Source organism: Lepidochelys olivacea (genome assembly GCF_965140295.1).
Source record: "Lepidochelys olivacea isolate rLepOli2 genome assembly, chromosome: 13".
NCBI classification, from domain to species: Eukaryota; Metazoa; Chordata; order Testudines; family Cheloniidae; genus Lepidochelys; species Lepidochelys olivacea.
Genome location: NC_140423.1, coordinates 1,186,402 through 1,302,372, shown reverse-complemented (window position 1 = coordinate 1,302,372; position 115,971 = coordinate 1,186,402). Strand labels below are relative to the sequence as shown.

The 115,971-nt window shown below is 58.7% G+C and overlaps 5 protein-coding genes across 10 annotated transcripts; 4 read left to right on the top strand and 1 right to left on the bottom strand.

Annotated features, from left to right (window-relative positions):
• The first annotated feature begins 7,643 nt into the window (after positions 1–7,643).
• Positions 7,644–13,059, top strand: LOC311529534 (WAP four-disulfide core domain protein 18-like). Of its 2 annotated transcripts, none has more exons than XM_084645512.1 (4): positions 7,644–7,738; positions 8,290–8,433; positions 8,832–8,966; positions 12,749–13,059. In XM_084645512.1, exons 1-3 carry the CDS (start codon positions 7,663–7,665, stop codon positions 8,963–8,965), a joined length of 354 nt encoding a protein of 117 aa, XP_084501638.1. In that variant the 5' UTR covers positions 7,644–7,662; the 3' UTR covers position 8,966; positions 12,749–13,059. The 2 variants fall into 2 exon arrangements, with proteins under 2 accessions (XP_084501638.1, XP_084501639.1); XM_084645513.1 differs by having other exon boundaries at positions 12,615–12,750.
• Positions 13,060–25,344: 12,285 nt separating this feature from the next.
• LOC311529533 (WAP four-disulfide core domain protein 2-like) lies at positions 25,345–57,103 on the top strand. 2 transcript variants are annotated; one of them, XM_084645510.1, is made up of 4 exons: positions 25,345–25,468; positions 42,978–43,112; positions 52,864–53,017; positions 56,912–57,103. In XM_084645510.1, the coding sequence occupies exons 1-3, from the start codon at positions 25,375–25,377 to the stop codon at positions 53,013–53,015; spliced, it is 381 nt and encodes a 126-aa protein (XP_084501636.1). In that variant the 5' UTR covers positions 25,345–25,374; the 3' UTR covers positions 53,016–53,017; positions 56,912–57,103. The 2 variants fall into 2 exon arrangements, with proteins under 2 accessions (XP_084501636.1, XP_084501637.1); XM_084645511.1 differs by lacking the exon at positions 25,345–25,468 and adding an exon at positions 42,442–42,703.
• Positions 57,104–60,782: 3,679 nt separating this feature from the next.
• Positions 60,783–74,168, top strand: LOC311529531 (uncharacterized protein). Its single transcript, XM_084645508.1, has 17 exons — positions 60,783–60,870; positions 61,414–61,554; positions 62,515–62,655; positions 63,505–63,648; positions 64,745–64,888; positions 65,469–65,609; positions 65,786–65,929; positions 66,568–66,708; positions 67,641–67,808; positions 68,444–68,587; positions 68,875–69,015; positions 70,791–70,832; positions 71,322–71,462; positions 71,943–72,116; positions 72,917–73,084; positions 73,191–73,358; positions 73,902–74,168. Exons 1-17 carry the CDS (start codon positions 60,786–60,788, stop codon positions 73,910–73,912), a joined length of 2,238 nt encoding a protein of 745 aa, XP_084501634.1. The 5' UTR covers positions 60,783–60,785; the 3' UTR covers positions 73,913–74,168.
• Positions 74,169–77,188: 3,020 nt separating this feature from the next.
• Positions 77,189–109,630, top strand: LOC311529530 (uncharacterized protein). 4 transcript variants are annotated; one of them, XM_084645504.1, is made up of 27 exons: positions 77,190–77,396; positions 78,081–78,227; positions 79,668–79,808; positions 81,058–81,288; positions 82,289–82,447; positions 83,242–83,385; positions 85,838–86,005; positions 86,316–86,459; positions 86,942–87,091; positions 87,735–87,878; positions 88,796–88,942; positions 89,514–89,645; positions 94,961–95,092; positions 95,603–95,734; positions 97,688–97,825; positions 98,231–98,374; positions 99,516–99,659; positions 101,431–101,577; positions 102,072–102,203; positions 103,251–103,394; positions 103,729–103,875; positions 104,433–104,582; positions 104,880–105,026; positions 105,118–105,249; positions 107,031–107,159; positions 108,777–108,917; positions 109,470–109,630. In XM_084645504.1, the coding sequence occupies exons 2-27, from the start codon at positions 78,113–78,115 to the stop codon at positions 109,478–109,480; spliced, it is 3,645 nt and encodes a 1,214-aa protein (XP_084501630.1). In that variant the 5' UTR covers positions 77,190–77,396; positions 78,081–78,112; the 3' UTR covers positions 109,481–109,630. The 4 variants fall into 4 exon arrangements, with proteins under 4 accessions (XP_084501631.1, XP_084501632.1, XP_084501630.1 ...); XM_084645505.1 differs by lacking the exon at positions 99,516–99,659 and having other exon boundaries at positions 77,189–77,396; XM_084645506.1 differs by lacking the exon at positions 101,431–101,577 and having other exon boundaries at positions 77,189–77,396.
• A 1,533-nt stretch (positions 109,631–111,163) lies between these two features.
• On the bottom strand, positions 111,164–115,336 carry LOC311529532 (eppin-like). The gene is made up of 4 exons (XM_084645509.1): positions 115,197–115,336; positions 114,703–114,879; positions 113,127–113,294; positions 111,164–112,895 (listed from the first exon to the last, which is right to left on the bottom strand). The coding sequence occupies exons 1-4, from the start codon at positions 115,291–115,293 to the stop codon at positions 112,885–112,887; spliced, it is 453 nt and encodes a 150-aa protein (XP_084501635.1). The 5' UTR covers positions 115,294–115,336; the 3' UTR covers positions 111,164–112,884.
• Positions 115,337–115,971: the final 635 nt, after the last annotated feature.

Here is a 115,971-nt window from a genome sequence, read left to right as displayed (position 1 = left end):
CAAACCCTCTGGCCCTGACAACAGCCCTCCCGGCAGCACAGCATCACCCAGCGGTGGTCCTGGTGGACCTGGCAGGAGGACGTGGGCTGGGGGACCGTGTGAATGTCCGTCATGCCATTGCTTTCCCAGAGCAGCACATTTGTGCTTTCCAGGTATTTTTATGAGCTGCAGGGACATCACGGGGCAGGGGAGATTTATTACAACGGGGTCATAGGAGCCACAAACAGTGGAGCAATCTGCTCAACATCTTAGATGTCTGTGCACAAATACAAGGAGTGTGTGGAATAAACAGGCTGAATTGGAAGGATTAGCACATAAGCAAAATTATTACTCAGTAGGCATAATTGCAACTTGGGAGGCTAAATCTCATGGCTGGAATATTGGTACAGAGGGATGTGGTAATCCAGGAGGACAGGTAGGGGAAAAGGGGCGAGGTGTTGTATGATACCTCAAGGATATATACAGCTGTTCTGCGTTCCAGCAGGCTGTGAGAGGCAGACGAGCTGAAAGTCTCTGGCTTTAACTAGCAGGGCGAACTGCAGCCTGTGTGTGTTCTCTCCCTCTCTGTAGGGGAGTAGCCCGGGGAGTAGCCCAGCCCAGGTGTGTTTGGTGGAGGCAAACACTCTGTCCCTGACAAACAGCCCGAGGTTGTCGGGCGTCACAGCATCAGCCAGCAGGCAGGACGCAGGGAGTGTGTAACAGTCACTCACCCTGGCACTTTCCCAAGGCAGCACATTAGCCCTTCACTGGGATTTTTGAGAGACATGGGAGACATCACTGGGCAGAGGTGATTTATCAGCTCCCCAAGTGGAGTGTATGGGATCCTGGGCAACCCCTGGCTCTCCTTTAACATGCCGATGGGACTGGGACCCAATGCTCCCAGGAGCCCCTGCAGCCAAGGGCGCTATTTCAGATGTGGGGGGAGGGCAGCTTTAACCCTGATTCCAGGGGCTACTTAGTCACCTGTAAACTCAACAGGGTTTGGGGGTTTTTTGGCAGATAATAACTGGGAAATCAGAGGACAGGAGCACTGTATCTAATTCCTATATAAAAGAGACTTAAATAAATATTAGACCCACTCAGTTCTAATACTAACATGTTCTCTCATCTTGTGTCAAGTCACTGAAGGGACACTGGTTAGGTTCAACATTTTAATGTATATGTATCTATTTGTTACTAACTCTTGAATACAACAATTGAAACAATTGTAGAAAAATCTAGAGGACTTTCGATTACTATTTTGCAGTTCACCCAAGCATGGAATAGATCATTTAATTTTGGAAATATCCTGCTAGGGCAAGCCCCCATGAGTTTATACTGCATCTGCCTGGGGCTCAAGGGGAGTTACCTCACTACAAATTTAGACTAGAAATGAACCTTAAACAGGAATGAAACTGACACTTTCAAGTCACTTTCACAGTATTGCCAACCCCACATGTTCAATAATCATGAGATTGCCTTTAAAATCCTGAGATGATGTAAATATACCAGATGTGGGGTTCTTTTCATTTGCCTTCTGCTTTTTGAGCCTGTAGGGTGCCCTGGGGTCACAATTTGAAGCTTTCTCCACAGTCACGAGGGCTAGAAACTTCATTTTTCTTTATGAATGAAGGCAGAAATCATCACAGATCCATTTGACTCCAGGAGCTGGGCCTTTAAGGAAACCAATAATTATCATGAGACTCATGACTAAAACATGAGAGCTGGCAACACTGCTTTCCCTTCTGTTAAAAGGCTCGTTACATAAGATCATCAGAACGGCCAGACTGGGTCAGACCAAAGGCCAACCTAGCCCCGTGTCCTGTCTGCCGACCGCGGCCAATGCCAGGTGCCCCAGAGGGAATGAACAGAACAGGGAATCATCAAGTGATCCATCCCCTGTCGCTCATTCCCAGCTTCTAGCAAACAGAGGCTCGGGACACCATCCCTGCCCATCCTGGCTAATAGACATTCATGGACCTGTCCTCCAGGAACTTATCTAGTTTGTTTTGGAACCCTGGTATAATCTTGGCCTTCACAACATCCTCTGGCAACAAGTTCCACAGGTCGACTGTGCGCTGTGTGAAGACATACTTCCTTTTGTTTATTTTAAGGCTGCTGTCTATTAATTTAATTTGGTGACCCCCTGTCACGGAGTGTGGGGGAGTCCAGGCCCTGCACCCCTCTTCCTGGGCTTCACTGAGACTCTCAGCCAGCCAGTAAAACAGAAGGTTTATTGGACAACAGGAACACAGTCCAAAACAGAGCTTGTGGGCACACCCAGGACCCCTCAGTCAAGTCCTTCTGGGGGAGCAGGGAGCTTAGACCCCAGCCCTGGGGTTCCCTGTGTTCCTCCACCCAGCCCCAAACTGAAACTAAATCCCCCCAGCAGGTTCCCTTCTGCAGCCTCTGTTCACATTCCTGGGCAGAGGTGTCACCTCCCCCTCCCCCTCCTGGCTCAGGTGACAGGCTCTCAGGTCTCCCCTCCCCAGGACACATTCCCAGGTCAACACTCCCCCCTCCCTGCTGCATGGCATCCTCACACCCCCTAGTTCTTGTGTTATGAGAAGGAGTAAATAACACTTCCTTATTTACTTTCTCCACACCTGTCATGATTTTATAGACCTCTATCATATCCCCCCCTTAGTCGTCTCTTTTCCAAGCTGAAAAGTTCCAGTCTTATTAATCTCTCCTAATTCAGAAGCCATTCCATACCCCTAATCAATTTTGTTGCCCTTTTCTGAACCTTTTCCAATTCCAATATATCTTTTTGGAGATGGGGAGACCACATCTGCACGCAGTATTCAAGATGGGGGTGTACCATGGATTTATATAGAGGCAATATGATATTTTCTGTCCTATCATCTATCCTGGTCTTAATGATTTGCAACATTCTGTTCACTTTTGTGACGGCTGCTGCACATTGAGTGGATGTTTTCAGAGAACTCTCCGCAGTGACTCCAAGATCTCGTTCTCGAGTGGTAACAGCTAATTTAGACCCCATCATTTGATATGTGTAGTTGGGATGATGTTTTCCAATGTGCCTTATTTTGCATTTATCAACATTGAATTTCATCTGCCATTTTGTTGCCCAGTCACCCATATAGTTGAAATCCCCCATTATTATTATTGAGTATTTTATTTTAATAGCCTCTCTAATCTCCCTGAGCATTTCACAATCACTATCACTATCCTGGTCAGGTGGTCGGTAATATATCCCTACCACTATATTCTTCTTCTTAGGGCATGGAGTTATTATCCATAGAGATTCTGTGGTACAGTTTGGTTCATTTAAGATTTTTATTTCATTTGATTCTATGCTCTCTTTCACATATAGTGCCACTCTCGCACCAGCACGACCTGTTCTGCCCTTCTGATAGATTTTGTACCCTGATATTACTGTGTCCCATTGATTATCCTCATTCCATCAAGTTTCTGTGATGCCAATTATGTCAATAGCCTCATTTAATACGAGGCACTCTAATTCACCCATCTTATTGTTTAGACTTCTAGCATTTGTATATAAGCCCTTTAAAAACATATCACTTTTTAGCTGTCTGCCATTACATGATGTAATTGAATGTGACTTTTTTTCATTTGACTGTTTCTCATCAGATCCTACCTGTATTTTATCATCTTCCATCCTCTCCTCCTCACTAGGACATAGAGAATCTCCATTATTAGATCCTCCCTTAAGGGATGTCTCTCACCGAAGGCTCTTCAACACAACACTACAGTGACTGAGTTGCAGTTCTCACAGGAGAATATTTGAAACCAAACACCAAGAAAATTCTGCTTTTTAAAGTTGAGAAAGAATTGAATCTTCTGAGGTCTATCAGGGCCACGGCAGGCAGGAAAGGAAAATATGCAGGCACAGGAGCTCTGGGCAGCTCTTCTTCTTGAAAGAAAGTTGGCGGGTTAAATCTTCTAGTGCTTAATCCAGGAAAACTTTTGTTGCCATCGGTGCCTCCACTCACAGATGTTAACAAGTGCTCAATAACTATACACTTCGTCCTTAAATATCTGAGCCATCTTATCGAGAGTTGCACATCGTATATGCATTGGCTCAGGGACTGGATTTTTTGGCATATTCTGAACAGTGCTGAGCACACCGATGGTGCTCAGTGAATAATACAAATCATGACAATAATTGTCAGCTTTATGGACTCTGTGGATGCAGTTTCTGTTCTTTGTTCTGGAATTGGCCTGGGTACAATTGAAACCCAAAGAAATTGAGGCATAAACACATCGGATACCTTATATGACACTTTCTCATTCCTTCCTTTTCTCAAACTCAGGACAAAAAATGACTGAACAAAATGGTTTTCAGTTAAAATGTAAAATTGTGCAATAGCCATTGTTGTACAGCCCAGCCTCAGGCCAAACCTGCCACCCCTGGGGAGTTAAGTCATCTCCTCTCATCTGACTCTCATTCTCCAGCTTTCCTGATCTCTGTGCTGCTTTTCATGCTGTCAGCCATGACCTCCTTCCTAGCTGCCTGGGACCGTGTGCTGGAGTCTCCGAGAACTGGCCAGCTTGGTTTTGCTCCCAACTATCAGAGTCCTCTCTTTTTGCACCATACAGCAGAGAGAGTGGCTGGTCTTCTGGACAGGGAGCTGGCCCTGAGAGACCTGGGTTCTGCTCCCCCCAGGAACTTCCTGTCTGACCCCACACCAGTGCCTTAAGGACAGAGTTTCAAAACCTTTTACACACCCAAAGATGCAGCTAGGTGTCTAGTGGGGTTTACAAAACACCAAACCTTCTCGGCACTTGGCTGTATTTTTTATGAGATGGGGGGACCTGGGGGGGCATTGCCACCCAACCGTAGATGTTGATAGTGGGAGGAGGGTGCAATTTAAAGCTTAGGCTTCCCCCCGAAGAGCTTGAGTCATGCCCCACCTCCCCTTACCCTCAGTCTTCCGGCTGCAGCCCCCGCTGCTGGCTGCTACTTTGGTGGCAGCTGCCACTTCCACTGCTTCATGTTCCTAGAAGCCGAGCGCTTGGGGATCTTCTTCCTCTTGTTGGTACTGAGGCCCTGAAGGAAAAGCTGCTGCTCTTTGTAGAGAAGCAGCAGGTCTGGGCATTGCCCGATGGCAGGGGAGGCCATAGCCAGTGAGCCGCCAGCCAGCCCCAGCCTTGCCAGCAGCTCTGAGCAGCTGGAGGGTGGCCCGGAGTGCAGGGTGGTCGTCAAACCTCAGCCTGGCTGAACAAAGGGGTGGGGGGCAAGGGGAAATGGAGCAGAGGAGACAGGGCATGAAGCAGCTACCCTGTCCCCAGCACCACTTCCAGGTTTGCAAACGTAGCTGCAGTGGGAGTCACCCTGTAAAAAACCCCACAGGGGCAAGTTAAATCAAAATAGGTCTTTTATCTTGGACTAGTACCTGAGCGAGCCAGTCAGCAATCCCAGCCCCACTGCACTAGGGATGTAAAAACACTTCTTTAAAGACACATTCCCTGCCCCACCATGCTTATATCCCAGGCCCAGATCCTGCCAGTGATGGGGCACATGTGTAGCAGGGCACCCTGTGTAACTGTACGGCAAAGTGAATGCATTGGCCTCCCAGTGGGGCTGCTGCTCCCAGCATCCCTCGGTGTGACGCCCTCGAGAACAGACGCTGCTGAGCAGCGGGAGAGTTTTCAGGGTGTGGCTGACATGGGACGGCCAACCCCCGCCCTCACGCCAGGGCTGAACAGCTGAGCTTAGTGCCCCGAACACTCCGCAGCCACCATCACAGCCCCGGGGCTGCAGCAGAGCTGAACAGCGCTTGAGACTTCCCTGACCCACCCACCCAGGCAAGGCAATGGCTGGTGGAGCCTGAGAGCCCTGTCCTGGCCCTCACCAGGAGCCCGAGCTCTCCTACGACACCCCTGCTACCTGCCCACCACCCATGCCTCAGCACATGAGCACACAGGGAGTCAACAGGAAACCCACGGGCTGGAGTGGGGAGGCCCAGTCCTGCCCAAGCCCCTGGAGACAGAGTGATTTCCAGCCATGGCTTCCAAGGCCCCCCCCGGCTGGGGGCTCCTGTGCATTAGCCACCCCCGGCCCTGATAAAATCCCCCCCCCCCCCCCGGGTCCCTGTGGAAGACCCAAACAAACACCAGGGCAGGCGCCCAGCCCCACGGGCCAGCGGTGACCCCACGGCGGGCCCAGCCCTGCAAGTCTCAGGCAGGCGCAGAATTTGCCTCCCTCAGAACGCGCGGCCCCATTGGCCTGGCGGGAGCCCCCCACGCACAGAGTCAAACTACGCCTAGGAGCATCCGGGGGAGGATCAGTCAGGATGTTCCTGCTGGGACACTTGGGGGTAGGGGGGCTCTGGTCTGAGTTCCCAGGAGTCTGGGCTGGAGTCCTCGTGCTCCTGAGAACAGACACGTGCGGAACGTGCCAGACCCTCTTCTCCTGACGCACACTCTGCTCCCCGCTCCTGGTCCATTTTCTCCACCAGTCACTCGGGCCGTTTCACCAGGAGCTGTTCCTCACTGGGCCTCACACTCCTCCCCAGCCGGCCAGGGGATCAGCTCACCCTGGGCCGCAGCTCGGAGCAGGGTCAAAACATCGACCAAAGGGGCCTGACATTTAGCAGCAGCTAGAGACTCTCCCCTGCAGAGTGCAGCTGGCCTGTGGGATCCCCGCTGAAGAGCCCCGTTGGGCGTCAGGCGTTGTGGCTGGATCTGCCAGGGCAGGACTGTTCTCTGATTGCTAATGACAGCAGGATGGGGGCAGGGATGCTATCTCAGGGCTTCCGTCCTAACGACATCCCAGTGGCAGGAACAAAGAGAGAGAGAATCCTGATTCCCAGGTACCCCATGGCCACTGCCCCCCGGTCACTCCCCCCAGCCGCCCACCACTGCCACGCATGGCATTCGGCGCCAGCCCTTTAGCCAAACACAATCCCTCGGCTCACAGCCTGGGGAGGGAAATGGTCTGGCCTGTGCCCTGCAGCAGGTCGGACTTGATGAGCTAATGGCCCCTCTGGCCTGACACTCTGTGGCTCTGTCCACACTTGGAGCCAGGGCCGTGAGTCCCACACTAGCTCTCATCCAGCTCGTGCACTCAACAGGGAGTGTAGCCGGAGTCAGCGGTGAGCAGGGCATGGGTTAGGCATCCCGAGTATGGACGAACCCCAGGGGTATGTCCTCCAGGCAGTTCGCCTCATGCCGCCACCCACCATGGCCCCGCTGCCCCGGCGACATTCCCGTTCTTAGCTCACTAGCTGGATGAGAGCATGTCTGCCGGAGCTGGCAATTCCCCCTGAGCTCCAAGGGTGGACATAGCCTGTGGATCTGTGAGCTGCCCATCCAGGCACCAGCCCACCCCACAGGGACAGTTATCCTTGCTTGGGGGGTGAGCAGAACATGGTGGGACCCCCCTGAGCTGCTCCTGCCACCCTCTCTGGGGGAGCCCCATCCCACACGGCGCAGGCAACATCTCCCCACATACAGCTTTGGGCTCTCCGCCTTTCAAGGCGATTTCTCAACAGCCCGGCCCTGCCCAGAGGGACAGGACAGGCCCTCAGGGCTACGGCACAAGTTCTCCTGTGAAATGGAGTCAGGAGGAAGTTAGGTCCCTGTTGCTCAGCTGCAAGCCAGCCCCTCCCTCTCCCACCCAGCCCCGCCTGCGCCAGGGTTTAAATCCCAGCCCGGCTCAGCCCTAGGCACTCAGACCCAGCTCCCGGCAGCACCATGAAGTCAGGGGCCATCGTCCTCCTCCTGGGGCTCCTGGCCGTCTGGGCCCAGCTGCCGCCTGCGGCTGCTCAAGGTGAGTAGAGAGAGCAGCTCAGGTCAGCAGAGAGGAGCCTCCTGCCAGCCCAGCCCAGGCCATGGTGGCAGCGTCCCCTCCTGTCCTGCTCTGTTCATAGGTACGACGGGAGCCTGCCCTGGGCAAGCAGCTGGTACTCCTGGCCTTGGCCCCGCGAGTGCAGCTGGGAGGAGAAGGGCTCAGGGCAGGGCTCTGTTGCCATTGGGCTCTGTGACTCTCCTCTCCCAGAAGCCGGCAGGCGCCCCACCTCCTCGGTGGGGCCAGGTGAGTCCTGCTGGCTGCATGCGGCATGCGGGGTTTGGCGAGCAGGTCTCCTCACCCGTTCCAGGCTCAGCAGCAGGCTGGGGCCCTCGACCAGGGTGAAGGGACGAGCGGGCACCGGAGTCCGCATAGCGGCGGGAAGCTCTGGGTACCAGGTCTCTAAGTGCGGAGCAGGAAGCCTGCAGGCAGGGGCCTGTCCTAGGCAGCAGCTATGCAGCGAGGCGGAGACAGAGTCAGGGCAGCTTTAGGACGATACTGCCTGACTGCCGTGTGCCTATTCTGCATTGCAGTGCGACCTGGAGACTGCCCCAACATCCGAGGCCCAGGGATCTGTGTGGAGAGATGCCGGGGGGACGATTCCTGTCCTCCAGGACGAAAGTGCTGCAGCAATGGGTGTGGCCACGTCTGCATGACACCAATAACCCGACCGCGAGGTGAGGTCAGACCCAGGTTCACGTCAGACTCTGCCCTGGACTCGGACACTCCCAGCACCTTGGGGGGATGAGCAGGGAGGAGAGGTTGGGGTCACTCAGGGAAGGGACAGGACCCCAGCCCCATTAACCAGCCCTGGATGATCCCGCTGCCCCCAGCCACCGGCCTCAGAGTCTCTACTCAGACTGGATGGGGTGGTTTCTTTCCTCTCCCCTATGGTGAGCTCCCAGCTCACGAGGCCGGGGGCAGGCGGCAGGGTATCTCTTCATCCCTAGCCCGACCCACTTCCCTCCCACTCACACCCTGGCTCACACCCACCCTGCGTCCTCACGTGGAGCGGGTAGGGTTGAGCTGGTGTCTCCAGGGGGTGTGACTGCCAGGAGATTGTTCTGTGCTGCAGGGAGACCCGGCGTTTGTCCAAGGCCAGCTGGCGTCAGCATTTGTGTGGAATTGTGCAGTTCTGATGCGCAGTGCCGCAGGAGGCAGAAGTGCTGCAGCAACGGATGTGGCCACGTCTGCACGACAGTAATGTGAGGTAGGATTAGGGGAATCGCTTTGCTCGGAGCCCTGCCCCAGGCTCGGACACTGGGGATGTTCCAATCACAGGACCCCACAACTCCACCTCCAGGGCTAATGGACAATGGGAGGAGTCGGGATCACTCATTGAGAAACCAGGACCTGCCAATTTGCCCAGGGCTGGGTGTCTTAGCTGAAGCCAGAAGTGGATTCCTCTCTCCTGGCTGGGCCCATCTGTGGGCAGTTACAGGCTGTAGCCTTGGCCGGGGCGTTCCTAGAGAGACCAGCTGGACTCCACTTGCACCAGCTCTGGGTTCCCCGGGCCGGCAGCTGCTCGCGCTCTCGTGGTGACCCTGGAATTCAGAGCATCTCTAGGGAGCAGCAGTGCAGAGCAGAGATGAGACGCAGGGCCCAGGCACAGTGAGCCCGTCACTCAGCACCTCCGGTGACAAGCTTGAACGGGGGGCACCTTAGGAGTTTTCCGAGGGGCTGGTTAGATTTTTTAAAGCTGAAATCTAACAAACTAGGCTTGCCAATAGGGTCCGTGTGATGGGGGATAGTCGCACAGGCTCTAGTAGGAGAACACCCTTTTAGGGAGTCCAGGGAGCTTACTAATTTAAATTCACCATTTAACTTGGGCAGGATTTCTCACACCAAGGCACTGAGTTATTCTTAACCGTCCGACAGACTGGCACCAGTTCGCCATCGACAGCTCACCAATCACGTGCGGGCACAAAGCTCTGGGCCTGGGCTGAACACAAATACAGTCGTGCAAGCAATTGTCAGAGCGTAGGCTTGAGGCTCAACAAGTGCACCAAAGAACAATGCAAATCACTGAGATTTCTTGTTGCACTGACACATGACTGCCAGTTCGGTAGGGTCTAACACACTCATCGCCCGGCCAGTGTTTCTCCGCGGACTAAGGAGGCACTTCTCTTTCAGGCATTTTGAAGAGTGTGGTCCCTGCTATTAGAATGAATGGGTCCAAAAGGGGCGAGTTTAGAATATCAAAAGCAATTGCTTAAAGCTATGGTTCAAATCTCTTAGGCCCGTTTGCTTGGTGCGCTTGCATACAGCATTAGTTAACATCTATCACAGGTTACCTGCGGTCTCACTAGGGAGCATAGACTTCGGGCTTGTCTGCATGTGAGCCGCTGCAGCGTTTCAGCTCAGACGCTACCTACACCGAGGGCAGGGGTCTCCCACAGGGCAGAGAATCCACCACCCCGCGAGGCCGTGGCTAGGTCGAGGGAGGAATTCTCCCAGTGACCTGGCGCTGTCTGCACCGCGGTTAGGTCACTTTACGCTGCTCAGGGGTGCGGGTTTTTCACACCCGGAGTGACAGAGCAGGGTCAATTTGACTTTTGAGTGCAGCCCAGGCTTTAGCAAGAAACCTGCAGTTCTGATATTAGAGGAAACACAACCTAAATCTCACTTCTTATTCTCTTAACCCGGGGCTGGGAGAAGAGTCCTTCCCACACAGCTGCTCCTGGCAGCTGTTGGTCCCACTCGGGCTTCTGCAGCTACTTCCTGAGCCCAGTGGCGACCTCAGCTTAACATACCCTGACTCCAGGGCTTGTTGGGGGAGGGGAAGCCAGGCCCCCTCTGATGGCTAGTGCCCACTTGCCATCTGGGTGATCAGATTTCAGCTCTCCAGTTCTCTGCTGCTTCCCTCTGTACCCACTAGATGACTCTGGTGTAGAACAGATTTATTCAGTCACTTTCATAGAATCATAGAATATCAGGGTTGGAAGGGACCTCAGGAGGTTATCTAGTCCAACCCCCTGCTCAAAGCAGGACCAATCCCCAGCTAAATCAACCCAGCCAGGGCTTTGTCAAGCCTGACCTTAAAAACCTCTAAGGAAGGAGATTCCACCACCTCCCTAGATAACCCATTTCAGTGTTTCACCACCCTCCTAGTGAACATTTTTTTCCTAATATCCAACCTAAACCTCCCCCACTGCAACTTGAGACCATTACTCCTCGTTCTGTCATCTGCCACCACTGAGAACAGTCTAGATTCATCCTCTCTGGAACCCCCTTTCAGGTAGTTGAAAGCAGCTATCAAATCCCCCCTCATTCTTCTCTTCCGCAGACTAAACAATCCCAGTTCCCTCAGCCTCTCCTCATAAGTCATGTGTTCCAGTCCCCTAATCATTTTTGTTGCCCTCCGCTGGACTCTTTCCAATTTTTCCACATCCTTCTTGTAGGTTGGGGCCCAAAACTGGACACAGTACTCCAAATGAGGCCTCACCAATGTCGAATAGAGGGGAACAATCACATCTCTCGATCTGCTGGCAATGCCCCTACTTATACAGCCCAAAATGCCACTGGCCTTCTTGACAACAAGGGCACACTGCTGACTCATATCCAGCTTCTCATCCACTGTCACCCCTAGGTCCTTTTCCGCAGAACTGCTGCCTAGCCATTCGGTCCCTAGTCTGTAGCGGTGCATGGGATTCTTCCGTCCTAAGTGCAGGACTCTGCACTTGTCCTTGTTGAACCTCATCAGATTTCCTTTGGCCCAATCCTCTAATTTGTCTAGGGCCCTCTGTATCCTATCCCTACCCTCCAGCATATCTACCGCTTCTCCCAGTTTAGTGTCATCTGCAAACTTGCTGAGGGTGCAATCCACGCCATCCTCCAGATAATTAATGAAGATATTGAACAAAACCGGCCCCAGGACTGACCCTTGGGGCACTCCGCTTGATACTGGCTGTCAACTAGACATGGAGCCATTGATCACTACCCGTTGAACCCGACAATCTAGCCAGCTTTCTACCCACCTTATAGTGCATTCATCCAGCCCATACTTCTTTAACTTGCTGGCAAAAATACTGTGGGAGACCGTGTCAAAAGCTTTGCTAAAGTCAAGGAATAACACGTCCACTGCTTTCCCCTCATCCACAGAGCCAGTTGTCTCGTCATATATCTTTCTCAGCAGAGGCTTTTGAGGTTTGGTTCATTTCAAGGGCCGTAGTTCAGAATTAGCTCATGTTATTCATTGAAATTTCCACCCTTTTAAGCAATTTATTTTAATAATTCAAAGTTGTACCCTGGTTTGGTGATTAGATTGTTCAGGTTCCTTCTCGAGCTATCCAGTGCCTCTGCCTTCGAGAGTGCAGCCGTCCTCTACCATGAAAACAAGCAAAATCCATTAACATCTTGTAAATGTAGTGGATACACTCCAGATGTTGTTTGAGTGCAGACTTGCCTTTCACAATTTTGGGCTTACAATAGAACAAGAGACAATCTACAGAGAAAGAACAGGAGGACTTGTGGCACCTTAGAGACTAACCAATTTATTTGAGCACGAGCTTTCGTGAGCTCCAGCTCACTTCACTGGATGCAGCTGTAGCTCACAAAAGCTCGTGCTCAAATAAATGGGTTGGTCTCTAAGGTGCCACAAGTCCTCCTGTTCTTTTTACGGATACAGACTAACACGGCTGCTGCTCTGAAATGTACAGAGAGAGAGTTTGATTCACAGGGCAGAGAGGTGTGCAGTATCTGGGACAATACAGCTTAGCCTGTTAGATGTGATTTAGAAGGAAAACAGTTGTCTTGTTTATAATCTGGGGAGAAAGCAGGTGGCTTGGGTTTCTGGGGAGCCCAGGCAGCGAATCCCCAGAGGAACGCCACTGAACGCACACTTTGTCATGTCTCCTAGCTCAGTCCTGCGGGATGGTCGGATGCTGCAGTAGTGGACGCGGAACGGAGCAGAACACAGCGTGGGGGCCGGGGCCATTATATAGAACTCAGGCTCATTCAAGTCTCTAACTCATGTCCCCTCCTTCTCTCCAGGGCTTGTGTTCCCTCCCCAGGCCTGTGAGTGCTGGTGCCCTGGGATCCACCTGTTACAAGGGCTGGGGAAGATGCTCCTTGGCCCAGTCCTCTTCCATTCTGGTAGCTTATCTCCCAAGCACCCCCTGCCCGCCATTAACTGTTTCGGGGGTGCCCTCCTGAGGGACTGCTTTGTGTCCTGAATTTGGGGCCCCTGGCCAGGGAGCCAGGGGCTGTTCCTGCAGCCTTGGGGTGTGTTCCTCTCTGGCCAGCTCAGGCCACTGTGTTTTGCAAAGAACCTTTTCTCTCTCAATAAACGTGTGATTCATTAACCCACCTCTGCTTTATCCCCCGCAGCTTGCAGCCTGGGCTGGTGCCCCGCGCACTTCTCGCAGCTCCCAGGACCCCCATCATGAGACCCCCGGCTGGGCCAGGCCAGGCCTGCGCTGATGTTCCTGTTTGGAGCCACAGCTCTCAAAGGGAGAAAATTCACTCAGAGAGCAACGTGCTCCAGGGCTGACCCGATCTGAGACCAGCCCCAGGGCCCCCAGAGCTAACCCAGGGCTCAGTCCAACCCCAGTCCCTTGTAGAACAACATGCCTCTCTCTCACCCTCCTGCTCGTTCTAGGGCACAGCAGCAAAGGTGCAGCTCCAGCACGCCCCCTTGTGGCAGACATAGCAACGCAGCAACTCTGTCTCAGTTTCCCCCACGGCCCTTTGACCTGCCCGGCGTCGGAGTCCCTGGCCCTCTGGCCAGGCCACTCCACAGGGGTCAGTCCCATCCAGGGCCACAGCATCATTTACCCAAGTTCAGCAGAAATGACAAAACAACCAAACCTTTGGCCGGTCACCACCTGATGGCAGGGGGCCGTCGCCGTTGCAGACCGCCCGGCTGTCTAGCCTCAGTTGGCCCCACAGCCCAGGGGCTGGCACGCTCCACCCCTCACCCAAGGGCTCAGGCAGGCTCCAGCTCACTCTGCTCCATGCCCCTTCCTCCTCCCACCCGTGGGCTTCCTCCGATTTTAAATGCTGAACCCAGGCCTAACCTCCCCCCCCGTACACCCACAGAGGAGCACCTAAACCCCTGGCTTCCAGTTAACCCCTTCCAGACCAGGACAGAGTTATATACCCCCTTACAGGCACCCAGCAATAGGGTATCTGGGTGCCCATACAAAGAGAAACCCCTGCAAGCAGCTGGCAGTTAAGCGAACCATGCGCTATGTTCTAAAGACCAAGCCATTCCGCGCCAACGTGCTCACTCCTCCAGCTGGGCATGAAGGGACTTCAGTCGCTCTGTCTACCCCCCCACCCCACCCCTGCCACCGGGCAGCATGCAACAGTGCCTCCTACTTGGGCCCCGGAACGGCAGTCCAGGCTGGCTGGCATACTGACGGGGTAGCACGCAAGTGAACTGCCAGCTGACGCTAAACGTGGGGAGCTGCAAGCCCCAGCGGGGAGGGCAGGAGAGAAGCAGGAAACATGGGTGGGACCTGGACAAATGCAGCTAATGCATCCGGGGAAAATAATGCCAACGGCAAACCTGTAACGGGAGGGAGTATGGAGAGCAAACCTGGCCTGCAGCACTGGACGGGCGAGCGCATGGTGCTGGGGTATCAGCCTCAGGACGCTTGCCCAGAGGATTCCCTTCAGGGATGGGTCCAGGCTCATTCGCTGGTGTCCTGCATAGGCCAGTCAGACTCCCCCTCCCCCAGCCAGAGACACCCCGGCCAGCAGCCTCCTGCCTGCTCTCTGCCTCTGAACACAGCCCCGCCCGAGAGGCAATACGGGGCTTCCACAAATGCTTAGCAGCCACAGGCATTGCCACAGCCATCCCAACGCCAGGCCAGGGGCTGCCAGGAGCCCGCCGCCTGGCAGAGAAGCATCTTCCCTCTCATTCAGCGCATGGGGCTGCTAAATAGGCTTTGGTGCTTGGTCTGAAGAACCAGCCCAGACGCAGCAGGTCCCAGTGTCCTGGCAATGCCAGAGGGAATGAGCAAGTCCAGCTGTGGGGTCAAATCCCCCAGGCTCCAGAAGCCCTGTCAGCCTGGAGGAGACGTCCCCTCACCTGACCGACAGCCTCAGGGCCCAGCAAGACCCTGAGTGGCCCCTCCAGAGCCACCCAACCCATGTGCTGAGTCTGGTGCAGGGGTCGAGCTCCTCTATCAGTCCCTGAGCCACCTGTGGCTCACACCAAACAGCTCAGGTGCAGGGAAGGGTTATAAAGATGTTTGCATCTCATTACCACTCAGCTGGCTTGGAGGGGAGTGGGACGGGCGAGCCAATTTAACAGCCTTGTCTTGCCCATAGAGCAGGGGGCCGGGCGTCCTGGAGTGCCTGGGTTCTACTCTCCGCTCTGCTCTGCTCTGACTCACTCGAGAGCCTTGGGCAAGACCCTTCCCCTCTGAGAGTCTCAGTTTCCCCGAGAGAATGTTCCATGCCAGGGTGACTGTTTGCCTAGTGCACTGGCCATGGCAGGTGCCACCCCGGTGCAATGGCTCCACATCTCCTCGTTAGTGCTCAAAAGGAGCTTTGAACATGAGAAGAGCTAATTACTAACGAGGCCTGTGCTCAGTCAGCCATTGCTATCTCAGTGCGGGGACGGCTGGGCTCGGTGCAGAGCGACTCTCCTCACAGGCTGTACTGTGCCTGGAACACGACGGGTCACTGCCTTGGCACAGCACACAGCTGCTCCTGAGCCTGTGGCCAGCCCTGCCCCTCAGTGCCAGCATCCACCCTTCACGCTGCAAGGGGCATTGGGATGCCCTCACCCCCAGCACAGCCACCTCCTCTCTGGGTGCTGCCGAGCCAGCCCTGCCAGAGACGACTCACCCATACAAACATCAGAACGGCCAGACTGGGTCAGCCAAAGGCCCATCTAGCCCAGTGTCCTGTCTGCCAACCGCAGCCAGGGCCAGGTGCCCCAGAGGGAATGAATAGAACAGGGAATCATCAAGTGATCCATCCCCTGTGGCCCATTCCCAGCTTCTGGCAAACAGAGGTAGGGACACCATCCCTGCCCATCCTGGCTAATAGTCATTGATGGACCTGTCCTCCAGGAACTTATCTAGTTCGTTTTGGAACCCTGGTATAATCTTGGCCTTCACAACATCCTCTGGCAAGGAGTTTCACAAGATGACTGTGCGTTGTGTGAAAAAATACTTCCTTTGGTTTGTTTTACACTTGCTGCCTGTTAATTTCATTTGGTGACCCCTAGTTCTTGTGTTATGAGAAGGAGTAAATAACACTTCCTTATTTACTTTCTCCACCCCAGTCAAGATTTTATAGACCTCTATCATCTCCTCCCTGAGTCATCTCTTTACCAAGCTGAAAAGTCCCAGTTTTATTAATCTCTCCTCATGCGGAAGCCGTTCCACACCCCTAATCAATTTTGTTGCCCTTTTCTGAACCTTTTCCAATTCCAATATCTCTTTTTTGAGATGGGGCGACCACATCAGCACACAGTATTCAAGATGTGGCGTACCATGGATTTAAAGAGAGGCAACATGATATTTTCTGTCTTATTATCTATCCCTTTTCTTAATGATTCCCAGCATTCTGTTCAGTTTTTTGACTGCCGCTGCACATTGAGTGGATGTTTTTAGAGAACTCTCCACAATGACGCCAAGATCTCGTTCTCGAGTGGTAACAGCTAATTTAGACCCCATCATTTTATATGTATAGGTGGGATAATGTTTTCCAAAGTGCATTACTTTGCATTTATCAGCACTGAATTTCATCTGCCATTCTGTTGCCCAGTCGCCCAGTTTTGTGAGGTCCCTTTGTAGCTCTTTGCAGTCTGCCTGGGACTTAGCTACCTTGAGTAGTTTTGTACCATTGGTAACAAAATGCAGAGCCCTTGGCAATGCTGCAGATCGGAGACAGTTGCATCCAGCAGCAGAGGCCCTGGGCAGTGGCTTGGCCACGGTTCGCTAGCACGCCCCTGCCACATGTGCGTGGGGAGTTCGCACAGGCTGAGGGAGACTTTCACGTGGCTGCCACTTGGCAGAGAGGAGCAGGATGGACCTGAGCTGCAGGCACTTGGCGAGGAGGCCAGGCCCGTGCTGGGACGAGCGTGGGCACGGCCTGGCGCATCTCTCAGGGAAACGCTCTCAGACACAAGGAGGTGCCGCTCAGGGAGAGCAGCATCCTGTCACTTTTCCCTCCAGAACCTCCCTGTCAAAATGCAGAGGGGACCCTCTTCACTCTGCAAACCCTGCTCCTCACTCCAGCCCAGCAGGGTAAGGAGCAGCTCTGAGCTGCCCACTGGGGCACCAACAAACATGCAGCCCCTTGGGACTGCACCAGCCCCCCATGCAATACAGAGACACCCACTGTCATCCAACCAGTGCAGTGCCCCCAGCAGCTGCCACCTGAGTGCAATGACCCAGTTCTCTGCACAGTGCTGGGAGGACGTCCTTGTCCCATCTCCTATCCCTCCTGCTCCCCACATTCCCACCGGGCTCTGGGCTTTGCCACACGCGGGCTTCAGCATTCTCCGCTCTGCTGAGCAGGGCTCCCTTGGGGCACGTGCAGGCTCCCTGCCTTTAGCATGTGGGCCCCAGAGCTCAGCTTTCAGGCTGGTGCTTCCCGCTCAGCAGCGCCCGGTCCCCACATCAGCTCCATCCAGCAAAATCCCTCTGCCTGGAGGTGCTTGGGCCCTGCCCAGCTGAGCTCCCTGATGGCCCCTCCTTCCGCCCGAGATGCGGGTCCTGCCAGCCCTCCTCTGGAGCTAGCACGCAGATCCTGGAAGGCTGCAGCATTGCCCTCTGCGGCCCAGCTCCCCGCGGGCTGAGCCCTCGCTGCCAGCGGGAGGTGCCCCCATCTCTGATGCTCCCAATTACTGGCTGGAAGACTCTGGTGCTGCTTTTCCTACAGCCGCTTGGGCCTTTCAGGGAGCTTCCCCCGCGTGACTGCTGCATGGGGACCCAGAGGGAATCTGCCGGGGCGCCTGGCTTCGCATGACGACCCCTCGCAGACCCTGCTCGCTGACAGTGTGGCTGAGCCAGGCTAGAGACGGGAGAGGAGCATCACTCCCGTGTTCCGGATTCACAGCCTGCAGCCGCCTGCGCCCGCCCGGGCAACACCCAGCACAAGGCCAGCCTGGTGCAGCCTCTCCCGGCCCTTCGCCCTACCCTGCTCGCTGGGCGACAGCCGTGCAGGGGTGGGGGAGAAATGCTCATCCGGCTGCGTCACAGACAATGTACACGTGGCTGCTTTACTGGGGGCCCGCCCTGCCCGTTGGGTGTTACGATTATTGTCTTCTCGGTTTAATGGCCCCGGTGCTCTGGGCTGGCCGTGATGCTAGAGAGAAGCATGTTTGCTGGCTGACATGTGAAGACAGCCTGCCCTGGGCAGGGAGGCAGATGGGAGCCTGTCACCTCAGACTCATCAAAAAGTCACTTGCCTCGGCTGAGGTTTGTATTGCAAGGGAAGCCTGTGCCCGTGCCGTGCTTGGGGTTATCCAGAGAGACCCTCCCGTTCAGCACACGGGCTAACATCCTTGCTATCGCCCCGAAATTTCACACCTCTCCCATCGCCACAGTACCGGACCAGCACCTCGCAGAGGCTGGTTTCACTCCAGCGACTGGTGGATGATGAGTCTAGCTCCTGCTGCATCCCGCTTCCATCAGCAGCTTTATTCCCCTCGATAAACAGCTGCCACTTTGTGGCTCTAATGACACAGCCAGAGGTTGGCCAGGACAGATGTTCTGGGGTGGTGACGCCTGTGGGACTGCTCCCGGGTGCACCAGGCAGCACGTGCATTCGTGTCTGCAGAATGGGAGCTGAGCGCAGTGGTCAGACCGACAGACAGAGTTCAAGATGTCCCAGAAAGCACAAGGCACCGTGAGCGCTGCTAAAGCATGTCCGCTGTGCTGCTGGTGGCTGCAGGACAAGGAATAGAATCATAGAATCATAGAATATCAGGGTTGGAAGGGACCCCAGAAGGTCATCTAGTCCAACCCCCTGCTCGAAGCAGGACCAATTCCCAGTTAAATCATCCCAGCCAGGGCTTTGTCAAGTCTGACCTTAAAAACCTCTAAGGAAGGAGATTCTACCACCTCCCTAGGTAACGCATTCCACTGTTTCACCACCCTCTTAGTGAAAAAGTTTTTCCTAATATCCAATCTAAACTTCCCCCACTGCAACTTGAGACCATTACTCCTCATTCTGTCATCTGCTACCATTGAGAACAGTCTAGAGCCATCCTCTTTGGAACCCCCTTTCAGGTAGTTGAAAGCAGCTATCAAATCCCCCCTCATTCTTCTCTTCTGCAGGCTAAACAATCCCAGCTCCCTCAGCCTCTCCTCATAAGTCATGTGTTCCAGACCCCGGAGGGTCTGGAGGGGCGGTCATCCTCAACACACATGGCGGAGGAGCCAAATTCAGGCCCAGCTGGAGTCAGCGACAAACGTCCCGTCAGCCATGGGCTCCGAAGTGCCCCCCAGCCCGAGGTCGTTCCCTGCCTCCCGAGATGGGTGACCACGCTGCCCCCAAAGCCCTCAGCAAAGCTGAGCCGAGCATCTCCGCTGCAGGGAGAAATGAGCCGGCCAGGCGGCCAGAAGCCGCATCCTGCTCCGTGGGACACAAGGGGCCACATCTAGCTTTGCCCTTCGCCACGTGCGCATGGGCACACCGAGATGGTGCCCCCCTAGCTGGGGAGCAGACGGCATGGTGCTTTGATGGAGAAGCTCTTGTTCCTTGATTCCAAACCCCCAGGCATGGGACAGCACTTCAAAGGCCTGGAAGGGCCGGTTAACGCCTATGCCGGGACAGACAGTTTCCAGAGAGGATCAGAGAGATCAAAAGCCTAGGACAGTGGGTGATGATTCTCCAGGGGAACTTATGTGACCTGGACTATCTGAAGCTGGCTGTAGCTCCAGATCCTGGGGGACGATTGGCCCCGCGGGGAACTGCTGAGATACCACAGGGCCTCCCTAAACTCTCCCGGAGAGGCTCCAGCCAGCTCAGACTGGGCAAAAAGGACTCCAAAGTGGAATCGAACTGAACCACACAGCTGCTATGTGCGCTACTCCAGTTCGGGGAGGGTGCTGATCCGGCCCGGTGGCCCACATGAACCAACCTGATAGAACACAGCCCCATCCTGGCACTGATTTGCCCCCTGCTGGCAGTTGGAGCAGAAAGGCCCAGGCACGATTGGCCACGGACGCTGAGTGCCCCTCACCCTCCAGCAAACCCAGGCTGATGCTCCTGGGGGAGAGGGATTGACACGGATGCCTTTAAAGCTAGCAGGTGCAAGAGCGTCATGCTCATGGCTCTTTCCTGGGCGGGTGGTGAATGGGGCAGCGTGGCTGCCATGTCACACTGTCTCACCGAGCTCCACCGTGGGAGGGCGAGAACGCCAGCCTCCTGCTCCCCAAGCACAGCCCCCTGCCACCTGAGCTGAAGCAACTTCTTGTCACGGAGTCCCCGGGCGATGCTCTGGAACTGTGCCCTATGAAGCCAGGCAGGACTCTGGGGAAGTCTCCTTTCTGTGAGCAGCCTGTCTTCAGGACACACAGCTCACACAGCTTCCACCTTCCTGGGCTCAGAGCATTCAGCATCCTCTGCCCCTCCGTGCGCTTCCCACAGCGAGTCCGCTCAGGCGGGGCTCCTGGGGAAGCCAGAGGTCCTGCCCCCCAACTTCGCAGTCAGACGTGACTCTCAGCCAGCCAGTAACACAGAAGGTTTATTAGACGACAGGAACATGGTCTAACACAGAGCTTGTAGGTGCAGAGAACAGGACCCCTCAGCTGGGTCCATTTTGGGGGGCAGTGAGCCAGACAACCACTTCTCCACTTCACTCCATGTCCCAGCCAGCCCCAACTGAAACTCTCTCCAGCCCCCGCTCCTCTTGGCTTTGTCCCTTTCCCCGGGCCAGGAGGTCACCGGATTCCTTTGTTCTCCAACCCTTTAGCTCTCACCTTGCAGGGGGGAAGGGCCCAGGCCATCAGTTGCCAGGAAAAAGGGTGTCGGCCATTCTCTGTGTCCAGACCCCTGCACACACCTGCCCTCTAGGACTCTGCAATGATCATACACCTTTACCCCACCACCTAGACACTTAAGAACTGCATAGGGGAAACTGAGGCACTCCCACACTATTCAGAGGAAACATTAAGAACAGTCCCACTTCATCACATCTCTCCCTGCTTCGTGACCAAACTGAGTGGGGTCACTTTAGCCCGTGACCTGGGGAAGTTCGAAGCCACCAACGTTCCCATGGATGTCCCAGCATCTCTCCCATTCCTTGGTGGGAGTTACACCAGGCCCTTCCAGTTTCACGCCCTCCCTTAGGTCAGGGGTGGTCGATAGCACTCATATGCCGCATGTGGGAAGGTTTATGCGGCCCGTGCCCTTTTGCCACCCCGAAACCCCCGGGGGTCAAACTGGGATTGGGTCTTCTCCCAGCGCTCCAGTCTGGAGGGCTGCAATTCAGGCTCTCTTGGTTAAAAGCCCCCATCTTGACCTGGGTCACATACTGTTCACTTACAGAACTAACATGGAGACACCCCTTTCTCAACAACCTTGTCTCCCCAACAAGCTGGCCAAACACAGCGACTTGGTTATCGGACTGTTTAACTTTCTGAAAAGCTTTCACTCCATCTGAGACCTTCTCAACGCTATCCACACTGGATCCTTCAACAGGAAAGTCAGTGGATCCATTCACAACGGAAAATTTCTGGCTGTTAGGAACTGAAACTTTCCTGATTAAATCACTTTCACACCCTTCAGTTGCAGTAAACTGCTTGCAAAGACTCCATGAGGATTCCTTTCCCTAGGGCTTTTCTATGCAACAATTCACCCCTCACAGAAATTCTGCCCTTACCCTCTTCACCTAGGGCTTGCTCTAGAGGAACACTGTCCTGAGCAACAACAGACTCTTTCTGGGTCTCCCTTACATCCAGAATCACCTCTGGCCCATCCAGCGGATTCCTACACAATCCCCTTTCGGGCACACTTACAGACTTCCTAGATAAAAGGTTAGAAGCATTCTCCTTCCCTTTGCCACACACAAGTTCAGGAATCTTTTCCTTCTTGCGACAGGTTTCCACACCCTCCGTAGGTAACACAATCAAATCACCTTCCTGCTCTCCTTGTGCCCTGGCTAGGATCTCACCCTGATTAGACAGAGTTGCGACACCCTTTCCAACAACACACTAGCAACAGGCAAAATGCAAGCACCAGAATTGTCTGGGCTCTGGGATTTTACATAGACACTAACTGGATGAGACCTAGTTACAGGGCCATTCTCCCAAGCAGACACAAACTTAGGACCCTTCCCCTCCTGGGCTTTAGCTGAATCCTGAACCAACTCTGAGTCAACTACACGACCCTCAACCATCACAGGCTGAAAGGTCCCTTCTGTCTGCTCCACAGACAAAGAAGAGCCGGACACACTTTCTCCTTTCCCAGACACACAGCTTGGGACCTCTCTCCCCTTGTCCCAGCACACAAGGCTGTTCACAGACAACTGCTTGGAGACCGGGGTAGCTCCCTCCATAGGCAACTCAATACCCCTGACAGACACAGGCATGTTTCCTTCCCTGTCCCAATTCTCCACCCAGCTAACAGGTAAGGTCCAGGGACACTCCTCTTCCACTCTCTTCTCCTTCCCGCCCTGCTGACTAGACACAGCCATCAGCTCACAAGGCTGCCTAGGCTTATCCAGTCTTTCTTTACCAAGCACCTTGCCACTCCCCACAGATCCCCTGCCCTGCCTGTGTCTCCCCCCACTCAGCTGGGGTCTCAGCTCCCCCCATGCTCAGCGCTGCCCTTGCTGTCCCAGTGGGGGTAGGCAGCGAGCTCCCTGCTTTCATCACTGCATCAGAGCCAGCATGAGCCCCCTCTCTGGTGTGCAAGGGGGTGGGGAGCATCTCTCTGTCCTACCCAGCCCCAGGGGTCTGGTTACAGGCAGGCAGGTAGCCTGAGCTGAGCAGCTCCTCCCCCCTGCCAGCCAGGTTATCTACATTTTCACTGACCATTTCCCTCTCCGCCGATTGGTTCCCTGGATTCAAATTCAAACCCTTGGCTGTTACAGGAGCAGGGCCTGGATCCTGTCCCAAAGAGACACAGTCACCCCACAACAGGGTCTTGCAGCTGATATCCTGGAGAACCCCAACAACCAGCCAGCCCCACCCCTCCTGGGTCTGCACAGGAATCTGGGCCATAGGCAGGGCGAGGGGCTTCATCCTTGGGACCTTCACCCAGCTCACACAGCCCCTCAGCTTCTGAGGCTGCTGTCACAGAGTCCCCGGGCGATGCTCTGGATCTGCTCCCCATGAAGCCGGTCAGGACTCTGGGGAAGTGAGCAGCCTGTCTTCAGGACCCACAGTTCACACGGCTTCCACCTTCCTGGGTCTGACCTCGGAGCATTCAGCCTCCTCTGCCCCTTTCTGCGCTTCCCACAGCGAGTCTGCTCAGGGTTGTTCTTCTCCAACCCTTTAGCTCTCACCTTGCAGGGTGAGATACTTCTAGATACTCTGCAATGATCATACACCCTTACCCCACCCCCTAGACACTTAAGAACTGCGTAGGGGAAACTGAGGCACCCCCACACTATTCAGAGGAAACATTAAGAACAATCCCACTTCGTCACAGCTGCACCACCAGGGGCCTGGCAACTGATGGCCTGGGCCCTTCCCCCCTGTGAGGTGAGAGCTAAAGTGTTGGAGAACAAAGGAATCAGGGGACCTCCTGGCCCGGGAAAGGGACAAAGCCCAGAGGAGGAGGGGGTGGGGGGAGCTTCAGTTTGAGGCTGGCTGGGGACATGGAGTGAAGGGAAGAAGTGGTTGTCTGGCTCACTGCCCCTCCCCAAAATGGACCCAGCTGAGGGGTCCGGTTCTCTGCACCTACAAGCTCTGTGTTAGACCATGTTCCTGTCGTCTAATAAACCTTCTGTTTTACTGGCTGGCTGAGAGTCACATCTGACTGCAAAGTTGGGGTGCAGGACCCTCTGGCTTCCCCAGGAGCCCCGCCTGAGCGGACTCGCTGTGGGAAGCGCACGGAGGGGCAAAGGAGGCTGAATGCTCCGAGGTCAGACCCAGGAAGGTGGAAGCTGTGTGAGCTGTGTGTCCTGAAGACAGGCTGCTCACAGAAAGGAGACTTCCCCAGAGTCCTGCCTGGCTTCGTAGGGAGCAGTTCCAGAGCATCGCCCAGGGACTCCGTGACAGCCTGACAACAACAGTTCTCTCTGTCCCAGGATCTCGCCACCCCAGGAATGTCTCCCCATTGACTATCACCTTCCGCTCCCACTGGAGGTCTGAGGGGCCTGACCCCAGGAAACTCCACACAGACATATAGGTTGGGGTCAGGAGTGGGAGCCTGTCCCCCTCCCCACCCATCTGGCTGACGGAATCTATGGTCTTGGGACCCAGCAAGGGAGCTAGACATGGGGGCTTTTCCGCAGGGTCCCCCTGGTTCAAATCTCCAGCCTGCTCAAAGGCAGTGGGGTGGCATCCACACACACACACCCCCTCAACCAGGGGCAGCAATGTAGACTCGAGGTTCCCTGTGGAACTGGCCCCCCGGGGTCTATCCCCACTCACCCCGGGTAGGTCCCCTAGGCCTCTCCGCTCCCCCACCGCCAGTTCATGCTGCTGCTGCTTCTGCAGCTCTTTCTCGGGCTCTCGCTGTCTCCCACAGTCCTCTTGCTCTCTCGGACTCAGCTCCAATCCTGTCCATCTCCGATCCCCGGATGGGGAACCCGATCGTGAAGACCCTCGTCTGGTCGGGGACAGGAGTCTTGGCGATGCCTGGCCACCACTCCAGCTGCTCCCAGATCCTGCTATAGCCCCATTTGGGTCAGGAATCTGCTCCTTAGAGCGGTCATCCTCCTCCAGCTGCACGATGAACTGTGCTTTGGTGAACTTTCCAATGCGCAACCCTCTCTTTCTGCACAGGGTTACAATGTCCTTCTTAAGGAGATGGTGACAGGCCATCACTCCGCTCTTCCCAAGTTGCTGTGGACTCACAGGCCTGTGTGCTCTCGGCTCCCCACGGTTTCCAGGGAGAACCCCTCGTGTGCCAGCCCTTCTCGAGGTCACCCCCTCTTTGCCAGGGTCGAGCTGCAGACTCCTCTGCCCCTTGGACTGCTCACTGCAATCCCCAGGGGAACCCTGTTACTGCAAAAGTCCTTCTCTCCCCTGGAGTGAGTGTGTGTTGGCGAGTCCCTGGTACTGCCCGCTGAGCTGCTCTGGGCTCCCTGACTAGCCTGGCTCGGGTCTCTGCTCTTGCCCGGCCCCCATGTTAAGCTGGTGAGGGGCAAGCTCTTTGGGACAGGGAGGAGCCAGTGAGGCTCCCCAGAGGGACCCAGCGTTTCCCAGAGTGCCAGGGCTGGGGTGTCTCAGCCAGCCCTTGGGCACACGTTTCTTTACTGAGCTGGGTTACTCCAGCCCCCCCCCCCCCTGCACCCCCCCCGCAGACTCCCTGGCCCAGCTGGAACGGTGCCGTGGTAAATGATTTCTCGGATCATGACACTGCCTGGGGCAGGGCCAGGCCAGCACTGGCCTCTGGCCAACAGTGAAATGAAAGGACACTTCTCAGCACCCAAAGGCCTCCAAGAGCCAGCCCTGCCCCCTGCTGACCCAGCCGGCCCCCGGCAAGTATAAATCTGGCTGGGCTCAGCGCTGGGCACTCACACCAGCGGCACCATGAAGCCAGGGACCATCCTCCTCCTTGTGGGGCTCCTGGCCCTCTGGACCGAGCTGCCGCCCACGGCTGGACAACGCAGGCCCCAGCCCCAGGGTGAGTGCAGACAGCAGCAGCCAGGCATGGCACCCTCTCCCAGCCCACTCCCCCTGGGACCCGTATGCCTGGCAGAGAAGCCAGGGACTGGCTCTGAGAGCTCGGGGCTGGACGTGGGTGAGCTCAGGGTAGGAGGTCAGGGGCTGGGCACCGGGAGCAGATGGAGGGGTGGGTGGGTAGGCACTGGTCTAAGGCAGCGCTATACCCTGGTGCATTGATCCTGAGTGTGGGGGCATGGCCCTGCTGCAGCTGAGCTGGGGTGCCGGGCATGCCAGCCTGGGACTCCAGGCAGAGATCACTGCCCTGCCCAGAGCTCACGTCTTCCAGGGGATGCTGGGGCTGAGTCTGACACTTCCCCGTCCTATGGCTCCCAGCACAGAGTCCGGCTCAGAGCTGGCCCGGGGCTGGGCCAGGGTCCCCAGGAGCAGCTGGGAGACAGGTCGGGTGATCGCGGCTGCGCTAGGGAATAGGGGGCAGGAACTATCAAGTGGGGTGGAGGGAAGTGTTGGCCATGCACTCGGGGCGCGGAGCCATGGATTCCACCTGCCAGCCCTGCGGGAAGCCATCGGCAATGCCGTGCTGTGGCAGGGGTCTCCCTAGGGCTGCACTGAGGCGGGGGAGCTTGGAACGCAAACCCTACCATCGGGAGCAGCTCTCCCGCCCTTCAGCAAGACTTCACTGACCGAGCCTCCGGTCCCGCCAGGCCCCGCTGGAGGGGTTTGTGAGCAGCCCCTTCCTGCCTAGGACAGCACTCAGGGAGAAGGCTAAGGAAGTGTGCTTCCCTACCTCCCTTGGGCTGGGGTTAGGGTCTGGCCTTTCTGTCAAAGGGGCAAGACATTGTGAGGCGCAGCGCTGCGGGCTCGAGCCAGGCCACACCCGGAAGCGTATCTGGCTCTGGGCAGGGCCCTCCATTCTCCCCACATCTCAGAGCCTCCCCTGCTGGGAGAGCAAAAGGAAAGGGCCAGAGATGGGGGCAAAAACTGAAACAAAAGAAGCCAAGGGCATCCCCCCTCCGCGCCCTCCAACGGGGACCAGGATAGAGAACCTGGAGCAGCTGAGAAATACTGTGGAACAGGAGAGAGGTCGCCTGGGGTCGCCTCCCTGGGAACAGTAGCAATTAGACAAGCCACAGCTTGTAATCATTTACCACTCTCCCTGCAGGGGGGGTTTCCACCAGCTAACCCCACTGCTCCTCGCAAGGGACCAGACTTGCCTACAGGGCCCCATCCCCCTAAATCCAGGGGTGCCCCCAGGGATGGCAAGACAGCTGGGCTGGCAATGGGCCCCATCCTCTCCAGGCCTGCAGAGCCCGAACAACCTCACTGTGTTGTCATGACGGCCCTGCAGTGGGGGGAGCCCCTGGCTGGAGCCCCGGTGGCAGGAGCGGGCAGGCTAGCCCCCTGCTTCCCGCATGGGCTTATGGGAGCTGGTGCTTTCCCCGTTGATAACATCTCACCGGGAGCACCGTGCGGGCTGGGACTGGGTCTGCCCTCCCCACTTGCCCTGCTCATGCTACAGAGCAAAGGAGGAGATGGCATCCTGGCCAGGAAGCAGCCTGGTCCTGCAGTGACACCCCAGCCCCACGGGCGGAACATGAGCATCTGGGGAAACGTCACACGTAGATAGAGAGTCAGATTCTTTCCAGCTCCCAGGTATAAATGCCGAGACTTTGGACCGAATCCAAGCATGCAAGCAGGCTCCTTTCTCCAAGCTGGTGCCAGTGAGTTAATTCCCCCTCGGGCACTCTGGCTGGCTGGAGGCGGCTCCAACCAGAACAGGTCTTTTAGCAGTTAATCTCCCAGGAGTCACGGTGTGCAAACCTGCCAGTGACTCCGGTGAGGGTGAGATGGCACTCCCAGCTGGGAACAGACCCCTTCAACTCACAGGGCAGGAGAATGGAAAGGTCATTTGGTGTCTCTGGGTGCAGCCAATTCTCCATCGGTGCCACAGGGCAGCTCTAGAGAGTGAAGCCATTCTGTCCCGCGGGCCGTTAATCCATCTACCGGCACAGAGATCACAGAACGCAGGGGCCTCGCTCCAGCCTGCACTCTGGTTTACCTAAAAAGAAAAGGAGGACTTGTGGCACCTTAGAGACTAACCAATTTATTTGAGCAGAAGCTTTCGTGAGCTACAGCTCCCTTCATCGGACGCTCAAATAAATTGGTTAGTCTCTAAGGTGCCACAAGTCCTCCTTTTCTTTTTGCGAATACAGACTAACACGGCTGTTACTCTGAAATCTGGTTTACCTGTTACCTTCTGCTGTGGAGCACATCTCTGGGCTCCCTGCCACCTTGGGCCTTCAGATGGCTTGTTATAAAGATCAGGGGGGTTTCGGGTTGCCATACCGCCAAGGCCAGCTAACCATCAACAGGTGCACGTACCCGGTGCCCCTTTGCTTTGGCCACAGGGCGTGTCATCAGCTGGGTCCTAAGCTGCTAACTGGGGGTGCCTCCCCTTACTGCCCTGGGCAGTTTCAGCTATCCCCAACCCAGTCCTTATCCCCATTAGCAGCCTGATACCTTGGACACATGCTCTGATTTCAGCACAGTGATCGCTGCCTGACATCTCCGGAACAGATGAACCAACAACTAAAGTACACCTTACTTACAAGGTGTGACGAAGTCGGACTGTTCTTAACGTTTCCTCTGAATACTGTAGGGGTGCCTCAGTTTCCCTTATGCATTTCTTAAGTCTCTAGGTGGTGGAATAAGGGAGTACAATTGTTGCAGAGCAAAGGGCCAGGGTACATAAATGGCGGACACCCTATTTCCTGGCAACTGATGGCCTGGGCCTTCCCCCCTGCAAGGTGAGAGCTAAAGAGTTGGAGAACAGAGGAATCCGGTGACCTCCTGGCCTGGAAAGGGACAAAGCCAGAGAAGGAGGAGGGGGTGGAGAGAGTTTCAGTTTGGGGCTGGCTGGGGACATGGAGTGAAGGGCAGACGCGGTTGTCTGGCTCACTGCCCCCCAAAATGGACCCGGCTGAGGGGTCCTGTTCTCTGTACCTACAAGCTCTGTTTTAGTCTGTTTTCCTGTCATCTAATAAACCTCTGTTTTACTGGCTGGCTGAGAGTCACGTCTGACTGCGGAGTTGGGGTGCAGGACCCTCTGGCTTCCCAAGGAGCCCACCTGGGCAGACTCGCTACGGGAAGCGTACAGCGGGGCAGAGAATGCTGAATGCTCCGAGGTCAGACCCAGGAAGGCAGAAGCCGTGTGAGCTTCTTGCCCTGCAGACAGTCTGCTCCCAGAGAGGAGACCTCATCCGAGTCCTGCTTGGTTTCGTAGGGAGCAGTTGCAGAGCATCGCCCGGGGACTCCGTGACAAGTGGTGGCAGCGGTGGCATGTACTGCACCCTGTGGACGGCGATTCCTGCAATAAGTGTCTGGGGAGCAGTAAAACAAAGGAGGATTGACGAGGACCAGGCGTGCTGAAGGCTCAGAGAGGAGCATTTTCGGGGGGCGGTTAACCCCTGGGAGTGTGTGACCAGCGAGAAGGACTGTGCAGTAATGGGATCCCCCTGGGGACTGTGGTGAGCAGTCTCAGGGGCGGAGGAGCCTGCGGCTTGGCCCTGGGAGAGAGAAGGACTTTTGCAGTAACAGGGTTCCCCTGGGGATTGCAGTGAGTGGTCCCAGGGGCGGAGGAGTCTGCAGCTCGACCCTGGCGAAGACGGGGTGACCTCGAGAACTAGGGGTTCTCCCTGGAAACCGTGGGGAGCCGAGAGCACACAGGCCTGTGAGTCCACAACAACTTGGGAAGAGCGGAGTGATGGCCTGTCACCGTCTCCTTAAGAAGGACACTGTAACCCTGTGCAGAAAGAGAGGGTGGGTTGAGCATTGGAAAGTTCACCAAAGCACAGTTAATCGTGCAGCTGGAGGAGGATAACCGCTCCAAGGAACAGATTCCTGACCCTAATGGGGCTATAGCAGGATCTGGGAGCAGCTGGAGTGGGAGCCAGGCACCCCCAAAACTCCTGTCCCCGACCAGACGAGGATCTTCACGATCGGGTTCCCCATCGGGGGATCGGAGACAGATGGGATTGGAGCTGAGCCCGAAGGAGCGAGAGGACTGTGGGAGACAGTGAGAGCCCGAGAAAGAGCTGCAGAAGCAGCAGCAGCATGAACTGGCGGTGGGGGAGCGGAGAGGCCTAGGGGACCTCCCGGGGTGAGTGGGGATAGATCCCGGGGGTGCCAGTTCCGCAGGGAACCTCGAGACTAAATTGCTGCCCCTGGTTAAGGAGGGGCGGGATGTGGATGCCCACCTCACTGCCTTTGAGCAGGCTGGAGATTTGAACCAGGGGGACCCTGCGGAAAAGCCCCGGTGTCTAGCTCCCTTGCTGGGTCCCAAGGCCATAGACTCCGTCAGCCAGATGGGTGGGGAGGTGGACAGGCTCCCACTCCTGACCCCGACGTATATGTCTGTGTGGATTTTCCTGGGGCAGGCCCCTCAGACCTCCAGTGGGAGCGGAAGGTGATGGTCAATGGGGAGACATTCCTGGGGTGGCGAGATCCTGGGACAGAGAGAACTGTTGTCTGGCCCCGTGTGGTGCAGCCTCAGAGGCTGAGGGGCTGTGTGAGCTGGGTGAGGGTCCCAGGGACGAAGCCCCTCGCCCTGCCTATGGCCCAGATCCCTGTGCTGACCCAGGAGGGGTGGGGCTGGCTGGTTGTTGGGGTTCTCCAGGATATCAGCTGTGAGACCCTGTTGTGGGGTGACTGTGTCTCTTTGGGACAGGATCCAGGCCCTGCTCCTGTAACAGCCAAGGGTTTGAATTTGAACCCAGGGGAACCAATCGGCGGAGAGGGAAATGGTCAGTGAGAATGCAGATGACCTGGCTGGCAGGGGGAAGGAGCTGCTCAGCTCAGGCTACCTGCCTGCCTGTAACCAGACCCCTGGGGCTGGGTGAGACAGAGAGATGCTCCCCAACCCCCTGCACACCGGAGAGGGGGCTCCTGCTGGCTCTGATGCTGTGAGGAGAGCAGAGAGCTCGCTGCCTACCCCCACGGGGACAGCAAGGGCAGCGCTGAGTACGGGGGGAGCTGAGACCCCAGCTGAGGGGGGGACCCACAGGCAGGGCAGGACGGCTGCCAACCAGGTTTGCTGGTCCAGAGGTGCTGCTGGGAACTGATCCCACGGCAGGGAAGGGGGCTCTGGACATAGTGGGGCCCCTCAGCAAGGCGGCCGGGTCAGGGAAGAAATGCATCCTGGTGGTGATGGATTTTGCCAACCGCTACCTAGGGCTGGGGGATCTGCCCTCCGCCGAGGCAGACACGCTGCTGACCATCTTCAGCAGAGAGGGGGTCCCCAGCAAGGTCCTTACAGACCAGGGGTCAAATTTCATGTCAGTCCGACTCCGAGGCTTGTGGGAGAAATGTGGGGTCTGGCCTTGGACCTCTGCATATCATCCTCAGTCCAACGGGCTGGTGAAGAGGGTCAGAAATTGGCCTGTTGTCCAGACCAAGAAACAGGTCCAGACCTTTATCTGGATGGCGGGGTATGACTGGGACTATCCCCCACTTTAGCTCATAGCTACTCCCATCACTGAGCTATGTAAGAAGGAGAAGCCAGGCAAGCTGGTCTGGACTGAGCAGTGCCAGAGGGCTCTCTGCGGTGAAGGAGGCTCTAATCAGGGCCTGGTAAATCTGGTAAACCTGGACAGTGCCAAGCCCTTTTCAGTGTCACCGACGCCTCAGACGCAGGGCTGGGCACGGTGCTGATGCCGGTTGATGCGAAGGGGGGGGAGACACCCCATTGGGTGCCCAAGCAAGAAGCTGCTGCCCGGGAGCAGAACTACGTGGCCATAAAGAAGAAATGCCTGGCCATGGGGCAGGCCCTTAAAAAGCTGCAGCCGAATCTATTGGGGCGGCACTTTGCAGTGTATCCTGACCCCTCTGCCCCGACGTGGCTGCATCCAATGAAAGGGGATGATGCCGAGCAGTGGGAGACAGAGACACCTGATCAGAGGGCGGCTAAGGTCAAGATGGGGGCTCTTAATCAACACAGCCCAAATCACAGCCCTCCATAGAATCATAGAATCATAGAATATCAGGGTTGGAAGGGACCTCAGGAGGTCATCTAGTCCAACCCCCTGCTCAAAAGCAGGACCCATCCCCAATTAAATCATCCCAGCCAGGGCTTTGTCAAGCCTGACCTTAAAAACTTCTAAGGAAGGAGATTCCACCACCTCCCTAGGCAACACATTCCAGTGTTTCACCACCCTCCTAGTGAAAAAGTTTTTCCTAATATCCAACCTAAACCTCCCCCACTGCAACTTGAGACCATTACTCCTTGTCCTGTCCTCTTCCACCACTGAGAACAGTCTAGAACCATCCTCTCTGGAACCACCTCTCAGGTAGTTGAAAGCAGCTATCAAATCCCCCCTCATTCTTCTCTTCTGCAGACTAAACAATCCCAGTTCCCTCAGCCTCTCCTCATAAGTCATGTGTTCCAGACCCCTAATCATTTTTGTTGCCCTTCGCTGGACTCTTTCCAATTTATCCACATCCTTCTTGTAGTGTGGGGCCCAAAACTGGACACAGTACTCCAGATGAGGCCTCACCAATGTCGAATAGAGGGGGACGATCACGTCCCTCGATCTGCTCGCTCTGCCCCTACTTATACATCCCAAAATGCCATTGGCCTTCTTGGCAACAAGGGCACACTGCTGACTCATATCCAGCTTCTCGTCCACTGTCACCCCTAGGTCCTTTTCCGCAGAACTGCTGCCTAGCCATTCGGTCCCTAGTCTGTAGCTGTGCATTGGGATCTTCCGTCCTAAGTGCAGGACCCTGCACTTATCCTTATTGAACCTCATCAGATTTCTTTTGGCCCAATCCTCCAATTTGTCTAGGTCCCTCTGTATCCTATCCCTGCCCTCCAGCATGTCTACCACTCCTCCCAGTTTAGTATCATCCGCAAATTTGCTGAGAGTGCAATCCACACCATCCTCCAGATCATTTATGGAGATATTGAACAAAATCGGACCCAGGACCGACCCCTGGGGCACTCCACTTGACACCGGCTGCCAACTAGACATGGAGCCATTGATCACTACCCGTTGAGCCCGACAATCTAGCCAACTTTCTACCCACCTGATAGTGCATTCATCCAGCCCATACTTCCTTAACTTGCTGACAAGAATACTGTGGGAGACCGTGTCAAAAGCTTTGCTAAAGTCAAGAAACAACACATCCACTGCTTTCCCTTCATCCACAGAACCAGTAATCTCATCATAGAAGGCAATTAGATTAGTCAGGCATGACCTTCCCTTGGTGAATCCATGCTGACTGTTCCTGATCACTTTCCTCTCATGTAAGTGCTTCAGGATTGATTCCTTGAAGACCTGCTCCATGATTTTTCCGGGGATTGAAGTGAGGCTGACTGGCCTGTAGTTCCCAGGATCCTCCTTCTTCCCTTTTTAAAGATTGGCACTACATTAGCTTTTTTCCAGTCATCCGGGACTTCCCCCGTTCGCCACGAGTTTTCAAAGATAAAGGCCAATGGCTCTGCAATCACAGCCGCCAATTCCTTCAGCACTCTCGGATGCAACTCGTCCAGCCCCATGGACTTGTGCACATCCAGCTTTTCTAAATAGTCCCTAACCACCTCTGTCTCCACAGAGGGCTGGCCATCTATTCCCCATGTTGTGATGCCCAGCGCAGCAGTCTGGGAGCTGACCTTGTTAGTGAAGACAGAGGCAAAAAAAGCATTGAGTACATTAGCTTTTTCCACATCCTCTGTCACTAGGTTGCCTCCCTCATTCATTAAGGGGCCCACACTTTCCTTGGCTTTCTTCTTGTTGCCAACATACCTGAAGAAACCTTTCTTGTTACTCTTGACATCTCTCGCTAGCTGCAGCTCCAGGTGCGATTTGGCCCTCCTGATATCATTCCTACATGCCCGAGCAATATTTTTATACTCTTCCCTGGTCATATGTCCAACCTTCCACTTCTTGTAAGCTTCTTTTTTATGCTTAAGATCCGCTAGGATTTCACCTTTAAGCCAAGCTGGTCGCCTGCCATATTTACTATTCTTTCGACACATCTGGATGGTTTGTCCCTGTAACCTCAACAGGGATTCCTTGAAATACAGCCAGCTCTCCTGGACTTCTTTCCCCTTCATGTTAGTCCCCCAGGGGATCCTACCCATCCGTTCCCTGAGGGAGTCGAAGTCTGCTTTCCTGAAGTCCAGGGTCCGTATCCTGCTGCTTACCTTTCTTCCCTGTGTCAGGATCCTGAACTCAACCAACTCATGGTCACTGCCTCCCAGATTCCCATCCACTTTTGCTTCCCCTACTAATTCTTCCCGGTTTGTGAGCAGCAGGTCAAGAAAAGCACCCCCCCTAGTTGGCTCCAGACTGGAGCGCTAGGAGAAGACCTGATCCCAGTTTGAACCCCAGGGGTTTTGGGGTGGAAAAAGGGCGCGGGCCGCATAAACCTTCCCACATGCCGCCAGCAAGTGCCATCAAGCACACCCAACCCAAGGAAGGGCGTAAAACTGGAAGGGCCTGGTGTAACTCCCACCAAGGAATGGGAGAGATGCTGGGGCATCCATGGGAACGTTGGTGGCTTCGAACTTCCCCAGGTCACCAGCTAAAGTGACCCCGCTAAGTTTGGTCTCGAAGGGGGGACAGATGGACGAAGTGGGACTGTTCTGAATGTTTCGTCTGAATACTGTAAGGGTGCCCCAGTTTCCCGAAGGCATTTCTTAAGTCTCTAGGTGGTGGGATAAGGGGGTGTAATTGTTGCAGAGCAAAGGGCCAGCGTACATAAATGGCCGACACTCTGTCTCCTCGCAACTGATGGCCTGGCCCTTCCCCCCTGCAAGGTGAGAGCTAAAGGGTTGGAGAACAAAGGAATCTGGTGAGGTCCTGGCCCGGGAAAGGGACAAAGCCCAGAGGAGGAGGGGCTGGAAGGGGAGTCAGTTTGGGCTGGCTGGGGATGAGGAGTGAAGTGCAGACATGCTTGTCTGGCTCACTGCCTCCCAAAATGGACCCAGCTGAGGGGTTGTGATGCAGTAGGGAGCGGGGTGGTGTGATGCAGCAGGGAGGGGGAGTGGTGACCTGGGAAAGTGGCAGGGGAGTTTCACTGAGGATGAAAGAAAAGGAGTACTTGTGGCACCTTAGAGACTAACCAATTTATTTGAGCATGAGCTTTCGTGAGCTACAGCTCACTTCGAAGTGAGCTGTAGCTCACGAAAGCTCATGCTCAAATAAATTGGTTAGTCTCTAAGGTGCCACAAGTACTCCTTTTCTTTTTGCGAATACAGACTAACACTGATGTTACTCTGTTACTCTGAAACCTGTCACTGAGGATGGGATACCTGAGAGCCTGTAACCTGAGCCGGAGGGGGGGGCAGGATGGGGAAGGTAGCACCTCTGCCCAGGAAACTGGACAAAGGCTGCAGGAGAGAACCTGCTGGAGGGGTTTTGGTTTCAGTTTTGGGCTGGATGTGGAAAGCAGGGGAACCCCAGGGCTGGGGTCTAAGCTCCCTGCCCCCCAGAAGGAGTTGACTGAGGGGTCCTGGTTGTACCCACAAGCTCTGTTTTAGACTGTGTTCCTATTGTCCAATAAACCTGTTTTACTGGCTGGCTGAGAGTCACAGTGGATCCCAGGAAGAGGGGTGCAGGGCCCTGACTCGCCCACACTCTGTGCCAACTGGTGGCAGAGGTGGGATCTACTGCACCCCGTGAACGGCGCTTCCTGCAGTAAGTGACTGGGGAACAGTAAAATGAAGGGGGATTGACGGGGACCAGGCGTGCTGAAGATTCAGAGAGAGACGGTTTCAGGGGGCGGTTAACCCCTGGGAGTGTGTGATCAGAGAGAAGGACTTTTGCAGTAACAGGGTCCCCCGGGGGATTGCAGCGAGCGGTCCCAGGGGCGGAGGAGTCTGCAGCTCGACCCTGGCAAAGAGTTGGTGACCTCAAGAAGGACTGGCACACGAGGGGCTTTCCCTGGAAACCGTGGAAAGCTGCCCGGCCTGCGAGTGGCCAGCAGGGAGATGTACGCTAAACGCCTTAAGAGCGACCTGGTGGAGCTGTGCAGGCAGAGGGGGCTGCACATCGGGAAGTTCACCAAGGAACAGCTGATTGCCCAGTTGGAAGAGAGGGATCGCTTGGATGACCTGATCCCTGTCCCTGAGGGAAGCCGCCCAGCGGACGCAGCGTGGGCCCTGGGGCCTGACCGGGCTGGGAGGGGTCATACTGCTGCCGAGGACATCCCGAGACCCTTCCTACCTAGGCATGGGGGAGGGGTTGAGTCTACCGGATTCTTGCCATTTGAACTGTTATATGGCAGAAGGGTGAGGGGCCCCCTGGACCTGATGAGAGACGAGTGGGAGGGGAAGGCCACTCCCGATGGAGAGTCAGTGGTGGAGTATGTCCTGATCTTCTGAGAGAGACTTGCTGAACTCATGGGCCTGGCCAGGGAGAATCTGGCCAGAGCCCAGAAGAAGCAGAAGGTCTGGTATGACCGCACGGCGCGGGCCCGTGCCTACGCCACCGGGGATCCGGTGATGGTTCTCATCCCCGTGAGAAAGAACAAACTACAGGCCGCCTGGGAGGGCCCTTTCAAGGTCGTCAAGTAGCTCAATGAGGTAAACTATGTGGTGGAGCTGTCGAACCGGGCACACCACCGCCGGGTGTACCATGTGAATATGATGAAGCCATATTATGCCAGGGGGAATGCGGTGTTGGCCGTGTGTGGACAGTGGGAAGAGCAGGGAGATGACCCTTTAGTAGATCTATTCCCTGGGACCAGAGCTGGTTCCCCCCTGGAAACAATTCCCCTCTCGGATCAGCTAACCCCTGCCCAGCAAGCTGAGGTCAGGGAGGTGCTGCATCCGTACCGACAGCTGTTTTCCAACCAGCCTGGACTCACTAATCTGACTGTCCACCGGGTGCAGACAGGGTCGCACCCACCGATAAGATGCTCCCCCTTCCGAGTCACAGGGAAAATTGCTCAGGACCTGGAAAGAGAGGTCAGGGACATGCTGGCTTTGGGGGTGATCCAACCATCTGCCAGCCCTTGGGCCTTGCTGGTGGTGCTGGTCCCCAAAAAGGGCAGGTTGATCCGGTTCTGTGTGAACTATCGGAATCTTTCAATGCCATCACTGTATCGGATGCCTACCCCATGCCCAGGCCTGATGAGCTCCTACACAAATTGGGAGGAGCTCGCTACCTTACCACCATGGATCTTACAAAGGGCTACTGGCAAGTGCCGCTGGATGCAGATGCCAGGCTGAAATCTGCCTTTATCACCCCTCTGGGGCTCTATGAGTTCCTGACCCTGCCTTTCGGCCTCAAGGGAGCGCCGGCCACCTTCCAGTACGTGGTGGACCAGCTACTGAGGGGGATGGAGAGATTTGCTGTGGCATATATTGATGACATCTGTGTCTTTAGCCAGACCTGGGAGGACCATGTGTCCCAGGTTAGGCAAGTGCTAGACTGACTCCAAGGGGCTGGGCTGACTGTAAAAGCGGAGAAGTGCAAGGTGGGGATGGCTGAAGTATCTTACCTGGGCCATCGGGCGGGGAGCGGCCGCCTAAAGCCGGAACCAGCTAAGGTGGAGGTGATCAGAGACTGGCCCACTCCCCACATCAGAAAGCAGGTTTCGACTTTATTGGGTTGGCAGGATACTATTGAAGGTTTGTGCCCCACTTTAGTGCCATAGCCGGCCTCATCAATGAGCTATGCAAGAAGGGGAAGCCAGACAAGGTGGTCTGGACCGAGCAGTGCCAGGTGGCTTTCCGGGTGCTGAAGGAGGCTCTGGTCAGTGGCCCAGTTCTGGCAAACCCAGACTTTGACAAGCCCTTTATGGTGTTCACCGACGCCTCAGACACAGGACTGGGCAGGAGGATGAAAAGGGGGAGAGACACCCCATCATGTACCTGAGCAAGAAGTTGCTACCCCGGGAGCAACACTACGCGGCCATCGAGAAGGAGTGCCTGGCCATGGTGTGGGCCCTCAAGAAACTAGAGCCCTATCTCTTCGGGCGACACTTCACCGTGTACACCGACCACTCTCCCCTGACCTGGCTGCACCAGATGAAAGGAGCCAACGCCAAATTCCTGAGGTGGAGTCTGCTCCTGCAGGATTACGACATGGACGTGGTCCACGTGAAGGGAAGTGCCAACCTGATAGCGGATGTGCTGTCCCGGAGAGGGGGCCCCGAACTTTCCCAGGTCACTGGTCAGAGTGACCCTGCTCAGTTCAGTCTCGAAGGGGGGAGAGATGGGACGCAGCAGGGAGGGGGGAGTGTTGATCTGGGAATGTGGCAGGGGAGTTTCAATGGGAGACCTGAGAGCCTGTAACCTGAGCCGGGAGGGGGTGGGGGAGGTAACACCTCTGCCCGGGAATGTGAACAGAGGCTGCAGAAGGGAGCCTGCTGGGGGGGTTTAGTTTCAGTTTGTTGCTGGGTGGAGGAACACAGGGAACCCCAGGGCTGGGGTCTAAGCTCCCTGCTCCCCCAGAAGGACTTGACTGAGGGGTCCTGGTTGAACCCACAAGCTCTGTTTTAGACCGTGTTCCTATTGTCCAATAAACCTTCCATTTTACTGGCTGGCTGAGAGTCACCATGATTCCCAGGAAGAGGGGTGCAGGGCCTGGACTCCCCCACACTCTGTGACAGGGGCCCTGTTCTCTGTACCTACAAGCTCTGTGTTAGACCATGTTCCTGTCGTCTAATAAACCTCTGTTTTACTGGCTGGCTGAGAGTCACATCTGACTGCGGAGTTGGGTGCAGGACCCTCTGGCTTCCCCAAGACCCCACCTGGGCGGACTCGCTGTGGGAAGCGCACGGAGGGGCAGAGGAGGCTGAATGCTCTGAGGTCAGACCCAGGAAGGTGGAAGCTGTGTGAGCTGTGTGTCCTGAAGACAGGCTGCTCCCAGAGAGGAGACCTCACCAGGGTCCTGCCTATAGGGAGCCGTTCCAGAGCATTGCCCGGGGACCCTGTGACACAAGGGGAACAGAGGGGAAGCCCGGAACAGGAAGGGGAGGATGGATTTGCTGTGGGTACATCAGTACCATCAGACAACGCCCCAGCAGCACTGCTCTCAGGCTGGCTGTGCCTGGAGTTATGAGTCCAGGTTACTCCACTCTCCTGGGCTCCGTAAGGTGGAAGATCCCACGTATCTGGACGAGGCATTGCAGGCCTGAGGGTGCTCAAGTGCGGTGAGGTGATGAGGGGCCGATTCGCCCAGGGCGAACCTCTCTGTAACAGCAACAGGCGTTACTCACAGGGACATTACCCTCCTTGGTGCCTCTGCTCTGCTGTGAAGCGTGGGTGCTGATGTCCAGCACACGTGCCCCATCGGGTACCATGGCTGACCATGCAGATCACTGTTGTCTCCTTGTTTCCTTGTGCTCTCCCCTTGCGCCACCCGTTGTCTCCTGTCTCATACGGAGGCGGTCAGCTCTTTGGGGCAGGGCCTGGCCTGTTCTGTGTTTGAACAGCACTGGACACCCTGGGGCTCCCGGGCGCTATGGTAACAGAAATAGCAGTGAGGCTGGGTCTCTGACTGCCTCCAGAGCGAGGAAAAGCCTCCAGGCCAGAGTCCTTCTGAGCCGAAGGGAGGAGAAGAGCCAGGACGCAATCCACCACGCCAGGCAAACCGGTAAAGACGACCTGTCGGTAGCTGACAGGACTCACCCCTCCGGGCCGGCCAAGGGGAGGGAGGCAGTTTAGCGGATGCTGGCCAGTAGCTAGAGCACGGGCTGCTCCCAACAGCCAAGGGGAAGCAGAGGGGCCAATTTCTCTCTCTTTAGAGCTCAGCCGTCAGTACGGTTCCAAGTGCTTCTTGAGCAGACAGCTGTGTCCCGCGGGCTGAGCTGGGCAGAGGGCAATTGGCTCCGATCCCCTTGGAGACACTTTGAGGTTCTGCTGTTGATCTCCCAAGCCCTTAGCACCGAGGCCATGGGCCTCGCAGGGCCAGCTTGGACTCTCTCCTGCCAAGGCAGATGGGACAGCGGGTTCTCCTTCGCAAGGGGAAGTCTGATTAGGGCTAGGGGTGCAGCCCCCTTGCTCAGCGGGGCTCTCTGTGGCTGTCTTCAGCCCTCCCGAAGCCAACTCTCCCAAGCCCATCTAACAGGCCTGAGTCAGCCATGGGGAGGGGTTTGATGCTGGCAACTTGTAACTGGTCAGTTCCTGTGTCCCATGTGTGGGCAGCACACGGGGACCTTGGCAGGCGGGCAGCCAAACAATGGATTTCCTGGCTGCGGTGGAAGAGGAAACACCATTTAGCATGTTGCCTGGTATTATCTGATATCTGTATGGTCAGAGCACCTCGGAGCCCCTATCATGGGCCACAGCCCCGCGGCGCTAGGCGCTGTACAAACAGAACACAAGCTGCTCCCTGCCACAAGAACTGACAACCTGCCTGCCTGCCACTCCTGGGGATTGTCTCAGGTCACCTTAGGCTCCCCCAGATGCCACAGGGTGATGTCCATGTACCTACACCAGTCCCTCTGGTGGAAACGGGCCCCCCGCCATCCTCCCCAGCATGGGGATGTGGAGAGCCCTCCAGGAGCTGCTGTGCTCCAGTCCAACCCCAGGTGCTGTTGTGCCTGGAGGGGGACGTGAACGGGCACCACTTGGCTAGTTCAGAGAGAGCCCTTGCTTCAGCTTCACCAGTAGAACCAGAGTCTGCTCCAAGCTAGAGAAACCGGAGCACCATCCACGCAGCTCTCTAGCAAGGCTATTGAGTGACAACAGCACCCAGCCAATAGAAACCAAAGCTAGAAGCATTACGTCGTCCAAGGTAACTGTCATTGGCTGCTGTGGGGTACGAGGGCTGGACAGTGTTACCCTATTGCAGGCGTAAAGCCGTCGGGATCTGCATGATGCAGCTGAATGGTGCTGAGGCGTCGCTCTTCCCCACGGCCCAAGTCCTGGTGTAAGGACCTCACCGTTGCCTGGTGTTGACGCTTGCTCCAGACATCAGACAAAGACATGCAATCTGTGCGCCTCAGCGCCGCAATCAGCTACCCCAGCTGGGCATGTAGGTCTCCGGCCTGTGCATGACCTCGCTGGGACTGTGCGTAGATCAGATACTCAATTGCACACCTAGGTCATCTGGGAGCATGCCTCCGCTGGCATGCTCCCCACACATGGATCACCACTTGGCTGCTGCCCCTCCCCATGGGGCCATGGGGAAGGATTTATGGGGTTCATCCCTGCTTTGTCCTCCCCTTCCCTCTGCTCTGACGGAGTCCCGGTACGGTGCAGGTTATGTGAAAGCGCCCTCTCCTCACCCTCTCCTGCGGTGCTTCTGGGTGTCAACCCTGGCTTTGTTATTCCATAAACGCTCCCTCACTCCCCGAGCAGTGTGTGCGAGAGCAAACAGCCCACTGATTTACAGCTGCTCCACACCTTGCCTCATTGTTGACTCTGGACTTTAAATTACTTGGCAGTATGCACAGGGACAGTGCTGCCAAACTCCGTGTGACCTCAGAGCCTCGAGAGCTCGCCCAGAGCCTAGACGTGTGCCCAAAGCCTGTGCCATGTTCCTGTGACACGGACACGTCTGCCTGCAGCAGATGCTGCTTCCGTGTCCAATGTTGCCTGGAGCAAGTCAGTCTCTGGCTGTGCCTCAGTTTCCCCACCTGAGACATGGGGTTAAGAAGACATGGACATTCACCTGCCACGCTCCATAACATGGGGTGACAACACCCTCCCTTCCCTCTTGAGAGCACTGAAAAGCTGAATTCATTCAGGTCTGTGAAAGGACGCTGCTTCTGGGTGGCCACAGGGATGGGCGCAGCGGCTGCTACTCCCAGCCCAGTGCTCACAGGCTTTTGGTTCAGACAAACTGCCCCACTTCCCCTGAGCTGGGACAGCGGGAGCTGCGCTGAGCTCTTGGCGGGTGAGTCCATCACCGTGCTCTCCGAGGGCCTGCGATCATGTCAGCTCTCTTGCGCCCCGTCACGCCTTTAGCTCGTACAGGTTTTGCAGTCTCAGCCGCAGAGCGGATTCCTCCTGTCCCCTCCCAAACAGGAGGCGGGAGTGTTGCTAGCACAGTGGCAGCTGCTTTCCACCCCGGAGGCTGCACAGTGGAGCTGTGGGGGAGTGATTTCCGCAAGCCGTCGGGGGTCAGTGCACCCCTGCCACAACCCAACCAGGGAAGCGTCAGTGCAGGGGGGCGTTTCTAAGGGGGTTGCTAAGGGATCAGGTCTAGGCCCCACGCCATTCAACAGTGTCCTCAGTTACCTCCCTTCATGGAGAGAAACTCCCAGGTATTGCAGGGGAAAGGCAGGACAGGAGCCAGTGGCTGGAAGCTAGACCCGGACTCGTTCCAGTCAGGCGGAAGGCACAAACTGTTAACAGTGCAGGATCAGCCACTGGACCAAACTCCCCCGGGAAATGTGAAGTCTCCTTCTCTTGATGCTTCCAATGCAGGCTGGAGCCTTTCTGGGAGGTGCTTTAGTCAAACACAGGTGATTGGGCTCAGTACCGGAGGGCCAGGAGAAATTCTGTGGCCTGTGAGCTACAGGAGGCCAGACTGGATGATCTAAGGGTCTCTTTTTGTCTTAAGTTCTGTGACTCTATGAAACCACAGTCCTTGGGTTTCTGTGTCCAACCTGCTGCAGTTTGGGGGGACCCAGGCTGCTTCCACTGCCCCAGCTCTCAGACACTGAGCCATCTGTCCCGATGGGCCACGAGGGCACAGCTATTCGGAGCCACGCTCGGCGACGCACGGAGCATGTTCAGCCTGTGATTCTCCCGCTCACCAGGATGCAGCAGCCCCTGAGATGTGTCACCCACAGAAACACCCCTGGGGGAGCTGCAAACCCCAGCTGCTCCCAGGAAACCTGCATGAGAAGCAAGTTCTTGAATCGCCCTGGCCTCCACCTGTCTGGGGCCGGCGGTGGCCACAGGGGGCTGCCCAGGAGCTGCAGCAACTTGCTGTCAGCCTGCCCACTGTGTACAGAAGATGCTGGGTCCCTTCCGAGCTCTCACTTCCTGGTTCGCAGGCGGGCCAGAGCAGATACCTGATACCCGCGGATTGTGCAATGGAATGAAGAGGGAGCGCGACTCTCCCCTTCCCTATAAATCACCTGGGAACCAGTCCCCTCCCTCCCTGGCTGCAGCCCCACCTGTGGGAAAGCTTAAAGCCCAGCCTGGGTAGGTCTGGACAGTCGGAGCTGGCTCCCCACAGCACCATGGTGAAGTCCAGCAGCATGGTCCTCCTCGTGGGGCTCTTGGCTCTCTGGGCCGAGCTGTCGTCTGCATCTGGCCACAACGTTACAAGTGAGTAGGAACGCCACGCCCCAGCCCATGTCCCCGCCGAGGGCACCGGTCCTATGTACGCAGCGCTTTGGCTGGAGGGCCCCCGGGGGGGGAGGGGGTCTGGTGCATCAAGAGCCAGGATGGAGCCAGGACCTGGCCCCACACGCTCTAGCTTGCGGGTGCTCCAGAGCTCTCACCATGAACAATGTCCGTGGGCCCTGGTCCTCGGGGACTCTGGGCCCACAGCCTGGCCCTCTCCCTGGGACCAGCGTGACCCTGGCCTTTCCTGTTTCAGAGAAAGAGGGCGTGTGCCCAGACACAGTGGTGGAGGCGGCTAACTGCACGGAGGAATGCCAGACCGACAGCGACTGCGAGGAGAACCTCAAGTGCTGCCAGACAGGCTGCGGCTGGTCCTGTCAGATCCCCAACGGTAACGCGCCCCCTTAGCGCTCCTGCGGGTCGCCCGGCCCACTGTGTCCCCGCCACTGCCCTGCCCAGGGGGCAACTGGCTGGGAGCACTTTGACCTGGGCTCCACCTGACACTGCCAGGTGTGTTGAGTGGCCGGGTCGTGCGGAAGTAGCAGTTGACACAGGCCGGGGGGTGTGAAGGGAGCTGGGGGACGTCTCTCCAACACGCAGGGATTGCTGTGTGCAGCTCAGCTCCACCGTGCTGGGCTTCTGGTCAGCACCTGTGCTAAGTGGCGGTGCCTGCAGGCCCCAGGTGGGGGGAGGGCCCCCACCAGGCCGGGCACTGTAGTTCCTGAGCTGGGGCCCCGGGTGGGGGCTGCGCCGGGCGCTGCCCAGTTCCTGAGCTGGGGCCCCGGGTGGGGGCTGCGCCGGGCGCTGCACAGTTCCTGAGCTGGGGCCCCGGGTGGGGGCTGCGCCGGGCGCTGCACAGTTCCTGAGCTGGGGCCCCGGGTGGGGGCTGCGCCGGGCGCTGCACAGTTCCTGAGCTGAGGGCCCGGGTGGGGGCTGCGCCGGGCGCTGCCCAGTTCCTGAGCTGGGGCCCCGGGTGGGGGCTGCGCCGGGCGCTGCACAGTTCCTGAGCTGGGGCCCCGGGTGGGGGCTGCGCCGGGCGCTGCACAGTTCCTGAGCTGAGGGCCCGGGTGGGGGCTGCGCCGGGCGCTGCCCAGTTCCTGAGCTGGGGCCCCGGGTGGGGGCTGCGCCGGGCGCTGCACAGTTCCTGAGCTGGGGCCCCGGGTGGGGGCTGCGCCGGGCGCTGCACAGTTCCTGAGCTGAGGGCCCGGGTGGGGGCTGCGCCGGGCGCTGCCCAGTTCCTGAGCTGGGGCCCCGGGTGGGGGCTGCGCCGGGCGCTGCACAGTTCCTGAGCTGGGGCCCCGGGTGGGGGCTGCGCCGGGCGCTGCACAGTTCCTGAGCTGGGGCCCCGGGTGGGGGCTGCGCCGGGCGCTGCACAGTTCCTGAGCTGAGGGCCTGGGTGGGGGCTGCGCCGGGCGCTGCACAGTTCCTGAGCTGAGGGCCTGGGTGGGGGCTGCGCTGGGCGCTGCCCAGTTCCTGAGCTGGGGCTCCGGGTTGGAGCTGCACCAGGTAGCAAATGTAACACCTGGCAATTACAGGCCTGTAAGCCTAACTTCAGTACCAGGCAAATTGGTTGAAACTATAGTAAAGAACAGAATTATCAGACACACAAATGAACAAGATTTCGTGAGGAAGAGTCAACACGGATTTTGTAAGAGGAAACCATGCCTCACCAATCTGTTACAATTATTTGAGGGGGTCAACAAACAAGTGGAAAAGGATGATCCAGTGGATATAATGTATTTGGACTTTCAGAAAGCCTTTGACAAATGTCCCTCACCAAAGGCTCTTAAGCAAAGTAAGCTGTCATGGGATAAGTAACTCGTTAAAGATAGGTTTCAGAGTAGCAGCCGTGTTAGTCTGTATTCGCAAAAAGAAAAGGAGGACTTGTGGCACCTTAGAGACTAACCAATTTATTTGAGCATGAGCTTTCGTGAGCTACAGCTCACTTAAACAAAGGGTAGGAATCAATGGTCAGTTTTCACAGTGGAGAGAGATAAATAGTGGGGTCCCCCGGGGATCTGTACTGGGACCGGTGCTGTTCATCATGTTCATAAATGATCTGGAAAAAGGGGTAAACAGTGAGGTGGCAAAATTTGTAGATGATACAAAATTACTGAGGAGAGTGAAGTCGAAAGCAGACTGCGAAGAGTTACCAAGGGATCTTACAAAAAGTGGCAGATGAAATTTAATGTTGATAAATCCAAAGTAAGGCGCATTGGAAAACATCATCCCAACTCTACATAAAAACGATGGGGTCTAAATTAGCTGTTACCACCCGATGTGCAGCGGCAGTCAAAAAAGCGAACAGTGTTAGGAACCATTAGGAAAGGGATAGATAATAAGAAAGTAAATATCATGATGCCACTATATAAGTCCGTGGTACGCCCACACCTTGAATACTGCGTGCAGTTCTGGTTGCCTCCATCTTACCAAAGAGATATTAAAACTGGAAAAGGTTCAGAAAACAGCAAAAAAATGATTGGGGGTATAGAACAGCTTCAATTCAGCTTCCGCCTGACTGGAACAGCTTCGATTTATGAGAGATTAAAAAGACTGGCACTGTCCAGCTTGGAGAAGAGACGACTGTGGGGGGATGTGACAGAGATCTATAAAATCATGGCTGGAGTGGAGGAAGTGAAGTGTTATTTACCTTTACATATAACACAAGAACCAAGATCACCCAATGAAATGAATAGGCAGCAGGTTTAAAACAAACAAAAGGAAGTATGTCTTCACCCAACGCACAGTCAGAGGAACTCGTTGCCAGGGGATGTTATGGAGGCCAACAGCATAACTGGGTTCAACAAAGAATTAGATACGTTCCTGGACGTTAGGTCCATCAATATTAGTCAAGATGGTTGTGACGGGGCTGCCCGTGGGAGCCTGCTGAGGTCACTCAATCAGGGTGAACTGCAAACAGAATGGGGCAGACAAACCCCAAACGCTGGTGGATATTCCAGTTCTTAGATTTACCAAACCAGCACAAAACAGCTTCTATAGCCCCTCCCTGGGTACTCAGACGTCCAAACAACGCAGTTCTCTTAAAGTGCCCAGCCTCTGGCTCCATCCAGACACACCTGTCAAACATAGGATGATAAATTCTGAAAATCTTATTTCATCATAGAAAAGAAAAGGTTCTCCTGACCCCAAAGGACCAAGCCCCAGACGCAGGTCAAATAATAACTCAGATCTTACCCCAAATACACGCTTATAGTCAATTCTTATTAACTAAACTAAAATTTATTAAAAAAGAAAAGAGAGAGCGTGCTGGTTAAAAGATCAATATACAGACAGACTTGAGTTCAATTCTTGAGGTTCAGATACAGAGCAGAGCTGAGCTTGTCGTGGACAAAATTCCTTTTAGAAATAGCCCATAGGTTATAGTCCAATGTCCCTGTTCAGGGTGACTCCAGTCAGTGACTGGGGATCTCAATCCTTAGGGCTCAGGGTTTCCCCTTCTTGAAACCCAAAGCAGATCTGAGATGAAGAGGGATCATGTCCCAAGGTTTTTATACATTTCCTGCAGCCTTTTGGCCTGAGAAAACAATCGGCTTAACTTTCCTTCTTCCAAACATCCTGGCAATTAGCACAGGGTAATTTATCCATTCAACAGTTCAGATACCGGCTATCACAACCTTCCCAGTGACATATAGACAACAGTACTATTTCACTCCAGTGTCTTCCTAAATATTAATAGTCCTTTACTGATCTTTGAATCAAAGCTATAGCCATCGACAAGACTTGTTTGCTGACATCACAAGACCTGAGCAAACATCTCCCCTTCTACCTCTAACAATGCAGACTTGCATTTCAAAGCTCTCTCCATTTCCATCTCTTCCTAACCAGTCTTTAAAGTTTGGCCATAGGTCAGGTCAGTCTGTGAGTTAATTAACTCTTTCTGGCCCTGTCACCTTTCAGTGAGATATATTACACTCATAACGTCACAATGGTCAAGGACGCAACCCCATGCTCTGGATGTTGGCTAGATTGTCGGGCTCAACGGGTAGTGATCAATGGCTCCATGTCTAGTTGGCAGCCGGTGTCAAGTGGAGTGCCCCAGGGGTCGGTCCTGGGGCCGGTTTTGTTCAATATCTTCATAAATGATCTGGAGGATGGTGTGGATTGCACTCTCAGCAAATTTGCGGATGATACTAAACTGGGAGGAGTGGTAGATATGCTGGAGGGCAGGGATAGGATACAGAGGGACCTAGACAAATTGGAGGATTGGGCCAAAAGAAATCTGATGAGGTTCAATAAGGATAAGTGCAGGGTCCTGCACTTAGGACGGAAGAACCCAATGCACAGCTACAGACTAGGGACCGAATGGCTAGGCAGCAGTTCTGTGGAAAAGGACCCAGGGGTGACAGTGGACGAGAAGCTGGATATGAGTCAGCAGTGTGCCCTTGTTGCCAAGAAGGCCAATGGCATTTTGGGATGTGTAAGTAGGGGCATAGCGAGCAGATCGAGGGACGTGATCGTCCCCCTCTATTCGACATTGGTGAGGCCTCATCTGGAGTACTGTGTCCAGTTTTGGGCCCCACACTACAAGAAGGATGTGGATAAATTGGAGAGAGTCCAGCGAAGGGCAACAAAAATGATTAGGGGACTGGAACACATGACTTATGAGGAGAGGCTGAGGGAACTGGGATTGTTTAGTCTGCAGAAGAGAAGAATGAGGGGGGATTTGATAGCTGCTTTCAACTACCTGAGGGGTGGTTCCAGAGAGGATGGTTCTAGACTATTCTCAGTGGTAGAAGAGGACAGGACAAGGAGTAATGGTCTCAAGTTGCAGTGGGGGAGGTTTAGGTTGGATATTAGGAAAAACTTTTTCACTAGGAGGGTGGTGAAACACTGGAATGCGTTACCCAGGGAGGTGGTGGAATCTCCTTCCTTAGAAGTTTTTAAGGTCAGGCTTGACAAAGCCCTGGCTGGGATGATTTAATTGGGGATTGGTCCTGCTTTGAGCAGGGGGTTGGACTAGATGACCTCCTGAGGTCCCTTCCAACCCTGATATTCTATGATTCTATTCTATGATTCTATGTCCCTAAACCCCTGACTCCCAGAACCTGGGAGTAGATGACAGGGGGTGGATCACTCGATAATTGCCCTGTTCTGTTCACTGCCTCTGAAGTATCTGGCACTGGCCATTGTCAGAAGCCAGGATAATGGGCTAGATGGACATTGGTCTGACCCACTGTGGCCGTTCTGATGTTCTTATTAGGTGGGGCCCTGGGTGGGGCTCAGACTCAGGCAGACAGGCATGTCTGAAGGCAGTTTGTATTCTCCTGTGCAGAGATGCATGGCCCCATGCTCCCGATCCCCCTCCTGGCCCCCGGGGATTTGCAGTTATTCTGAGCAGAAGTTGCCCAGACTTCGCTCAGTTTTGAGCCCGGTTTGGCTGGGAAGCAGACTGCAGCCTGAGCTCTGGCTAGCTCTTCTGTCACCTACAAGCCTGTGCAGCAGGGGGACAGGAGGGGCCCAGTGAGGTGCGTGGAGTTACAGTGCTGTTAAACTAGTCTGAGACCCCCAGTCAGGCCCTACAGATCCCAACATGCAATGTGCCAGGCTGACTGTTCAGATCCAGTGGGCACAGGGCAGCTGCACTTTGCCCCACTTGCTCTGGAAGCTGTGGCAGGCAGGCAGCCCCACGCCCCACGCCCCACACCCCGCGGGGAGGCAGGAAGCCCTTGTGCTCTGCCTGTCAGTCACCATAGCAGGCGAAAGAGACTCAAGAGCTGCTTATATCTGCTCCTCCAACCCCCAGCCCCTTCAGAGTACCCCAGCAAACCGTGCAGCCTCCTCCCAGCCAAAGGGAGGCCGGGGGGGACGTGTTTGGGCTCCGGAAAACCAGGAGTCCCTTCTCCCCCAGCCCATGTGCATTGCTCGCTGCACCTCTGTGAGACTCGGTCCCATCTCCAGGCTGGGGACACACAATGCTGGTGGGCCGAAAATAAACTACGGCCCAAGAACAGCTACTGAGGCAGCTGCTGGAGCGGGTGAGAGAAGAGAGGTGGCAAGGCCAGGAGAGCAATGCCTGAAGGCGAGGAATTGCCATGAGCAGAGAGGGATCAGGATTGTCCCTTCTGACATTAAAGTCTATGAGTCTGTAAGAAAGGGAACACTCAAGCTACTTGCAGTGCTAGATCAACCTTCTGCCTGGGGATAATCCCCAGAGAGGCGGGGAGTCCTGCCGAGGGGCCAGCAGGGACATGGAGTGGGCTCTCAGCAGGCGGGGACAGGAGTCCCTTTCCTGGGCCGGGGGGGGAGACCCAGCACATATAGCCCCCGCCAGCCACAGACTCTGCATCTGAACGTCCTTTTCCTCAGGTCACGGCTCCGGGCAGAGTCCCTCTGGGCCGCGTCCACTGGCTTCCCAGATGCCTTCGAGGAGCAGTGGGCGCTGTCCGGGGGTCTCTGCTCGGTCTCCCCCTCTGGCTCCCTGATTTTGACCCTGTGACCCTCACTCCTGTCCCTGTTTTTCCATTGGTTGTGCCCCGAATGCAGTTGAGACCCGGGTCCAGTAGCTCCGCCCCTTAGGCTGGGGGAGGGGCCGTTAGAGGTGGGCGGGTGCAAGAGCCTCAACAGGTGCCATGATGCACCCTGGGGCCCGGCTGGGGCATGTGACCGCCAGACACAGGTGTCCCACTCACCCCGCCGGAGAACTCTCCGTCTGTGCAACAGCCCTGCCCGGCCAGACCCCCAGCCGCCTCGCAGGCTCCCGCGGTGCCGGGTCCTGCCCAGCCTTGACTGCCTCTTCCAGCCCCTCCAGCCTTGTCCTGGCCCAGCTCTGGCCGGACCCGCTCCACCCACCGCCTGACCCCCAAGCCCTCGCACTCACTCCAAGCAGCCTTTGACCTTCGGCCTGCATCCGGACGCCAGCGTCAGTCCTGATTTGGCTTATCTGCAGACTGACCGACTCTGACCCATAGCCTGCCCCTGGACCCCAGTTTCAGTACTGCCCTCAGCCCCATTCCAACTCCACACCTGGCTCCAACCACCAGGCCTGACCGCCTGGAACCCAGAGCTGACAGGCTTTAACAGGTTCCCATACCGGACCCTGTCACGGCGTCCCCGGGCGATGCTCTGGAACGGCTCCCTACGAAGCCAGTCAGGACTCTGGGGGAGTCTCCTTTCTGGGAGCAGCCTGTCTTCAGGACACACAGCTCACACAGCTTCCCCCTTCCTGGGTCTGACCTCGGAGCATTCAGCCTCCTTTGCCCCTCCGTGCGCTTCCCCCCAGTGAGTCCGCTCAGGTGGGGCTCCTAGGGAAGCCAGAGGGTCCTGCCCCCCAACTTCGCAGTCAGATGTGACTCTCAGCCAGCCAGTAAAACAGAGGTTTATTAGACGACAGGAACATGGTCTAACACAGAGCTTGTAGGTGCAGAGAACCGGACCCTTCAGCTGGGTCCATTTTGGGGGGCAGTGAGCCAGACAACCACGTCTGCACTTCACTCCATGTCCCCAGCCAGCCCCAAACTGACTCCCCCTCCAGCCCCTCCTCCTCTGGGCTTTGTCCCTTTCCGGGCCAGGAGGGCACCTGATTCCTTTGTTCTCCAACCCTTTATCTCTCACCTTGAAGGGGGGAAGGGCCCAGGCCATTAGTTGCCAGGAAACAGGATGTCGGCCATTCTCTGTGTCCAGACCCCTGCACACACCTGCCCTCTAGGGCTCTGCAACGATCATACACCCTTACCCCACCCCCTAGATACTTAAGAACTGCATAGGGGAAACTGAGGCACCTCCACAATATTCGGAGGAAACATTAAGAACAGTTCTACTTCGTCACACCTTCTAACCAACAGAAGTGGGACTGGTCTGCAGAAAAGGACCTGGGGATTACAGTGGACGAGAAGCTGGATATGAGTCAGCAGTGTGCCCTTGTTGCCAAGAAGGCCAACAACATATTGGGCTGTATTACTAGGAGCATTGCCAGCAGATCGAGGGAAGTGATTATTCCCCTCTATTCGGCACTGGTGAGGCCACACCTGGAGTACTGCATCCAGTTTTGGTCCCCCCACTGCAGAAGGGATGTGGACAAATTGGAGAGAGTCCAGTGGAGGGCAACGAAAATGATTAGGGCGCTGGGGCACATGACTTATGAGGAGAGGCTGAGGGAACTGGGGTTATTTAGTCTGCGGAAGAGAAGAATGAGGGGGGATTTGACAGCAGCCTTCAGTTACCTGAAGGGGGGTTCCAAAGAGGATAGAGCTAGAGTGTTCTCAGTGGTGGCAGATGACAGAACAAGGAGCAATGATCTCAAGTTGCAGTGGGGGAGGTTTAGGTTGGATATTAGGAAACACTATTTCACTAGGAGAGTGGTGAAACACTGGAATGTGTTACCTAGGGAGGTGGTGGAATCTCCTTCCTTAGATATTTTTTGTTAAGGTCAAGCTTGACAAAGCCCTGGCTGGGATGATTTAGTTGGGGGTTGGTCCTGCTTTGAGCAGGGGGTTGGACTAGATGACCTCCTGAGGTCCCTTCCAACCCTGATATTCTATGATTCCATGATCAGTCTATTGTCTGGAGAAGCCCTAGATTGGACATTATCCCTCCCAGCCTGCCCAGGTCCCTCGCTAATATTCGACCACCCTGACAGCCCACAGCCGAGGTGGCCCCGCAGTTCCTCACACTGGGTCCCCAACCTGTCTCTGCCTACAAAGCACCCAGCGGCTGATACAGCCTGGAACCAGGTGTCCTGGAGCTACTGTTTCTGTCAGGGACTGAACGATGCCAGAAAGGATGAGCTGGCTCGGGTCCAGTCCCCTTCTGCACACAGCCATGCCCGCACATGCCCAGGTCCCAGCCGGGCCTCCCAGTGGGGGGCAGCTCAGTTTAGGAGCCAGCTCTGGCACGGCCTTCCGGGAATTTGCTGGGAGCGCCACTGATGCCTGCAGCCCCTCAGTGACAGTGAGGGGGTCGGGGCCAGCCTCCAGAGCCATAGCGGGTAATAGCCCCCTGAGGTGCTCGGTGCGCGTCTGGAGTCGGTGGGGGAGCACTGGGGTCACAGCAAATTCTACCCTTGGCTGCCCTGCAGGCTCTGACGCTCAGGGCCTGTTTGTACCAGTTCTGGGGGGAGTTGTGGGGACGGGGCCCCTCCAGCTCATCAGCCGGGGAAATCCTGAGCAGAAATGGCTTTGCTGCAGGGGCACAGAGACAGGCCAGCCCTCCAGGGGGCATTGTGCATCCCCTTGGTCCCCAGGCCATTGCCGGGGAGCCTCCGGAGCAGTTGCCCCCCTGCTGATGGGGCCAGTGGAGCTGCTCTGAGCGCGGGCTGTGCCAGGTGCAGTCCATGTGGGTGCGTATCTGGGGGCTGCTGCTCAGCGTGGAGCCCCACTGTGCTGGGTGTGCCCTGTCCCCCCAGAGCAGGGGGCTGCCGCACCCCATTTCCCTGCAGGAAGTGGCTCTCTTGTGGAGAGGTATTATTGTCCAGCCTGGGGCAGGGTCTCAGTGGGGGATTCAGCCTCATTTATCTGCACCCCCGTTCCCAGCCAGTCTGCTCCCCTGCACCCAGCTCCTGGCCTGCTCCTCCCTCATCCCCTGCAGGCCTCTGCCTCTGCTCTGGGCCTCACAGGGACTGGAGCAGCCCAGCCCCTTGCAGCCCTCCAGGTGCTGTCTGGCCCTCTCCACGAGGCATTCCCCTTGGTCCGGCTACAGCTCTCAGGGTGTGAAAGCAGCAGCTAGACCTAGCCCTGGTGTAGACAGCGCTAGGTCGACGGGAGAGTGCTCGGTCTCTCGGAGAGCTGAAGAGCTACAGCAACCGGCGTGCCCCTGCTGGCCGTGTGGATAGGCATCGTCACTCCGGCGGTACAGCTGCATCGCTGCAGGGTTTTGAGCGTAGACAGGCCCTGAGATCTCCATACCCGGCCCTACGCACAAGATGTGCGCACAGAGCTGGCTACGCGCACAGGCGCTGGGCTGCCCACAGCCAACGCAGGGGCACAGAGGGAGGCCGATTGGAAAGTGAGGCCCTTCGTCTCCTTCACACAGAGCCCCGGAGCCAGGCTGTGCCCCTTGGGTGCAGACACTTTCCTTTCAGAGCAGCGAGCGCTGCTCCCAATCCTGACCCCCCTGGTGGGTGTGTCTGCTGAGCCCATGGGCCGGGGACCCGCACGCGAAACTCATACTGTCTCCCACCCTTTCAGTGAAACCTGGCTCGTGCCCAGTGGTGCCAGGTGGAATCCCCTTACTGGGTCTGTGCAGGAACCAATGCAAAGTGGACTCGCAGTGCCCAGGGATCATGAAGTGCTGCATGAACGGCTGTCGCAAACAGGCGTGTGTCCGCCCAAATGTTTAAAGGTGAGCGTGGGGTAAACAGCTCAGCATCCCGGCGTGTGCCCCTGGGGTGCGGGGCAGACAGCCCAGCATCCTGGTGTTTGCCCCTGGGGCGTGGGGTAAACAGCCCAGCATCCCCGCGTGTGCCCCTGGGGCATGGGGCAGACAGCCCAGCAGCCCCGTGTGTGCCCCTGGGGCGTGGGGCAGACAGCCCAGCATCCCGGCGTGTGCCCCTGGGGCGCGGGGCAGACAGCCCAGCATCCCGGCGTGTGCCCCTGGGGCGTGGGGCAGACAGCCCAGCATCCCCGCGTGTGCCCCTGGGGCGCGGGGTAAACAGCTCAGCATCCCGGCGTGTGCCCCTGGGGCGCGGGACAGACAGCCCACCATCCCCGCGTGTGCCCCTGGGGTGCGGGGCAGACAGCCCAGCATCCCCGCGTGTGCCCCTGGGGCATGGGGCAGACAGCCCAGCATCCCCGCGTGTGCCCCTGGGGCGTGGGGCAGACAGCCCAGCATCCCAGCGTGTGCCCCTGGGGTGCGGGACAGACAGCCCAGCATCCCCGCGTGTGCTCCGGGGGCATGGGGCAGACAGCGCAGCATCCCGGCGTGTGCCCCTGGGGCGCGGGGCAGACAGCCCAGCATCCCTGCGTGTGCCCCTGGGGCACGGGACAGACAGCCCAGCATCCCGGTGTGTGCCCCTGGGGCGCGGGGCAGACAGCCCAGCATCCCGGCGTGTGCCCCTGGGGCGCGGGGCAGACAGCCCAGCATCCCGGCGTGTGCTCCGGGGGCGCGGGGCAGACAGCCCAGCATCGCCGTGTGTGCCCCTGGGGCGCGGGGCAGACAGCCCACCAGCCCCGTGTGTGCCCCTGGGCCGCGGGGCAGACAGCCCAGCATCCCCGCGTGTGCTCCGGGGGCATGGGGCAGACAGCCCAGCATCCCTGTGTGTGCCCCTGGGGCATGGGGCAGACAGCCCAGCATCCCGGCGTGTGCCCCTGAGGCGCGGGACAGATAGCCCAGCATCCCGGCGTGTGCCCCTGGGGCGCGGGGCAGACAGCCCAGCATCCCGGTGTGTGCCCCTGAGGCACGGGGCAGACAGCCCAGCATCCCGGCGTGTGCCCCTGGGGCGCGGGGCAGACAGCCCAGCATCTCGGCGTGTGTCCCTGGGGCGTGGGGCAGACAGCCCAGCATCCCGGCGTGTGCTCCGGGGGCGCGGGGCAGACAGCCCAGCATCCCGGCGTGTGCCCCTGGGGCGCGGGGCAGACAGCCCAGCATCCCCGCATGTGGCCCTGGGGCGCAGGATTAGATAGCAGAGCATCCCCTACTCCTGGGGGAATTCTGCGCCACTGCAGATTTTTCTTTGGTTCCCTGCAGAAAAATGACTTTCTGTCAGGGAAGCTCAGGAAAGCTGCAGGAGCAGCCATGCACCACTCCCGAACAGCACAGGTACATCATGTCAGGCACCCAGAGCAGCCAGGGAGAGATAAATCGCCACGGGGTGGGGGACACCCCAGCCAGTGGCTCCTACCCTGAGCTGGGATCAGCTGCTCGTCCCAGCTGGACTGGAGGCAGGAGAGGACAGGACTTCCTCTTCCCCTGCAAGAGTGTCTGGGGCTGTGTCAGACCCAACCCCAGAAACCTCCCCCAGCTGCAGGAAGCTCAGCATTCTCCCCTGCTTCCTGCCCCCATTGCTCCTCAGATGTGGAGGGAGGGGGTTACTGTATGGGGACTGCTCCCCCATCCACCCAACCGCTGTGCATCCGGACCTTCCATACCCAGACACCTCTGCCAAGCCTCACCTGGTACATCCAGAACTCCCCTAGCCCTCCCCATACGTGAACCCCACCCCACTGAACCTCAATCCCTGCATCTGGAGCCTCCCTGCCTCCAGACCCCCACCCCTGCAGCCAGACCACCCCCACTGAGCTCCCTGCACTCAAATCCCCACCCTGATACCCCACCCCCTGTACCACCTTCACCTCCCACATCCAGAGCCCCACGCCACTGACCCCCAGCTAGCTGCACCCAGACCCTCACCGAGCTCCACTCCCCCAGCACCCAGACCCCCTGCTGAGCCCCAACCACCTTCACCTGGAAGCCCCTGCAGAGTCCGATTGCCCGTGCACCCGGAAACCCCACAACGAGCCTGTGTGCATCCAGATCCCCCCACACCAAGACCCCCCACTGAGCTGCCTGCCCCCAGATTGTCCCACACAGAACCCTCTCACCCCACACTTGGATCCCCCCACACTGATACTCTCCCTGGTTGAGCCTACCTGCCCCACACCTGGTGCACCTGGCGCAGAAGGGCAAGGCTCCAGGGTGTTTCTGGGGACGGTCCAGGCCTTGTGCTGTATCAGGGTCAGGGACAGCCTCACTGCTGAGTCATGTCCTGGGGGTGGGGGTGGGGTGATCTCCCACCTTCTTTCAGCCAGTGGCTTGTGCTCCTCACTGCCATGCTGGAGCCTCTGCATTTATTGATTGACAAATAAAACTTGCAGAATTTTTTATTTTTTTGGCACAGAATTTTTAATTTTTTGGTGCAGAATGCCCTCAGGAGTAATCCCCATGGGTGCTCCTGGGGCCTGGGATAGATAGCCAGCATCCCTGTGTGTGCTCCAGGGACATGGGGTAGATAGTCCAGCATCCCTGTGTGTGCTCCGGGGGCACGGGGTAGATAGTCCAGCATCCCTGTGTGTGCTCCGGGGGCACGGGGTGGACAGCACAGCAGTCCTGTGTGCTCCTGGACGGAGTGGCAGCATGGAGTGGGGTGGCAGGCAGTGTTCCCTCTAATGTTTCCCACCCATGTGCAGAATGAATTTTGTTATGTGACACATCACCTCCAGGTTGGTGCACAGAACAAAATTCATGTGGCGTGGGTGGGGCTGAGGGGTTCGAAGTGTGGGCGGGGACTCAGGGCTGGGGCAGAGGGTTGGGGTGGGGGGGTGCGTGCTCTGGCTGGGGGTGTGGGCTCTGGGGTGGGGCTGGGGATGAGGGGTTTGGGGTGCAGGAGGGTACTCCGGGGCTACGGCGGGGAAAGAGGACTCCCCGCCCCCCAGCTCTCTCTCCCCACAGCAGCACCTGGGCTGGGGGGAGAGGTCCCTTTCTCCGCCGTGGCAGCTCCAGGGCTGGGGCCGCAGGATAGGCGCCCCTCCCCCAGCAGGTCCGGGCCAGGGCTGGGGCTGGGTTTGGCCTGGGGGAGGGGCGCCCTGGCTGGTCTGGGCACCCCGGCCGTGGCGGGCTGGGGGAGGGGTGTTCGGGCCACGGCAGGTTGGTGGCCGGGCTAGGTTGGGGCTGGGGGAGGGGTGCCCCTCCCCAGTTGTGGAAGTTCCCTGGCATGGGTTCCCTGAGCTGCTGCACGGTGGGACGCTTACAGGGAAGGTAGGTGACAGGGCACCCCGCACCCTATCTCCCGTGCAAGGGTCTCATGGCCAGTGCTCCCAGGCACTGTGGGACCTCCTTTCCCACTGCACAGCTATATGAGAAGCCCAGATGCCACGAGGATGGGCAGACAGCCAGACCTGGAGGGAGATCTGCTACTTCTCCCCCTCAGGTAGTCAGTGTCATTTGCCCTGTGGGGCCAGCCTGTCCCTGGGGCGTTCTAGAGCCAGGAGAGGAGAGGATCTCCCCAATCCCGACCTAGCCCAGAGTGTCACTGTGAGCAGGGCTGATACCGCGAGCCAGCCTCACCCTCCCAAGATCTCCGCCGGCCCCAGGCTTCCAGCAGGGCTCTCCATACAGATTCCCTACGCTGCGTAGGGCTCGTCAGGGGTCCCAGGACACAGCCTGCAGGCCAGCAGGGGCTGGCAGTACCCAAGAGGCGATTCACTGTCGGCACCATCACTGCACCCAGTGCTGGGGTGGGCAGGAGTCCTGCTCACAGCCCGCTCCCTGCCTCCTCATTGCTTGACCTTCCCTTTGCAGATGCCTCCTAGATCTGCCCATCACCAGGCAAAGGGGGAGCGGCTCTCTGACACGCCTGTCGCTCTGCACATGACTCCCAGTGCCCCAGCATGGAGCTGCCCTGCTCTCCAGCTCCCTGCCCAGGGCTCTCGTGGACCAGCACATCCAGACTCCAGTCTCTCCCTGACCCCAATAAAACAGCCTCGTCCTGCAGCTCTGGTGGTCGTGTCTGCATCTTCTCCAGCTCTTTGGGCCAGGTAGCTGGCCAGCTCTGATCCTGCGCCCACGTTTCCCCCGTACACCTGCCTCACCCGTAGGCTCCAGTCCTGCACCCCTGCCTCACCACAGACATTGCACGTGTCCAAACCTGTGCTCACCAGCAATCTGCACCGTGCAAATGGCTGTTTGTCTTGCAAAATGGGTACACGCTCAATATACAGCTACACTCAGTTGCAACTCGGTGTGCACAATCCAGGGCTGGGGCTGAGAATGTGCCCCGTGTCATCCTCCTGGTCCTGCCAGGCTAGGACAGGGCAGTTGCAGTTGGACATCTTGCTCTCCCCCACGCACTGAGTTTGTCCAGCCCCCTCCTGCGCTGTAACCTCTGTCCGGCCCCTGGGCAGTAACGGTCGGAGGGCGGAGCTGTTCCCGGCATCCACTCTCTGTTGTAAGACACCGGGGCAGCGAGGGCTGGGACGGCCTCGGCATAGGCTCTTTGCACCCCTCGGGCAAATGCACTTCATTTGCAGCAGCCCCAAGTGGGGCCATGGAGCCCCATCGAGTGGAGTGGCCCTGAAGTAACGCAGCAGAAAACCCAGCCCTGCAGCTTCCAGCCCAACTCCAGCTCCTTGTGAACAGCCTGCCCCACGGGGCTTGGCACGCTGCCTGGCTGCGTGACTCCCCACGGCCAGGGCCTGGGGCGGGCAGACGCACTCCTGCCTTGGCAGAGCCTGAGCTGCTCTTTGCTGGCCCCGCTGGGCTGGGTCTGGGCCCCAGTCTCAGGCTTGGTCAGCGACACAGGGCACCTCACGTGCCTCACTCCCGGAACTCACTGCCCTGCCCCTCCGCCCGGGACAGCCGGTGGCCCTGCCTGCGGAACGCGCAGTTCTGCTCCTGGGGGCAAGCCAACAGCCAGGGAAGCAGGGGGCCAAGGACGGAGCCAGGCAGGGCGAGCAGCACCCAGTGCCAAAGGAATGAGGAAACCTGAACCCCTCCCATTGTTACCCGCCCTGCCTCTCATGCCCTGGGGCCCCACACTGTCAGCAGCCTGGCATGGCCCCAAGGGCGGCAGGGCTGGCTTTCTGGGCCGGCCTGGCTGTGGAGCTCTGCACGGGGCTGGATTCTGGCTCAGCAGGAGCACCCAAGGGATGCTGCCGGCAGCCCAGGTTCCCCCAGGAGCAGGACTGGTCATTCCCTCCCCTGCTGGGCGCTGCCTGTGTGATTCTCCCCGGGGCTGGATCTCAGGCCCAGCCGGGGCACACGTAGCCACGCTGGCTTGGTGCCCACCTGCCTCTGTGTGCACAGGAGCCCTTTGCAGGGAGAGGTGACACCTGCTGCTCATTCCCTCGTTCCACGGGGACCCGTCTGGACTCCAGGCGTCCAAGCTGTCCTGACCCCTGTACGTCTGGCTTTGCCTCACCTTCCCTGCTGCCAGGAGGGGGGCTCGCACTTGCTTGGGCTTCAGGGGCCCTGACCACATGGGGAAAGGACTCCCCAGGCCTCAGACCACAGGGATGGAGACAGCTCTGGCACCTGCAAGGGCCACATCCAGAGGGCTGGGCTGCACCGGCCCCACGGCTGGGCACTGCCAGGGCCAGGCAGCAGGTCCACCCTTGCCAGGCTGGCCTCAGAGGGTCTGACTCACAGCTAAGGGATGGGCTGCGGGGCCCACTGGTCCTTCTCAGCCACACTGCCAGAAATACCACTGCCCACAAGTTCCACCCTTGCCCAGGCCCCCACCATCCCTGAGCACAGATACCCCCATCGCGCTGGCTGCCCGCAGGCCCAGCTGAGGCAGGGGAGTCGTTCCGGTCTCTGCAGGGGCTCTGTCTCTGAGGAGGGTCTGGGGCTCAGTGCTAAAGGGGGCCTGGCTCTGATGCCCTGCACCTGTGGTGCGGTGGAGGAGCCCAGCACCCTGCCTGACCACGCCCCGGCGGGAGAGGAGAGTGTCCCAAGCTGGCTGGCAGCGCTGCATTGTTCTCTGCTCAGTGTTTGTTTAAACCGAGCCCCAGGCAGCAGGAGAGGCCGGGCCCCATTGCTGAAGCACACACTGGTCTCCTCTCTCCCTGGGATCAGAAGCGCCAGCCCTGGGGAGCTTGGACCCTGGCACAGCGGGATGCGTGGGCTCAGGTCCCAGCTCTGCACACTGCTGGCATGGGCTGGGTGTATCAGAGACCTGCACTCTTGCTAATCGCAGGCGTGCAACATGGGCTGATGTGGGCACCAGACATGGGCGTGTCTGAGCCTCTGCTGGAAAGGGCCCTCCCTTAGCAGGTGGCGGGGGGGTGTCGCTGTGTGGCAGAGTCCCTCCCCTTGCCCCTGAGTAGGCGGGGGAGGGTCACTGCATGCCCAGGTCTTTGCCCTCTACGCCCATCCCTGCACAGTGGTCACACCAGCTACGCTCAGCGTGTGCTGCCAGGTGCAGATGGCGCTTGCCCCTTGCACAGGGCCCAGCAGAGCCCAGGCAGCAGAAAGGAGGAGGCCCCTGGGGCTGGGTTGGGATAGGCTGCAGGCACCAGCTGGCTGCCCCATGTGATGAAGCGGGACTGTTCATGTTTCCTCTGAATAGTGTAGGGGTGCCTCAGTTTCCCCTGTGCAGTTCTTAAGTCTCTAGGTGGTGGGGTAAGGGTGTATGATCGTTGCAGAGCCCTAGAGGGCAGGTGTGTGCAGGGGTCTGGACACAGAGAATGGCCAACACCCTGTTTCCTGACACCCGGGACCCCTGGCGAACACCCCGCTGGGGACGTCTCTTCCTAACCCCATCAGCAGGCAGGAAGAGTGCCAGGAGGCACCGGGATGGCTCTTGGCGAAGGTGGCGATCGCTTGGTGCAGGTATTTGAGGGCAGCTGTGCCCGGGGACCCTGAACACTCCATGGACCCTGAGTCATTTGCAGAGCCGCCTGGCATTGCGGGTCCGGCTGGGCCCTGGTGTATCCTGACCACTCTGAATCCCGGCACGTGGCCCCCTTCACCCTGCAATCCAGCTGGGCTCCTCCTGCTCCCCCGTCCCACTCCACTGGCGTCTCTGCCAGGCAGCTCAACCGGGGCGGGGATTTCGGCTCCCACGGGAGGCGGGCAGAACAGGCCGCCACCACGACGCTTCCCGCCTGGAACGTGGCAAACACTCGCGAACGGCGCCCCCACGGCTTGCGGCCCTGGCACCATCACTGTCCAGCTAGATCCTGGCCAGCACGACCCAGGGAACCAGCCGCTTGGAATGGACAGCGCAGCTGGCCAGACAGAGCCGGTGTTCCCAGCGGGAAGGTTCGCACCAGACACCTGGGGCCGGGAGCGGTGCAAGGTGCACCATGTGACTTGTATGCCCATCACAGCAGGCTGGCCTGGGGCAACCAAATGCTGGCATCAAAGCGTCGGAGGAGGCGCTCCAGACAGAGGAACGCAGTGGAGAGCAGGAGGGAGGCAGACTCCCTGGAGAGCGCTGTGGGCTGCCTGCCCAGCTCTGTTCCGACATCCGGATTAACATTGTGCTGAGCAGGCCCACAGCGCGGCCCCCGCTCCCAGCGCTGCTACTCCAGCCAACGCGCTGTGAATAGAATGAGCTGGACTCTGACAGGTGAGCCAGCCCCTCCCCGGCCTGACCCAGCCCCCTCTGGGCCACAGCTTAAATCCTGGCCTGGCTCAGTTCCGGGCACTCAGACCCGGCTCCCGGCACACCATGGAGTCAGGAGGCATCTTCCTCCCCCTGGGGCTCCTGGCCGTCTGGGCCGCGCTGCCACCTGCGTGGGGGCAGGAGAAAGGAGGTTAGTAACAGATGAGTGCTGGATCTATGTAGCTTAACAACGGGGTGAGCTGATCCCCGTCTCTTGCGTACCGGCCTGGGGAACAAACATTCACTAAGGGGCTCTCCGGTCTAGCTGAGGAAAGTCCAACACTGTCCAGGGGCTGGAAGTGGAAGCGAGGCAAATTCAAACTGGAAATAGGGTGTTGTACATTTTTAACAGTGCCCGTTGGAACAGTCACCGGCATTTGTGGTGGATTCTCCATCACTGACCAGTTTTTAACTCCACTGGCTGGTTTTCTAACAGAGCCACGCTAGGAATTGTTTGGGAGCAGGTCCCTGGCCTGTGCTATACCGGAGGTGAGGCTAGATGATCAGTGGTTCCTTCTGGCTGGGAATCTATGCAGCTTTGAGTACAGAGAGTGGTCGCCTCCCAGCCCAGCAGACGCCACCTGTCCTCTCAGGTGGAGGCAGGTAGCTATGTTCTTATTCCTCAAACCATATAGCTGGGTCCACTCAGTGCAGCCACTCGCAGATGGGCTCCAGTCTCCTTTCTCTGCTACAGGTAAAGTGGGTGAATGTCCAGCAGGGAGGATTGAGTTTGTGCGTCCCTCCAGGATCTACTGTCTCTCAGACCGGAGCTGCCCAGGGAACGAGAAGTGCTGCAATACTGGGCATATGAGAACCTGTCTCCTCCCTGACAGAGGTATGTGCTGCTCTCCCTGATTGCCGAGGGACCCTCTGCAGAGACAGTGGGGGAGCGGCTCAGAGCATGGCAGCAGGGCAAGCAAACCGTGAGAATGGGCAGGGATGGAATGTAATACACAGGGACCATACAGGAGAGTAGTCGGTGTCTTTGGAGGACCATGGCCCTGCGCCATTGATTTATTCACCAAAGATACAGCTGGTACAACCGGAATCACTAGATAGTGCTGTTTGCTTAGCCTGATGTTCTTGTTCTTAGTGCGCAAGCTGGGTATGGTCTTTGCACCGCAGGATTAGCAGCACAGCACTTCTTCCGTTTCCGTGGGGTGAGCTGCTGCAAATAGCAGGGGAGTTCGCCTCCGCCTTCATCTCTCACTAGAACCACCTCCTGGGCACTGGGGTTGGAGCTGAGTGCTCTAAAAGAGGAAGCAGCATGCATGCCCTTTGTGACCATCTCTGCTCCAGGACTGCTGTATGTACTATAAATAAACAAGCTCCACCCAGCACCCAGACTCTGCCTCCAGATTTCTCTTCCAATGGGAGACCAATCTGCAAGGCCCCAAAGCCTGCTACTGCTTGGCAAAGGGGCGGCCCAGCGGAGTGGCCAGCCCCGAGCAGGGCAGCAGACCCTCAGAGCGCTGTGGGTTCCGACTGACAGGTGAGACTGTTCAGACAAGCTGGAGCGGCTTGGCTGGGATATCTAAGGTTGCAGAGCATCTAGTGCAAACTCGAGGGGCTGGAGCCATCAGCCCGGCAGCCTGTGCTCCCAGCTGGCTTTCCCGCCATTGAATGCACAGCCGGGGAAGCAGCAGAAGCCCCTGTGTTGTGCTACCCTCATCTTGCGTGTGTACGGGGACTCCGTTCCCAGCACACCCACTGAGGCGGCTGCAAGGGCCCCTTGGAGGGGCAAGCCCGCCTCTCCTGGGCACAGCGACTGCACTGTGCGTCTCCTGTTCTGCAGTGAACCCAGGCTACTGCCCGGAGCCCAACACCAGCGTGGCGGAGCCCTGCCTGGTGAGCTGCCGGAATGACTCTGCGTGTGCCGGAGGGGCCAAGTGCTGTGCCGAGGGCTGCCATGTTCGCTGCACAAGAGCCCAGCCAGGTGAGGCCCATGGGAGCGCATGACCTCTTGGCTCTGTGATCCCCACCCCCAGCTGTGCCCGGGGCAGGCTGGTTGGTTGGCTGATGTACAAGGAGGGCAGCGACAGGCCGTGACCAAGGGCCACCCTGCTGCTTCCCAGGGCACTGCCCAGCTGCTGCTGCCTGGGGAAAGATCCCGTCCCTGGGCCAGGCTGGAGCCACTGCACCCTCCGTGCAGACACAAGACAGGAATGGCCCCAGCCGGCCCCCACATGTGCCCTGCCCACATGTGCCCTGCCCCCCTCTCAGGAGAGCTGCTGGCCAGGAGTGTCTGCACTGCCCACTGCTTATGGATCTAGACCCCAGTGTGCTTTGGCACGGTCTGTGGGAGCTGCTGAGCAGCAGCCTGGGCCTGGCCCCAGATGAAGGCCCTGACGTTCCAGCCAATGGCCTGCAGCTCCGAACTTGTCCCTCCCCGGGGGACCCAGCGGGAGGGAATCGCCCCGGGACAGCAGTGCTGCCCATGGGCCGGGCTGAGTGTGGCATGTTCCCTGCACCCACAGAAGGTGTCACCGCCCCTCTCGATCTCACACCCAGCACTGCTCTGCGTGGCATAACGACTGCCCTATAGCCAGGGGGAGAAGGGTCAGGAAGTGAGGGCAGAGACCCTGGCACCATGTAAAAGCCTGGGGCAGGGGGCACAGGGACGGGGCAGGGCAGGCCCTGGGGCAGCAGGTACGGCCTTCTCTCCCGGCTGGCTGTGGCCCGGAGAGCTCTCCAGGCAGGCCTGGGGTCGGACAGCTGGCGGGGCTGGGGGTCGGGTGCTTATGTCTCTGCTGAGCTGCACCCTGCGCTGCCGTCTCGCTTCCAGCCAAGCCTGGCGCCTGCCCACAGACACGAGTGTCGCAGGATTTCACTCCTTGCACAAACCAGTGCGACGACGACAGGCACTGCCCCGAGGGCCAGAAATGCTGCTTTGCTGGCTGCGGCCTAGCCTGCATGAGCCCCTACACAGGTACCAGCGCGAATCTGACCCACTCTGACGAAGTGGGACTGTTCTTAATGTTTCCTCTGAATAGTGTGGAGGTGCCTCAGTTTCCCCTAGGCAGTTCTTAAGTCTCTAGGGGGTGGGGTAAGGGTGTATGATCCTTGCAGAGCCCTAGAGGGCAGGTGTGTGCAGGGGTCTGGACACAGAGAATGGCCGACACCCTGTTTCCTGGCAACTGATGCCCTGGGCCCTTCCCCCCTGCAAGGTGAGAGCTAAAGGGTTGGAGAACAAAGGAATCAGGTGACCTCCTGCCCCGGGAAGGGGACAAAGCCCAGAGGAGGAGGGGCTGGAGGGAGTTTCAGTTTGGGGCTGGCTGGGGACATGGAGTGAAGTGCAGACAGGGTTGTCTGGCTCACTGCCCCCCAAAATGGACCCAGCTGAGGGGTCCTGTTCTCTGCACCTACAAACTCTGTGTTAGACCATGTTCCTGTCGTCTAATAAACCTTCTGTTTTACTGGCTGGCTGAGAGTCCCGTCTGACTGCAGAGTTGGGGGGGCAGGACCCTCTGGCTTCCCCAGGAGCCTGCCTGAGCGGACTCGCTGTGGGAAGCACACGGAGGGGCAGAGGATGCTGAATGCTCCGAGGTCAGACCCAGGAAGGGGGAAGCCATGTGAGCTGTGTGTCCTGCAGACAGGCTGCTCCCAGAAAGGAGACTTCCCCAGAGTCCTGCCTGGCTTCGTGGGGAGCAGTTCCAGAGCATCGCCCGGGGACGCCGTGACACCCATGCACGGCTGCTGCCCAGCAGGATCCCAGCCCTGCGGCACCAGGGCTCGGCACCCCCCTCCACACTCACCCCAGCAGCTGGCTCCATGCACACTGGTCCCAGGAGCGGGTCCTAATCCCATCCAGCTCACGCATGAGTGCAGAGGCCTCCCATGCTGGGGCTGCACGCGCTGGGGTCTCCATCCCATAAGCCCAGATTCAGCTCCCAGGCACACATCCACACGCATGTGCACACCCAGACGCCCGCGTCACGTGGGTCTGGCTCACCCGGTGCTAAGGGAAAGCCGGGCCCCTCTGCGCCGCCCCAGGCAGGCCGTGCTCAGGCCCCCTCTTTCCCCAGAGAAGGCCGGCGTGTGCCCCGCCGTGCAGCTGGAGCAGCCCGAGGGGCTGTGCCTGGACGCGTGTGTGGACGACGCCGACTGCCCCGGAGACGAGAAGTGCTGTGCCACAGGCTGTGGGTACAAGTGCCGAGTGCCCCTTGCAGGTACTCCCCCTCCCGGAGCCCAGCCCCTGCTCCGCAGCCCACGTGCCGGGGGTGCCCAGCCACCCGGCACCACCAGGTGAGGCTGGGAGCCCACTGAGCTGGCAGGAATCCCGCTCTAGGACCCCGCTGAGCGGCCTTCGCGATGGGCTCTGGGCCAGGCGGGGGCATGTGGCAGTGACTGGGACGCGTGTCTGGACCTCTTAATAAAGAACAAGGGGAAACCCAGCCACCTCGGCAATGAATCAGCTCAATAAAATAGGGAAGGACCCGCCCCCAGCCGGAGCCAGCCCCGAACTGAGGGTTAGGGCCAGTCCAGGCCAGGCGAGTGCATCACGCTCCTCCTCTGGCCGCTGGCCGGGGCCAGGCGGGACGCTGGGCTGGCCGGGCCTGGGCTGAGCCGTCTGGCACCCACGGGCGACGTGGGCAGCAGGCTGGGAAATAGCCAACAGGGCAGGAGCGGACGGTGGGGTCTGCGGGCAGGGAGCCCAGGGAGCAGGCGGCCGGCCAGCGTGTCAGCGGGTCCAGGGGCCGGTCGGCTGTCTCCAGGCGGCCAGGCAGGGGACCCTGCTCTGTGTTCCAGTGCGGCCCGGCGTGTGCCCAGCCGTAGCCCAGCGGTTTCTTGTCTCGTGCCTGCGGATGTGTCGGAGCGACAGGGACTGCCCCGCCGCGAGGAAATGCTGCAGCAATGGCTGTGGGCGGCTCTGCATGGCGCCCGTGCTCGGTAAGGTCATGCCCTCTTCCCACGTCCATCGCTGACCCCGCGTTGGCTCCCAGCCCTGTGGGGCAGCGACCTTCCCGCAGCCGGTTCGTGCCACTCAGCAGACGGCGGCTGGACCGGGGCCTGTCTTTGCCCCGCCCCTCGCTCCACGCTCTGCCCTGTCTTTCCCTGCATTGCAGTGAAGCCAGGCCTGTGCCCAGCTCGAGCCCCCGAGGGCAGCGAGGACCCATGTTTTTTTCGATGCCTGAAGGACAGTGACTGTCCAGGGAACGGGAAGTGCTGCTTGATCCGCTGTGGCCGCACCTGCCTCTCCCCGACGCAGGGTAAGAGCTCTCGGGACGTCCCGGGGGCGATGGCCTTGGACCGGAGCAGGTGCTGATCACTGGTCAATGAGGGGCCAGGACCCCACCCCCAGACCTGCCCTACAGGATCCCGGCCTCCCCAGAGGCTCAGAGGCTCAGCGGAGGCTGGTCTGGATGTTGTTCCCCGGAGCGGGACCTGCACGGAAAGGTTATGGCTGGGGCACGGAGCAGGCGAGTGCTGAAGACAGCAGCTGAGAGCGGAAAGGGCAGCGTCTGTGGGCGCAGGGAGCCAGGGGGGCCCATGGGGAAGGCGGGACACGAGCAGGGAGCTGTGGAGACCACACCACAGGGCATCAATCGAGACCTTGGCCTCTCCAGCCTGGTGCTTTGTGCATCCCCTCAGCCCTAGGAGGGGTGGTGGGGCTCCAGCAGGAGGAGGGATTAGAGCTTTGGCAAGCGGAGGTCGGGGGGCTCCAGTGGGCGCAGGTGGGGGGGCCTCTGGCGGGCGGGGGGCTCCAGCAGGCAGGGGGGTGCAGCGGGCAGAGGTGGGGGTGCTCCAGCAGGCACGGGGGGTCGAGTGGGTGGAGGTGGGGGGGCCTCTGGCGGACAGGGGGGCTCCTGCAGGCGGGGTCCAATGCTGCGGCTCTTGTGCGTTGCAGTGAAGCCCGGCGCGTGCCCAGCAGCGCTCAGAGGCTCCCTGGGGCCCTGCGTGGAGGGATGCCGCAGCGACAGCGACTGCAGCAAAGCGGAGAAGTGCTGCAGCACCGGCTGCGGCCATGTCTGCAAGCCACCCAGCGAGGGTAAGGGGGCCTGAGAGTCACCTGCCTCCCCTGTCCTGCGGAGGGCTGCCAATTTCCTAATCCCACAAAGCCAAACAGCCTTGCCCCGCCCTCGCTCACTCCATCCCCCTCTCTGTCGCTCGCTCTCCCCCATCCTCACTCACTTGCTTCTTTTGACCAGGCTGGGGAAGGAGCTTGGGGTGCAGGAGGGGGGAAGGCTCTATCTGGGGGTGCGAGCTCTGGGGTGGGGACAGAAATTAGGGGTTCAGGGTGTGGGAGAGGGGTTCAGAGCTGGGACAGGGAGTTTGGGTGCGGGAGGGGGCGTGGGGTGTGGGGTGCGGGCTCCAGGCAGCACTTGGCTTGTGGGGTTCCCCAGAAGCAGCGACATGTTCCTCGGCTCCTAGGCATCGGGGCGGCCAGGTGGCTCTGCACGGTGCGCACTGCATCCGCCCAGAGGCACTGCACTGCAGTTCCCATTGGCTGCAGTTCCCAGCCAATTTCAGCTGCGGAGCCATCACGCAGGGCAGGGTGGGGGCAGTGAGCGCAGCCCCCCCAGCCGTCCCTCTGCCTAGGAGCCGAGGAATATGTTGCTGCTTCCAGGAGCTGTGCGGAGCCGGGAAGGGAGCCTGCCAGCCCCGCCAACCAGACTTTTAACGGCCCAGTCAGCTGTGCTGCCCAGAGCCATAAGGGTCGCTTTTTGACTAGGCATTCCAGTCAAAAACCAGGCACCTGGCAACCTTGCTCGTCCCCTCAAGGCCAAGGCTGCACCCTCCATTCGCCAGGAGAGCCATGCTGGCCTCTGGCTGAGGTCCCTGAACTCCACCTGCAGAGCCCTTCCTCCCCACTGCCACGTGCAGCCCCGGCAGGACCCTGCCCCTGGCCCCTGGGGAGCAGCGAGACCCTCTGCGGAGTCCCCCCTCTCTGGAACCCCCTCTCTCTACCTGGGCACCCAGATATCTGCCAGCTCCCTGCCGAGATGGGCATCTGTGACGCCGACCTCCCTCGCTTCTTCTACAACACCAGCTCCGGGAAGTGTGACAGATTCATCTACGGGGGCTGCCAGGGGAACCCCAACAACTTCGAGGGGGAAGCGGAGTGTCTCCAGGCCTGCGGGGGCCCCGGTAAGGGACACAGGGCGCCAGACAGCCAGCCTGGGCCGGTGTCGGAGGCCCACCAAGGCTGAGCCCAAGGAGGTGGGGGAGAATCTACAGGCCCTGGCCTGCCAGCCTCCCTGGTCCTGGTTCCTCTATCCCAGCCATTAGTGAGCAGGGCCCCAGCCCCCTTGGCTCAGGAAAGGCTGCAACAGATGCAGAGAGGAGGGCAGGGAAGCCAGGATCTGCGGGATCCCGGGGGAGCCGCTCCCGTTGGGCAGAGGGGCTTGCGCTGCTCCCCCTGGGAAAGAGACGCATGGAGGGCGACAGGACGGAGGGCCACAGGGCAGAGGCGACGGCTCATCCCGTCTTCCCCGAGTCCAGTGATTGAACCAGAGGGGTGGGAATTAATAGGGATGAGGGGGCTGACAGCCCAGGGGGCTGGGGTTTCACCCCTCCCCTGGAAGACTCTGACGCTGGCTGCTGTCCCTGAGGGGCAGGGAGCCAGAGCAGGGCAAGGCAGGGCTGAATGGGCCCAGATGTTCCTGTGGGGCCCGAAGCTGCTCTGGGCTGGGTGGGTCTGAGGGGGCCTCGAGGAGGGCAGGGCCCACGGGGGTGTTCCCCGCCCCAGCCAGCCCTTGAACTGTCTCTCTGTGTCTGCCCAGTGAGGCCGGGGGTCTGCCCTGCCCGGGCCGGAGAGGGCCAGGCTGACGAGTGCGTCTCGTCGTGCTCCAAGGACAGCGACTGCCCCGCCAGCAAGAAGTGTTGTCTCCGGAGCTGTGGCCGGGCCTGTGCCCTGCCCGTGCAGGGTAAGGTGCCGCCTACCCCGGGGGACACTGCCAGGGCCCCTGCGCGCGCGGGAGGGCCCCGCTCCAGCCCACCCACGAGGGAGTGGGGGGCATCTGTGTCCGTGCAGGGAGGAGGAATCCGAGCTGGGGCCCCAGCCCCATTGAGCCCCCGCACTGACCCCGGCTCTGCCCGGGCCCAGGGGCGCTGCGGGAGCCCGAAGGGGGCAGGGCTCTCTGTGCCTGGCTGCGCTGCCGTGGGGCCCGGGGGCTCGGCCCAGGCTTCTCTACCCCCGCTCTCGCTGTTGCAGTGAAGCTGGGCCGGTGCCGCAGGACGCTGTTCGTGTGCACGGGGGTCATCACCGCCGAATGCGACTCCGACGCCGAGTGCCCCGGCTCGCACAAGTGCTGCCCAGTCGGCTGTGCCAGGAAGTGCGCCCCTGCGGAGACAGGTATGGGGCCCCTCTCTCCCGCCCCTCACCCAGCGCCGGCTCAGCCAGGGTCTCACGGGAGGGTGTGCCAGACCCAGACCGGGGCTACAGCAGAGATCCCAGCACAGACCCTAGCTTGTGTGCAGGGGACACAAGGTGCCGCTGCACCAGGGAAGGACCTGGGAACCCCGCGCCCTCCTCAGGACACTAGGATGCTGGCCCCACGCCATCGCACAGCTCCTGCCAAGGGTGGCTCTGGGCTGGCATGGGGGCCAGGTTCCCCACAAGTCTCTGGGACCTGGGAGCCGTAGCAGAGCCTGTGGCTATGCAATAGGAGGCTGTGGGCCCAGAGATGGTGTCACGGAGTCCCTGGGCGCTGGAGCTGCTCCCTGCGAAGCCAGTCAGGACTCTGGGGAAGTCTCCTTTCTGGGAGCAGCCTGTCTGCAGGACACACAGCTCACACAACTTCCACCTTCCTGGGTCTGACCTTGGAGCATTCAGCATCCTCTGCCCCTCCGTGCGCTACCCACAGCGAGTCCGCCCAGGCGGGGTCCTGGGGAAGCCAGAGGGTCCTGCCCCCCGACTCCGCAGTCAAACGTGACTCTCAGCCAGCCAGTAAAACAGAGGTTTATTAGACGACAGGAACATGGTCTAACACAGAGCTTGTAGGTGCAGAGAACAGGACCCCTCAGCTGGGTCCATTTTGGGGGGCAGTGAGCCAGACAACCACGTCCGCACTTCACTCCTCGTCCCCAACTGACTCCCCCTCCAGCCCCTCCTCCTTTGGGCTTTGTCCCTTTCCCGGGCCAGGAGGTCACCTGATTCCTTTGTTCTCCAACCCTTTAGCTCTCACCTTGCAGGGGGGAAGGGCCCAGGCCATCAGTTGCCAGAAAACAGGGTGTCAGCCATTCTCTGTGTCTAGACCCCTGCACACACCTGCCCTCTAGGGCTCTGCAACGATCATACACCCTTACCCCACCACCTAGATACTTAAGAACTGCATAGGGGAAACTGAGGCACCCCCACACTGTTCAGAGGAAACATTAAGAACAGTCCCGCTTCATCACAGATGGCACCCAGGATTTGGGACCATAACCCAAAGCCGCCCCACCTCTCTCCCCCCCAGCCACTGCTCACTGTCACGTTTCCTCGGGCAGCTGTACCTGACCCCCTCAGAACTCCAAGCTTCACCTTTCTTGGGGCAGGGTTCTGCCATCCTCTCCCCAGACAGGGCCTGAGGCTGCAGACGGCAGCGAATCACTGCGTGCTCTGCAGGTCGGTGGCAGCTCAGGCCCCTGGGAGCCGTGGCGGGGTCACCCAGCGATCTGCCGGCTCTCTGCCGGCAAAGCTCTCGTTATTCAGCACAAACGCACTTCGGAGAAAACTGGTCTCAAAGGAGTAAGCAGCATAGGCGCCCTTCTGCCCTGTGGGGACCTAGGCAGGTCTGACAGTCCATCAGGTGCTCCTGTCTCTCATCACCCGCTCCGGTCAGTTGCCACCTAGAGGAGGATGAGCCCTGCTCTGCTCAGCGCTGATGTTCAGTGTCTCCAAGCCCCCAGGTCAGACCAGGGAAGCTGTTTCCTGGCAGGGAGACATACCCAGGGGCAGGGAGTCAGTTACCCCCACTGACTTTAGGCTTGCAGGAAACCTCCTTTATCTGGCCACGAGCCGGCAGTGCAACCACGAGCCAGCCCAGACACACACACAGAGCATGGCACCCGCACACAGTAGGCTTCGCGCACAGCAGGTACCCCTTGCGCCTGTCACAACTGCAACTCCCTCCTTTCTCCTCCCAGCGCCCAGAGGCAGCGACAGCCTCCTCCCTGCCCGTGACTGGGGTAAGTGACACTGTCGAGGGGAGAGTGGGGCCAACGGGCAAGCCATGTGCCCCCGAGTGTCTGTGGAAGACAGGTAGAGGGCGCCTCTGGGATAAGACAGGGGTGGGGGGGAATCTTCTACCTGAACTCTCCTCTCCAGCTGTGGCATCCCCAGGGTCTCTGCCAGTTCTCGTGCCCTTTCCACCATCAAACCCTCCCTCCATGTGGGCAGGCCAGCATGGCTCTGTGCAGCCCATCCTGCTCAGCAATGACACCAGGCTCTTGTTCCTCCCCCCGAGGGGGGCATGCTGCCTCTGTAACTCTCCCGCCCCTGCCAGCCTGGGCAGCCAGCTCCCACCCCAGCCAGCCCAGACAGTCCGCTCCCACTCCAGACAGCCAGTTCCCACCCCTGCTAGCCCAGGCAGCCAGCCGGACAGCTAACGGGGAACAGCAATCTGCTAACCCTCCGCACCCACGGGCTGTTTACACCAGGGACCCTCTCTGTTGCAGTGAGACCTGGGACCTGCCCCCCTGATCCGGTCCGATGTGCCCACTCAGCACCGGCCCACTGCTCCGGTGACCCCGAGTGCCCGGGAATGCGGAAGTGCTGCTATATCGCATGCAGATTCCGCTGTGTTGACCCGGCACAAGGTACCAGAGACGGCGAGTGGTTATGCGTGTCTCAGTCAGTGAGAGCGCCCGGCACCGGCTGAGCTGGGGTCCCCTTGGGACGGGTGCGCCAGCCCCCGGCTGCAGACAGATCGCTGCACTGCACCAGCCCCAGCAAACCAGGGGGGGACCCAAGTACCTGGTACCTTCCCAGCTGCCCCACGCCCATGACACTGGGGACGGGCTGGGGCTGAGCCTGACTCTCCCCCATCACAAATTCCCCCCTCGGACAGGCTGCGGCTGCCTGCGACCCTGAGCCCTGCAGGAGCCCCCAGCGTCCCCCAGCTGCTCCGCTGCAGCCTGTTGTGGGCTGCCCAGGGAACTGTGTGTGTCTGTGCAGCCCTGAGCCCTGCTCTGCAAAGAGCCACCCAGCTGGAGCGACAAACTGTAACGAGGGCTCCAGGCTGAGTGGATAACGGGTGGCACACACACACACCCCCTGAGCACGTCCCTTGCTTGCAGAGAAGCCCGGCTATTGCCCGGTCCTCATGCCCGCAGGCCTGAACTTCAGTAAGAGCTGCCGCCCCTGCCTGGCGAACAGGTCCTGCTCCGCCTGCTTTCGGGATGCGGATTGCCCAGGCCCGGAGAAGTGCTGCCCAGGCCGGTGCGGAACCCGCTGCTCGGAGCCCGTTTCCAGTAAGAGAACATACGACCGGCCACACAGTCAGGCCAGTGGTCCCCTAGCTCCGTACCCTGTCCTGACAGAGGCCAGGCCCAGCTTCTGGCAGTTAGGGGTTTAGGGACACCCGAGCATGGGGTCACCTCCCTGACCATCTTGGCTAATGGCCATCGATGGACCTAACTTCCAGGAACTTATGTAATTCTTTGTTGAACCCTGTTATACTTTTGGCTTTCACAGAATCCCCTGGCAGTGAGTTCCACAGGTTGATTGTCCACTGTGTGAAGAAATACTTCCTTCTGTTTGTTTTAAACCTGCTGCCTAGTAATTTCATTGGGTGAACCCTGGTTCCTATGTTATGGGAAGGGGTAACTAACACTTCCCTAGTCACTTTCTCCTCTCCATTCATGAGTTTATAGATCTCTATCTATCCCCACTCAGTTGCCTCTTTTCCAAACTGAGCAGTCCCAGGAGGCACCAGCCTGGCCCGAGCAGAGGACACCTGCAGCAGGGTGTGCATCCCTCGCCCCCCACCTCCTCCCCATCCCTGAGCGGCAAGACTCAGAAACTGGGGCCCAGGGAGCAGGGCAGGACCCCCAGAGCACAGCGCCCTGCCCGACAGGCAGAGGCGGCGCTGGGAGCCTGCAGAGCATTGAGCTCAGCGCCCTGGGGCAGCAGGGAGAGGCCACTAGCCCTGCCGTGCTTGGCTGTGACCGTGGGGCATGGAGCCGTGTCGGAGACAGAGAGCGACAGGCCCTGGCTGTGCCGCATGGAGTCACGTCCCCTGCACTCCCTCCGCTCTGCTCTGCATCCCCAGACTTCTGCCAGCTCAGCCCCGACATTGGGCCCTGCAAAGCCTGGGTCCCTCGGCTCTTCTACAACTCCAGCTCCAGGCACTGCGAGCTGTTTATCTACGGCGGCTGCCAGGGGAACCAGAACAACTTTGCTGTGGAAGAGGAGTGTCTGCAGGCCTGTGGGCCCCCTGGTGAGAGCAGGGCCTGGCGGGGGGGAGTTTGAGCTCGCTCTGTAGGGGCATCCTCCTCCAGGCAGTCCGCACGGCACTGCCGGGCACTCTCTGTTCTCTGTTCTAGACATCTGCAAACTGCCCCCTGAAGCGGGACCCTGCGACGCCGCATTGCCCCGGTTCGTCTACAACGCTGAGGCCGGGCGGTGTGACAGGTTCACGTACGGCGGCTGCGACGGCAACAGGAACAACTTTGAGACGGAAGCCACGTGTCTCCAGGCCTGCGCAGGCCACGGTGAGGTGTCAGCTCAGCGGCTGGGGCCCCGAGCCCTCCCATCGGGCCGCCAGCTTGGCCAAGCTGCGGGTTTGGTCAGTGGCTCAGCCACTTCCCTCAGAAAGTCCCTCCAGAACTTGGGGTTCTCTTCTGAGCCTGGGGCCTCACAGACCTGCCTTCTGGACACATCCGTCTCGAAGCCTCCCCGCTAGCCCTGGCAGGGCGAGGGCCCTCTTGGACCCCGTCTGTGGGCAAGGCCTATGAATGACGTTAGCTGGCCTCTCTGCAGTGTCTGGACCCTCCTCCCTTGCTCCCTGGAGACCCACTGAACCCACTGACTGACACAGGCTCCCTGCTGCTGACGCACTCGGGCCCCTCTGACTGTTTGCTCTTTAGGGTTCCCCTTAGCCCCCCTAATTGCCCACACCCATTCGAGCTGCCTGCCGACCCCAGGTGGGCCCAGAGGGGCTGAGATTCCCCAGCTGGCTGGGGAGCAGGAGTCCTGTGCCCTGGGCTCTGGCCTGTCCTCGGCCCTGCCCCAACCGCTTTCTCCTTCTCTTTCAGGCGTGGCCTAGCCCTGGCCAGAATGGGGCTCCACGGGGAAGCTGCAGTCCCTGGGGACCAGTCCCATTCACCCAGCATGACCCTTTGATGCAATGCTCTTCTGCTGTCAAGTCCCTGTCCTGTGTGGAAATAGGTTTTTCTGCATGTGCTTCTCACAAACTTGTTACTGTGTCCCTGGGGTAATGGGGTCTCACCGGAGGTGCTTGCATTGTTACAGATAAAGGGATGTGGCTGATTCAAACCTGTTTCCCCCTCTAGTCTGGATCATTAGCCGGTGTCTGAAATGCAGAACAACATTTCCACACTGTGCCTGCAACAGCCTGCCCCTGGCACTCCCCACCTCCACCCCATCAGGCACCGATCGGCAGGGTTTGCTCCTGTGCACTGGAATCTCGGTGTGGCCCAGTCAGACTCACGCAGTGCATTGCACGTGCCTGTGGAGATGTGACCAGCCCAGGGGAGAGATTTAGCTGCTTGGAGCAGGGCCTGTGTCTTCCCCTGGCCCCACTCAGAGCGGAGCCCTGAGTGTTGCACAAAGAATAGAATTGGGGTGGGCCGCCCTTTGCCCTGCAGGATTATTTTGTCTCCCATTTTCTCAGATTTTTTCAGATGCTTTTATAGAATGCGGGTGCATTTGCAACACAATTTGCATACACAATTCCTACAGTTACATGCACAAGCATGGTAAATGCAGCTAGATGCCCTGCCAGCTATTTGCCTGGGCACTTATCACCACTGAACATGCATCCTAACACCTGGGCCCAATGGCACCCCCTCTTATTCTTCATCCACGGGCAAGGAGAGGCTGGGGAAGGGTGCTTGCGTTCCGCACAGTTGGCTGGATTGTCTCTACCTCCTTCCAGCATGACACCTCTCAGCCCCTGGGCAGTAGCAATCCGATGGCTGAGGTGCTCCCTCGGGATGGTGTCTCAGGCAGGCACCGGGTCTCTGCCTCAGGGGGTCAGCCTGAGATCACACAGACAGTGGGGCCATGACCCTGTCATTCAGGATCACTGCACACAGGAAAGGCTTCGTTTGCACCTTACAGGATTGAAACAGGATCCGGATGCAGATCTGCTGGTGTCTCATGCGCTACCCATTTGGGGTGACTCCCAGGGTCAGCAGGCCCCACTCCCCCATACCATAGTCTGACCTGTGTGGTCCAAGCTCAGACCATCCACACACCCAAAGCTCTGGCACATGCTTTGCCAAACTGAGGCCAAACATTTCCCAAGAGGCCAAGGAAATCGTTTTTGCTCCCATGATGTCTCTGTTCTGTGACACCATTTCATGTCTCCTCCAAGGCCCTTCAGGCCTGGCCGCGAACATTACGCTTCTCAGCTGTCATGTTAAAGGGCCCCAGATCACTTTGGTCTTTGTTTCAGTTCTGTTTATTGAGGATTTTCCATATTCACTGAACCCCGAGCGAACAGAGAGACAATATAATACAGCAGTGCAGGGACTCCCCAGTAGACAAGCGTATGGCATGTCAGAGTTTAACCCAAATCCTTATCATTGCTGAGCCCCTAAGGGAGAGCAATGGGGCTGGAGCAGAAATGGGGGATCGGCACGAGAGCAGAGGGGGATCCAGGCAAAGGGGCTGCCTGAGACCTGCGCTGGGCACCAGGGCCTGCGCTGCCTCAGTGGGTCTCTGCCCTGACCCCAGGACATGGAGCAGCAGGCCCAGGCTGCAGATGGTCATGCTGACATGCACCCCGCGGCTCGCCGGCCGATAAGCCTGTTGACACAATCTGGCAGGGCATCCAGCACGGGATTCTGCGAACTCCCCGTCCTGTGTTTGTGCTGCTCCCAGGCTTGGCACTGGCTGGAAGCTGGCCTCTGGCAGGATGCTACAGGTCACCATGTGGGAGCCAGCCCTTCCCCCTGCTGGCCCTGCCCCACCCATGCAGGGTTTAAATCCCCACCTAGCTCAGCCCTGGGTGCTCAGAGATAGCCCCTGACAGCACCATGAAGTCAGGTACCATCTTCCTTCTCCTGGGGCTCCTGGCCCTGGGGAACGCCACATGGAAGAAGGAGAAAAGTGGTGAGTGGTTTGCCCTGTTCCTCTGGCCCAGGGCAGCTGGGGTGGATGTGGGGGATCTAGAGCCCAGCACCAGCTTGGCCGTCGATGGCTGGCTAATGAAGAGCTCCATGGCCATAGCCCTGCGTGGCGCTGATGTGGGCTCAGAGGAGGAACAGCCACATGCTGCCCATGGAAATCCACCCTGCCTATAGGGCTGCTTTCCAGCTGGGCCCTTGCCCAGGGACCGGGCCATGCATGCTATAAGATCTGCACGAGCATACTCGGAGCATGTACAGTACGCAGCCCCGGTGCACGGCCATTAGGCTATGCAAGTGCACACAGGTATGTACATCCATTAAGTTGCAGGTGGACCAGCGAGGCCAGGGTTTGAAAACCTCAGCCCCAAGCCTCCCCACCCCCAGGACTGGCTGTGCTGACAGCTGATGTCAGGTCTGGGTGGCATGGCACCAGCTCAACCTGGTAAGGCCGGTTTTTAAGAGGCACAGACATTTTTGCCGCCTGGCTTCACCCCCTGCTCAGAGCAAGGAACAGCACAATGCTGTAAACATGGGAGGTCTGTCCATGCTCCAGCTGCCAGCCTGGCTTCCCCAGCTGAGCTGCACCAGGGAAGAGGCTCTTCCGGGTTTCAGAGGGAAAGACCTGACTAAACAGCAGCGGTAACGTGGATTTCGCACTCAGCCGTGCTAATGTCACCAAAGTGAAATGACTAAAGGTGGCTGCAAAGCCTCTGATCTGTAACCGGTGCAGGCATGACAAAATAGCTGTCCGTGTGCCTGGAGAATCGCGAAGATAATGGCTGTATTTAAGAAAGGGGAAAAAAGTGATCCTCACAAATACAGCCCCTTTAGCCTGACCTCTGCAGAACACAAGGGTTTAGAACACATTGTGAAGGAAAGAATAAAGACGTGGAGGTAAATGAGATGAAATGCACCACGGGTTTACCAAGGGCAGATCGTGCCTGACTAACCTGGTGTCTTTCTTTGATAAGAGACCTGATTCTCTAGAGGAGGGAAATGTGGAAGATCTAATCTAGCTGGACGTCAGTAAACGATGCAGGTGGGAAATTCCTAGTTAACTGGAGAAGACGGGATTAGCACAGAACTGTGGCGTGGGCAAGGAGCTGACGAAAGGGGAGATGAGCACGGGTTGTGCTGGAAGGGGGAGGGCCGGGCTGGAGGGAGGTTCCTGGTGGTGTTCCTCTCGGATCAGTCTTGGGACCACTCTTATTGGCTGTTTTGATTGGTGACCTTGGCACAGGAAGTAGGAGTGAGCTAATGAAATTTGCTGAGGACACAAAGTTGAGCCATTTTGTTTCAAATGTAGCTACGAACAAAAGTAAAGGGAAAACCAGCTGGAAACCGAAGGTTTTGCTCCACCTGAAACGACAGTCTGTGTGTGTGTCTTGGCCACTGAATCCAAAGCTCCATCGTTCACCCAGCACGAGCCCGAAGGTAGCACAGCGCGAGAGCCAGAGGCAGCGCAGTGGCTGAGGGGCTGGGTCCTGCTGCCACTGATGTCGGGGAGCAGGATCAGGCCCTTCCGTCTCCCGTGCGCATCAGACATTGGCCAGGCAGCAGGTTCTTCCCTGGCGAAACCCCAGGGGGGCCCACAGGACATTAGGGTGAACTCTGAACAGCTCCGCTCGACCGCCTGCGGCCTGGGAGAGACAACGCTGGCCTGTTACCACAGGCTGTTTGCCTTCGAAGGGCGAATCGCCCCAGGAGGAGCAACGGGCGCCCAGCAGCCCAGTCACACAACTGCAGGAGAACCGCGTCCTGCTCCACTGCGGCTCCCCGCTGTGCAGGCCCGGGGTGGGCTGGGTTAATGGGCTGAGGGCGTGGACGTGGCGAGGAGGCTTTAGAACAGTTAATAAATATTTACCCGCCTAAACCTTGCAGCAACTCCCTGCAGCTTCCTTCCTGTGCCTCCCTTCTCTGGGATAATCACAGAGCCTCTCCAGCAAGAGCCACCAGCTTCAGTCCTAAGGTGCTGAACGCTTGGCCTCAAGGGTCAGGCCGGGACCCTGCATTCCCGGGGCTGGGGTGGGGAGAGCACAGCAAGGACAGCTGCTCCCCTCCCAGGAGGGCGGTTCAACTGTCTCCTCCAAGTGATCTGGGCTCTTGTCTCCTGCACAGCCACAGCCAAGGACGGTGAGTGTCCAGCCGAAATGAAGGGGCCCGCACGACCCCCCCAGGCCTACTGTCTCTCGGATGAGTCCTGCCCAGGGAGCGAGAAGTGCTGCAGCGAAGGGGACAGGAGAGTCTGCGTCCTCCCGGATTCAGGTACCGGCCGATCCCCCTATGGGCAGGCAGGGGAGGCTCTTCAGTCCTGTCCCATAATAAAGCAGAAGGTGGGGGTGGGTCTGACGAGACGAAGGCAGCTCAGCCAGCACCACCACGAGGGGGTCTCTGCACAGAGATGTAGCGGCCGGTGGAATTCCCTGCCTCTGGAGCTCAGAGGGCTGGATGGCACTACCATTCGTTAAGATTAGGGTGATCAGCTCTCAGGCTTCAGGGCATATGCCGACTGCTGCAGGGGTCAGGAAGAAATTGCTCGTCCCCCACATACAGCCCTGCTCAGCTGGTCAGATACATTGCGGATGTTTGCCTTTCTCTGGAGCGTCAGACGCTGGGGAGTGCCAGAGACAGCCTCAGAGCAGGGGCTGGGGAGACTCGTCTTTGTTAGTTAGGAATCAGCAAAAAGAAAAGCAGCTCCAGAGGACTGAAATCTGAAGCTGTTCTCCCGGCTCCCCAGTCTCCGGCCCCGTCGCCCAGGAACAGCTCTGAAGAGCTCACTTTGCCAAGCTGAGAGACCTTTCTCCCCTGGCGTTAGCTGGGCAGGTGCCCCATCCTGACAGGTCTCGGGGGAGCTCTGGGTCCCACAGCCAGTTCAAAGGACACGTTCCCTGCGGGGCCCGGCTCAGGAGCCGCTGAGCTGTACTACAGGGTGTTCCGTGGGGAGCGAGGCCATGAGCTCTGCACCAGGGCGCTGGGAACAGATCCTCAGGGCTCTCGGAGAAATGGCTGCCCACAATCAGCCAGGTCCTCTCATCAGGGCTCCGCCAGAGCCCCCAGGCTACAGCAGCTCCTGCCACGTGGCAGGGGGGAGCCTGACATTGTGTCCTGCCAGCTGAAAAGTGATGTGCGGTGTTTTGGCTCTGGCCGTTGGGTCACAATAACCCGCAGCCTGTGATGCAATGCACTCCTCGCCTCAGCTCCTGGCTCACAATCCCCAGCTCCCTCCCCGGGCTCTGCAGGGGAGGCAAAGGGAGACGTGTCCAAGCTGTGCTGGCCAAGGGGCAGACTCCTGCTTCTGCAGCATCGGTGACAGCACACCCTGCAGGAAGGAGAGTGGGGGAACCCGTCCAATCCACGGGCAGTACTGTCTGGAAACGGCATCTCTTCTGATACAGGCCGCAGATTCCCTGGACTTCAGGCTCTCTCCTTCCCACCCTTGGGAGCCGCTGCGCTCCGTTGTGTGTATTCGCAACATCACCATGCACGTTAGAACATATCACAGACACCAGGAACTCTTCCTTAGCAGCAGTGACAGGAGCTATAGGGAGATGGGCAATTCCATAGCTGATAGCCACACAGAAGGGCATTGCATTGCCATGTACCTGTCAGGCCTTTGCCTATTTGACCGAGCGATCCACACCCCAGAACTGAGCCGTAAGTACACATGGCTTGACAAATCCCCTGTTCTTTTTCCTTCTTTCCCAGTGCACCCGGGGTATTGCCCCAAGCCAGACGCAGGCCTGGTCACCATCTGTCTTGTGAGCTGCTCCGACGACACGCAGTGCTCCATGGACGAGAAGTGCTGCACCATCGGCTGCCACAGAAAATGCACCGAAGCTGAGCCAGGTGAAACACTGCGAAGTAGCTCAAGGGGCTGCATCAGCCTGGTACAGCAGGCTGGCTTTCCAAACCAGTGAGGCCATGATAACATGGACATTTCGCACGCACAGTTGTGTGCCGCGTTCGTGCATTCAGTCACAGCAGCTGTCCACTCACGTGGCAAATCAGGCACATTTGCCAACACACGGACCCAATTTGCATGTGCAAACATGGTCACTGTGACATGACCTGGCCTTGCAGCCGTGTACCTGAACTCTCTGGAAATGGCTCCCCCGCCCCTTGTCCCGCAGCGAACCTGCGCTGACAGACAGTGTCCACAGGCTCCCGGCAGCTAACAAGCCCCAGGGCTCCACTGCAGGGAGGAGTGAGAAAAGCCTTTTCACAGAATAGCGCATGGCACAAGTGAGCGGCTTCATCCTTAAAAGGCTGCTGCTCGCAGACGGAGGCAATGCAATCCAGACTCTCCATGCATTTGAGGCCTCTTCAGTATATTCTTCTCCCATCTCCAGTGAGCACAGATGGGAATGTGGGGGGGGGGGAGGGAACAGCCCTGCATATACCCCTGATCACTGCAGCAGCCCTGTGGGCCAGGAAGGCCTGCGCCCATGGGAGGAAATCTCAACCCCTGCCTCCACCGCAGAATTAGCGCTGGGTAGATAAATGCCACTGCCCGCGGCAAGGCCTCCACAGCCGCTGGGACTCAGCCAGCCGGGCCCCCTCCCCCTGCAGGCAGAGAGCCCAGCCCCGCGAGCTGCTTTCCCCCAGGCAGAACGCCAGTCCCGAGCAGCCCCGTTGCCTTCCGTGGAGCTCCCCGGGGCGAAGTGAAGCTGGTGCCAAGTGCTTTGCTGGAGCTGGGCTTTGGGCCGTGGAACCCAAGGAGCTGCCCCTGTAGGGCTGAGCCAGGCAAAATGCCCAGTGGGGGAGGACCTTGGGCTGGACTGATAGTGACTAACTGAGGCTTTTGCAATCTGCTGAGCACTGCCATGCAGGAGAGACGGGTCAGTATGACCCCAGCCCTTATCTGGGTCCAAAATCCTGCAGCTCCCCAGCCAGGCAAACAAGGAACAAGCCTCCACACCAGCAGCTTCTAGGAGCCAAGCATCTCCCACATGGTCACACCATTCTGCACCTGAGCCGGCCTGGCCGGGGCTTTGCCCCCAGGAAGCCGACAACCCCCAGATGCTTCTCAGGCCAGGGTGGGGAAGGCCCTGCCCGTTCGCCGACGCGGTCACACTGGACTCTGACTCTTTTCCAGCCTCCCCGGGCGTTTGCCCCAAGAGGAAAGTACTACAGCCATTTGCTCCTTGCAACAACAAGTGTGCTAGCGACAGGAGCTGCCCTGGGGGACAGAAATGCTGCTTTACCGGCTGTGGCCTTGACTGTGTCCCTCCACAAGCAGGTGCCCTCAGCACCGCCCTGCCGCCCGCCCAGTCCGGAGAGGGCTGGGGCTGGACCAAACAGACTCAAGAGGGAAGCAGTGCTACAGGTGAAGATTCTGAGTGCACGGGGGGGTGAGGGGACTGGTCCTAGGCTGGCCCATTTTTCACCAGATCCCCCCGCCCCCTAGAGAGTCACTAGGGCTTGTTGGTCCCCCACAGACAGGGACATCCCTGCCCTTCTGCAGTGAAGCTGGGCCCTTCCATGGCTGGGAGGGGCGGTGCCGCAGTGACTGGGACTGCAGCCAGTGCTGGGTGCAGCCACAACCGCCCGTCAGTAACAGGCAGGGTTCCCAACCCTCCGGGATTGTCCTGGAGGCTCCAGGAATTAAAAATTGATCTTTGACTAAAGATTATGTCCTGTGATGAAACCTCCAGGAATACGTCCAACCAAAATTGGCAACCCTAGTAACGGGCAGAGGGAAACCTGTGATTTACAGGCTGTTGGTAACCGTGCCTCTGCGCTGCAGCCCCCAGTGGCAGCTTTGTTAGCCCAGCAGTTACCTGCGCCAACTGCAGGGGTGTTCTGAACTCGCTGGGAACAAAGGCCCAGGCTTATTTATTTAGCCTAGTTCTAAAAGCTCTCTCCTGCTGTGTGAGGTGTCCCTGTAAGCAGGCAGCAATTAGCCAAGGCAACCGTCATGCGCTGGGGAGAGCAGGACGCTGCATTAGGAGCCCGGCATTCACTTCCGGGCTCACTTGGACCCTCAGCTTGGGCTGAGCATTTGCAGGAGCTGGTGTGTGCAGTCGAGTGTGCAGAGATGGATGCACACTAGCCTGCCTGCTCGGTGCCCACTAGTGCCAGGATCGCGTGCAGCAGTGCCGGGTGCAGATCCTTGGTTATGCACGTAGCTGGTTATTTGCATGTGCCTCTTTCTGCAGGAAAGTGCCTCAGTGTCTCCACCGGGGAAACGAGGCCACTGCCTGTTTCCCAGCGATGGTGCATGGGGCTAGCTGAGCGCCACGTACTGCCATGGTGTTATTGCCACTAGAGGGTGGGGTTTCTGCTGCCCACGGGCGGTTGTTCCTAGGGCCTCATTTCTGTTGCAGGGAAGCCTTGGACACCACGGAAACGTGGAACCTGCCCACCCAACCTCATCAGGTGTCTCTACACAGAGCCCCCTCTGTGCCGCAATGACACCGACTGCCAGGGGCGGCAGAAGTGTTGCTATAACCGGTGTAGGTTCCGCTGCGTGGAGCCGGAGGAAGGTACCAGAGACGGCGGGCAGCACCATGCGTGCTGTTGGCACGCGGGCTAGGCACAGAGTTACTGGGGCAACCCCCCCCCCGATTCACAGCGGGCACCAGGGCCAATGGCAGCTGCGCCCGGGCCCAAACAAATCCCCACAAATCGCCTCTCTCCCCATCAGCACTGGGCTCATCCCGCTTCGCATACTGCCCTCCAACGCCCCTGCCTTTGGGCACGGCTACTGAGAGCAGACTTTTTATCCCCGAGGTGCCCCTAAAGACCCGGGGAAGAGCCTGCAATTAACGCCCTGCCCAGGCTGCAATCCCTGGTGGGCAAAGGGCATTGCCCGGTGACACTGCCTCAGCCTTTGGCAGCGAATTGGTTGAGGGTGGCACAAAGTGGGTGTGGATTAGGATAGAGGGAAGGCAGGGAGAACGAGCGCTGGGCAAAATTGGGGAGAGAGGAGCTTGGGCAGCAGGGTTAAGGCAGGGTGCTGAGAGCACCCAGGGCAGGGGGGTGAAGGCAGGGGGCAGCCAGGGTGGGGATGAGGGCATGTATAGAATCATAGAATATCAGGGTTGGAAGGGACCTCAGGAGGTCATCTAGTCCAACCCCCTGCTTGAATCAGGACCAATCCCCAATTTTTGCCCCAGATCCCTAAATGGCCCCCTCAAAGATTGAACTCACAACCCTGGGTTTAGCAGGCCAATGCTCAAACCACTGAGCTATCCCTCCCCCCCACGTAGTTCTCTTTCCTCTTTCATCTGCCCACCCCTCATCTCTCATCTCTGCCCTGTGACCCCTCGTGTTCCAGAGAAACCCGGCGTCTGCCCAGCTGAGGCCCCAGCGGGCGTCCTCGATCCCTGTTTCTTCCGCTGCTCGACGGACGAGGACTGCCTGGGAAGTGAGAAGTGCTGCGCCCTGAGCTGCGGCGCGGCCTGCCTGGAGCCAGGGCAGGGTGAGTGTCCTGGCAGCCCCGCACAGACCCTGTCAGGACCCCACCCCAGACCTGCCCTGAGGGACCCTGGCTTCCCCAGGGGCTCAGTGTCTCAGCGGAGGCGGGACGCTCTGTCCACCAGGAGCTCAGCCGGGGGCCAAGAGGTGGCAGGTGCTAAGGACAGCGGCTGAGAGTGGAGGGGGGCAGTGTCTGGGGGGGCAGGCGGGGCTAGCGAGGGGGGAGACAGGAGGAGTCCGTGGGGAAGACGGGCGGAGCAGAGGGGGGCAGGAAACAGGACCCCAGGACGACGCCAAGGCTGCAGGGCCCCCCATGCTGCCCTGCCCCAGGCTGCAGAGCCCGCAGCCCACAGCAGGAGGCAACCCAGCGGCCCCGGCCAGGGGATTGCGGCTGCCACAGACCCCCCAACTTTGCTACTTTGGGGCGGGACTTAGGAGAACACCTGGGAAAGGAGCAAGGCCGCGGGACAGCGGCTCGCGGGTTTGGGGTCTGAGGAGGGAGGGCAGGCGGTAGGCCCAGCAGGGAGGACAGGTGCCCAGTCAAACCCCAACCCCTCCCCTGGGGCGGGATGCTGGAGATGCTTAGCCCCCAAGGCAGGCAGCCCCGCTCAGACATTCCCCGGTGCCGTAGCCCCCAAGGCAGGCAGCCCCGCTCAGACATTCCCCGGTGCCGTAGCCCCCAAGGCAGGCAGCCCCGCTCAGACATTCCCCGGTGCCGTAGCCCCCAAGGCAGGCAGCCCCGCTCAGACATTCCCCGGTGCCGTAGCCCCCAAGGCAGGCTGCCCCGCTCAGACATTCCCCGGTGCCGTAGCCCCCAAGGCAGGCTGCCCCGCTCAGACATTCCCCGGTGCCGTAGCCCCCAAGGCAGGCAGCCCCGCTCAGACATTCCCCGGTGCCGTAGCCCCCAAGGCAGGCAGCCCCGCTCAGACATTCCCCGGTGCCGTAGCCCCCAAGGCAGGCAGCCCCGCTCAGACATTCCCCGGTGCCAGACTCATGTTTAACACCTGGCTTCTGCGGCACAAACGGGGCAGGGGGCCGAGGGCTGGGGGGGCCCATCCGAGGAGGCACCAGCCTCAAGGTTCTTAGAGCTCTGGGCTGGGGGCCCCCACCCTAGCGCCTCTCACACCCGCTGCGAGGCATGAAGGAAAGGCCCCGCAGCTGAGTCCATGAGGAGAAGCTGCAGGGTATCCCATCCCCCGGGGTCCCACCCAGGGAGGAGAGGCAAGGGGGCAGAGGCTCAGCCCTTCGGGCTCAGGGGAGTGAGAGCTTTAGCAGTTTGCCCCGTCTCTCTCCACCGCATGGGAAGCCGCCCAGAAATGACAGCCCGGCAGGCCCTGTGCTGGAGTTGTGTGCCCTGCCAGTGTCTGGCAGCAGCCCTGGAGCAGGGACACTCTCCCCCAGGCACCGTTAAACCCTACTGAGGCGTTCGAGGTACCTCTAGAAGGGCTCTTGTTCTCGGTCTGTGGAATGCTCCGACTTCCTGTAGCATAGGGTTGCCAGGTGTCTGGTTTTCGACCGGAACGCCTGGTCGAAAAGAGACCCTGGCGGCTCTGGTCAGCACTGCTGCCCGGGCCGTTAAAAGTCCAGTCGGCAGTGCAGCAGGGCTATGGCAGGCTCCCTGGCTGCCATGGGTCCGGGCAGCTCCCAGAACCAGCGGCATGTCCCCCCTCCAGTTCCTATGCATAGGGGCAGTCAGGGGGCTCTGCACACTGCCCCCCACCCCAAACACCAGTTCCACAGCTCCCGTTGGCCAGGAACCACAGCCAATGGGAGCTGCGGGGGTGGTGTCTGCTACCTGGCCATGCCTCTGCTTAGGAGCCAGAGCGGGGACATGCTGCTGCTTCCAGGAGCTGTCTGAGGTAAGCGTCTCCCCAAACCTGCACCCCGCACCCTTCCCATGCCCCAAACCCCTGCCCCAGCCCTGATCCTCCTCCCACACTCCGAACCCCTCAGCCCCCTCCTGGAGCCCTCTCCTGCACCCCAAATCCCGCATCCCTGGCCCCACCCCAGAGCCTGCAGCCCCAGCTGGCGCCCTCACCCCCCCCCGCACCCCACCCCCCTGAGCCAGCCCAGTGAAAATGAGCCAGTGAGTGAGGGTGGGGAGAGCAAGCGACAGAGGGAGGGGGGATGGAGTGAGCAGGGGCGTGGCCTCAGAGAAGGGGTGGGGCCTTGCAGGCGGGGCATGGGCAGGGGGCAGGGCAAGGGTGTTCGGTTTTGTGGGAGTTGGGGTGACCAGATGTCCTGATTTTATAGGGACAGTCCCAATATTTGGGGTTTGTCTTATATAGGTGCCTATTACCCCCCACCCGTCCCGATTTTCCACACTTGCGGTCTGGTCACCCTAGTGGGAGTAGAAAGTGGGCAGCCCCACTGTCGCGCCCTAGAGGCTCCCGCCCTGCCCTAGAGGCTCCTGCCCTCGCAGGCTGCCCCACGAAGGGTCGGTTCTGTACCCTCAGACATTTGCCAGCTGCCAGCCCAAGCGGGTCTCTGTGACGTCTACTCCTTCCGGTACTTCTACAACGCCACCGCCCAGAGGTGTGAGCCGTTCTTGTACCACGGCTGCCGGGGAAACGCCAACAACTTTAGGACAGAAGCCGAGTGTGTCCAGGCCTGCGCAGGCCACGGTGAGGGAGAAGGTTTCCCTGCAGCCGGCTCTGCCGAGGGGGCCCGGATCCCCTGCCCCAGGACACCAGGGACACCCCAGCACTGGAGTCAGAGGGTCCTGGTGGGAGAGAGGGCTCAGGCCCCGGGAGGCGGGAAGCGGAGGGGCCCTTTGCCCCAGGTGAGGCCAAGAGCCCGGGGCAGGGGGATGAAGAGGAGGGAGAGAGCAGGGCCGGGGGGAGACGGGCCCTGGCTCACGCTCCCATGGAGCTGGGAGGCTCTGCCGGCGAGTGGGCATCTCACCGCCGCCCGCGTGACTGTTCTGTGCCCCAGAGAAGCCCGGCGAGTGCCCGGCCGTAGAGCAGGGACCGGCCAGGGCCTGCGAGAAGAGATGCCGCCGTGACGACGACTGCCCAGGCGCCCAGAAGTGCTGCAGGAACAGCTGCGGCTCCGAGTGCCGCTCAGTGACCCCAGAAGGTGGGAGCCGCTTGCTGCTGTGAGGGGAGCCAGGGCTCCCAGGGGTCCCCTCGACGCATGCACCCCCGGCTGCACGCGCACCCCCGAGCGCCAGCCGGACTCTCGCTGAGCACTTTCCTGGGGCGGCCGGCACGGTGGGGAGGGCCACACGGGTCTCCCAGCCTCCAGGGGGGTCAGCGCCCGGCCTAGGGAGCAGGGGCCACGGGACTGTGCTGAGTGCAAGGGGGAGGGGGGAGCTGTTTATGGGCGGGGGCAGGACAGGTTGCTGGATTTATTGTGCTTGGGACTCACTCTCCTTCCCAAAGTGCTCCCTGTCCCAGGAGACAGGTGGACATGCGAGAGGCCAAGACCAAGCAGGGACAGGGGTTGGGCTAGGCCCAGACAGAAGGCCAGGGCCAGGTTGGCCCATTTCCTGCCAGGACGCCCTTACCCCACCCGAGGCTGCGGCCCAGGGTCTGATGCCCCGTGGCTGTCTATCGCAGTGAGGCCTGGAGTCTGCCCGGCGTTACCAGGAGGAGCCGTCGGTGCCTGTGATGAGAGATGCCGTTCCGACAGCGACTGCCCGGGCGCCCAGAAGTGCTGCAGCAACGGCTGTGGCCTGGCCTGCGTGGCCGTGGCTCTCATCCCGGAGGGTGAGGATCGCAACACTAGACCCCACTGTGCAGCCACCCATAACACGCTGTCCCAGCAGCTCGGGGCACGTCCCCCCACCCCGCCCTGGGCGGTTTATTGTTCTCCCCCATTGCTCGATAGAATCTCGTACTACGTTCAGTTTGCTAAATGCGGGAGTTCTGTCCTAGCCAAGAGGGCGATGGGAGGTTCCCCTGGGGCGACCGCGAACATTGCCCTGACACACCAGGGCCTGGTCTGTTCTGAGGCCATTCATTCCTGGAGGGGTCCCGAGTGCTGGCAGTCCTACTGCTGAGCTAGTTTCTGCTCAGTTGCTTCGGTGCAGCATCAGCTTCCCCTGCCCCCCACCCCACCCTTCAGTGTCCGTGGGGGTCCTCAGGGATCTGACAGAGCCAAGCCCTCGAAGCTGAGTCACAAATTGCCTGGATAATGGGGCATGTGCCGTGAAACGGCTCTTGCACAAGACGAGAAGGAGGTTCAACATCCAGGCTTGTGCACGCTCCAAGTGGAAGTGCAGCCAGCACGGCCGTACACCCCTGCCCAGCCACGTGGGGCTCCCTGGGGCCCACAGCCTTGGCTGGCTGCCCGAGGAGCCCTGCACTGTGAGTGGGGGTATCCCTGCCACGTCTGCTCTGTGTGTTGCAGTGAAACCCGGCGTCTGCCCAGCCCGAGTGCCAGCGGACAGCCTCAGCCCATGCTTCTTTCGATGTACCAAAGACAACGATTGCCCGGGCCAGGAGAAATGCTGCCGTCTCAGCTGTGGCTCTGCCTGCCTGAGACCGAAGCACGGTAAGAAACAGCTATTACCACGCCAGGCCCGTGAGCACTGGGGATGTTCCCCCTGCAGGACGTGTGTCTGAGGCTGTGGGAGAATCGGGGCCACTCCCTGAGGATATGTCTACACGGCACAGACCTGGAACAGCAGGGCTTCAGCCAGCGCACTAAAAATAGCGGTGGAGACGTTGCCCTGGCCTTGTCCCCTGCCCCACCCCAGCTCGAGAGCCAGAGCCGCAGCGTCTACACAGTTATGTTTCATGCACTAGCGCAAGCCCTGCCCCCACAAGTCTGGGGAGACGGCCTGGGCGGCTCGCTCTCTGGTGCAGTGTAGACATACCTTCCAGGGCCAGGTCCCCACCCCGGAAACACGCCCTGAATGATCCTGACTCCCCCAAGCCCCAGGAGGTCTGACCATCTCCTGATTGGCAGGGAGCTCAGTCCCAGGGGTCTGGGAATGGGGATGTGGGGCACAGAGCACTGGGGGCCAGGGGGCAGAGGACATGGGCCCAGAGAGCTGGGGACCGAGGGCCATGATGGAGCAAAGAGTGAGGCCACATGGGGCGGGAGCGCTGGCAGGACAGAGGGCACGTGAGCTGAGGCAGAGAGAGGACGGGCAGCTGAGGGCAGGGCTTGGGGCAGGGAGGGGTCTGGGGGAAGAGGACTGGACGTGCCAGGGCCCCAGCCAGATGGGGTCACAGGGCAGAGAGGGGGCGACCTCAGAGAGCAAAGGGCAAGGAGAGGCCAGGGAAGGTGCCGAGGCAGCAGGCCAGGGGACTGGTTCTGGGCCGCCCTTCAGGCCGGGCCTGGCCCATTTCCCCAAGGAGCCCCCTGCCTGCCGCCCCATTCCCGCATGGAGTCGCTGGGACTTGGCTGGGGCAGCTCTGTGACTGGGCAGGGCCTCACTGCCACGCGCCTGGCCTGTGTTCCAGAGAAACCGGGGCTTTGCCCAGCATTTAAAATCAGAGACGAGGGGCCGCCCCTGACGCTGTGCTGGCAGGACAGCGACTGCCACAAGAGAGACAAGTGCTGCAGGAGGGGCTCCAGCTACGTCTGTGCACCGCCCTCCCCCACGGCAGGTGAGACGGCACCTGCCCACGTGGGCTGCTCCAGGGGCACCCGCTGCCCACCCCGTCACTCCCTCCCAGGGGCCGATGGCTCGAGGGCCCCATGCCAGCCAGAGCCAGTTGAGTGCACCATTCTGCCCCACACACCGCCCTCCGCCAGTCATAGAGACAGAGCCTCAAGCCCTGTCCCAGTGCTCCCCCCAACCTCAGTGGGGCTGAGCTGACCCCCACATGGTGCCCTCTAGCTCTGCCCCTGGGCTGTACGATGATAACCATGGGGATGCCCAGGGGTTCTCCCCATGACAGTGGGTGGTGGAAAGCAGCCGCGGGGAGCCCGGAGCAGAGCACCAGACATCAGCTGTCTCCCAGCGCACCCATCCCCACTTGCCACGGCTCCTGCTGCCTTCACCTGCCAGCCCCACTGATACTGACCCCACCCTGCGCTGAGCGCTGGGAGATGTCAGAATCTGCCTGCAGTCCCCTTGGCCCTGTTCCCAGCAGGGCCTCCACCCCTGGTACCGGCTGGAGCGTTAGGGCTTGTCTGGATGGGCCGTCACTGCCCTGTGACCACTCTGTGTTGCAGAGGAACCCGGCGCTGGCCCAGCCGCCCCCGAGGGGCACGGTGGGCAGAGATGCCGCAGTGACTGGGACTGCCCGGGAGCAGAGAGATGCTGCAGCCGTCGGTGTCGTGCAGAGTGCCCCACACAGGGCGAAGGTAAGCCCCACCCTGTGCCATTGGCACAGAACTCAGAGCTGATCATAAGAACATAACAATGGCCATACAGGGTCAGAGCAAAGGCCCATCTAGCCCAGTGTCCTGTCTTCCGACTGTGGCCAGTGCCAGGTGCCCCAGAGGGAAGAAACAGAACAGGGAATGACCAAATGATCCATCCCCTGTGGCTCATTCCCAGCTTCTGGCAAACAGAGGCTAGGGACACCGTCCCTGCCCGTCCTGGCTAATAACCATTGATGGACCTATCCTCCATGAATTTATCTAGTTCTTTTTTGAACCTAGTTATGGTCTTGGCCTTCACAACATCCTCTGGCAAGGAGTTTCACAAGATGACTGTGTGGTTTTTTTTGTGTGTGAAAAAAACTTCCTTTTGTTTGTTTTAAATCTGTTGCCTGTTAATTTCATTTGGATCTAGGCTGTTCTCAGTGGTACCAGATGACAGAACAAGGAGTAATGGTCTCAAGTTGCAGTGCAGGAGATTTAGGTTGGATATTAGGAAAAACTTTTTCACTAGGGAGGGTGGTGAAACACTGGAATGCGTTACCTAGGGAGGTGGTGGAATCTCCTTCCTTAGAGGTTTTTAAGGTCAGGCTTGACAAAGCCCTGGCTGGGTTGATTTAGTTGGGGATTGGTCCTGCTTTGAGCAGGGGGTTGGACTAGATGACCTCCTGAGGTCCCTTCCAACCCTGATATTCTATGATTCTATGACCCCTAGTTCTTGTATTATGAGAAGGAGTAAATAACACTTCCTTATTTACTTTCTCCACACCAGTCATGATTTTATAGACCCCATCATATCCCCCCTTAGTCGTCTCTTTTCCAAGATCAAAAGTCCCAGTCTTATTAATCTCTCCACACAGGGAAGCCATTTCATACCCCATCTCGTTTCTTTTGCCCTTTTCTGGACCTTTTCCAATTCCAATATATCAATTTTGAGATGGGGCGACCACATCTGCACGCAGTATTTAAGATGTGGGCGTACCATGGATTTATAGAGAGGCAGCATGATATTTTTTGTCTTATATTATCTATTCCTTTCTTAATGATTCCCAACATTCTCTTCTCTTTTTTGATTGCTGCTGCACATTGAGTGGATGTTTTCAGAGAACTATCCACAATGACTCCAAGTCCTCTTTCCTGAGTGGCAACAGCTAATTTAGACCCCTTTATTTTATAAGTATAGTTGGGATTATTTTTTCAATGTGCATTACTTTACATTTATCAACATTGAATTTCATCTGGCATTTTGTTGCCCAGTCACCCAGTTTTGAGAGATCCTTTTGTAGCTCTTCGCAGTCTGACTGGGATTTAATTATCTTGAGTAGTTTTGTATCGTCTACAAACTTTGCCTCCTCACTGTTTATCCCTTTTTCCAGATAATCTATGAATATATTAAATAGGACTTGTTCCACTACAGACCCCTGGGGACACCACTATTCACCTCTCTCCATTCTGACAGCTGACCATTTATTCCTATGCTTTGTTTCCTATCTTTTAACCAGTTACCAATCCATGACAGCTCACTTTTCTTAAGAGCCTTTGAGGAGGGACCTTGTGAAAGGCCTTCTGAAAATCTAATTACACTATATCCACTGGGTCACCCTTGTCCACATGCTTGTTGATACCCACTGTCACGGAGTCCCTGGGCAATGCTCTGGAACTGCTCCCTATGGAGCCAGTCAGGACTCTGGTGAGGTCTCCTCTCTGGGAGCAGACTGTCTTCAGGGCAAGAAGCTCACACGGCTTCCACCTTCCTGGGTCGGACCTCGGAGCATTCAGCATCCTCTGCCTCTCCGTGCGCTTCCCACAGTGAGTCTGCCCAGGCGGGGTCCTGGGGAAGCCAGAGGGTCCTGCCCCACAACTTCACAGTCAGACGTGACTCTCAGCCAGACAGTAAAACAGAGGTTTATTAGACGACAGGAACATGGTCTAAAACAGAGCTTGTAGGTACAGAGAACAGGACCCCTCAGCTGGGTCCATTTTGGGAGGCAGTGAGCCAGACAACCCCATCTGCACTTCACTCCTCGTCCCCAGCCAACCCCAAACTGAAACTCTCTCCTGCCTTTCCTCCTCTGGGCTTTGTCCCTTTCCCGGGCCAGGAGGTCACCGGATTCCTTTGTTCTCCAACCCTTTGGCTCTCACTTTGCAGGGAGGAAGGGCCAGGCCATCAGTTTCCAGGAAACAGAGTGTCGGCAATTTATGTACCCTGGCCCTTTGCTCTGCAACAATTACACTCCCTTATCCCACCACCTACAGACTTAAGAAATGCTAGGAGAAACTGAGCCACCCCTACAGTATTCAGAGGAAACGTTAAGAACTGTCCCACTTAGTCACACACTCAAATAATGTTAATAGATTGGTGAGGTATGATTTCCCTTCAGAAAAACCATGTTGACTCTTCCCCAACAAATTATGTTCATCTATGTGTCTGACAATTCTGTTCTTTACTGTAGTTTCAACCAGTTTGCCTGGCACTGAAGTCAGGCTTACCGGCCTGTAATTTCCAGGGTCACCTCTGGAGCCCTTAGCTATCCCCCAGTCATTTGGTACAGAAGCTGATTTAAATGATAGGTTAGACACCACAGTGAATAGTTCTGCAATTTCACATTTGAGTTCCTTCAGAACTCTTGGGGGAATATCATCTGGTCCTGGTGACTTATTAGTGTTTATTTTATCAGTTTGTTCCAAAACCTCCTCCAATGACACCTCAATCTGGGACAGTTCCTCAGATCTGTCACTCAAAAAGAATGGCTCAGGTTTGGGAATCTCCCTCACATCCTCAGCTGTGAAGACTGATGCAAAGAATTAATTTAGCTTCTCCACAATGGCCTTAGCATCCTTGAGTGCTCCTTTAGCACCTTGATCATCCAGTGGCCCCACTCGTTGTTTAGCAGCTTCCTGCTTCTGATGTACTTAAAACATTGTTTACTATTACTGTTAGAGTCTTTGGTTACCTGTTCTTCAAATTCTTTTTTGGCTTTCCTAATTGTATTTTTACACTTCTCTTACCAGAGTTTATGCTCCTTTCTATTTTCCTCACTAAGATTTAACTTCCACTTTTTTAAGGTTTCAGAGTAACAGCCGTGTTAGTCTGTATTCGCAAAAAGAAAAGGAGTACTTGTGGCACCTTAGAGACTAACCAATTTATCTGAGCATGAGCTTTCATGAGCTACAGCTCACTTCATCGGATGCATGCCGTGGAAACTGCAGCAGACTTTATCTGGTATTTTTAAGGATACCTTTTTGCCTCTCACTGCTTCTCTTACTTTGTTATTTAGCCATGGTGGCACTTTTTTGGTTCTCGTACTATGTTTTTTAATTTGGGATACGCATTTAAGTTGAGCCTCTATTATGGTGTCTTTAAAAAGTTTCCATGCAGCTTGCAGGAATTTGACTTTTGGCACCGTACCTTTTAACTTCTGTTTAACTAACTTCCTCATTTTTGTGTAGTTCCCCTTTCTGAAATTAAATGCTACAGTGTGAGGCCACTGTGGTGTTTTCCCCGCCCAGGGATGTTAAATTGAATTATATTATGGTCACTATTACCAAGCGGTCCAGCTATATTCACCTCTTCAACCTGATCCTGTGCTCCACTTAGGACTAAATCAAGAATTGCCTCTCCCCTTGTGGGTTCCAGGGCTAGCTGCTCCAAGAAGCAGTCATTTAAGGTGTCAAGAGACTTTCTCTCTGCATCCCGTCCTGAGGTGACATGTACCCAGTCAACATGGGGATACATAATTGAAATCCCCCATTATTACTGAGTTTTTTATTTTAATACCTTCTCTAAGCTCCCTGAGCATTTCACAGTCACTATCACCATCCTGGTCAGGTGGTCGGTAATATATCCCTACTGCTATATTCTTATTATTCGAGCATGGAATTACTATCCACGGAGATTCTGTGGTACAGTTTGGTTCATTTAAGATTTTTTACACTTTCTTTCACATATAGTGCCACTCCCACACCAACACGACCTGTTCTGTCCTTCCGATATATTTTGTACCCTGGTATTACTGTGTCCCATTGATTATCCTCATTCCACCAAGTTTCTGTGATGCCAATTATATCAATAGCCTCATTTAATACGTGGCACTCTAGTTCACCCATCTTATTATTTAGATTTCTAGATCCTATCCCTCACCCCCATCGGTTTGGTAATAATGCCACCCACAGCCCCAGCTGTCAGCCAGTCGCCTTCTGGGGGGCAGAGCTGGACTCTGGGGAAGAGCAGCTCCCCTCCCGGTTGGTGAAGAGGGTCACTCCAGGGAGCTGTAGGGATTTTAGAATGGGTCAGCACCCAGGGACAGGGAGATCCAGGCTTTGCCCATCATTACCTGGCATTACAGGTGTCATGGAGTCCCGGGGCGATGCTCTGGAACTGCTCCCTACAAAGCCAGGCAGGACTCTTTTCTGTGAGCAGCCTGTCTGCAGGACACACAGCTCACACAACTTCCACCTTCCTGGGTCTGACCTCGGAGCATTCAGCCTCCTCTTCCCCTCCGTGCACTTCCCACAGCGAGTCCGCCCAGGCGGGGTCCTGGGGAAGCCAGAGGGTTCTGCACCCCAACTCCGCAGTCAGACAAGACTCTAAGCCAGCCAGTAAAACAGGTTTATTAGACGACAGGAACATGGTCTAACACAGAGCTTGTAGGTGCAGAGAACAGGACCCCTCAGCCGGGTCCATTTTGCGGGGCAGTGAGCCAGACAACCCCATCAGCACTTCACTCCTTGTCCCCAGCCAGCCCCAAACTGACTCCCCCTCCAGCCCCCACTCCTCTGGGCTTTGTCCCTTTCCGGGCCAGGAGGTCACCGGATTCCTTTGTTCTCCAACCCTTTAGCTCTCACCTTGCAGGGGGAAGGGCCCAGGCCATCAGTTGCCAGAAAACAGGGTGTCGGCCATTCACTGTGTCCAGACCCCTGCACACCCCTGCCCTCTAGGGCTCTGCAACGATCATACACCCTTACCCCACCACCTAGATACTTAAGAACTGCCTAGGGGAAACTGAGGCACCCCCACAATATTCAGAGGAAACATTAAGAACAGTCCCACTTTGTCACAACAGGTGCGGAGCTGAAGGAAGGGAAAGGATAACGCTGGACAGGGAGGGGGCTAAGTGTGATGAACAGCACACAGAGCTAGCGGGACGGGACGGGACAGGCACCGGGGTCCTTCTTCATTCCTGGTCTGGCCCGGTTCCCTTAGGACACCCCCTTTCCCATGGAGGTGTGAGGCTATATCTGGTGCGGCTCTGTGCCCAGCCGGGGTCTCACTGCCATGGGGCTGTTCTGTGTAACAGAGACCCCCACATCTGGCCCAGCTGCCTCCGAGGGGCACGGTGGGCAGAGATGTCGCAGTGACCGGGACTGCCCGGGAGCAGAGAGGTGCTGCAGCCATCGGTGTCGTACAGAGTGCCCCACGCAGGGCGAAGGTAAGAGGAGCTGGGAATGGGCTCAAGGGTCCCGGGTTACACAGACCAATGGGAATCTCTGCTGACCCAACCCCATTTATTACCCTGATCTCTGCCACCCTAGGTCCAAGGCTGCTTGTCCTTCCGAGCCAGGGGGCCAGGGTTCCAGCCCACTCCATATTGCCTCTCCAACACTAACAGGAGAGGGGGGCAGGAAGAGGGCAGCCTGGGCAGGGAGCCGGGCTTGTGTTCAGGTGTGAGGGAGCCGTGGGGCTCTAGAGCAATTTGGTGCATGTCTGTGGTGGGGCCTGTCCTGCCCAGTGTGATCTCTCTTCGGGAGGTGGGCGCACATGTGGGAGGGGCTGAGGCCAGCGGGAGCAGGGGCTGGAGAAGGAGATTGGACATTCTGACACTTTTGGGTCTGGCTCCAGCCCCAGTCAGCCCCATTCCCCTCGCCCCCCCAATACCAGCTGGAGCATTAGGGCTTGTCTGGATGGGCCGTCACTGCCCTGTGACCACTCTGTGTTGCAGAGGAACCCGGCGCTGGCCCAGCCGCCCCCGAGGGGCACGGTGGGCAGAGATGCCACAGTGACCGGGACTGCCCGGGAGCAGAGAGATGCTGCAGCCGTCGGTGTCGTACAGAGTGCCCCGCACAGGGCGAAGGTAAGCCCCACCCTGTGCCATTGGCAGCAGGAATCCGAGCTGTGTCCATCCCTCGCCCCCATCGGCCCCATAATAATGCCGCCCTCAGCCCCAGCCCTCAGCCAGTCGCCTTCTGGGGGGCGGAGCTGGACTCTGGGGAATGACAGCTCCCGTCCCGGTAGGTGAAGAGGGTCACTCCAGGGAGCTGCAGGGTGTCTCAATGTATTCATAAGTGACCTGGAAAAAGGGATAAACAGTGAGATGGCAAAACTTACAGACAATACAAAATTCCTTAAGATAGTTAAGCCCAAAGCTGACTGTGAAGAGCTACAAAGGGACCTCACAAAACTGGGTGACTGGGCAAGAAAGTGGCAGATGAAATTCAGTGTTGATAAATGCAAAGTAATGCACATTGGAAAACATCATTCCACCTGTACATACAAAATGATGGATCTAAAACAGCTGTTAACACCAAGAAAGAGATCTTGGAATCATCATGGATAGTTCTCTGAAAACTAGGGCTGTCAAGCAATTAAAAAAAATCAATCATGATTAGTCACACTGTTAAACTGTCACGGAGTGTGGGAGAGTCAGGGCCCTGCACCCCTCTTCCTGGGATTCACTGAGACTCTCAGCCAGCCAGTAAAACAGAAGGTTTATTGGACAACAGGAACAAACAGAGCTTGTGGGTACACCCAGGACCCCTCAGTCAAGTCCTTCTGGGGGAGCAGGGAGCTTAGACCCCAGCCCTGGGGTTCCCTGTGTTCCTCCACCCAGCCCCAAACTGAACCTAACCCTCCCCCAGCAGGCTCCCTCCTGCAGCCTCTGTTCACATTCCCGGGCAGAGGTGTTACCTCCCCCACCCCGTCCTGGCTCAGGTTACAGGCTCTCAGGTCTCCCATTGAAACTCCCCTGCCACATTCCCAGGTCAACACTCCCCGCTCCCTGCTGCATCACATAAACCATAATAACAGGTTTCAGAGTAACAGCCGTGTTAGTCTGTATTCGCAACAAGAACAGGAGGACTTGTGGCACCTTAGAGACTAACCCATTTATTTGAGCATGAGCTTTCGTGAGCTACAGCTCACTTCATCAGATGCATACTGTGGATATCATTTATTTAAATATTTTTGGATGTTTTCTACATTTTCAAATATTTTCAAAGGGTACAGTGCTCACTTCATATTTGTATTACAAATATTTGCACTATAAAAAAACAAAAGAAATAGGATTTTTCAATTCACCTAATACAAGTACTGCAGTGCAATCTCTTTATCACGAAAGTTGAACTTACAAATGTCTGACCCAGGATGGCCGTTCTTATGTTTTGTCCCACGCAGGAAGAATGGGGCAGCACACAGGGGCAGCGCGATCCAGGCTTTGCCCATCGTTACTTGGCATAACCGGGCAGCTGAGGTCCTTCAGTCCTGCTCTGTCCCCTTCCCTCAGGACACCCCCTCTTTCCCACATGGAGTTATCAGGTGTTGGCTGGGGTGGCTCTGACAACAGCACCCTGAGCATCTACACCACCCCCAGGGACAGAGCAGAGCCCCCTGGAGCATCCCGGGGGGGCGGGGGTTGAAACCTACAGGGGATCCAGCTGTGTGCTTCTGACACCTGCTCCATCCACCTCCTGCCCTGAATCTCTCGCTCCTCCCTTGGTCCCTGCAATCCCCTGCCACCCCCTGGCGAGGTCCCAGCAGAGCCCCATTCATGTCTCTAGAGCCCTGTCAGCTTCCTCTCTGTTCCACTCCCCCTTCCCCATGAGGGACCTCACTGGGCCCTACATGTTTGCCAGCTCCCTGCCGAGACGGGCCGCAGGGAGGCCTTCGCTTCTTGCCACTCTGGCCCCTCCAACTCGGGGAAATGGGTCGTTTGTTTATGGCAGTTGTGGGGGGAACTTGACCAACTTGGAGACGAAAGCAGCTCAGTGACTGGGCAGGGTCTCTGCCGCACGCCCATTGTGTGTTCCAGAGAGACCCGGCATCTGCCCGACGCTGCAGAGACCTGGCCTCTGTGTGGAGAAGTGCACCAGGGACACGCAGTGCCCCAGGGGGCAGAAATGCTGCAGCACCGGGTGTGGTCACGTCTGCATGGGAGTCATCGCTGAAGGTATGTTCAGACCTTACACATCAGCATCTCTGTGCTCAGCCCTGCCGCGTGTGCTGATCCCGGGATGAGCTGAGTACAGGGCTCCCCAAGGGCTGAGAGCTGCCTGCCTGAGCTGGGGCTGGGGCTCGCTCAGTCAGGAGCCAGAAGCCCAGTCCCATAAACCTGCCCTGAATGATCCCGACTCCCGGCTGGCCTCAGAGACTCTGAGACTGGCAGATCCTTAACATGGACATGGGGCCTTCTCTCCGCAAAGAGCACCGGTGCAGAGGCTAAGGGCACAAGAGGACAGCGGCCGTGGGGTCTATCTTCCTTCTCCCAGCATGGCCCGTTTCCCTCCCCCACTCCCACTGCTGCACTTCGGTGCGCAGGCTGGGTCTCACTCCGTGTGGCTGTTGGGTCTTGCAGTGAGGCCTGGAGTCTGCCCGGTGTTACCAGGAGGAGCCGTCGGTGCCTGTGATGAGAGATGCCGTTCCGACAGCGACTGCCCGGGCGCCCAGAAGTGCTGCAGCAACGGCTGTGGCCTGGCCTGCGTGGCCGTGAAGCTTGTCGGTGAGAGGCAGCGGATCCTCGTGCAGGGCCCATTGCAGATCAGTCCTTAGAAAGGCACATTCGGGTGGATTTCGAACCCGCTGTGTCCAGGGGGCATTCAGCTGGCCCCGCTGTGCCCCAGACCCGTAGGGACCCATCTGCCCTCCTGCATAGCACAGCCAGAGACCCTCGCCTGGGGAGTCCTGCACCCAGCCCAGAACTCCTGGTGGAGCTAGAGCAGACCTCAGAGAGAGAGATGTTCAGACTTGAGCTAACGCCCAAGTGACACAACCCACCACCCCGCCCTGCTCCTTGCTTCTAACCTGAAGATGTGGGGCCCCAGCTCCCAGCCACTTCTCTCAGAAATCCCTCTCCGTGCAGACAGCTGCAGACCGTGACCAAGTCACCTCAACCTTCTTGAGAAACTAAACAGATGGAGCTTCTGCAGTTGCTCCCTGCAGGGCAGCCTCCAGCCACAGACTCGTTCTCTCTGGCTCACCTCTGCCCCTTCCCAGTGTGTCCACCTGTCCGCAGTGAGCCGGTGCGTCCCTAGCCATAGACCGAGACCACTGGGCACTGAGGGACTCGCTAACCGCTGGGGCTTGGGTTGCTAGTTACCCTGTGCACACAGAGGTGGCATGGCCCAGGGAAGCCTCCTTTTAACATCTTGGCAACATGTGCCCAAGCCCTGGGCTCGCTCTGTGCAAGGCACCGTTAACCCCATCCCCAGCAAACATCCCCTAGGGTGACCAGATGTCCCGATTTTATAGGGACAGTCCCAATATTCGGGGCTTTTTCTTATATAGGTGCTTATTACCCCCCACCCCCTGTCCCAATCTTTCTATCTGGTCACCCTAGCCTCCCACCTCTGTGATGCCCTGCCAGGGAGCGCTGGCGGGAGCTGATTCGCATGTGTGCAGCCATTTGCAGACGCACTACCCCAGCGCTTTGCTCCTGAACTGCCCTGGCTGGTTCCCCTGGCTAGGACTCCACTCTCCTGGGCAGTCTTGCTCCCAGCGGAGGGACAGGCCAGGGCAGAGGGCGCACAAGTGATCTACGAGGGAGGCGGGTGCTGATTTCTCCAGCCCCTCGGTGCTGATTTCTCCAGCCCCTCCCTTCTCACCGCACTGTTTGTGTCACCCTTTGGCCTGCTCTGTCTCAGTGAAACCTGGAGTGTGCCCAGCCAGAGCCCCAGGGGCCAGCCAGGAGCCCTGTCTATCCCCCTGCACCCAGGACAGTGACTGCGGAGGAGCTGCCAAATGCTGCCACCTCCACTGTGGCCCCACCTGTCTTGCCCCCCAGCACGGTGAGTTTGCTGCCCCTCTCGGAGCCCGGCCCCACACAGGCGAGGCTCACTGCTGCGCAGGTGAGAGGCATTTGGGACATGTAGGCATGAGCCAGGACCCACCGCAGAAACACGCTGTAACGCTGCTGGTTCTGGCGGGATCCCACGGAGAGGGGCCAATTCAGGACAAATTGCTTCAAGCAGGGCAGCCACAGCCCAAGCCCGGGGGTCCTTTGCACACCGAGGCAAACCCAACCAGCCAGACAGAGAGGACTTCGGTCTCACCCCACTGGCTAACCACAAGTCACACAAGCAATTCCCTTAGACACCCCAGTTTCCCAGCATCCCCACCAGTGCCCCTCGTTATGGGGACAGATGGTTATGAAAACCAACACCCCAGTAAAAGAAAAAAGGTTCCCTCAAGCCTAAAGGACCAAGCCACAGAGCCAGGTCAAAATACAAATCAGATCTTACCCTCAAATCACACTGTTGCCAATCCTTTAGAATCTAAAATCTGAAGGGTTATTCATAAAAGGGAAAGATAGAGAGGAGAGCTAGAATTGGTTAAATGGAATCAATGACATCCAGTAACGGCAAAGTTCTCGGTTCAGGCTTGCAGCAGTGATGGAATAAACGGCAGGTTCAAATCCAGTCTCTGGAGAACATCCCCAGCTGGGATGGGTCCTTCAGTCCTTGGTTCAAAGCTTCAGGGTCGCCAAGTCCCTCCAGAGGTAGGAAGCAGGACTGAAGACCAGATGGAGGAGCTGCAGCAGCTTTGTATAGTCTCTTGCCATGTGGTCTGTCTTCCTTTGTCCCAAGGACAAGCTGCCCATCCCATGGCCAGGAAACACCTCAGAGTTCTGTCCATAGGCAGGTCCCTGCACACCTGGCTGAGTCCCAAGGCGTGTCTGCCTTCTCTCAATGGGTCAGTTGTATAGCGGATGGTCCTTAATGGGCCATCAAGCAGGCTAGGCAGAGCTGACACCAACTTGTCTGGGGTGTCACCCAGAAGCACAGCACAAGTTTGAAATACAGACAGTACAGAGCCAATACTTATATCTTTAAATACAAAAATGATACATGCAGACAGATAGCATAATCCTAATCAGCAAACAATAACTTTGTCTTAGACACCTTATTTGACCCCCTTTATACAAGGTTTGGTGCCACTACAGGACCCTGGTTGCAACAATGTTCTATACGGTCCCAGTTCAAGTCAATAACGTCACACACGTCCTGAATGGTCCCTGCTCCCCAGCCAGCAGCTCAGACTCAGGCCATCATTCCCGCAGGGAGCTCAGTCCCAGGGGTCTGGGAATGGGGACGTGGGGCACAGAGCACTGGGGGCCAGGGGGCAGAGGACATGGGCCCAGAGAACTGGGGACCGAGGGCCATGATGGAGCAAAGAGTGAGGCCACATGGGGCGGGAGCGCTGGCAGGACAGAGGGCACGTGAGCTGAGGCAGAGAGGGGACGGGCAGCTGAGGGCAGGGCTTGGGGCAGGGAGGGGTCTGGGGGAAGAGGACTGGACGTGCCAGGGCCCCAGCCAGATGGGGTCACAGGGCAGAGAGGGGGCGACCTCAGAGAGCAAAGGGCAAGGAGAGGCCAGGGAAGGTGCTGAGGCAGCAGGCCAGGGGACTGGTTCTGGGCCGCCCTTCAGGCCGGGCCTGGCCCATTTCCCCAAGGAGCCCCCTGCCTGCCGCCCCATTCCCACATGGAGTCGCTGGGACTTGGCTGGGGCAGCTCTGTGACTGGGCAGGGCCTCACTGCCACGCGCCTGGCCTGTGTTCCAGAGAAACCGGGGCTTTGTCCAGCATTTAAAATCAGAGACGAGGGGCCGCCCCTGACGCTGTGCTGGCAGGACAGCGACTGCCACAAGAGAGACAAGTGCTGCAGGAGGGGCTCCAGCTACGTCTGTGCACCGCCCTCCCCCACGGCAGGTGAGACGGCACCTGCCCACGTGGGCTGCTCCAGGGGCACCCGCTGCCCACCCCGTCACTCCCTCCCAGGGGCCGATGGCTCGAGGGCCAGTTTTCTGGTGCAGGGGCTGGGATTCTCTGGAGCCCGTGACCTTTATGTGGGGGGTACCCAGAGTTACTGGCTGGAGCAGGGCACCGGGAGGAGGAGCAGGGAGGGACTAGAGGGACAGGCAGTGAGCAGAGAGCTCTGAGGGCATATGGGGAGATTGGGGTGCCCATGACAGGGGCTGAGGACAGAGGCAACCGGGCCTTTTCCTCCTAAGTTACCATCCTGGGAACGAAAAGGTCTCAGTGCAGTGGGTGGGGAAAGGCTGGAACTCAAGGGCTGAGGCTGGATTGAGGAGAGAGCAGGGTCTTTTGTCAGCCCCATTCCCTGCCATCCCCCCGATATCAGCTGGAGCGTTAGGGCTTGTCTGGATGGGGCGTCACTGCCCTGTGACCGCTCTGTGTTGCAGAGGAACCCGGCGCTGGCCCAGCCGCCCCCGAGGGGCACGGTGGGCAGAGATGCCGCAGTGACCAGGACTGCCCGAGAGCAGAGAGATGCTGCAGCCATCGGTGCCACCAGACATGCCCAGCACAGGGCAGCGGTGAGTGTCTGTCCCCATGCTGGAGGAATGGCAGCGATAGCCCTATGGCAGCATTGGGAATGCAAAGACAGGACCGCACGAGCGGTGGACAGGAACGGGGCTAGAGGCTGGGCCTACAAACGGGCCTCTGCTCTCTGCCTGTCCCAGCGGGTCCATTTCCCTGAGGTCTCCTCTCCCTCCCCACATGGAGGCAGTAGGGGCTCATCAGGGTCCGACTGCCTTGGGCCACCCCGTGTTCCAGCCGGCAGCCTGCCCGGCCACTGGACAAGGAGCCATGGGGCCGGCGGAGAGCCAGAAATACTGCACGAGTGGCTGTGGGCACGCCTGCAGCGCCCTCACCCAGGAAGAGACAGTCCCACTGTGATGAAGCGGGACTGTTCTTAATGTTTCCTCTGAATATTGTGGGGGTGCCTCAGTTTCCCCTAGGCAGTTCTTAAGTATCTAGGTGGTGGGATAAGGGTGTATGATCCTTGCAGAGCCAGACCCCTGCACACACCTGCCCTCTAGGGCTCTGCAAGGATCACACACCCTTCTCCCACCACCTAGATACTTAAGAACTGCCTAGGGGAAACTGAGGCACCCCCACACTATTCAGAGGAAACATTAAGAACAGTCCCGCTTCGTCACATACACGCCCCACGTTTGGAGCCACAGCAGGTGCGGGCAGCGTGGCAGGCTCAGGCACACCCCCGGGCCGTCTTCAGGCCCTGCGCGGCAGCCTTGTGCCTTGGCCTGGGGTCCCACCCACCTGGGCTCTTTGCCTCTGAGGTGACTCGCCAGCACCACCGGGCCCAGGGAATCCCCCTCCCCACGGGCAACTGGCCCCCTGGTGCAGAGAGAAGGGCACACAGGGTCCCAATGACCCCCTGGCACTGCCAGTGAGCCAGCATCCCACGCTCCTCACGTCAACAGCACCCAGCCCCTCCACCTGATCACAGGCAGCTTGGGCTAGGGATGCTCCCTTCCCCGGTGGGCTCAGACCCCTCCCTCGCCCCCCGGCCTCCCTCTGGCCAGCTCTGTGACTGCCCTTGGCCTCTTTCTGCCCAGGGAAGCCTGGATTCTGCCCCGTACGCAACGGGCTCTACGTCAGCTATGAGTGCGAAGCCAGATGCCGAGGGGACGGCGAGTGCCCCAGGGCCCAGAAGTGTTGCCTGCAGGGCTGTGACCACGAGTGCTTGGCCCCTTTGGAAGGTAGGAGGCAGGTTCAGATTGCCCTGCAGGCAGCCCCTCACCTGGGCAAGCGAGACGCTGGGGAGAGACAGGGCAGAGCCAGTCCCTGCGGGTTTATCGGGGTGGCTGGGATAGGCCAGCCTGGCATGTGCCCAAGGCTCTCAGACAAGCTCCCAGGCATAGGGCCACGGAGCCACCATGTCTGTGGAGACAGACAGGGCCCAGGGCTCAGCCTGCGAAAACAAGGAGCCCCGTGTCTGTGACATCACGACAGAACGACCAGTGGTGGGGAGGGTGCTCGTCCCATCATGAGACCCCAGTGAGCCCCCTCACTCCTCTGCCTTCTGCTTTCCAGAGAAGCCCGGCATCTGCCCCCTGACAGACAGGATTGCGTCCGAGTCCCCCTTGTGCAGGTCCTCATGCGCAGGGGACAAGGAGTGTGCGGGGGACCAGAAGTGCTGTGAGAGTGGGTGTGGCCGGACATGCCAGGCCCCAGAGAGAGGTAACAGAGCGGCAGGAGCTGGGCTCCCCTCACTCCAGCATGGGGCTGTCACCCCCGTTAGCATCCCCTGGAACTACCTTGCCCCGCTGGTGAATCCCCCGCAGGAAAGGGTTCACGCCAGCGGCTGTGGGCAAGGCGGGCGAGGGGCAGCTGGAGACCTCCCCACCCCTGCGCCAGGTGCTACCTGCGCTCCAGGTGTGAGCAGAGAGCACCGGGGTTGCAGCGCACCGAGGGGCCAGGAGCCCCGCCTCAAGCATGGGGGTGCCGGGCGCAAGATGTGGAGCCTGCCGCTAAGCAGCCGCTTTGTGCACCTCTGGGTCAGGATCTGCAGCTGCTGAGCGAGGCTGGGTGGGGGGGAGCTGCAACCCGCTGTGTCAGGCCTCTGGACTCCAGGGCCAGGCCGGAGAGCCAGCCCTAAGAATCCCCCAGTGCAGTTCCGAGGGGCCGGTGGGTGCAGCAAGATGGGCTGGCTGTGCCCTCCCCCTGGGGTGGGTCCCCACTGTGACACCCTCTATCCAGCAGCCTCCAAACCTGCCCTTCCCACCCTCTCTTGTCAGAGAAACCCGGCGCGTGCCCCAAGCAGAAGCCCTGGCAAACGCTGGTGCCGTGCAGCGAGCAGGACGCCTGTGCTCATGACCGGGATTGCCCCAGGCAGGAGAAATGCTGCTTCAGCGGCTGTGCCATGCGCTGTGTCCCCCACTACAAAGGTACCCAGCTCGGCTGCAGAGACACCCCCCCGGGACCAGCCCCATTCATCCCCAGGCCAGACTGGCAGTCCAGGGAGAGAAAGGACCCTATGCCAGGGCAGTGCGGCAGAGAGAGGGTGGATGGGGGTGCAGGGGCCAGGAGTGAGCATGTGTCTGCAGAGGGCTTGGGCTGGAGGGGCCCGAGAGTCTAGCTGGGACCCTCCCCGTGGGCAGTTCTCATTACAGGTTGATATGGAGGGTCCCCCGCCTGCCACGGAGGGGTTCATTGTCCCTCTCTTGTCCCCTCCCCCTCCCCAGAGCATCCCGGTGCCTGTCCCAGGGCAGAGGCCTGCAGCGACCCGAGGCAGCCCCGTTCACACCAGTGCCTGGACGACCATGTGTGCGAGAGACACGAGAAGTGCTGCGACACGGGGTGCCGCTGGGAGTGTGTGGCCGTGCGCACAGGTATGGGCACGCTCCCTTCCCCTGCCCTGGGGCTCCCTGGGCTCTGCGCACCCCTGGTGATTGGGCATCTGGGCCCCCTGCTGTGTTACAGAGAGAGAGGACAAGTCTGGGGATGGCCCCACTGACTCGTGCGTGGACGGATGCAGAGCTGACGAGGAGTGTCCCAGAGGACAAAGGTGCAGAAGCAATGGCTGTGGCCGTGTCTGCCAGAAAGTCCCCCGAGGTGAGGCTAGACCTAGAGCCTGGGGGGCAGCATGGAGTGTGGGCCTGCACAGGCCATGGACTGGAGTGCAAAGGGGCACTGCTTGGTTGGGCCCACATGCCAGGGAAAGGAGCCTTGGTATCACTGTGCATGGGCAAGGGAGGGTTCCAGGTGCAGTCACTGCTCACAGGCCGTGCAGGGCTGATATGAAGGTCTAGTCCTCAGCGTCAGGCCCTCTCCGGGGAGCCCTGCCCTGCATGCCAGCACTGGCCAGGTCTGACCGGTCCCGCCTCTCCCAGGTCCCAGACGTCAGGTGTCTCTGCCGAAGCTGGCAGGGGTGTTTCTCTCCTGGCCAGGACCCTTGTGCCCGCTTGGGTCGAGCTCTGTCCCAGCCAGGTTCTGTCCTGCCCTGGTGCCTGGAGTGCGGGAGGCGACATGCCTGACATCTCTCCTGTGGTTGGCTCGCTCCCCAGGCAGGGGACAGTCTGTGCTGGCCAAGTTGTTGCTCATTTATTTTGGTCGTTTGGGGTTGTCACGGGGTCCCCGGGCGATGCTCTGGAACTGCACCCTACGAAGCCAGTCAGGACTCCGGGGAAGTCTCCTCTCTCTGGGAGCAGACTGTCTGCAGGACACACAGCTTACACAACTTCCACCTTCCTGGGTCTGACCTCGGAGCATTCAGCATCTTCTGCCCCTTTGTGCGTTTCCCACAGCCAGTCCACCCAGGCAGGGTCCTGGGGAAGCCAGAGGGTCCTGCCCCCCAATTCCAAAGTCAGATGGGACTCTCAGCCAGCTGGGAACACAGAAGGTTTATTAGACAACAGGAACATGGTCTAAAACAGAGCTTGTACGTACGGAGAACAGGACCCCTCAGCTGGGTCCATTTTGGGGGGCAGTGAGCCAGACAACCACGTCTGCACTTCACTCCTCGTCTGCAGCCAGCCCCAAACTGACTCCCCCTCCAGCCCCTCCTCCTCTGGGCTTTGTCCCTTTCCCGGGCCAGGAGGGCATCTGATTCCTTTTTTCTCCAACCCTTTAGCTCTCACCTTGCAGGGGGAAGGGCCCAGGACATCCGTGGCCAGGAAACAGGGTGTCGGCCATTCTCTGTGTCCAGACCCCTGCACACACCTGCCCTCTCGGGCTCTGCAACGATCATACACCCTTACCCCACCCCCTAGACTCTTAAGAACTGCACAGGGGAAACTGAGGCACCCGCACACTATTCAGAGGAAACATTAAGAACAGTCCCACATCTGATGAAGTGAGCTGTAGCTCACGAAAGCTCATGCTCAAATAAATTGGTTAGTCTCTAAGGTGCCACAAGTCCTCCTGTTCTTTTCGTCACAGGGGTTTCTGTACCTGCGCTGCTGTGTGTTTATACTGGAGGAAGTTGGTCAGAGCAGTGCGCCTGGCATGTGCAGCAGGGGATGGGGGGAGGTTTGGGGTGGCCCGAGCTCCAGTCATGAGGGGGAAGCCAGCTCACCCCGTCTGGAGGGGTCCCTTCTGGGGGAGCTTGTTCCAGTCTGGGGCCAGCCTCAAGGCAGCTCTGTGTCCTGCCCCTACGAGCTTTACCCTCATGGGGGCAGCTCCATCCCAGCAGTCTAGGCTTGGTTAGATATGCAGGGCCCAGGCCCTGAGCTCTTTGACGATAAGGCCTGGGACCTTGAACTGGAAGGGTCCCTTCAAGGGGCCTTCCGTCACCCTCGTTGGGCCCATTGCCGTAGGTCCCCTGTTCCAATCTGGAGTCGTTAGGCTCCAGCAGGCCCGGTGTCTCATGGGCACATGGCCACTCTGTGTTGCAGGCGTCTGCCCAAGGCCCCAGGGCTTTGGGTCCTGCGTGGAGTTGTGCTTTGCTGATGAGGAGTGTCCCCGGGGACAGAAGTGCTGCAGCAATGGGTGTGGCCACGTCTGCATGACAGCAGTCACCGGAGGTGAGCTCAGGCTGGGTCAGCCCTGCCCCAGATGCAGACACTCCCCTCCATGCAGGGCCCGGAGGGGAGGAGGGGTTGGGGTCGCTCAGGGAAGGGGCAGGACCACAGCCCCATTAACCAGCCCTGGATGATCCCGCTGCCCCCCAGACCCCAGGGGCTCTGAGTTTCTACTCAAACTGCTTCTCTCTTTCCTGGGCCCTCTTCCCATAGAGAGCTCCCAGCTCAAGATGCTGAGGGCCAGAGTCGCTTCACTCCTAGGCTGAGCCCGTGTCATGGGGCTGTTCTGTGTTCCAGGGAGACTTGGCCTTTGTCCAGAGTCCCAAGGGGCAGGCCTTTGAGTGGAGCAATGTGGGGAGGATGAGGAGTGTCCCAGGGGGCAGAAGTGCTGCAGTAATGGGTGTGGTCACGTGTGCATGTCCCCAATCTCTGCAGGTAAATTTAGTCCCTCAGTGTTGGTGTCTCCAGAGCTGAGCCCTGCCCCACACACAGACTCTGAGCTCTCGGGGCAGGGCCTGTGTGTGGCCAGCGCCCAGCCCCACAGGGCCCTGGCCTCTCCGTGCCACTATCAGACATTGTGAAATGATTCCTCCTTGCCTCCCCTGTCGCATGCACCGAGAGCTTTTCTGTCAGGAGAGCAAGTGCTGGGAGGCTGGGTGAGACCAGCCCTGCCCAGCACAGACCGCTGGGTCTGCTGGCATCTCACCTCTTTGCCGTGGCGTTCGTGGGACTGTGGGGGGCAGGGATCCTCCCAGCATTATGGACAGGGTCTGGGCAGATCCTTGGGAGATTTGTAGTGGGAAGTCAGCAGGATCTGGGGGAGCCGTGTGGGACCTGTCGGGGGTTTTATGGACACAGACACCCATACAGCTCAGAGTGGGAGCTCCAGTCATGAGGGGGAAGCCAGCTCACCCCGTCTGGAGGGGTCCAGGAGCCACGCAGATGGGTGGCTTCTCCAGCGGCAGCAGAGGGCCCTTTGAGGAAGTGTCTCCTATGTGTTGTCTTAACCTCCGTCAGGAAGCAGCCGAGGGAGCCCAGCGGTGAGCCACAGCTGAGTGCTCCTATGCACAGCGTGACCAATGGCCTTCCCCAACCTGGCAGAGTTCTCACAGCTTAACCCCCTCCCTCTTAGGGTGAAAGTCTCCTGCCGGCTGGGACCTTCTCCCGCCAGCCCCCGTCCGGCATCAGCCTGTGGCCAACCAACCCCTTCCCTTTCTCCTGCGTCCCCTGCGGCTGGAGTTACTGTGCCCTAGAGCATAGCTGGAGGGTCCTGGTCTGCTGCAGAGGGGGCGCTTGGCACCTGGGGGCAGGAGGGGCAGTTTGCAGGGGTCACTGGACTCCCTCCTCCGGCTGCTTCTCCCCACCCCAGCCTGGCAACCCCTTGCTCCCCGTCACCTCCTCTACCACAATGCACCCAGGATGCTGAGGGCCCGTCCTAGCTCCGCTGGGAGCTGCGACATCCTCAGCAAGGTCCAGCCAGCCAATCAGAACATGGCTCTGGGCAGTCAGTGTCCCCAGCCACCCCTAGGTGCTGGGATTCATGGGTGCTACCACGTGCCTGAGTCCACCGGCCCCCTAACGCCCCCCCATACAAGGCCGCCTGATCTCCTCCTGCTGCAGAAAAGCCTGGCACCTGCCCACCGGACCCAGCAAAGTGTCGACACGCAGCCCCCCCAGAGTGTGACAGTGACCATGCGTGCCCTGGGAGGAAGAAGTGCTGCTTTAGGACGTGTGCGATGCGCTGCATACACCCAGAGGAAGGTACCAGTTACGCAGCGAATCCCTGCGCACGGGGGGTGCAGGGCCGAGCGAGTGCTCCTGGCTCCGGCTGCACCGGGCCCATCGGGAGGGGTGTGCCATGCCCTGACAGCCAGCACAGATCACTGCACAGGTCTCATGCGTATCCAGGGCACCAGGAAAGGACCCGGGTACCTGGCTGCACCAGGCCCGTCGGGAGGGGTGTGCCACACCCTGACAGCCAGCACAGACCGCTGTACCGGCCTCACGCGTATCCAGGGCACCGTGCCCTGCTTCACCAGGGAAGGACCCGGGTACCTGGCTGCTTCCCAGCTTTCCTACGGGACAGGGAAACTGGGCACGGGCTGGTGCTGAGCCTGACACTCCCCCAACTCCGGGTTCCCCGCACAGAACTGGAATGGGGCCAGCACAGGGTCCCCGGAGCATATGGGAAATGGGGTTTTCAGCAGAACGTGGGGCAGGGAAAGGGGTAAGTCTGAGTCCAGTCTGTGCCCAAAGCTTCAAGGAAGGTGTCCCCTCGCCTGCCCGTGACCGCTCTGCTTGTTTGCGTTTCAGATGCTGTATAACGAGCGGGCCCAGCACCACAGGAGCTGAAAGGAAGCCGCCCCTTTATCACGGGATGGCCCATCGTTAGACCCCTTTCACTGGCCACGCCCTGCCAACGCAACTTCCAGACCCCTACAGACCCTGCAGCAATAAACTGAATGCCAGCGCCAGGCCCGAGTCTTGTGTTCCCTGCCCAGCTGGGCGTTCTAGCCACCAGCCCGCCCGTCGCTTCCCTTTCGGGGCGCAGCTGAGAAGGTGCCAGATTTCCTCAAATCCACCTTGTTGGAACCACAGAGCGGAGCCGCCTGCAGACCCAACGCCAGCCCCTGGGGCAGAGACGCAGCTTCCTGCCTGCTGCCACCTCAGCAGAGCTCCCGAGACCCAGTGTACTGCATGGGGCCAGCCCAGCCCTGCTGAGCCGAGGGAAAACGGGGCAGGGGGAGCGGACCAGGGATGAGTCCTGCCCCGGGAGCCATTATTCAGTTAGAACTCAAGCCACTCGCTGGCTTTGCCCCCCAAGTCCCACCCCCCAAGCACATCCTGTCCCGCTCTCTTGGGGCTCTGGAGAGCCACTGTAGCCGGGTGTGAGCGGAGCGCTCCCCCCAGAACCCAGGTGGGTACTGTAGCTCTGCTCAGCTCAGCTTCCCGCTCCTGGTCCTTGTCCCCTCGGCGCCAGGAGGTGTCAGAGCTGTTATAAAACCAACTGAGCCGAAGGCCAAGGCCCTGTGCTGGGGGCTGCCCACAGGGCCCCCTGGGTCCTGAGCTCCCCTGGAAGTGTCAGGCCAGGCAGCTGTACTCAGCCACCCTAAAACAACACAGCACCAGTCGAAGGCTCCCGGGACATCGGGGGCATCCTCTAGGGACATCAGTTGTTATGGGCAAGGGGGGCAGTTATCCCCTCCAGACTTAAATAGGGCTGTATGATCCATTATCTCTTTGCTGCCCCACCCGACTAGGGAGACAATTATTAGGAAGGCAATAATTGCCTCATTCTTCTCATGCTGCTCTGTGGGGCAGGCGATGCTGCCCATGCCCCACACCAGAAATCTTCTGAAAAGCTGCCCCTGTTCTCCCACACTTAGTGCCAGTACCGGAGGTCTGCACTCCCCCTGTACCCCCCCAGCCCACTGGCTGGCCATCTCCCCAGTTCTCTAGGCTGTGATTAGTTCCGCCTCCCAGTGCTTTAGGAGGCTGTTGTGGTTTCACTTGCCATTTGGGATAGGATCCCAGCTCACAGTTGTGAAACCCCAGCCACTGAGCATCACATAACCTAACCCCTGCAGTTTGACAATCAGCTGCCCCTAGCCTAGCAGGTGAGCTCAGCTCCAGCCTTGGAGCAAGCCCTGAAAGGGGCAACAGGCAGGGAGATCAGCAAAGGGACAGAGCTGGGGACACATTTCAGGCCAGGCACAGAATGGCACAGCTGATGTGGAGGTCCTGTGCAGAGCCCAAACTGCAGGCATGAGTAATTTCCATATGTTCCCAAGCCCCTTCTAAAGCTCTCAGCAGAGACCTCACTTTAGCCCATATGTTTGAACCACCTAGTTCTGCTGAGCCCTTAGCTGAGGCCTCAGTCCCTGCAAGTAAATCCCCCAGAGCTGCCAAACCCAGTCTTGGAAGCCCCAAGCACAGCCTAGCATCAGTCAAGGGAGCCAGGCTTGGAAAGCAGCTCCTCCCAGACAGCAACAAGCCCCAGCAGTAAGGGGAAGGGGAGGACTCACCAGTATTTATAGGGTTTGTTTCTCTGGCCTCACCAATCACAGGGCAGAAGAGTCCATTTGGGTCCAGAAGGGGAGCTCTGTCTTTGTGTGCATAGCTGTCTGCCCTGCTAATGAGAGAGGCCAGGCCCAGAACGGACTGGATTCTTTGTGGGTTGAAGCAGAACAGATCTGCAACCTGAGGGGGTTGATTTGGTTTTCCCATTTCCATTGGCTGGCAAGCTGGTTCCACCAACCTGCCTGAGTGGACTCTCCGGGGGGTGGAGCCAGAGCCTTTAAATTCATCTCCTGAGCCCAAATACCAGTTTGGTGGGGTAGGGATAGTCTAGTCTAGTCTAGTCTAGTCTTCGCGAGCTGTGAATTTGGCAGTGTCTGTTTGCTGCTATAAGATTCCCTATGTACTCTATTTCAGGGAGAGTTTTTCTGCTGGACCTGAGCATTCTGGGGTGATAATGCCCCTGCACCTTGAGAAATACTTGCTAGCGCTATTTCGGTGAAGAAACACCAGACCCCACCCGGAGGGGACGGGGTGATGACAGTTTATTTTTATTCTAGTGGTTGGCGAAGGCTTCCCTGGGATCAGGGCCCTTGTGCTGGATGCTGTGCAAACGCATAAGAGACAGCCCCTGATGCAGAGAGCTCACGCTCCACCCAGGCAAGACGGGGTGGCAGGGAAATAGAAGCACAGAGACCTGCCCAGAGTTGCAGTGCAGAGGTTAGAACCCAAGTCTCCTGGCTGCCAGCCCAGTGCCTTATCCTACCCACGTTGCCTCTTCCTGTAGCTGGGTGGGTGTCTGAACAGGGCAGGCCCAGCAGATCGAAATGGGTGGCTCTGACACGAAGGTTGAGACGGAAGAGTAGTAGCATCGCCAGTTAAAAGAACTAAAAACTCATGAGACTGTCTAAAGTAGGAAGTGCTGGGTCTCATTCTTTGTCGGCTGGGGCTGTTGCTCATGGGGCTACGTTTTCAGGCTTTTCTGCACAGCCGTTGTTTTAAATGAAGCTGAGATTCTCGTGCTCCCCTGACTCCAGGAGGTGGGGCTTCAAGGAGAACACATGCTGGCACAAGAGTCACGGTAGCGAAGGGCACAGAGCAGCAGGCTGGGAGGAAGGGGATCATGCTTGGCCTGTCACATACTGGGGCCTTGGCAGGGGACCCTGCTGCCCATATGCCAGGGCTGTGCACTCCCCCTACCCAATGTGCCCTGGAGTCCCAAATGCCCCGACCCCCTCCAATAGGGAAGCAGGGGCAGAGTCTGCACTCCAGCCAGAGTTGTGTGCACAGCTCCCTCCTCTCCCAAGGGCACGAGTGACAAGACCTACTTCTGTTTGAAAAGGGTCAGTCCTTGTATTTAACCCCTCAGACCCTCACGAGGTCCCAGGGAAAGGGGTGTTTGGCTGATAGCAGCCCCTGCCTGCCAGCACCGCGCTCCGTGCTGAGTGTTAACACGCAACACACACGTCCATGGCTACAGAACGGCAGCGGGGCTGGGCCAGCTCGGGGGCCACGGGAGCTGGCTCTGCACCTGGGAGACAATGCAACCGCCTCCAGCCAAACCCTGCTGCAGAGGGTCTGGGGGAGCAAAGGTCTGGGCTTCCCAGGCAGGGAGTTGTTTCCCTCAGAAAGGGACAGGAATTGTGCCCAGGAAGACAGGCACCAGCCAGGAACAGCAGCTTCCTCTTCGGCTCCCCCACGCTGGCCAGGGCTAGGCAGTGCCTGTGACAGAAAGGCAATGCTGTCAGGCCCAGGGCGTGCCCACGGCACTTCTCCTTCCCAGCTCCCTCCAAAGATGGCCTTTCCCCCACCAGTGCTTGGGGGCGGTCCCCCCTCCCTCCCAGACTTGGGGGCCTGCTGCCATCCTGGGCGCACAGTCCTGCCCTGAGAGGCCCAGGTCCCAAGCCAGCCCTGGGCTCCGCCCCGTGGCGTTGGGCCGCCCGCTCCATTTACCGGGCGGCCTGCAGGCCCGCAGACATTCCTCCTTTGTCTCAAAGTTGTTCCCGTTGCCGCCGCAGCCGCCGTACACAAACTCCTCGCAGGCCTGGCTGGACCAGTTGTAGAAGAAGCGAGGGAACCTGGCCTTGCAATAGCCGCACACCGAGGGCAGGTGGCAGAGATCTGCAGAGCAAAGGGTTGGGGGGCTGTGAGAGGCAAAGGGGGAGGCTCCAACTGCCCCTGCCACCTAAGGCCCCAGGCACGGGGGCGCTGCTCTCAGAGGGGCCTGCGAAGTGGGGTGGGGGTGGAGGGCAGCAGAGCCGTTCTCTTGCATACGCCCCTCGTCCCGTCACCTGGCATCAGACCCATCCTGCCCTCCACTGCCCAGCTCGGCTACCCCAGGCCTCCTGCCAAGGGTCAGGGCCGGCCCCACCAGGGAAATCCGAGCCCAGGCGCGGGCTGGCTGCAATGCACGTCTCTGCCCGTTAGCGCAAAGGTGTGATGTGCTGGGAAGCCAGGGGCCCTGCCCACTGCTGGGGTGAGCGTTACACGCGGCGTGGCAATGGGCACATTGCTAATGCCCCGGCCCGTTCACCAGGGACCCCACGCAGAGGGCAGCGGGAGCTGGAGGCTGGAGCGAGTTAATGAATTGGTAGCAGGACCTGTTGGACAGGCTCGTCCCAGCCGGGGAGGGACCAGGGCTTCTCAGAGAAGCCACTTCCCAGGCATAAACGTCACCCCACAGGCGATAGGGAACCATGGGACCCTCCACCCCCACTCCTGGGAGCGAGGGTGGATCAGACGCAGCCTTGGCTATGGGGAGGCCACATGAGGCCCCTACAGCCAGAGAACGTCATGCCTCAGAATGGCCCAGCGGCCACGGACCTCTGGTTGCAGGGAAACATCTTTGAGATTCACCCCGCACCCCAAACCGCTCAGGCTGGGCTGCTCCCCGGCTCCAAATCATGGGGCAAGCCCAGCTCCAGGCACCCTCTGCACAGCAAGCAGCCAGCGCTTCCAGCACGTCTACACAGGCCACCCACTGTGGGGAGCAACGGTGCAGACTGGGGTGCAGGCAGGGCTCAGGTACATAAGTCCATCAGAACGGCCAGACTGGGTCAGCCAAAGGCCCATCCAGCCCAGTGTCCTGTCTGCCGACCGCGGCCAGGGCCAGGTGCCCCAGAGGGAAGGAACAGAGCAGGGAATCACCAAGTGATCCATCCCCCGTCGCCCATTCCCAGCTCCTGGCAAACCCCATCCCTGCCCTGCACATTAGAGGCCCCGCCATCCGGCCGCGCTCTGAGCCGCTCCGGAGGATCCCGCACCGTGCTGGGCCCGCAGCAGTGCACCTCTGAGCGGCGGCATGTGGCCGGCGAGAGCAGCCCCGCGGGCTCTGCCATGGGACGCGGACGGTGGAATCGGGGCTCCCACACGTGGGGGTGGCACAGTCTCAGCCCTGTGCTCGGAGGGGGAGGAAGCTGTGTCTCAGCCTGCCCAGCAGCAGCCCCCCTACCGCCCTCGGGCTGGGCACTCTGCTCTGGGGGCCGGCTCATTCCCAGCTGGTGAGGCGCAGGGGCCAGGACCCCCGTACCTGTCACTGCCATCTGGCAGGTGTAGCCACACTCGTCCGGGCAGCACTTGTCGCCCCTGGGGCAGTCGCCGTCGCTGCAGCAAGTGGAGCAGGTGTTGTTCTCCCGGCAGGCACTACAGTTCTTCCCGTCAAACACCCCCCCCACCGGGGCCACCTGGTAGCAGTAACCGGCCTTAACTGCAAAGAGAGACAGGTCAGCGCGCACTGACCGGGCCTGCAGAGATCCACAACTCCACCCTGCACGGGAGTGGGGGGGCTGGGCACATGGGGGGGATCCCCAGATGGGTCTCAGGTCGGGTTTGGCTAGGCACTGCCCCCCCTCCCCAGGCACATCCACTGTCTGCCCCTCGTCCTGCACAGCCCATGGGCGGGCAGCTCCCACGAGAATCCAGCCCCCATCCTCCGCGGGGGCGGGGGAGTTCGTCCCAGGGCTGGACGCCCCAAGGTGCCGCACCTGTGTGCTGGCCCGGCAGGTGCCCGCTCTCAGCACTCACCAGGTGCTGCAGTCGACCTGTCTCCCCGGGACGCAGCGGGCAGCTCGGCCCACAGCGAGAGCAGGGCCGCAAGGAGCACAATGCCAGCCGACTTCATGGTGCTGAGACTCTGGGTCTCGATCCTCAGGGCTGAGGCAGGGCAGATTTAAGCTGTCTGGCAAGCGGGGCTGGTGCGGCAGAGGGAGGGGCCGGCTCCCAGGTGGCCTGTCCGGACCTGTCGGAATCTGACTCCAGCTTATTCCATTCCACTATAAGTGGTCCCAGGTACCCGCCCTGCCCAGCCAAGCCTTGCGCGGTCACCTGGGGAGAGCAGGCAAGGGGAGGAGCCAGCCGGTGGCACAGGTAAGACAAGGCTCTTCCTGCGAACTGGCTTGTCACTGTGCTGAGCCGCATGGCTGGGCCGTATGTCACCAGGGCCACTGGGGAGGGCAGGAACATGCCCCGGCCAGCGGCAGAGCACCCCGGTTATCTCCTGAGACCCTGTGCACCACGCCCCAGGGGACGGGCCCAGCAGATGGTCCAACCCCAGGTCAGGGGGGCCAGGAACCAAACAGGCAACCATCAGCAATGGTTTGGGCCCAAGACTCTGCCTCACTAATAAAATGGTGATGCCCCCCCCCTCTTCCTCCCCCCAGCTGGACAGAGAGGAGAACAGGCTGCCAGGGCAGGAGGGGACGGGGCCCCCAGCACCACATGTCACTCCCTGAAAAGTGCAGGGGTTGATATTGACCAAGCAGCAAAGGGACACGCTGGGAGACCGCAGGAGGCTGGAGCC

Excerpts from the sequence above, each read along its gene's own strand:
- LOC311529534 (XM_084645512.1), top strand. The coding sequence starts at position 7,663 with ATGAAGTCAGGGGCCATCGTCCTCCTCCTGGGGCTCCTGGCCGTCTGG. Across the intron at positions 7,739-8,289 it reads GCCGCCTGCGGCTGCTCAAG|TGCGACCTGGAGACTGCCCC; the intron begins GTGAGTAGAGAG and ends TCTGCATTGCAG. Across the intron at positions 8,434-8,831 it reads ACCAATAACCCGACCGCGAG|GGAGACCCGGCGTTTGTCCA; the intron begins GTGAGGTCAGAC and ends TCTGTGCTGCAG.
- LOC311529533 (XM_084645510.1), top strand. The coding sequence starts at position 25,375 with ATGAAGCCAGGGACCATCCTCCTCCTTGTGGGGCTCCTGGCCCTCTGG. Across the intron at positions 25,469-42,977 it reads ACGCAGGCCCCAGCCCCAGG|AGAAAGAGGGCGTGTGCCCA; the intron begins GTGAGTGCAGAC and ends TTCCTGTTTCAG. Across the intron at positions 43,113-52,863 it reads GTCCTGTCAGATCCCCAACG|TGAAACCTGGCTCGTGCCCA; the intron begins GTAACGCGCCCC and ends CCACCCTTTCAG.
- LOC311529531 (XM_084645508.1), top strand. The coding sequence starts at position 60,786 with ATGGAGTCAGGAGGCATCTTCCTCCCCCTGGGGCTCCTGGCCGTCTGG. Across the intron at positions 71,463-71,942 it reads CTGTGTTGACCCGGCACAAG|AGAAGCCCGGCTATTGCCCG; the intron begins GTACCAGAGACG and ends CCTTGCTTGCAG. Across the intron at positions 73,085-73,190 it reads GCAGGCCTGTGGGCCCCCTG|ACATCTGCAAACTGCCCCCT; the intron begins GTGAGAGCAGGG and ends TCTCTGTTCTAG.
- LOC311529530 (XM_084645504.1), top strand. The coding sequence starts at position 78,113 with ATGAAGGGGCCCGCACGACCCCCCCAGGCCTACTGTCTCTCGGATGAG. Across the intron at positions 86,006-86,315 it reads CCAGGCCTGCGCAGGCCACG|AGAAGCCCGGCGAGTGCCCG; the intron begins GTGAGGGAGAAG and ends TCTGTGCCCCAG. Across the intron at positions 103,876-104,432 it reads ATGCCAGGCCCCAGAGAGAG|AGAAACCCGGCGCGTGCCCC; the intron begins GTAACAGAGCGG and ends CTCTCTTGTCAG.
- LOC311529532 (XM_084645509.1), bottom strand. The coding sequence starts at position 115,293 with ATGAAGTCGGCTGGCATTGTGCTCCTTGCGGCCCTGCTCTCGCTGTGG. Across the intron at positions 114,880-115,196 it reads CAGGTCGACTGCAGCACCTG|TTAAGGCCGGTTACTGCTAC; the intron begins GTGAGTGCTGAG and ends CTCTCTTTGCAG. Across the intron at positions 113,295-114,702 it reads CTGCCAGATGGCAGTGACAG|ATCTCTGCCACCTGCCCTCG; the intron begins GTACGGGGGTCC and ends TTTGCTCTGCAG.